The 121896-nt window shown below is 43.5% G+C and overlaps 4 protein-coding genes and 2 long non-coding RNA genes across 23 annotated transcripts; 3 read left to right on the top strand and 3 right to left on the bottom strand.

The window, feature by feature from the left end:
• Positions 1–32570: 32570 nt before the first annotated feature.
• On the bottom strand, positions 32571–34363 carry LOC130513895 (uncharacterized). Its single transcript, XR_008946857.1, has 2 exons — positions 33625–34363; positions 32571–32963 (listed from the first exon to the last, which is right to left on the bottom strand). It is a non-coding gene; the product is annotated as an uncharacterized LOC130513895 (long non-coding RNA).
• Positions 34364–36620: 2257 nt separating this feature from the next.
• On the bottom strand, positions 36621–41847 carry LOC130513894 (suppressor of cytokine signaling 6). The gene is made up of 3 exons (XM_057013156.1): positions 41643–41847; positions 40995–41050; positions 36621–40828 (listed from the first exon to the last, which is right to left on the bottom strand). Exon 3 carries the CDS (start codon positions 40699–40701, stop codon positions 39106–39108), a length of 1596 nt encoding a protein of 531 aa, XP_056869136.1. The 5' UTR covers positions 40702–40828; positions 40995–41050; positions 41643–41847; the 3' UTR covers positions 36621–39105.
• Positions 41848–44548: 2701 nt separating this feature from the next.
• On the top strand, positions 44549–70795 carry rttn (rotatin). 9 transcript variants are annotated; one of them, XM_057013607.1, is made up of 50 exons: positions 44549–44716; positions 44984–45171; positions 45318–45507; positions 45643–45741; positions 45824–45914; positions 45988–46102; positions 47148–47298; positions 47565–47730; positions 47872–48062; positions 48251–48366; positions 49222–49389; positions 49503–49715; positions 49851–49963; positions 50069–50195; positions 50499–50624; positions 50787–50903; positions 51328–51467; positions 51827–51998; positions 52074–52173; positions 52623–52708; positions 53194–53311; positions 53925–54021; positions 54114–54173; positions 54255–54446; positions 54959–55201; positions 58371–58527; positions 59159–59319; positions 59576–59795; positions 60922–61050; positions 61126–61236; positions 61710–61868; positions 62046–62123; positions 62413–62611; positions 62693–62790; positions 62881–62971; positions 63165–63366; positions 63624–63714; positions 64012–64162; positions 64401–64538; positions 66214–66416; positions 66496–66601; positions 66678–66775; positions 66932–67009; positions 67263–67389; positions 68713–68906; positions 69027–69297; positions 69776–69879; positions 69965–70034; positions 70111–70192; positions 70706–70795. In XM_057013607.1, the coding sequence occupies exons 1-49, from the start codon at positions 44686–44688 to the stop codon at positions 70188–70190; spliced, it is 6726 nt and encodes a 2241-aa protein (XP_056869587.1). In that variant the 5' UTR covers positions 44549–44685; the 3' UTR covers positions 70191–70192; positions 70706–70795. The 9 variants fall into 9 exon arrangements, 6 of the variants coding, with proteins under 6 accessions (XP_056869587.1, XP_056869586.1, XP_056869588.1 ...); XM_057013606.1 differs by lacking the exon at positions 70706–70795 and adding an exon at positions 70269–70405; XM_057013608.1 differs by lacking the exon at positions 70706–70795 and having other exon boundaries at positions 47887–48062; positions 70111–70265.
• On the top strand, positions 70557–74012 carry cd226 (CD226 molecule). 4 transcript variants are annotated; one of them, XM_057013629.1, is made up of 6 exons: positions 70557–70795; positions 71296–71619; positions 71987–72418; positions 72518–72620; positions 73104–73158; positions 73377–74012. In XM_057013629.1, the coding sequence occupies exons 1-6, from the start codon at positions 70732–70734 to the stop codon at positions 73530–73532; spliced, it is 1134 nt and encodes a 377-aa protein (XP_056869609.1). In that variant the 5' UTR covers positions 70557–70731; the 3' UTR covers positions 73533–74012. The 4 variants fall into 4 exon arrangements, with proteins under 4 accessions (XP_056869609.1, XP_056869611.1, XP_056869610.1 ...); XM_057013631.1 differs by having other exon boundaries at positions 73415–74012; XM_057013630.1 differs by having other exon boundaries at positions 72020–72418.
• Positions 74013–74209: 197 nt separating this feature from the next.
• dok6 (docking protein 6) lies at positions 74210–113021 on the bottom strand. Of its 3 annotated transcripts, XM_057013636.1 has the most exons (9): positions 112714–113019; positions 95315–95422; positions 87389–87503; positions 84194–84313; positions 82104–82293; positions 81622–81760; positions 80867–80972; positions 78396–78453; positions 74210–76365 (listed from the first exon to the last, which is right to left on the bottom strand). In XM_057013636.1, exons 1-9 carry the CDS (start codon positions 112777–112779, stop codon positions 76251–76253), a joined length of 1017 nt encoding a protein of 338 aa, XP_056869616.1. In that variant the 5' UTR covers positions 112780–113019; the 3' UTR covers positions 74210–76250. The 3 variants fall into 3 exon arrangements, with proteins under 3 accessions (XP_056869616.1, XP_056869618.1, XP_056869617.1); XM_057013638.1 differs by lacking the exon at positions 95315–95422 and having other exon boundaries at positions 112714–113021; XM_057013637.1 differs by lacking the exon at positions 78396–78453 and having other exon boundaries at positions 112714–113015.
• LOC130514197 (uncharacterized) lies at positions 94862–96413 on the top strand. Of its 5 annotated transcripts, none has more exons than XR_008946953.1 (4): positions 94942–94956; positions 95107–95202; positions 95280–95459; positions 96150–96413. It is a non-coding gene; the product is annotated as an uncharacterized LOC130514197 (long non-coding RNA). The 5 variants fall into 5 exon arrangements; XR_008946954.1 differs by having other exon boundaries at positions 95285–95459; XR_008946951.1 differs by lacking the exon at positions 95107–95202 and having other exon boundaries at positions 94862–94956.
• Positions 113022–121896: the final 8875 nt, after the last annotated feature.

Below are 121896 nucleotides of genomic sequence, written 5' to 3' on the forward strand. Positions count from 1 at the left end.
AACCAGTCCACATGTGTTTTGTGGACTTGGAGAAGGCATTCGACCGTGTCCGTTGGGGGGTCCTGTCGGGGGTTCTCCAAGAGTATGGGGTGTCGGGCCCGTTGATACGGGCCGTCCGCTCCCTGTACGATCGGTGTCAGAGTTTGGTCCGCATTGCTGGCAGTAAGTCGAACTCGTTTCCAGTGAGGGTTGGTCTCCGCCAGGGCTGCCCTTTGTCACCGATTCTGTTCATAATTTTTATGGACAGAATTTCTAGGTGCAGTCATGGTGTCGAGGGAGTCCAGTTTGGTGACCTCAGGATCGGGTCTCTGCTTTTTGCAAATGATGTGGTCCTGTTGGCGTCATCAGCCTGTGACCTCCAACGATCACTGTATCGGTTCGCCACCGCATGTGAAGCGGCTGGGATGAAAATCAGCACCTCCAAATCCGAGGCCATGGTTTTCAACCGGAAAAAGGTGGAGTGCCTTCTCCGGGTCAAGGAGGAGATCCTGCCCCAAGTGGAGGAGTTCAAGTACCTTGGGGTCTTGTTCACGAGTGAGGGATGAATGGAGCAGGAGATCGACAGGCGGATCGGTGCGGCATCCGCAGTAATGCAGACTTTGCACTGGTCCGTAGTGGTGAAGATCTTCGTTCCTACCCTCACCTATGGTCATGAGCTTTGGGTAATGACCGAAAGAACAAGATCACGGGTACAAACAGCTGAAATGAGCTTCCTCCGTAGGGTGGCTGGGCTCTCCCTTAGAGATAGGGTGAGAAGCTCTGCCATCCGGGAGGAGCTTGGAGTTGAGCCGCTGCTCCTCCGCGTTGAGAAGAGCCAGATGAGGTGGCTTGGGCACCTAGTCAGGATGCCCCCTGGGCGCCTCCCTGGTGAGGTGTTCAGGGCATGTTCCTCCAGTAGGAGACCCCCGGGAAGACCCAGGACACGTTGGAGAGACTATGTCTCTTGACTGGCCTGGGAAGACCTGGGGATCCCCCCGGATGAGCTGGAAGAAGTAGCTGGCGAGAGGGAAGTCTGGGCTTCTCTTCTTAGGCTGCTGCCCCCGCGACCCGACCCCAGATAAGCAGTAGAGGATGGAGAGGACGTCCAAAATGTAATAACTTTTTCATTTCATTTTGTAATAAAGCCGCATTTTGTAATAAACTGCCCCAACGCATTTTGTAATAAATTTTGCCGCATTATGTAATAAGTTATTACATTTTGAGAAGATTATTACAAAATGCACTTGCAACTTTTTTATTCTCTATAAAATGTAATAACATTATGCATTACATAATAACAATTCTAAAGCATAGTTTATTTGTTTGTTAATTGTATTTCATTTTACTTTAAGAATTTGTAAAAGCTTGGCCTATTATTAGTATCACTGTATTAGCCTAGTAGCAGTACTTAGCAATTACTATCAGTACACTATTCAAAGGTTGCATTAACAGAGAATATTCTGTAAATTCCAGATTTTTTTTATTGGATACCAAAACCACATCAAGAATAGTTTCAACATCCAACAAACCTTATTATGCTTCTTGTAATACAGAACAAAACTCTGGGTATCAAAATTTAATCCATTCGTAAACATTAACATATGCACATACAAAATAGAAACGCTGATGAATAGGTAAAGAACAGCTTTATTTATGCATTTATAGAACCTTTCAGCAACAGTAACTAAACATTTCGCACTCTGAACAGACAAAGACACGGGTGAAACAGACGGTGAGGCCATGCTAACGCTAGTGATCGGCGAAGCCCTGTATTTGTTTAATATGGGTTGTTTCTCACTGTTGATACCAGGTGACTAGAATGTCCTAAGTGTTCAAAATTTTAAGTAAAGTGAATACCACACACCAAGTGTTCAATATTAAGTGAATATGGCACCCCGTGCACAATGCAACCAACGAACGATAGAGGAGACAGGAAGTGACGCAATACTCACGCCTGTAGGTAGGAGGGGTCACAGTCCTGTCTGCATATGGACTTGGTCAATATCTGACCCGTTCTATGCAGGCTTTACGTCTGTAAGGCCGTAATGTGTTTAGCACCCAGCCTAAGCACCATTAGCATATTAGGACATGCTCCACATGTGTGTCCTGTGTCTTCTTCCTTTATGTAAAAGGAGCTGCTAAAAGATGACACTGGAGCCTGTGGGCTTCTGGTTATTCTCCATATGAGGATGTGTAGCATGAAGCATCTTCAGTACTCCCTTTTTTGGTAATAACTGAACGCTATACCATTGGGTTGGCCATATTGTATAGCGTGAGGTCATCAGTAAAGAATGTGTTTACTTGACTGTATAAGAAGGAGGTGTCGATGTAGACACCTCGGAGTTCTTCACCATCGGGACCGCGAAACCTCCCTCGGGCATGCTGCAGCGTCCGATTGATACCTGACTGTTCTCTCCAATAAACATTTTTGAATAACCAAGTCGGTGTCTGCGAAGATTCCTTCCTCATCAACACATCTCGGCTACCACCAGGAGAAGATTCACAACATGATCTAAATATTCCAAGGGTGGATAGCTGGTCAGTCAGGCTGCAAACTGACAATTTCCATCTGGGTCAGGGTCATAGCGAATGCTTAACTCCATGGACATAAATTCCTCTAGTCTGTCTGTGTGTGTGTGTACTGAAACAAAAGTGGGTTTAGGCCTCTCTTTGATGGTGCTGTCTTGGGTTTTTTAGAGTGTGTCTTTTTTCGCAGCCAGGTCGCACTAGTTATATCCTACATGAAGAACCATTTTTGTGTTGTAGGAGGGTCTTTGGGTTCCTAGAACTCAATTTGTATTTTGAGAGCTTTCGATTTTTTTTCACAATTGTACCACGCCTTACGTGATACTTTTTGGAGACTCGATGGGCACCATCCCTCATTCTGACCAAAATAGCGTCCTTAACATTGTAGTGTTGTGATAGGTTTTGTTTGAATGCACGCTGGATCATTAGTTTAGCACAGTGCTCAGAGGCCTTCTGTGCCATTCTTCTCACCCTTTTTCGTTTACTATCAAATTTTTCTCGATGTCTCAAGGATGGTAAAGTTGAATGTTGATTCCTCACAGACTCCTTACGAACAGAAGATGGAGAACCGCATAAAGGATGCCTTATGCTTGGCCTTATGCTAGGTGCTTGACCCAGTTAACTCAGTTCCCTTGAAATTTCACCAGATCATACATGATCTTCTTTCTTAGCCACCTATGTGTTCTCTCAACCTTTCCTTGGCTTTGTGGATGATATGCTGAATTTTCAATTATTTTCACTTGCAGAGATGTCATTAGAATTTTCACCGCCCCTTTAAACTCAGTCCCTTTGTCATGTTGTAACACTTTGGGTGGTCCATGTTCACAATAAATCTTGGTAAGGTGTTTGGCAATTTCAACACTACTTTTTCTTTTCAATGGTTTCAGCCACATGCTGACTGAACACATCCATCACTGTGAGAATGTAATGGTATAAAGCCTGACCATAACTAATTTTCATTTGTCCCATGTCCAATAGGTCAATTTGGTGCCAATCTTGCACTTCTTTGGCTTGAATGGTCATCAAAGGGGGCTTATTCAGAAACTTTGCATTTTGAAGTTGGTACCACTCAGTTTTGTTCAAGATTTCCTGCACCTTTCTTTCACTTATGCCACTATGATGTATTTTCAGTCATTTGCTCAATTTTCTTGCTCCAGAACCCTTAGTATCATCTAGACCAGGGGTGGGGAACCTCCGGCCTCCGGGCCGTATAAGGCCCGCGATACCATTTCTACCGGCCCGCAACGCAATAAGATTGTAGTATGAATGAATAAAAAAAAAAAAAATCAGGAAAAAACGTATCGGCAGCAATTCATTTTCTGAGATAAAACGGACGGTAATGTTATGTCCGAGCAAAGGTCAGGGTCAGTGAACACAGCATGTGATGTAGGTAGTGGGCGGATTGATTGACACGGACAAAAAATTGATGTATCATGGCGACTGTCAAGAAAAGAAAGGTGGATGCAGAATGCCGTTTATTCCAGGAGAAATGGACAAATGATTTTTTCTTTGTCGAAGTAAAAGGCAAGCCAGTGTGCCTAGTTTGTGGCGAGGCACTGGTGGTGATGAAAAAGGCAAATCTTGAGCGCCATTACAGCACGAAACATGCTAAACTCGATGAGTTGAAAGGACCGATGCGTGTGGATAAAGTTAACGCTCTTCGTCGGAGTTTGGAGGCTCAACAAGCAGCTTTCATACGACCATCTTCCGACAGAGAGAATATTACACAAGCAAGTTTTGTGGTGAGTGAATTAATCGCCAAGAAGCTGAAACCTCACGCCGAAGGAGAGTTCGTGAAGGAGTGCCTCGTAGCCGCCGCTGAGGTTCTCGCGCCGGACAAAGTAAAACTTTTTCAAAGTGTCAGTTTGTCTCGAAGAACCGTTGCAGACAGGATTACTGACATGGCACAAAATATTGAAAAAACACTGAAGGACACTGCAAGAGACTTTGAGTATTTTTCTCTGGCCTGTGATGAGACAACTGACATCACAAACACAGCGCAACTTGCCATTTTTGTGCGTGGGATTAGTAAGTTTGAAATAAAGGAGGAGTTGTTGTCTTTGCAAGCCATGCATGGCACTAGTAAAGGTGAGGATTTGTTCAGTCAAGTTGTTGTGGCCATGAACAATTTTGAACTGCCATTTGAGAAGTTGAGCGGAATCGCCACTGATGGAGCACCCGCAATGGTTGGCACGCAAAAAGGATTGACTGCATTAGTCAAAAAAGAAATGAGCCGTCTGGGTCTGGATCCAAGTGATATAGTTGTGTGCCACTGTGTCATACATCAAGAGAGTCTGTGTGCACATTCCCTGAAGCTTAACAATGTGATGAAAACCGTCGTGTCCACCATAAACTTCATCAAAAGCAGAGGGCTGAACAACCGCCAGTTCAAGGAGCTACTCAGCGAGCTTGAGTCAGAGTACGGTGATCTGGTTTATCACTGTGAAGTGCGATGGCTGAGTCGTGCAAATATGCTCGCACGGTTTTATACACTGCGGGAAGAGGTCAAACACTTCATGGAGATGAAGGGGAAACCTGTCATGGAGCTCAGTGATGGCAAGTTCCTCAGTGATCTGGCCTTCATGGTGGACATCACCAAGCACCTGTCAGAGCTAAACATCAAGCTGCAAGGTCCCAACCAGCTCATCAGCTCTCTGCTTTCCAATGTGAAAACATTTGAAGTGAAGTTAAGGCTGTGGCAAGAACAACTGGAAAGGGGAAACACCGTGCACTTTCCCACCCTGCAAGAACAAAAGCCTGATGTTATGACTGAATATGCTGGTGAATGTGCAAAACTCGTTCAGGCATTTGATGAGAGGTTTCATGATGTGAAAAACATACAAAGGGAACTAGACATGTTTGCTACGCCATTTAATGTGCAACCATCTGATGTACCAGACAAATTCCAAATGGAAATAATTGAGCTGCAAAACAACAACGAACTCAAAGCTAAGTACAACAACCTCTCTCTACTGGACTTTTACAAACTGTACGTTAGTGCTGAGGATTTTCCCATCTTGAGGAGACATGCCCTGAAGTTTGCATCTCTGTTTGGGACAACGTACCGCTGTGAACAGTTCTTTTCAAAACTGACACTTGCAAAGACTCGCTTCCGCTCAAGACTGACTGACCCAAACTTGGAAAACCAGCTTCGAGTGGCATCATCATCACTGCCAGCTGACATTAGATGCCTCTCCAAAGAGAAGCAGTTCCAACCATCGCATTAGGTGTAGAAATGCAGCAATTATTGTTATTATTATTGTCTTTATTACCTCCGCCAAGGAGGTTATGTTTTTGCCGGCGTTTATCTGTCTGTCTGTCTGTTAGCAAGTCTGTCTTTGTGAGTAGAGGCCTCGAACAGGCCCTTACAGGTCTCTTGCCTCAACTCTGCACCTCTTTTTTTTATTGTTTTGTATGATAATGTAAAAATATTTAACTTGTTTGTCATTTTATTCTATTTTTTTGGTGATTTTATATGCATGTGTGTTCAATAAATAATTCAAATTCAAATGCAGCAATCATGAGACTTAGTAACACAGTGGTTATAGACTTTTTTTCATCTTTTTTTGCATCCCTAGCTATGTGTTCATAATAGTATGGCCCTTGGAGGACTTTATAAAAATTGAAATGGCCCTCGATATGAAAAAGGTTCCCCACCCCTGATCTAGACCCTTTTTAACAACACAATCAACATTAGACTGTAGCATGACTGGCTTACTGGCACACAGCAGTGTCTGCCCATCCTCACTGAGAGAATAGACCCCTTGATTTCTCCAGAGACGCACCAAGGCATTTTGTTGAATTCTTGTGTGTTCAGAAACTGGAACATGAAACTCTCCTCTCAACTTGCGAACTATGACATTGTACATTTCCTCTGTCATTACTTGCTTTTGTCCATGGCCTACAATGAGCCCCAGCGGGGTGCAGGTCAGGGTTATAATTAGCAGACCTACAAGGGTGACAAAAAAGGGAAAATGTTTAACTCCCAAAACTAAATTGCATCTTGTGCCTTTTTTTTGCACTTTTATTTTATTTGTGGAATTTCATTTCAAATACTAAAATATTTTAGCTTGAATTAATATTTAAGAAGATATTTAAATTATTACAATTTTGATAACTCACCACCACCTGCGGCATCACAGTACCATAATTCAAATTGCTTTATGAATGTTGATCCTATGTTATAGCCCTAGATTTGTCTCAATAAAGGATGCTATCATTAAAGAGGACGCTGCTTTTGTAGGAATACTGAAAAACAAGGTTTTAACAAATTTATTGTTTTCACACCTGTTATAACATTTTTAGCCTTTTAATAGCTATTTCGATGCTTACTATTTATGACTGTGTTAATTCATTGCATGGAATGTTAGGTATTCAGCTTCACTCATTCAGCCAATGGTTTTCAGTGACTTCACACAGGGAAGGTATTGCTCTCTTATCCAACATTCTCTATATGGCTAAACTAGGAAGAAGTGAATTAGTAAGTTAAACTACGCAATTAGACTTACAGTGAAGGGTGAAGCACAACTATCAAAGCTGTTGTTCACAATGAAGATCTATCCACAGAAAAACATATGAGAGGGGTGAACAGAGAGGCAAGCTTTGAAACAGCTTGGAACTGTAAAGCTGGCATTCATCTTAAACCATTTTAGAGCAAAACAGCAAGTTATTTGTTAAGCCCCCAAAGTTTTATTGGCATTTAAAATATAGATGGTTCATACCTTTTCATTCCTTCTGTTAAAAAACCCTATAATGTACACTAGTCTACTCAAAATAATAAAAAAATGAAGGGTTCCACCCAGTGTAAGACCATATGCTGGTGCAGTGGGCCCTTACTTCTGATGCACACAGTATTTTGTTTCCAACTCATTCCACTATGTAAATAATATACATTATTAACCAAAATGCCTCATTCATTGTGATCTGGGATGTGTTGTTTAAATGTTCACTTTATTTTTTGAGCAGTTTTTTGTTTGTTTTGTTTTTTCCTTCCCCTGTCGTGTCTCTTAAGAGTTGTTATATATTTAAATGGAAATGTCAACAAAAAGACCATCAAGCCAAGTGTAAAAGCTAAAATGCTTGTTAAAAAATAGGCCCTAATCCTAACCCTAAATTGTGTTTTCCAGGAGTTGCCATGTGTTAAATTTGCCCATTTTAGCATGTATGTACAAATATGTCATTTGTCCAAACTACTTTGATCAAATTGTTTGATACTTTAACATTTGGAGAACATGCCATTGAGCAGTGTACTATTGTGTGTGTGTGTGTGTGGGTGGGTGTAGTTTTTTTGCACATGCACAGTTTTCCTCCAAATGTGTCCTGCTTTAAGTTATTAACTTTTAATATGTTTTACTTTACAAACTGTTTTTAATGCAGTGAGCATAACTTGGACAATGCAGGTTTAAATTCAGTCATATAATTTCTTATCAAGGGCAAAACATCTACATAACTTTAGATCAACTGCAAAATGTCTTTATACTTCCATATATTCAATTACACAGATAATATTTGGCACAGTTTTTTTCATACTTGGCATCATGTTGAACTCTGTTGGCTATCTCAATTAAGCATGCAAGCAGCGCATGATCTTTGTAGAACTGATCCAGCAGCCAATCAGATTACAGCCTGCCCTCCCTGGCTGAGTGACAGACCATGTAAAGCTTTGAATTTGGCCACAAGTTATTGGCCTATATAATTCCGAACATCAAATAGGCAACTACAGTTATATTTGGAGTATTCTGTCATACATAGATTTATTGGGCTACATAGCTCTAAGGAAAATTGCATAAAAAACGAGAAAAGTCACTCTTGTATAAATTCATTGTTTAACAAGCAACAATAGTTATTATTACATAATGCACCATGTTATTACATTTCCTAGAAAATTTAAAAGTTGCAAGTGCATTTTGTAATAATCTTCTCAAAATGTAATAACTTATTACATAATGCGGCAAAATTTATTACAAAATGCGTTGGGGCAGTTTATTACAAAATGCGGCTTTATTACAAAATTAAATGAAAAAGGTCTTACATTTTGGACGTTTATTACAAAATGCACCTTTATTACAAAATGCGGCTCAACAGGACCTACAAGAAGTGGACAAATGAGGAGGTCCAGGGTCTTTAAAGCATACAGTATATGTGGAGGAAGAAATTCAGTGGGACTGAGTCTATGAAGGAACAGCTGACAGGCAAGATTATAGGAAGCTGAAGGACCAAAACAATCACAGGGTCCGACTGACCCAAATGTCGTCATCCTGATTTTAAGAAATTTGTTGTGGTGAAAATAGATTACGAGGATTTTTTTTAAATCCAGGTAAACATATTTCTTGTGATAAAAGTGTCATTGCTACTCTACATGAAAGTAGACTTAAATGAAGATTAAGAGGAGGTTGAGAAGCTGTTTCCCCCAAGGATATTCTCATGGTGCAATGGGTGAAGGGAAACTGTTTGGATCTGCCTGACGGGTGTTTTGTCTTGCCCTGGCTTCCTGCCTCCTGCAACCCTAATGAGCCCATTTGTCTCACCTGTTCCTTATCATCCCTGCTCCTCTCATGTGTCTCGCCTGCTCCTGATCATCCCTGCTCCTCTCCCCATGTACTGAAACCCACCCTTCCTGTCCTCCTGTGTCAGGTGGTGTTTGTGTGCTCTGTCAGAGCATTCATTGTGTTTTGGAACATTTGTATATTGAACTTATTAGTTTCAGGCATTCTGTTAGCTTGTTATACTTTTAATTGTACCATATGTAATGCACCTCAAACACAACTCGGTGAAGAAACTAGCAGTTATTTTGTTCTGGCTTGTTTTTTTTGTTTGTTTGTTTGTTTGTTTGTTTTTTCCTTCCCCTGTCGTGTCTCTTAAGAGTTGTTATATATTTAAATGGAAATGTCAACAAAAAGACCATCAAGCCAAGTGTAAAAGCTAAAATGCTTGTTAAAAAATAGGCCCTAATCCTAACCCTAAATTGTGTTTTCCAGGAGTTGCCATGTGTTAAATTTGCCCATTTTAGCATGTATGTACAAATATGTCATTTGTCCAAACTACTTTGATCAAATTGTTTGATACTTTAACATTTGGAGAACATGCCATTGAGCAGTGTACTATTGTGTGTGTGTGTGTGGGTGGGTGTAGTTTTTTTGCACATGCACAGTTTTCCTCCAAATGTGTCCTGCTTTAAGTTATTAACTTTTAATATGTTTTACTTTACAAACTGTTTTTAATGCAGTGAGCATAACTTGGACAATGCAGGTTTAAATTCAGTCATATAATTTCTTATCAAGGGCAAAACATCTACATAACTTTAGATCAACTGCAAAATGTCTTTATACTTCCATATATTCAATTACACAGATAATATTTGGCACAGTTTTTTTCATACTTGGCATCATGTTGAACTCTGTTGGCTATCTCAATTAAGCATGCAAGCAGCGCATGATCTTTGTAGAACTGATCCAGCAGCCAATCAGATTACAGCCTGCCCTCCCTGGCTGAGTGACAGACCATGTAAAGCTTTGAATTTGGCCACAAGTTATTGGCCTATATAATTCCGAACATCAAATAGGCAACTACAGTTATATTTGGAGTATTCTGTCATACATAGATTTATTGGGCTACATAGCTCTAAGGAAAATTGCATAAAAAACGAGAAAAGTCACTCTTGTATAAATTCATTGTTTAACAAGCAACAATAGTTATTATTACATAATGCACCATGTTATTACATTTCCTAGAAAATTTAAAAGTTGCAAGTGCATTTTGTAATAATCTTCTCAAAATGTAATAACTTATTACATAATGCGGCAAAATTTATTACAAAATGCGTTGGGGCAGTTTATTACAAAATGCGGCTTTATTACAAAATTAAATGAAAAAGGTCTTACATTTTGGACGTTTATTACAAAATGCACCTTTATTACAAAATGCGGCTCAACAGGACCTACAAGAAGTGGACAAATGAGGAGGTCCAGGGTCTTTAAAGCATACAGTATATGTGGAGGAAGAAATTCAGTGGGACTGAGTCTATGAAGGAACAGCTGACAGGCAAGATTATAGGAAGCTGAAGGACCAAAACAATCACAGGGTCCGACTGACCCAAATGTCGTCATCCTGATTTTAAGAAATTTGTTGTGGTGAAAATAGATTACGAGGATTTTTTTTTAAATCCAGGTAAACATATTTCTTGTGATAAAAGTGTCATTGCTACTCTACATGAAAGTAGACTTAAATGAAGATTAAGAGGAGGTTGAGAAGCTGTTTCCCCCAAGGATATTCTCATGGTGCAATGGGTGAAGGGAAACTGTTTGGATCTGCCTGACGGGTGTTTTGTCTTGCCCTGGCTTCCTGCCTCCTGCAACCCTAATGAGCCCATTTGTCTCACCTGTTCCTTATCATCCCTGCTCCTCTCATGTGTCTCGCCTGCTCCTGATCATCCCTGCTCCTCTCCCCATGTACTGAAACCCACCCTTCCTGTCCTCCTGTGTCAGGTGGTGTTTGTGTGCTCTGTCAGAGCATTCATTGTGTTTTGGAACATTTGTATATTGAACTTATTAGTTTCAGGCATTCTGTTAGCTTGTTATACTTTTAATTGTACCATATGTAATGCACCTCAAACACAACTCGGTGAAGAAACTAGCAGTTATTTTGTTCTGGCTTGTTTTTTTTGTTTGTTTGTTTGTTTGTTTGTTTTTTCCTTCCCCTGTCGTGTCTCTTAAGAGTTGTTATATATTTAAATGGAAATGTCAACAAAAAGACCATCAAGCCAAGTGTAAAAGCTAAAATGCTTGTTAAAAAATAGGCCCTAATCCTAACCCTAAATTGTGTTTTCCAGGAGTTGCCATGTGTTAAATTTGCCCATTTTAGCATGTATGTACAAATATGTCATTTGTCCAAACTACTTTGATCAAATTGTTTGATACTTTAACATTTGGAGAACATGCCATTTTATCCTAACATAGGAATGTGTCCTGTCACAAAGGTGCACAGTGAGCATTTCTCTTCTAATTTCCACATGTAGCATGATTGCTTAAATTACCGTGACCACCATCATAAATAAGTGCTCTGCCAGCCTGTTTCATTATTCTACAAAGAGAAACGACCACATGTTTTCCGCACAGGTAGCACTCTTTACATAATAGGTTACTGTAATGTCACCAGAGGTCTTTTAAACTGGATTATTTGCATACAGATAGAGTTTGCTATGCCACAAGTGAGGAGTTGGTTAAATCACTTTAATAACTGGCTTTATTTGAATATCAAGAGGACAGCAGAAATGAGATTATTTGATTTTTTTCTAAAACCCTTTGTTGGAACACACATTTCCCAACATTCCTCTTATCTTCAAAGCAAAACGTAAACACAAATCTGCAACAAGGTGGGGTTTTTTTTATACTTTGCTACGAGTCTTTTTTTTTAGAGAGAGAGAAATCTGCATGTACCAAACACTTCAAAACATCAAATTTGTGTGTCTTTCCCCTAAGCAGGCTGTTTATGATGGAGAAGAGTTGCGCACGGATGGAATTAGCAGTGACTTTTTCAGCAGTGCTTGTTGCTGTGGTTTAGTAGGTTTAATATGTTGCATTCCGCTGTCTGGGCCTCTGTGTTATTTTAGCTTCTCCGCACAGCTGACTCCCTTGTAGGCGGAAAAAGCAGGTGACAAGGAGGGTGGGAGGCAATGGAAGGAAGACAGGATGAACATGGAGCAAAGTGTGACAATGGGAAGATGGAGGGAATAAGGAGGGGTGAAAGCCCAGTGTGCCCACTCTGCCAGGTGTGTAATGTGACTTTTACACTTCTAAATGTTGCTGTCCTGTAAATGTTGTATGTTATTTGTGAAGGTGTGTGTGTGTGTGAGAGAGAGAGACATGGGGGGCATTAGAAAAAGAATTCATGATTCTAACTAACATTTAATAAAGACTGGGAAATGTCCCAGTCTTTATTGTGTTGTTTGGTCTTTACATATAAAGAAATGTACTTTTATGGGATTGTTTTTTTTCCTGAGAAATAGATTTTTTTTTTTAACCGGTACCTATTTATTCTATAATCGTCCTGATTTGCAAGACTTTAGGCTAGCCTCCTTCTGATGATGATGGCTGTGAAGGAGACAAGCAGATCATGCTGAGCATCCATGACTGGTGAGTGCTCTGGAAAATATTTATTACTTCATATATATTCTCTTACAATCCCAAAGGGGTCAGTCTGGGGAATATGGGGTTGCATGGGGCTTCCTGGTAACGTATTGCGTCACTTCCTGTCTCCTCAATCGTTCGTTGGTTGCATTGTGCACGGGGTGTTGTATTCACTTAATATTGAACACTTGGTGTGTTGTATTCACTTTACTTAAAATTTGAACACTTGGGACATTCTAGACACCTGATAACAACAGTGAGAAACAACCCATATTAAACAGATACAGGGCTCCGCCGATTAGTAGCGTTAGCCTAGCCTCACCATCTGTTTCACCCGGTGTTTTTGTCTGTTCAGGGTGTGAAATGTTTAGTTACTCCTCTGCCTCCCTTAGTGAAGGGAATAGGTGCAGAAAGTGTAGTTTATTTACGGCTATGGAGGCGAGACTTAGCGAGCTTGAGACACGGTTCCGCAGCTTGGAGTTAGCTGGAGTTGCGTCAGGTAGTCAGGAGAAGCTAGCTGCTGCGGAGCCGCCTAGCATAGCTTCAGCTAGCGGCCCCCCGGCAGCAGCCAGCTAGCCAGGGTGGCTGGGTGACGGTTCGCAGGAAGCGTAGCCCAAAACAAAGGCCCACGGTGCACCACCAACCGCTTCCCGTGGCTAACCGTTTTTCCCCACTCGGCGACACACCCGCTGAGAAACCGACCCTGGTAATTGGTGACTCTGTTTTGCGCTACGTGAAGCCGACTCCAGCGACCATAGTCAAGTGCATTCCAGGGGCCAGAGTGGGCGACATAGAAGCAAATTTACGGCGGAGCCAACGACACCCGGCTTCATCAGTCGGAGGTCACGAAAATTAACTTGGAGTCGGTGTGCAACTACGCAAAAACAATGTCGGACTCCATAGCATTCTCTGGTCCCCTCCCCAATCTGGCCAGCGATGAGATGTTTAGCCACATGTCGTCACTTCGTCGCTGGCTGTCACGGTGGTGTCCCGAAAACCAGGTGGCCTTTATAGACAATTGGTGCACTTTTTGGGGAAAACCTGGTCTGATTAGGAGAGACGGTGTCCATCCCACACGGGATGGTGCCTCTCTCATTTCTAGTAATTTGGCTAATTTTATTAGACCCAAAGTCTCTGCTGCTTCCATTGAACCCAATTAGGGAAATTAGCATCTCGTACAGCACTGTTTAAAATATTAAAAATAATAAAAATAAAAATAGAATAAAATAAGAAATAAAATAGAATAAATTAAAAATAGAATATAAATATAAAATATAAAACTATAGAAATGTAAATAAATGAACTGAATGAATGGATGTCCCAGTATTATGTTATTGCAGTGTTGTTCCAGTCCTTCTGTTGGCCCTCCTCCCCCCCAGTGAGGAGTTGAACAGTCTGATGGCTCGGGGGATGAATGAGTTCCCCAGTCTGTTTGTCAGTGTGCTGACTGTGGGAACATACAGGTTTTCCAACGAGCCCTTAAACTCCTTCACCCCTATATATTTTTTTGAGGCGTCATCGCTAATTCAGAAATCCAAGACCACCACATGTCTTTTAGATCCCATCCCAACACACCTGTTGAAGGAGTTTTACCATTGATAGGCAGTTATATCCTGGACCAGATCAATGGTTCTTTAGTATCAGGTTATGTACCCCGGTCCTACAAGGTGGCAGTGATTAAGCCGTTGCTTAAAAAACCATCACTGGATCCTGACGTATTAGCAAATTATAGGCCAATATCCAACCTTCCTTTTATCTCTAAAGTTCTTGAGAAGGTGGTGGTGACTCAGTTACTGGAGCACCTGCAGAGAAACAGCCTGTTTGAAATGTGTCAGTCAGGCTTTAGAGCTAATCACAGCACAGAAACGGCACTTCTCAAAGTTACTAATGATCTTCTCATAGCTTCAGATCATGGACTGGTTTCTATGCTGGTTCTGCTGGATCTCAGTGCTGCTTTTGATACAGTTGATCACAGCATCCTGTTACAGAGACTGGAACATGTGATTGGGATTAAAGGGACAGCACTAGACTGGTTTAGATCATATTTATCTAATAGATACCAGTTTGCTCATGTCCATGGTGTTCCCTCCTCATACAGAAGGGTTAGCCATGGAGTTCCTCAAGGTTCTGTACTTGGACCAATCCTCTTCACCTTGTACATGCTTCCCTTAGGGAACATTATTCGGCAGCATGGGATACATTTTCATTGTTATGCTGATGACACTCAGCTTTATTTATCCATGAAACCAGAGGAGACAGAGAAGTTAGTGAAGCTCCAGACCTGTCTTAAAGATATAAAGTACTGGATGTCTTCAAATTTCCTCCTCCTTAACCCAGGAAAAACTGAGGTCATGGTGTTTGGTCCTGAACCTCTCAGGTATAGATTAGATCATATAATCACTCTAGATGGTATCTCATTAACATCTAGTCTCTCTGTGAGGAATCTTGGAGTAACTTTTGATCAAAATCTCTCCTTCAACTCACACATTAAATTAGTCTCTAGAAGTGCCTTTTTTCACCTGAGGAACATCACAAAGATTAGGAAGCTACTGACGCGGCATGATGCTGAAAAGTTAATTCATGCTTTTGTTACTTCCAGGCTGGACGATTGTAATTCTTTATTATCAGGGTGTCCAAACAACTCTTCCAGTTGATCCAAAATGCTGCAGCCAGAGTTCTGACAGGTATTGACAAAAGAGATCACATAACTCCTGTAATGGCGTTGCTTCATTGGCTGCCCATTAAATTTAGAATAATTTTTAAAACCCTTCTTTTGTCCTACAAGGTCCTCAGAGGCCTCGCTCCATCCTACCTGGAGGAGCTAGTGATACCTTATTAGCCCAATAGACTGCTCCACTCTCAGAATGCTGGTCTACTTGTGGTTCCCACAGTTTCTAGGAGTAGAATGGGGGGCCAAGCATTTAGCTACCAGGCCCCCCTGCTATGGAACCAGCTCCCTGTCCAGGTACGGGAGGCTGACTCCATCGCTACTTTTAAGATCAGACTTAAAACCTACCTCTTTGAAAAAGCTTATTGTTACTAATTCTGTAGTTCCAGTTACTATCATAGATAGACAAATTACCATACTTAGGGGGTCGTCTAATCATTAGGTAACATCTTAGCTGTGCTCTTATAGGCCAAGGCTGCCGGGGTCCGGAAACATGATCACCTGACAGGCCTCTGTCACCCCACTGGGTCATGGTTTCCTCTCCTCTCCTCTCCTTTCCTCTCCTTTCCTCCTCCTCATCAAGCAGACTAGTTATGCTGATTCCTGTGTAGTTTTTCTGCTTCTCTTCCCCCCCCCCCCTATTCATTTACAGGTATCGCCGCCTTCGGAGCTGCATGATGACCTCCGGCCCCGCTGACCAGCTGTATAGCATATTTTTGTGTGGGTGTCTGTGCTCTGTGTCCTCTCCTCTCCCCTCCTCTCCTCTCCTCGACCTCTCCTCTCTCTCCTCTCCTCTCCTCTACTCTCCTCCTCCCCTCTTCCTCTTCTCTTCTCTTCTCTTCTCTTCTCTTCTCTTCTCTTCTCTTCTCTGGGTGAGACGTGTGAGAGCGGAGGAGCGAGCGAGCGAGTGGAAAACCGTGCAAAAGCGCTATTTTTCCTATTCTTTCTTGTGTGCGAGTGAATGCTAGATAATATAGTTTAATTTATTGTGGTGTTTGCAAGTTTATATTAGTTTATCGAGTGTTTGTGTGAGTGTGTGGGGCGGCCGACCGCGTGCGGCCGTCATGGCGGCCAACGCCGGTTTAACCGGCTTGAGTCGGAAGCACGGAGTCAAGGTGGGTGCGGGCTCCGTGCTTAGTGTGGAGGAGGTGGCGCTGGCTGTGGGCCAAAAAATTGGCCACAGCTCAAACAAATCCGCCGCCGCATGAATAGGGCGGTGGTGTTGTTCCTTGAAAAGGTGGAACAAGTCAACAAGTTGGTGGAGACGGGGATCACTGCGGGCGGACAGTTCGTCCAGGTAACTCCGCTAACACAGCTGGTGGCACGGATTACACTGTCCAATGTGCCGCCGTTCATCAGCGATGAGTTCCTGGTACGGGGGAGCTGTCTCGGCATGGGAAAGTGGTGTCTCCCATCCGAAAAATGTTGTCTGGCTGTAAGTCACCGCTGCTGAGACACGTAGTCAGTCAATAGGGCGGAGGAATTTAATTATCGTTTCATCGTTCGGGTAGACGATTTTGATTATACCCTTTTTGCAACTTCCTCCGCCCTCAAGTGCTTTAATTGTAATGAGGAGGGTCATCTCGCCAGGGCTTGTCCGAGCCGCGTGGCCTCGGACGCGCAGGCGGCGGAGCCCGCTGCTACCGCGCCCGTGGCGCCTCCGGCCCCGCGGCCTGTTCCGGCGGCGAGGCGTCGGTGGCTCAGCGCGGAAGGAAGCTCCGCTGCCCCGGACGGAGCGACAGCAGAGTCGCAGATGGAGGAGAAGCGGGACGAGTGTGTGCGTGAGAGTGAGGTGAGTGGAGAGAGCGAGATTGTGGAGATGGTGGTAGAAATGAATGGTGAGAGTGGTGAATCAGGGGGGAAGGTGGATTTAACTGGGGAGGTGTGTGATCTGAGTGGTGTGATGAGTGAGGTGGTGTGTGATTCAAATGAACTGGGGGAAAATGGTAAGGTGATGGGTGAAACAGTCGAACTTGGTGAGGCAGGAGAGACTGGAGACAGGATCCAAACGGGTGAGCAGGGTACAGTGGGTCAGGTGATGGGTGGACTCGATGGGCCAGGGATAGCGGCTGGTGAACGGGGTGAAGGAGAAGTGAGCACAGGTGAGCGGGGTGAGGGAGGAGTGAGCACAGGTGAGCGGGGTGAGGTGAGGGAGGAGTGAGCACAGGGGAGCAAGGTGAGGGAGCAGTGAGCACAGGTGAGCGGGGGGGTGAGGGAGGAGTGAGCACAGGTGAGTGGGGTGAGGTAGGAGTGAGCACAGGGGAGCGTGGTGAGGAGGAAGCAGTGAGCGCATGTGAGGGCACAAGTGGCGCGTCCGAGTGGTGGCTTGAACAAGCGGAAAAGCGCCATGAAGGACAAGGGGGGCAAGACCGGAAGGCTGGAGGATACAGCAGTAGATACAGACACCAGCGACTGCGGGTCTATATCGGACGGCAGCGAACTGTCCGGCACAATGCCAGAGGGGCAGGAAATTGACCTGTACCCCTCAAGCTTGTTTAAAAAATTCCTTACCCAGACCAAGGGGCATGAAAGGTCTTGATCTGGAAACATATTTCCCTGACAGGCTCCATTTTATCCGGTCAGCAATCTTTTTAATTAGAAATAAGGCAACATCAGGCCTCACCGACCCTGAAATTTACAGGCTAAGGAAACACATGGGCAAAGCAAGAAAACAGCAAAATTGAAAAAATATCTTACCATGGTTTCTTGTACTTATTTTTTACTGTCTTTGATTTTAATCTTTTCCCTTGGCATGACCATATTCAAAATGGGAACATTGAATGTCAACGGAGCCAGGGACGAATTAAGTCCTGTTCCTCCAGGAGACCCACAGCGACTGCGGCATAGAAGCGGACTGGAGAAGGAGTGGAAGGACAGGTGCTGCTGAGCCACAACACCACCCTCAGTGGTGGAGTGGGCCTCCTTTTTTCAAGGGGTTTCACTCCATCGTCCCTGGAGGTGGAGCATGTGGTGAGGGGACGGTGTTTTGATGGTGAAAGCGCGCCTCCAAAACCACTCCTGGTTTTATTATATTTATGCTCCACCAACGGTACAGAGAGGAAGAGCTTTTTAGAAAAAGTTGGCACTGTTTTAAATGGTTGTGGGGATGATTTTTTATTCCTGGGTGGTGGATTTTAATTGCACCGAGTCCTTTTTAGACCGCAACCATGCAGAGCCTCATCCAGCCTCGCAACATTGTCTGAGACAGCTGGCCTATTCTCATGGCCTGGTGGATGGTGGAGGAGGATGCCGCAGACAACAAGCAATACACTTGGTCCCGCATGAGTGAGGGTAGGATCTCCTCGGCCAGACTTGACCGAATTTATGTTTTAAACATCATTTTAGTGTTTTTAGGAGCTGTAGAATCATGCCTGTCGGCTTTACAGATCACTCGTTGGTTTTAGGCGAGTCGCCGTGAAGAACATTTTACCCAAGAGTGCATATTGGCATTTTAATTCCAGCTTAGCGCAAGAAAACAGTTTTAGGGATTTTATGGCACTTCTGGTTGGGGTTTCGAGAGAGAAAGTCCGATTTTACATGCCTAAGACAGTGGTGGGACCGTGGAAAAGTAGAGATGCAGCTCCTGTGCCAGCAGTATACTCTCAATGCCACGCAGGACACACGCAGGTCGATCAAAGACCTGGAGATGGAGATAGTGGAGCTAGAGGCGATTGGCAGCTCCACAGGAGATCGAGGGTGTATTGAAACCCTCCAATCCAAAAAAATGGCCTTGGCCAGCCTGCTGGACAGTCAGGTACAGGGTGCACTGGTCAGGTCCCGGATTCAAGACCTCACTGAGATGGATGCTCCCTCTAGTTTCTTCTTTGGCTGGGGGGAGAAAAAGCATGGACAGAACCTAATAATCCATTCACTGCTTTCGAGCACAGGGCAGGAACTCGTGGAGCCGGGCCAGATAAGGCAGCGGGCGGTGGAGTTCTTTTCCTCCCTGTATGAGAGTGAGTATCGCAGGGATGACGGCCTGTTCCATGAGTTCTGCGGGGACCTTCCTCAGGTCTCTGAGGAGGCAAACTCGCAGCTGGACAGGCCGTTGCAACTCGATGAGCTCCACGCCGCCCTGCTCAGCATGAAGGGAAGGAAGTCTCCAGGTGTCGATGGGCTCACAGTAGAGTTCTTTAAAGCCTACTGGGACATTGTGGCCCACGACATGCTGGAGGTCTTTAATGAAAGCCTGGCCTCGGGTTCCCTGCCATTGTCCTGCAGGAGAGCGGTGGTCACCCTCCTGCCAAAAAAGGGCAACCTGCAGGAGATCAAGAACTGGCGCCCTGTGTCTCTACTGTGTGTGGATTATAGGATTCTGTCCAAGACCTTGGCCTCCAGGCTGAGGGAAGCTATGGAGCAGGTCATCCACCGGGACCAGACTTACTGTGTGCCCGGCAGGTCCATAGTAGATAATGTCCACCTAATTCGAGATGTTTTGGAAGTCTCCAGATCATTGGACGTTGATACTGGTCTCATTTCGCTAGACCAGGAAAAGGCTTTTGACCGGGTTGAACACCAGTTCCTCTGGAAGGTGATGGAGAGGTTCGGGTTCAGTCCTGGCTTTATAGCGATGATCCGCGCGTCCTGTACTGTGACATTGAGAGTATGCTGAAGTTTAATGGCAGTCTGTGTGCTCCCTTCAGAGTGCGTAGAGGCGTCCGGCAGGGCTGTGCCCTCTCTGGAATGCTCTACGCTCTCTCCCTCGAACCCCTTCTCTCTAGGGTCCGTGCAAATGTGGATGGCCTGTTTTTACCATCCTTTTACAGAAAAATTGTTTTATCTGCCTACGCAGATGATCTAATAGTAATGGTGCGCAGCCAGAGGGACGTAGATGTTTTATCTAATTTAACAGTTTTATTCAACCGCCTGTCCGCGGCCAGGGGTCCAACTGGCAGAAGAGTGAGCCCTGGCCGTTGGGTGGACAAATGGTCTGCCGGTCCTTCCCCAGGACCTTGCCTGGCGGAGGGACGGCCTAAAGTACCTCGGTGTTTTTATTGGAGATGAAGAAACTGAAAGAAAAAATTGGCTCGACACCTTGGAAAAGGTAGACGGAAAAATTCAAAAAATGGAAATGGCTCCTCCCCCGCATGTCGTACAGAGGCAGAACTCTTGTCCTCAATAACCTGGTGGCCTCTGTGCTCTGGCACAGGCTCAGTTGCATGGAGCCACCCTCGGGGCTACTAGCACAACTGCAGACAAGAGTTCTGGCCTTCTTTTGGGACAGCATGCATTGGGTCCAGCAGGGGGTGTTGTACTTGCCCAGAGAGGAGGGAGGACAGGGCCTCATCCACCTGGCCAGCAGGACCGCCGCTTTTAGAATACAGTTTGTACAGAGGTTTTTAACAGGGCCGGCGGACCTAATGTGGAGAGATGTGGCCAGATGTGTCTTCAGACGGGTGAGTAACTTGGGGCTGGATGATGCTCTGTTTTTAACTGACTTTAAATTTGCAAAGTTAAATGGGCTACCTCCATTTTATCAGAGTGTTGTTAAGGCATGGGCCCTTTTTAAAGTTGAGAAAAGAACCAGCTCTGAATCTCTGTATTGGCTGCTAAGGGAACCCACGGTGCACGGAGCCAGGCTGGATGTCTCGGCCGAAGCCCTGCCGAGGCTGACGGCTGCACTGTGGCGGACCCGGACCTACTCCTCCAGCACGTAGTGGCCGTGGCAGGGCCAGACCTAACGGGTGCGGAGGCAGTGGGTTCCCTGTTAGGCATCCGCTCTACCCAGGCAGCTGAGGGGGTGCTTCGGTTATGGAGGAACAGACTCAGCACGAGAGAGAGGCGTATTCTTGAGGACTACGGCCAGGGGACTGAACCTGACAGCGAGGACCCCTTCCCGGAGATCAGGCTGGTTGCCCACCTCGGGAATCTAGACGGTCCTCTCCTCAGACCAGCAAAGACCTTCTCCCTGGTAGCAGTCGATAAGAAGACCCTATACAACGACTGTGTGAGGGTACTAAACAGGAGAGGACTGTCGAACAAGAGCACCAGCGTGTGGGCCGATCGACTGGGAGGGGATGGAGCCGCCCCTGCTGGAGGGTCCTTTACAAGCCGCCCCTGAAGAAAAGGACCGGGGACCTCCAGTGGAGGATCCTACATGGGGCTGTCGCCTTGAACGCTCTCCTCTCCAGAATGAACGCTGCTGTGTCGGACCAGTGCCCATTTTGTTCCAGGCGAGAGACTGTGTTCCACGCGTACAGTGAGTGTGAGAGGCTCACTGTACTTTTTAATGTCATGAAGGGTGTTTTTAATGGTTTTAAGGAAACCTTTTCTATTAGAACTTTTATTTTTGGCGCAGGTTACAACTCAAAAGCCGCTCGCAACAAGTGGCAACTCCTGAATTTTATCTGTGGTGAGGCAAAAATGGCAATTTACGTCTCCAGGAAGAACAAAATTTCAAAAACTGGGGACAGTGAGGCCGCCTCTGTATGGCGCTGTAATGTCCGGTGCAGGCTGACGTTGGAGTTTGGGTTTTATAAAATGATGAACGACCTCGGCAAATTCCAGGACATATGGTGTCACAAAAATGTTTTATGCACTGTGACAGAGGATCTTTTGCACTTTGCACACCCCCTGGTGGGTTAAATTGTATTGTATTGTTGATTTCTTAATATTTATTTATTTATTTATCTATTTTTATTGTGGTTGGTGGTATCATTACTATTATAACTATTGTTATTGTTATTATGATTACTATTATTATTGTTATGATTATTATTACTATTATTGTTGTTCTGTGGTTTTCTAAACAGGGCGTTTTGTGGCCCTGTGTAAATTTGTGAATTAAAGTATTTTGTAAAAATCAAAAAATCTCTTCTCTTCTCTTCTCTTTCTTCTCTTCTCTTCTCTCTCTTCTCTTCTCTCCTCTCCTCTCCTCTCCTCTCCTCTCCTCTCTCTCTACCCAGCTGGCCATCAGCAGGAGGGTCCCCCTACATGAGCCTGGTCCTGCTCAAGGTTTCTTCCTGTTAAAGGGGAGTTTTTCCTTGCCACTATTGCTTGTCTGGGGTTAGGCCCTGGGATTCTGGAAAGCGCCTTGAAACAATTTTGATTGTAAAAGACGCTTTATAAATAAAGATTGATTTGATCTGATTTGGTTTGATTTGCAAAAGAAAGCAGGTGTGTTTGGTGAACTGTTATCCGATTGGATTTGTCTGCATTGATCGACTAATATTACCCATAATTCCAATCAGACGGTGCTCTGCAGACCAAGTCAAAGTGGTCTTGTTGCAGATACTCCAGTGAAAAATGAGGATTCAGTGAATTTTATTATTACACAAACCACCCAAAGGCCAAGATAGGTGATGCATTATCGTAACCATACAGCATAGCGTGTCATTTTATTAAAAATGTAAAAATACAGTCTCCCCCTGATGTAATGACAGACATTGAAACCCTGGCAACTGGTAGAGATTTATAGGCTTCCATATGTAGCCACATAGCATTCACAAAATGTAAATATACCTCCTGCCTTTCATCCTGCTCTTCCCTATCTATTCTCATCCTGGCAACTTCAGAATCAGTGAAGCGTTCAATTCTGTGTAAACTCTGGAGGATCATTCTCAGCTGTTTACTAACCGGGCCCGCTCATTACAGACTGTTATTCAGCTCTACGATCAAAATAAAAGGGACGGGACTCAAACGCTCAGAGGTTCCTCACCTCTGCACATTAAGCTCTCTAGAGATAAATATGCTTTAAGGAGGTATATTCTATACTATGCTGGAAAAAAGAAAAGACTACATGTGGATAAGTGCTGGGAATATTTCAGAGGCCGCTTATGTCTCATCTGTGGTGTTTTTCTCTTTTCATACGAGTACAGAGAGCTAGCGTCTTGAGCACATGCCAGATAGGAGAGGCGATGAAGAAAAAGGAGGGAGGAAAGAGGCAGTAGAGGTGAAAGAGGGAGGAAAGTGGCTCTTTGTTACTCCTAATAACAGAACGGTGACTGAATCAAATCAAATCAATCTTTATTTATATAGCGTCTTTTACAATCAAAATTGTTCCAAGGCACTGAAGAAAAGGTAAGAATGAGATAAAGGTGGACTGATGTGGAGCGGCAATGGGAAGAGGAAGAATCAAAAGAAAGAGTGGATGGAGGGATGAAAGAAAAGCGACAGTGCAGCAATGCACCGTAACAGTGGGTCATTGCTAATCAAACAGATAACTGAAGGCAGTGCAAGCTAGTCAGTGCTCCTTTGTGAGCAGACCCACTGACGTCTCCTCTCCTCAACACTGTCTCCCTCCCTCTCTCTTTCTGTGTGTTCTCACTCGGAGCTAGCAGGGCGAGTCAGGGGCAGGGCTGATTCAACTGGAGGGGTCTGCTGGGGGGTGGTGGGGGCTCAGGTGGGCTCCACAGGAGAGCGTGCTTGAGCAGTGTCTGAACCCAGAACTCTGAGGCCGTGCACCAGTGTGCCTCACAGGAAGAAATGCGTCTCTTACAGGCTGTTTAATGGACATGCATGGTGGAGTCTCGGTCTGCCATCAGACTTTTTTTTACAGCGGTTCAGATGCAGTTTGGGTCAGAGCTGTTGATTTTCTCACTAATCAATGAGATGAGAAGAAATTGTTGAAATTGTAACACTGGGTCAAATATTAAAGTATTTCTTCAAGATCCATGGTGGCTAAACGTGTTAATGGAGACGAGAGGACATGAAGGCAGGAAGTGGAAGACCTGGCACGGTGGTGTGGCGACAGGAACCTCGTCCTCAATGGTAAGGAGATGATTGTGGATTACTGCGAGTCTGCCCCCACCAAACCTCCCCCCTCTTTGATGTAGAGAGGGAGGGTTGGTAACAGTGAAGAGCTGCTTCGTTGATATTCTCTTAAATACCTGGGGGCCATATCTCCAACACCCTTGCCTGGTGCACCAACGCCATGGCTGTCATTAAGAGAGAGTCCTGACGTCCTCTGAGCACTGTACAAGCAGTACCTTTGTTGTGTTATACCGTTGCCTGCAATCCATTTTAGCATTATGTGACGCAGCATCAATGCATTTCATGACATGGATTAGCCTTTCTCCGTGCCCTGCTCCAACCATGAAAAACAACCATCCACACAATAATAGCCGAAACGTAAATGACATCTGTCTGTTTCCTTCAATCTGCAATACAAATGAAGTGCTCGGGGTGAGGTCCGGTGTTATCTACCGGTTAATGATAAGAGACAGCATAGGTAGCCTTGACGAGCAGACTCAGATATGTGAAGGGTCAATCAAACAGGGGGCAAAAAACAGCACGACAGGAGCACTCGCGTTGTAATAAAGTCATGCAAGGCTTGGAGACCGGGGCAAGAAAACATTTACTGTTTGAATAGGCAAAGATTTTAAATATTTAGGAAAAAGAGTGCCAACATGTCGGTAGAGCCAACATTTTCCCTCTTCCTACTTTAGTAGGCAAGAAACTCAATCGTCTGCATGTCACATAATCTGCGTGGCAGGTTCACCTCCTCCCACAGATGATCCCAGAAAAGCTGGCCAAGGCCTCTTTGCACGGCCAGACAGGGAAAAATGGCAGCACTGGTGGAGGGAGGGCAGCATTTATTGAAAGCCAAACACTTCATGGCCCTTTGGGATATCTTTTTGGTACACAGATCGTGCTGAGTATCCTGTATTTATGGGGGAATGTCAGAGTCGACAAATGACATGGAGTCTCCTCCAGTGACGCTGGGGTCTCCTCATGGAACACGGCGCGTGGAAGCGAATACAGGAGGAACAGCTTGGCGTTTCCCACAGGAACAGACCTGCCGTGTGTGCACAGCTGTGCCGAGAATTGTCATTTTTAAATATTCACATATTTAATCAGCTGAAAAGGCTCTTAAGACACACGCAGGCAGCGCTAAGGACATACATGTGCAACCGTGAAAGGAAGTGTTACTCTAGCAAAGCAGGTTCATCAGGAGAATTGGGGCAGATTTTCTTGCAGGACAAACGTGCAGTTTTTGCCTTTATTACTCTTTCAAACAGAGGTACTTTGTGTTAGCAAAACAACTCAAAAAGTTCCAAACATATTTTAATGGGCTAAAGAGCAGTTCATTTCATTTTGGTGATGTTCTAGATTCCAGCGGAACTTTGACCTTTGATCTTTCAAACACCAAGATCAAAGCAAATGGGTTTTGTTTACATTTCCACTATAATATGGATGTAAGTCACTAGATTTGGGGAAGTGATGTGTTTGCAGAGGTGTGCGCTGTGTTTACTGTCTGTCTTGAGTTTGACGTGGCCAGTTTTTTTCATTTTTTTCAATGGCAACATCGTTTTTCCACACACTAGGCCCTGTGCTTGGCAGGACAGTGAGTGATCCTCATTCCTGATCCAAACAGAGGGCAAGATGGATCTCTTCATACGATCTGCATTAGGTCAGTGGATAATATGGAACGACCTTGGTTTCTCCACCAATCACTGCTTGTACAGTGCTCGAGTGCTTGGCTGAAACTCCATGAAGAATCCCACTTAGCTTTCAAAGAATTGACCTGATGTGAAAAATTCCATGTAATCCCAATGAAAGCGCTGCCAAGGCTGCCATAAATGAGAATAACTCGGTAATCTAACCAGCATGTGTCATGTTAAACCGAGCCAAACAGTACATGTAGTTGCAGAACTGAAAGTTTATTAGACGATTTAGCATCTAAATGGGACCACTGCTTTAGCACCCGAGAGAACAAATGTGCATGCCAAATGCTGTGGTACGATTTGGAGGCAGCATCAATTAACTGTGAGTGTTGCTTTGACCTGTCACTGATATGTGCATGACTTTCATCATCGTGCGCAGTGTGGAGCACGAGAGGCGTCGCCTTTAATCACACGTAGTTTTTTCTTTTGCTCGGGTAAAAAGGGAATTGTTTCCATGTGGCAATTCCCCAGACAGACTTGTTGTTTACTGCCAGTTGACAAAGGGAAGCGGAGTTGAGACTGCGACACAAGCTAACATGAACAAAGTTTCACAGCGGGACCACAGGAAGAATTCTAAAGCAAGCAATTGTAGGAGAGGAAGAGGAGAAGAGGAAAAACAAAAAGAAATATTAAGAGGGAGGGCAATGGAGAGGGAAGACAGGAAGAGGGTGACAAGCCTCGTTATCTTCATTTCTAAATCTGTGCTAACAGCATCTTAAAATGTTTGATGAAAGTTGTTTTGTTTTAAATACTGTAGCAAAAAAATCAGCGTATGGGAAAGAGTGGTCACAAAGAAATGATCACAGATTAATAAAACCATCTGCGGACAGCGAGAAGGTGTAAAACCAAAGATCTAGCAATGAGCCCACAGTCTTGCCTTACACAAAGCTACAATGCTATATTAGCGCTTGCCATCTGTTCCTTTCCCACCTTCTTTGCTTGACCACTCAGCTGTCACGTAACCATGTAATTTAAGCTGTGTCTCGAGAAAACAAGTAGATTTGGGCTGAAACAGAAGTGAAAGTTCTTGCACACCCCAACCGAAGTCATTCGGTAATGTCACATTGCTGTCTGTAGTCAGAAAGAATTGGAGGTCATGTGACCTGGAGGAAGACACACTCAAACCCAGCATGTTTTGCACATCCAGTATCAGGTTGTTCCATTCAATTGATGTGACATTGTGACTGACTTCTGTATCCATAAGTAAGGAAAAATCAAGTTTTGATTGAACTCCAATCAACATGAGGATTGGAAATACTGGCAGAAAAGATCCTTTCCTTTCCATGTAGGTTCTGGTCACACCTCTGATTTCCCTAGGAATGTGGCCAAAACTTGTTCAGAAAAGAGATGTTTAAACTTTTGAAAAAAAGCATCATAATCTTTAGCATTTTATTTCATTCTTGTCTATACATTTTTCTAAGAACTAAATTGAAGAAAGAAAGGATATAGCGCTAGCTTAGCTTCTGGGTGTTAGTCATCCACCTTCCAAGGTGTGCCACACCTAACCTGACGTGACCGTTGACGGCCCAAACATCACCGTGAAGGTAACAAGACCTGACAAGAAGCACAATGACACATCCGCTGACATCGCTGCAATGTTTTTTCTGAGTCACTAAAAATAAACTTTAAAACAGGCTTGGGAGTCTGCCAAAGGATCAAAGAGGCACAAGTGGCACACCAGCTGGTACCAGAGAGAATATCCTGGATTCCTGCGGCACTGCATCTGACGTAGCCCAACGTGGGTCAAAGGATTAGCAGCTTTGTTAGCGACAGAGATGAGTAACAGGAAGGGAGGGAAAGGTAGAGCTTGGCTGCTTTGTTTGAGATGCTTTTACACAATTGGAGAAGACTATCAGCTGCTCCCTACAAGTGTTCGCAAGATCACAATGAGAAATATGTTTATACAGCTCTTAAAAATGTCTTCTGTAACTGACATGTTCTATATTTAGGTTAGGCATCCTCCCGTCTCCGAGGGTCTTATCATCGCTTTGTTGAGTTATTACTTTCTTCTTCTTCTGCATTCACAAATAAGCCATCGAAACAGCCACTGGTGAACAGCAACCTCACAATGTTCCCGTGGATCTCTCTATCAAATAAGCTGAATTTTATTGCTCCAAAATGTTGAACTACTCCTGTTCTGAACTTAACTCAGCATAGACCACGTGTTAGCATTGTTAGCTGTTACTGATAGCGACCAAATTAAGTGAATTAAATGCATTTGCAATTTCTTACACAAATGAAGAAATATTTCTTTTCCCATCTTGACTCTTAGTGATGAAACCACACGTGTGAGGAGCTTTCAGCAGGGTGAGAATGGGTCTGAGCAACGCTGTTTCATCCACCTACCAGTTGTTTCAGTTACTGCTTGTATACAACTCCAGAATGTCTAATATTTTGCAAGGAGAAAAGGCCATCCAGCACCTTTTGTGCCTGCGCTAGTGAATAGAGCAGCATCCTCGGGCTGCAGGAGTGATGGCCATGCTGTTCAAGTGTCTCTGAGCAAGGCTTTGATTCCTCTGTGGACACTGCTCCTTTGCTGAGGCCGCGTTCTGCCCCCACTGTTGGGAAACCATAGAGGAGAGCTCGCTTCAGGAGCTACAGAGGGTGGTGGCACTGCTACCTGTCCGAGCAGACCAGAACCAATATTTTCCAAACTGGTATTCAGGTTTCTTTTCAGCAGTTCCACAAAGGATGAGAGTTCTGTGTTCCATGTGATGTAAAGGTAATGTGTACAACAGCAGTCGTTTGTTCATTGTTAAATGGCCACAAAAGTGGGATAAGTGGGGGTATTGATCTGCTCTGTTGCATTCACAGGCACCTGCAAAAATCATCCCATTCATCTAATATCTTTTTTCTCTTCTGCTCACATTTTAAATACAGTTTTCTTTACAAATGTAAAAGGACAAAGTTAATCAGGTGAACCTGGATACATGCACAAATACATCAGAGTATCAGGGAGGAATCAAGACACGTTTGACTTCTCAGAAGTGCCGTTATCTTATTAAGTGTCGCACATTTTGCTGTTTTCATGCTCATTTGAATGTTCACTGGTAATTCAGAAATAATGTTCAGATTTTCAGCTGATTAATGTTCAGTGAACCAAAAAGGTTATTTTTAAATGCTCAAGGGATTAGCTGGAAATTTAGCGACTGAATATTTTTCTATCTTTGGCTGTATTGTAGGTCTTGTTTATGGGATGAACTGAAAGGAGGGAGTGGTTTGTGGTGAATAATTACAAATTCGGCACCAAATCAAGTCTTGACTTTTCACCTGTTGTGTGTTGTGTAGACCTTACACCATGCTGGGGAACAATCTCTCCCGTTCTTCAGCGGTCATGTGTGGTTTTGTTATGAGACCCCGTGTCACAAAAGTCAAAGCCACAAACAAGGAAATGGCTTTGATGATGTGCGGGCTGATGGCCTGTTCAGGGACTGCAGTAAAAAAAAAGTTTCTCAAGAATATGCTGAATTTCCATTGATGATTGCCATAAAAGTGGCAAAGCATCCTACCCGAATACTTACAGACTTCTTAAATAGGACGGATCCAGCTTTAGCAACACTAACCTTTAAGCCAGGTCCAGTATGGTGAATAATTTGTGTGGATGGAACCGAGAGGCACAATAACACATCTGAGTGTGGAGATGGTGGATCAGAGATCTAATGTTTGACTCCTCATAGCAACTTTAGAGCCATTTGTTTTGCTCTTAAACCCATCATTTCTCCACAGAAAGCGACTATATTGGGGCACATTTTCATCATGGACCAATCATGAACCGGTGACATTTGTTCCATAAAGCAACCTCTTACTGGTCTTTAATGAGGACGCTCTTTACATCCTTTTGCTGCAACAAATGCCATTCACTCCAACTGTACAGGTAAATACTAGGTAGTGTTATCACGCAGTTCAAAAGAAGAGAAGTTGGTCATTGATCTATGAAAAGCCTCTTTCCTGTGCAGGAAGGAGTGACAAGCAGTAGTAATTCTGCAACCCTTTTTATTGAAAGCTCCATTTAAATAAAAGTGCTCCTTTATGGCTGACATTTATGAAACCCATTCTCTGTAAAACGATAAGCGAAGGCAAACTTAAAGGCCTAAATGCAGTCACATTAAAACCGGTCTTTTCTGCATGACCGGCACGCGCGCACAAAATTGCCCTGCCTGCATGAGTCTCGAATGCAAGCACATGCAGGTTAGATGTATAAAAATCTATAAGAACATATAGGAAATGGACCAGTTCTGAGAGGAAACAAGCAACACAATTAAGTCGCTTCTCCTTGATTTGCTTCTTTTAGATTCATCTGACAAGAGATAGTTACTGGCTCCATGACAAAGGAGTTTTTTTATTGACACCTTTATTTATTTATATATTTTTATTTGAACGCCACCCACGTCTGCTCCACAGTCCTCTTGTCTCCTCACTTGACAGCACTAGACTGGTTTAAATCATATTTATCTGATAGATACCAGTTTGCTCATGTCCATGGTGTCCCCTTCTCATACAGTAGGGTTAGCCACGGAGTTCCTCAAGGTTCGGTACTTGGACCAATCCTCTTCACATTGTACATGCCATGAAATCAGAGGAGACAGAGAAATTAGTGAAGCTTCAGACCTGTCCTAAAGATATAAAGTACTGGATGTCTTCAAATTTCCTCCTTCTTAACTCAGGAAAAACTGAGGTCATGGTGTTTGGTCCTGAACCTCTCAGGGATAGATTAGATCACATGATCACTCTAGATGGTATCTCATTAACATCTAGTCTCTCTGTGAGGAATCTAGGAGTAACCTTTGACCAAAATCTCTCCTTCAACTCACACATTAAAACAGTCTCTAAAAGTGCCTTTTTTCACTTGAGAAACATCACAAAGATCAGGAAGCTACTGACGCGACATGATGCTGAAAAGTTAGTCCATGCATTTGTTACTTCCAGGCTGGACTATTGTAATTCTTTATTACTCCGCTCTCAGAATGCTGGTTTACTTGTGGTTCCCAGAGTTTCTAGGAGTAGAATGGGGGGCCGAGCTTTTAGCTACCAGGCCCCCCTGCTATGGAACCAGCTCCCTGTCCAGGTACGGGAGGCTGACTCCATCGCTACTTTTAAGATTAGGCTTAAAACCTACCTCTTTGAAAAAGCTTATTGTTACTAATTCTGTAGTTCCAGTTACTATTATAGACAGACAAATTATCATACTTAGGGGGTCGTCTAATCATTAGGTTAACATCTTAGCTATGCTGTTATAGGCCAAGGCTGCCGGGGTCCGGAAACATGATCACCTGACAGGCCTCTGTCACCCCACTGGGTCATGGTTTCCTCTCCTCTCCTCTCCTTTCCTCTCCTTTCCTCCTCATCAAGCAGACTAGTTATGCTGCTTCTTGTGTAGTGTTTCTGCCCCCCCCCTTCTGTATTTATTTACAGGTTTCGCCGCCTTCAGAGCTGTATGATGACCTCCGGCCCCGCTGACCCACTGTATAAATCGTTTATTTTTGTGTGTGTTTCTGTGCTCTGTGCCGTCCTCTCCTCTCCTCTCCTCTCTCTCCTCTCCTCTCTCTCCTCTCCTCTCCTCTCCTCTCCTCTCCCTCTCCCTATAAATAAAGATTGATTGATGGATTGATTGATTGATTGATTGATTGATTGATTGATTGATTGATTGATTGATTGATTGATTGATTGATTGATTAGTTCTTGGCACTGCAGTGGTGGAGCTGACAGTGGTTTTTATTTATTTATTTATTTGTTTTACTTTTGTGATTCATGGTCCGAGGCCTCACATTATTTCCTCCTTCACAGTCCTTAGTAGCGTTTTCTTTTTGTTTTTTGGATGCTGCTGCGAAAAGCACTGTATAATCATGTCAGATAACTGTACGTACAAGTTGATTTCTTCACTAAAATCTGCCCTTTAAATCATATTCACATTAATTTCTAAAAAATAAAAATAAAATTAAAAAAAAGCACTCACATTAGATAAGTGCAATTAAGGAGCATTTCAACATTATTTTCTTTTTATGACTTAAATCATGACCCTCATTGACAAAACAATGTTAGGGTGTAATGACTTGCTAAACAAAACGACTTCTATGGGTAATTGTGAGTAATGCAAATATAAAGTCGACACAGCTCATAAGTATAACTCTTTAATACTGTACAGGAAAATAAGAATCCAAGTGCATGTTTACATGGGTAACATATAAGTAAAAGATAAATGCATCATAACATTTCCTCTACTACATAATGCTAATTATATTAGCATTATGTAGGGGTCATGACTTTTTTCATCATGTTCTTTTATTTAATTGGTTCGTTCATTCATTGAGGAATACAGGTTAATCAGAGTGGCCTTTACACTCATGGTTTTATGTCTCACACCTTGGAATATTAAATGAAAAAATGCACACCCTTTAAAACGGAGGAAGGAGGGAGAATGAACATTAACCTTACGACTCACTGCAACCCCTCAACTATATTTCTCTTCACGTATAATCTGTGTTTGATAGAGATTGAAAGGCTGCTCTGACCTTTGACATTACTACAAATTAAAAAGGGAAGGGATTTTTATAGATTGTGATGTTTGTTATTTGGTCATGAGTGTTGCCACACTGCAGATGTTTGAACTGTTAGTTTGCAGAAGAAGCTGACTCATTCCTCACTCCTTTATCCCTCAATTTGTTGGTTGACATTAAACAAACTCCAAAGTCTTTAGGGCACTTGACATTTTAAAAGTTAAAAATTTTAAAATCGAAGGGATGCTGTACTACAAGGCAAGGGAGTCACTCCCAATAAAACCATCCTCTGAATTATGAATGAACCTTTGATTTAATAAGCTGTGATGCATTAACAGATGATTGTGGAGGTGTGTTTTTGGGAAATCTGCCTGATCAAAGCAAGAGAAGAGGCTTTTGGGACAGGAATTCCAAACTGTTTATTCTGAGCAGACAGGGGAAAAAGATCACAATATTTCATGGGGTACCAATGGCTCTGTGTAAATTTATGGACATTTACTTTGAAGCTGAATCTCTGCTCCTGCTGAGCTCTGAGCGTTGCCATCACACCTTTATCCAGTGATGAATTAATAATGCCAATTAATAACCAAGACTGAAATGAACAATAAAACTCTCTCGCTCTCTACCAGAGGTAGGCACTGCCCGATGTTTCCCACAGTTCCTTCAGTCTGGAGCTAATTTTAAAAGACTTCCCTCCAGGCCGGCTTTCATGCCTGCTGCAGTGTGCTGGTTCAGATTTACATCAACGCTGGCGATTGGGGACACTCCTCTGATCTGCACCATCAAACTGTGTACACACATCATAAACACGGCATTTGAAAAAGTCCAGAGCAACGACAGTGGATTCAGGAGGTATATATCACCTTATAGTGGCATCGGTGGAATAATAGAGCTTCCTGGATGGCTTCCATCCCACTTAAACAGCTCCTATAAAACCCCAGAGGGATGCTGGAGATCCCAGGAGGATAGCCTCCATTGAAATGTGAGAAATGAGCTCTTTTTTGATTCAGAGAATAATCATATAGGTTCTTTTTCGAGCTATTGGTTTTCATCCGTCTTTATGAACACACCTCAAAACATCCTGTAAGGAGCTATAAGGTGTCTGGAGGTCACAGTCTGGAGGAAATGCTCTGATTTTTAAAGTTAGAAGCTCAAAGATGTCCTGTGATGCCCTCCTTAAGGAAACCAGGTAATGATTTTGTTAATAATAAAGTGTATATTTTCTGTACTGCAACAGTAGATGGTTGTGTCTGCAGGCCACTTCAATATGAAGTTTTCTCATAAATTTTCAGAATAAATTTTTTATGAGGAATATATTTTTCTTTTGATATGTAGTTGAATATCAGGCTGATGAAAAGCACCTCAAGTACCAAAAAGAATGATTAGAGTGAATGAGTAGGCTCAAAATAGATGACAGAAAAAATGATGGGTGTCATTGCAGATAATACCTAAAAGAGAAACAGGCTTCTGGACTGGTGGATGTTGTCAGAAGAAGAATAGAGGGCGGCTTGGGGGTGGAGATCGGGATGCTCGGAGCCGCAGAGCAGGTCCGTGCGTCCACTGCACAGTGGGCAGGTGCCGCGGACCCAAGGTGGTTTTGATTTAGAGACTGAGCTCATCATCATGCCAGAAGCTCCAAAGGCACAGGCCAGGTGCAGGTGGGTAGAGGTCGGTAGTGGGGGGTAGCTGAGCACACACACACACACACACACACACATGCATACAGTGGATGGGGAGCTATTAATTGCTATGCAACATATCTGTTATAGGAGCACTTGTGGGATACTGGCAGTTCAAAGAGTCGGAAGTGTGGCTGCAGTTCAATCAAACCACAAAGTGGAGGGGGCCTGGCCCCTGACCAAAGACAGATTGGTGCGAGGTATGTCATTAATTAGATGTTCTTCTGCTGTCAGTGCTCCTTTTGTTTCGGCCTCCGTGGCTGCACGTTTACAGCATCGGCTACTCTTAGTTCTCGGATACTATGTGAGGACCCACGAGCAGAAATAAGGGCGTTCCTGTGTTACCACAACCCCCTTTCCCCCCAGCCGGGACTGACAAACCGCCACCTGTTCTCATTTTGTCTCCTGAACCACTGGAGAAGGCCAAACACCGAGGTAATCTACGATGGATGCAAGATTCTATTCAAAACAATACCCTTGTCATCGCCACCTGTTTACACCCCCACCCACGCACGCACACACACCTCCCTCCACCGCAGCCAGAGCGGCAAACACAAACCCAGGCAGGCTGCTGTTGGGGGGGCAGTTGTTTCTGTCACAGGGGCAAAGGAGGAGAAGACGGGCGTACTCTGTGCTATATGATGCCCCCCCCCCCCCCCGAGTCCCAGATGTCACTTGTTTTAATGACATAATAATGACCGTGTTGTGACTCCCCTTGGCCCCTCAGTCTGGATGATCTGCACACACTCACGAATACAAACATACCCCCCACCCCCCATATTATTATTCAAACCTTGCATGTCTCCTAGTTTATTGCTGGCTTGAGCAGATAAATTAAAGGTGATAACAGATTTTATTCAGGATTGTGAAAGACAGGATTAGACCCTGAGAAAATCCTTCAATCTGAAACTATTTTCCAGGCATTTCAATTATCCTTAATTTCCAGAAATGTGTTCTGAGTTTGAAGTCTGATAGTTTGTAACTAACCCATTAACTAACAGAGAAGATAAAAAGGCTAATTCTGTCTCAAATTCAGCATATAAACAACTCAGAATATGAAGCAGGCATGACCCTCACAAAATCATTTACATGACAAATGATCAGTCAAATGTGATGCTTCTCTGCCACTGACACCCCGGAGCTCAGGCCATCTGGATCAGCCACTTCCTCGTGATGAACCAGGGCTGCATCTAGGAGAATCCTTCACTGAAAGAGTGACTGAGGCAGGGTGGGCTGGAGCAACTCTGTCCCCGTGCTGTGCACGTTGTTTTGCCAAACTTGAGCTTGACAAAGGGGGGGCCGGATGAAAGTTGGTTCGATCTGGTGGGTCGACTTCATCAAATTCACAGCTCATGTGAAGAATGATCCCGATGAATTCCGTGATGAGCTCTCCATTCAGAGACATAGGCCGTCCCCTCTAACAAGGCTAACTTGGGCTCAGAGGCCTCTAATGCATGATGGATAGGGAAGGAGTGGATCTTCGTGGCGGATGCCGCCGCTGGCAGCAGATCACAGGCATTAACAGAGACCAACCTTTCATTTATGAGCTGAAAGACATCTGCTGCCAGCAGGTACCCTCGACTTTATCATCACCGGCTGGATCTACCCATGTTTTCCTGGCATGAAAATTTAAAGCGATATACACACATACGTACGTACGTAGGCTGGCTAGTTTGAGCTGTCTACATCATCTCCTTCTGCAGGTGAAAAATGGCTGCTTCGTGCGGTGCACCAGATGGCAGGAATGGGTCATCAATCTGAGGCGCAAGACGTGTGATGGATGGCTTCCCCAGAGTAAACCACACCTAGCAGAGCTTTGCCTGCAAATTAGCATCAAGATTGTGCACTAAAACCATCCAACTTAATTCATTTACAGGTGCAATGCATCATGAGGAAAAAAAACAACCAGAAGGTAAATTAGGCAGTGTTTATGTGGCTACTATGTTGTATTAAGGCTATGATTCGTGGCTTCTCATCCTTTACATCAACAGATTTCTTGCTTGAGGTTTCTTCCTGTTAAAAGAGAATTTTTCCTGCCACTGTTGCTTGCTCAGTGGTTGGGACCTGGGTCAATTCTGAACGTAACAGACTCTTTATAAGCTGAGTTCAAGACATCTGCTGCATCAAAAGTCAAAGATCACAGCAGCTTCAGAGGCCACTGCTACCTCATGGGTTGGGATTTACCTCAAATGTATTGCTTAATATAATCATTTCAACATATCCAACTGCCTATCCGTTGTGGCCTCAACTGCATAAGTTTAAGCTTTTCTCTGTTTACTTTCTTCGACACCTCCCTCCTGTGGGAGGCGGCCCAGCGAGCAGACTGACAAATGCAGAAAGACCATACCGGCGTGTCACATCATAACAAGGTGCACTTAGCGAGCACAGCCCGCTCCCGCAGAATTTTGAATACAAAAGCAGTGCAGGGGGAAGAAAAGTGCGATTCAAAGTGGAGAGGAGGCCTTTCATGGTGGAGGTGGCTCTGTGCAGCAGGTGACCGGCGCTGAAAGAGATGAATAAATCATTTCAATGGAGGGGGCAGGGGAAACAGTTGCCTGGAGAGGAGCGGCAGTTAACAAAGTCCATCGGCTCAGCGTTATGTAGATGGTGTTACAATCCAAATCTGATGTTTTTACTCTGCTGCCCCCCCCCCAATGCAAGGATTCACACTCAGCGTGTTGTCCAACGGGGAAAGTGTCCCGAGCCGTGCTTTATTATTTAAAGACTGGAATAACAGAACTGAGATCATGAAACACCCAAAGAGCTTTAGAATATAATTTTTTTTATTTATAATTTATAATTGGCAGATACAAAAAACTCTTAAACTGTATCCAAAGTGTGCAATAAAATCACTTGATTTTTTTTTTCCCAAAAGAAAAAAATACAAAAACAAAACAAAATGAAAACATCTACTTTGGAGAAGTGAAAAACCAATGTAAACTGGAGTCAACTGGTAATTCTACAGAGACTATTCAGTACTAATGTTCTCTTAACCGACTAGTTAGTTAACAAATTGCAAATCTGCTTTTGCGCTCCCTAGATGACAACCGGAGTCGTGACGTGTGCACACTTCAACATTGGTGACGTTCTACTCCGCCAATGTTAAACACAAGAAAGGCAATCATATCCAGAAGCAGCACAAATGTGTCCAATGCATTACATGGTTTTTACTGTACCACTATTCTGTGAGAGGGCAAACTGTAAAAGGAGGGGAGCATTTCCCCAAAAAACCAACCCAGTGTTGTAAACAATGACCTTCATTCACCAGGATGTAGAAACTGAAAGGTTGGAGCTTGTTAAGTGCTAAACAGCTGCTGCTAGCTCAAAATGCTCCAGCAGAAAACAAGTGGCAACCTCCGGCTTCAAAAGAAACACTGTGATTTGTTCCTGCTTGTCAAAGTCTGATGCAAATTAAAAATAAAAACGCAAGAAAAAAAACTGTATTAAAATAACAAACTTCACATTTCAACTGAAACTTTTAAAAAACACCATTTGTGGATCCGAGCATGTTGAGGGAGGTTTTAAGTGCAAAATGTGAGTTTTTAGACGATCGTGGCGCTTTCCGAGAACGGATTTAAAAAAAAAAAAAAAAAAAAAATTCTTCGGGTGAGCTTACATTCTTCTTGTACAGCTCCATCCCCCAGACGGTGGACGACACACCAAATCTCACATTTCTGAAAGGAAAAACACTTGATTTCCTGGACATGGTCTGTCCAGACAATGTTTGCAACTAAAAAAAAAAGCCCCTCAAAATCCAATAACAGCCCTCGACGTAGCCAACCGTGCTACTCCAATCTCATACAATTCAAATGTTTTAAATGCAAAGTCCTTAAACATGCAACGCCATCCAGCGTTTCTATCTAATCTGCTAGACTCACGGTTAAATTCCTCAAACACCAACATTTCCAGCTAACTAAAACTAGACCTAAGCTAACAACCTACCGAATGGGGACGGGGACGGGGATGGGGACTCTCCCCCCCCTCCCCCCAAAATACTAGTTTTAAGGACACCATCAGAAAAAGTTGCGCATCCACAATGTGAAAAAACAATTCCCTGTCAAAGTATCCAAATAAAGCACTTCTGAAACCTACCATGTGCTATTCCCTTTACTCTGACACGAGCCACCAATTAAACAATCTCTGCTGAAATTCAGCGCTGAGGGGACGACGCAAATGAGGTAAAACTGCCGTTTTTCTATGAAATTTCAGATGGTTTCTGTGTGCTGCAAACCTGGCAATACCCAAACTCACGAGCCAAGTTATTTTCCTCATTTACGCTCGTCGACAGTACTAAAAAGCCATCCTTCTGTATTCAGGTCAACTGACCAGAGGTCTGTTGTTCAATTACACGCTAACTGATGGTAACTTACACACCACCTATAGGTAAACACATTAAATCGTAAAACAGTCCTCTGATATATGCTTAGACAGCCTGGCTACTCCACTGTGCCGTAAAGACTTCACTACATGCAGATACGAGGGTCATGGAGCTACAAAATTTTAGCCGCGGTGCAGACTCGACATTCCTAATGCAGAAAGATTCACTTTCAGCAACAACAAGGTTTTTACAAAGTGATAACATTATTCACCTCATAACAGCATATTTAAATCCAGCATTGTCAGTACCTTGAGGCTAGCACGTTTGGAAACGCGCTACAGGCAGCCACTTGATTTAAGGCTACTTGATCGGGTCAGACTTGGCAGACCGGAGAGTTCCGAACATCTCTTGGAACAAATACGGATCTATTAGACTTTGAGTGTTTTTGTTAGCAGCCAAATTAGTGTAATTATGCGCTGAATAAATGTTAACAATACTCGTTGCATAGGATGAATGCAAAACATTCTCAGTCGCTGTCTGACAATAAAACGAAGAGCAAAAGCTGATCAAAACTAGTTGGTCTGCTTATAAACATCAGCATAGCAGTAAGCTGCTGCCTTCTTAAATATAACACTCGTTAGATTAAAAACTAATTCATGAAGGAGTTTCAACTCATTAAAATCCAAGCCATTTGAGATTAGTGTCTGCAACTAAAACAACCTGGGTTATGTTTTTGCAGTAGATTATGTGCTGGTCTGTGTTTATGGAACTGGCAGGAATGGTGGATTTAACAGTGACAGTGGCCCGGACACAAAATAAGACCCCCCCCCCAGAGCAGAACATCCCAAAACTGTGGTCATCTGTAAACCTCGTCTGACCCTCCGAGACCAACACAAAAAGTGCAAATTGCTCCCACTGTCCTGTCTGCGACTTCAGTAGTGCTTCTCCTGCAGATAATCTTTCATTTTGTTAGGTAGCGGCAGTTTCTGGATCAGGTCTATCCTGGTGTACTGTCTGATGACGAAGCGGCAGAGGTACTGGAGGGAGCGCACTTGCATAAACCTAGATACCGGGTTGGTGAGTCTCACCGGGTAGGTTGCAGAGCCTGGTAAGCGGGACCTGGAGTAACAAAAGGCCCCGTACTCGGAGTCTTTGATAGAATGTTCGATCAAGTCCACGATGGACGTGTGTCCCTCCACATCCGGCTGCTCGTAGAAGCTGAAGCGTCCGTTTGAGTGCTCGATTCGCGTGTGCAGGGTCTTGCTCTGCGACCTGAAGCTCAGGCTGAGCAGATACCTGTCGTCTGAACTGTCTCTGACCAGGAACGAACCGTCGGCCAGGTTGACCAGCTTCTCCTCGGCCTCCCAGCGTGTGATTGGGCCCCAGTACCAGCCCTGCCTCGCCAGCTTCTTCAACTCTTCCGTCAGGCTGGTGACCACCATGGGCCCGCTGCTCTGAACCGAGTCGTACACCCGGCTGACCCCAGGGGCCGAGTTGGGGTCAAAGTTGAGGTGGTGCCTCACCCTCTCAGCTACTTGGCTGTCCGATGAGCTGAACCCTGAAAAAGTCCTCGGGATGTGTCCGTTACTCATCATGGGGGGCAGGAGGGGAGAGAGGGGAGGCGGGACGTCCACTGTGCAGCTTTGGAGCATCACGCCAGCAGAACCAATGAGGAGACTATTAACTGAGGTTTCCATGAAGAGATCCGGAGGCAGCCCACCCACCAATTCGTGCTCCTCCTGTCCCTGATCTGTGTGGAGAGAAGTGTCGTCTGCTTCAGTCACCACCTCCATAGGAGAGGAGCTGTCCAGACAAAAGGAGTGGGACCCCTCTGGGTACATTCCCTCATCTAAAGGCATTGTGTATTGGATGTAGTCCTGGGGTGTCAAGCCCAGTACCACAGGCACGTCACTGTCATCAATGTTTAAATGTAAATCACCATTTTGCGGTTGCTGGAGATTCTTTAGGGATTCCGCTTGGTCCTGAAAGAGCCCTTCCATCTGGAAATCGTGAAAGTCTCTCCGAACGCCCTTTAAATTGGGACTTGGGCTGGGAGAGTGGACCATGGCGTTGACTTTGATGCAGGCTTCTTCTGAACTGACCGACCGCAGTGGCCAAGGAGAGGGGCTGTAATGGTGACTCTGGATGGATGCAGATCTCAGGGGTCTCTGGGCCTTCACCTCACTGAAGCTGATGGGCACGGATGAGGATGAAAAGGTGTCTTCATCGTCCGCTGAGCCAATAGCAGAGGAGCTGCTTTTCACTTTGGCCTTTGGCTTGGCAGACAGCCTTCTTTTTAGCGATCCCATCAGGCCCTCACTCTTCGACCGGCCCTTGTGGCCTCCTTTCTCCTCCTCAGCAGCAAGGTCACAACCAGAGATCTCTTTGGTGTAACAGCCTCCAAAAAGTGACTCATCTTTCGAAAACTCGGAGGTCACAGACGCCTGCTGGAGCATGACAAAGTCACCCTCCTCCTTGCCCTTTATGCTGAGGGACTTGCGGATGGTCTTAAGGCTTATCTTCTTCATTCTGGCAGGCCCTCCAAAGGGGGGGGCATGGGATGGTGCTCCTGGTACCCTGATGAAAGTGCTATCCACTCAGTCCTCTCATCAGGCCACACAAAACAAGTCATGCATACAGTGGAGCCATTATTCCCTGCACAAACAAAATGGTTACGATCAATGGTGACATTTTTTGTCAGATTAATAGAGACAGTAACTATGTTGCTTTGCAGACTCAGACTGTTCCTTAAGCATGTGCCACCAACAGCAGCAACCTTACATGGGAAGCACATACAACTAACTGCAATCTGATTACTCACCATTATAAGCAGAATTTTGTGACTCGGATGGGCCCAGTTCCACCTCTCATTTGGTGCTGTGAAGTTGAAAAACAGTCAGCTTAAACAAAAGCACGCTGCCTGATTGCTGTGATATGTGATGAGAAATCTGTAGAATCTGCACATCGAAACAGCTTAAACAAAGATCATGGGTATTAAGAGATCAGATGTTTACATAGCTTGTCCTGACCTGCCAAGGCCTAGTCTTCGGGCAGGACCCCACGCTCTTAGCCTAGCTTCTAAGTAGTTGAAACATAATGTCCTCACTCTTAAATGTGCACAAAACGTTAAAGTATTTTAAAGCTGGTGTTCACAAACTAATTATCACGTTCAAGATACTTGCATGCTAACAATGTTAGCTACCATTCAGTTATTTTGATAGCATATCGATTAGTTCCAAGGTAAACGTGTAATGGATAAGCTTAAAAAACACGCACAAAAATGCTAAAACTAAATCAAAGTCCTCTTGCGAGACCCGACAAAATTGACCCACATGTGATAATTCAATCATGTTCAACACGCACAGGAAAGATTCGCACCCTAATGCTAACGATAGCTTGGCTAATGTTAGCTTGCTACTCAAGTCAAAAAGCTAGCTAGGCAAACATTTAGAGCCAAAGAGAATTTTACCATCAAGTTCCCTTTACATTGCAGAACAAAGCACGAATGTTCTTTTACAGCTCCTTGTATTCGGCTCCACGCTAGACGTACATGGTGATGTCGGCGATGATATTAAAACAGGGAGACATCTTTCTGGGAGGTTGGCTAACACTTGCACGCTAACGGCCTCCTCCTTTCTTTCTTTGTTGCCTGTTGAATTATGGCAGCAGCGTCAGACGGAGCGAATCCAACACACACTCAGCGGCTCCGATCTTCCTAGTTTGTTTTGTTTGTTTGTTTGTTTGTTTTTTCACACCCATCAAACAAGACAAATATCCCAGATCATGAATATTTTAACTACAACAAAACAAATCTGGGATATAGTTTTATATCATGGGTGCACTCATGAGTTAGATTTCTTTTTGGGATGTCATTGATCATCTTGGCAAAATGTGCAAATGAGCATAATATATATGCTCAATAATTATGATATTTTTTATATATATATAAAATATAAAACTGGGATATTTGTCTAGTTTGATGGGTGTGGGAAAAAAAACCAAAGATTGGATGTGTGTGAGTGTGTTTATATATGTCAGCACATATACACATACAGAGAGAGAGAGATATTGATTATTTAAGTTATTAGACAAGTTATCCTTTCATTTTCAAGTATTTTTTTAATATTTAAAACCTTATGTGAATACAGTAACTTAGTAATATGAGATGACTTTAGATCAATAGATTTCTCCTGAACACTGCTGAAAAATACCCAAACTTGTTTGTATATAACTTGCTCTGTATTCCAGAAACGTCCACTAGGTATTTTCATAATTTGACACAGCAACTAAAGTTTGAACTCTGAAATGATACATTGGTTTCCTAATTAGTGTCAGCATTGTTTTAGTAGATGGTGTTTACCAGCATCAGGCTAATTTGGTCCACATCCTGCATGTTACATTGTTTTTTCCACGCTGTCAAGTGCATGGCAGTCCTTTGCCAACCTGCTTAGGGCAGTTGTGTGTAGACAGGCACTATGCAAAGACTCTAATTACCAGCCCCTATTAGGCTTGATCAGGCTGCCTCTGCTTGATGTGTTGGAGTGGGGTGGGGGTGTTGGTGAGATGTGGGCTTACAGCTCATAGCACCAAGGACACATTAGAGCAAGGGTGCAACAGTTTTGACAAAGTAAATTAGGCCAGGCAAGAAAACTTTGGTTTGATATTTGTAACCAGACAAATATCCAGGCTACCTTGTTGTGCTAGGATTGTTGTATTAGCAGGCTGGTTAACAGGAATTATGAGTCTTATAGGACCATAAATTTTGCATGGTGTTGTGAAGGCTGACTGATGAATCTTGTGCTTCAGGATCAATTTTTCAAAATTCATTTATGTACCATTTAATCGACTAACATGGAGCAGGCATTGTTGCAAATTAGCTGCCTGATTTGTTTTGCTGTTGCCTCCGAGTGCTGTAACTGGACCCAATGGGGGCTTGTTGGCTTGGGCAGATGGTGGGTGGGGGTGAGACCCACCCTTATATACTCGATGCTTTCAGTGGAGTGGAAGACCTCAAACAGCAGGTGTGTCAAACAGTGACGGGCCGGGAGGACCACTCAGGTTCTGCCTCTGAATAGCAAACACAGTACCTCAAATTTGCAGAATTTCACAGTTTCACAGAAAGAAAATGTCTGATCAATATTATGAAAATCAAGGGATGTTGTTTTTCTTGCAATAATAAGACATATTAGAACCATGTAAAAAAAACAACAACGTGTGGGCCTGAAAATGGGCCCCTGAGGAACACCACCGGTCAAAGTTTGTTTTTTTAAATCACAATATCCATGTTTGCCGTTCATTGAGAAACAAACACAGGATTCAATGATTTGTGCTGAATCACTGTGGTTCAGTTTGTGTCATGTTTTAGGTGGAAATCTGAGATGATGCTGTGTCAACAGTAAAACTGGCAAAAAAAGGGGTTTAAATTGTGATTATTTTAACCCATTCAGGAAGCTTGGGATGTTGCATTTGAGGCACTTTGCAAAATTTGTAAAATGACTGTGTTTGAAAACAGGAAAAAGGATAGACATACAAAACAATTTGAAAGGGGCTCAATAATTATATGCTTTTACAGTTACATCTCTGATCTGTAGAGAAATAAGAAAAAACAACAACTAAATGTTTAGCTTTCCATAAGAAATTTGTCATTCAGCCCAAGATAAAAGAGGCTGCATAAGAGTAAAATTACTTTGAAGGGTTAATAAAACAGGAAAGCTCAAGTTGAATCTCATTTAAGGGTGAACAGTGGAATTTTCAGTATGAAGCCAAATTAATTAGGCTGAATTCCCACCCAACAATTAAAAGCTGTGTGGTTGTATTATTATATTAAATCATCATTTGCAAATTTTGTTAATTATCACACTGCCCGCCAATGATTCACGCGCCACATCTCAAGTGGGAGCTGCTGTTCAAATGGATTAACACTGCTTTCACGTATGTGTTCAGAGGCAATGCACAGCATTGTTTTAAAAAAACCATGCATCATGTAAAACAGGGCTGCTGCATAAAATTTGTCCCAAAAATCATTTTACGACAGAAACATGTTTGAAAGGACCGATCCTTGGGAGGCACTTATTGTCAGTTTGGATTTAACAAAAAATATATACATTTGCTCGTTTACATTCTATTATTATTATTATTATTATTATTATATTATTATTATTATTATTATTATTATTATTATTATTATTATTATCATTATCATTATTATTATTATTATTATATATTATTATTATTATTATTATTATTGATAATAATAATAATTTTACAAACGTAAGTAAATGACTGGGGACATTATCTTTCTTCACACTCTTGTGGGGCAGTTTTCCGACCCAGTTTATGACCCTGAACGCCTCCTGCTCCTCGACAGGAAGTGGATTGTCGCTGGCGCGGTTGTTGAAAACGGTCCCGCTGGCGCTGTTGACAGAAAATCGAATAACTACAACATAGAAAACTACAAATGTTCCAGGTTTTATAGTTCCTTTTTACCCGCAGAACAGTGCTCAACGTTGAACATGGAGTTATCTTCACTTATTAAGAAAACAGGTAAGCTAACACAGTAGCTAAACACTTGTAGCGTGTAAAAGTACATTACGAATACATTATAGCCTGTATGCTAACGATAGCATACAAGCTATAATGTAATTACATGTAAAATTTTATAAAGGCATGGCCTTTAATATTAAAAGGCAGATAAACTTTTCTGATTGTCTGCCCAGTATTAATTAGCTATTTCAAGTAAAAAGTTCTTATTCCCTTCTCGTGAATTCGTTACTACCGTTGTAATAAACTAGTCTATTCTTTATATCTCAGGCCATTCTTTGGTGGAGATAAGAGTCCGGGCGCTGAAGAGCATCATGTGCAAGTTGGACTATTCCCTGATCTCGGTCTCTGACATTGTCCAAGAAAAGATGTTATTTGTGCATCTTCTCGAATGGTTCAACTTTCCCCAGGTGCCAATGCAGGAAGAGGTCTTGGAGTTGCTCTCAACTTTAGCAAAGGTAACAGTAATGCATGTGGGTGCTGACACAATACATTTATCACAAACAAATCTGGCTGCTGTATTATAACACAAAGCACCATGATTTGTGACTACAATTAATTAAGAGCAAATTTTTATTTCCATTTTTCATTTGGTCCTCTGAAGCATCCCAGTGCAGCCCAGATGCTTAGAGACATTGGGGCTGTGGACTTTCTCATCCACCTGTCTCCTAATGTGGAACCCAGACTGCGAGCTGTCATTGATGGAACCCTGGACCAGCTGTTCCACCTTCCTGAGTTACTCCCCAGTCATGCAGTGTTCTCCTCGCATGGACAGCACAGCACAGCTCCAACAGGTGTTGCATCTTACAGCCTGAAGAGTCTTTGTTTTGATGCTGTTTTATGAACAGATAGAGGGCTAGAATGGTATAAGCAGGCTGATCTTGTGACTTGAAATACATTATACGTTAATGCATTATGCGTCTTTCTAGCACCCACTTCCCTTGCACACCAGGAGCAATTTCCAAAGATGGGCTATTTCCATACAACCAGGCCAAGTCAAACTGATGTTTCACTTCAGAGAATAGCAGGTGCCTGTGTTTGAATGGCTCCTTTAAAATATATGTCATCTAGAAATGCCCCTGTTTACATGTTTTATTTTGTGTTATACAGTGCACAAATCTGTGAAATGTCTCAAGTTTTCTGTGTTCCCGTGGCTGACACTGTCCAACACAGACAGACATATTCTGTCGTCAAACGAGAGGTTAGAGATAAGATACGTACTGTTCATCCAAAATGACATTCAAGTTAAATTTACATTTCTGTATACTGAACAGTTCTCTAAAGAGCAGCAACCCCAACTTGATACGGACCACATGTGAACTGCTCTGTGATGTTATTATGCAAGACTTTCCTGCTGAGATCTTCCTGCAACGACCCCAGATTTTTAAGGTATCATTATATAACCACGATTTCATGCTAAAGCTGTAAACAGTAAGCTTCGCTTTAAAAAAAAAAAGAAAAATGTTGTCTTTGTTGGAAACACATTTTATTTGGATTCTTAGATACAATTGAGGAGGTCTAGGGTGCCTCACCTGCTTATTTATATGATTTATTACCGTTCATTATTGATGTGAGTCAGGTTGTTGCAATTGTTAGCTACCAGTACAATCCACAGGATGATCACTCTGCACACTGTCAAAATGACATCTTGTCAAATAGGGTCCTTGAACAAAACAGCAATTTATAATTCAGCGCCCCTGATCCAGCAGGAGGTTGTGGAGGTCCTCGGAGGGTTATTTTGCTTCAGCAAGCACTAGATTGCTTTGAGGATGTCGTTTGGTCTTGACATACCTCTGCAGTGGTTTAAAGTCCTTGGATGACTGCTGGTCATTCCTCTTTCAGCCTCCTATCAGAGATCCTACTATATGTCTTCTGAAGAATCACAACTTATGAGGAAAAGGAACTTGCCTGTTACAATCTAATCACTGAAGTAAACAAACCTGCATTTGGGACAGCTGATGCCAACTGTCAGTCATGACACTGGCATGTTTTCTCTTTTAAAACTGACTGTTGTAAAGGAAAACAGTTGGACTGATTTTTTGACATTTTATCAGAGTCCTGCCAACAAGTTACATGCCTACGGTCACCCAGCAACTGCAGCAACAAAAATAATCATCATATCGAAGAATTTTGTCCTTTTAGACTTGCTCCTCCTCTGAGTTGCTTACTACAAGAGCTATTAAGCTAAATGACTTAGCTTTAGACACGTGATGTCATTAGCTGCAGAGGGCAGGGAATCTGAACTTGGAACAAATTGCTCTTTAAATAATTCAATTCCACCACCTTCCCTTTCGTATTCAACGGGGCTTTGTATTTTTGTATTGGTCCAACTGGAGGAATAGCGGAAATTTATCTAACCAATATATGTCACTGTCTTCAGAAATCCGCACAACAGCGTTACTGAACTGAAGGAATTTGCCCCTCTATTTAACAGAACCTTTTGTCCCTGTTGAGACTGGGTTCGAGTAAAGGTGAAGCAGGCTTCCTGCACTTACAGGCTCTCTCCTGCCTGCGGCAGCTTTGTGTCGGACTCAGGAGGAGACTCCGCTTTCATCAGGATCCAAGCTTCTACTCTACAAAGCAAGGTATCATGACATTTTAATTAGCATACTGTAGAGATCTTTTTATGTGCTGTGAGAAGTGTTGTGGGGGAGTGATGTTTGATTTAAACAGTACATGATTCTGATGTTATCTACAATTTCATGTATTGATCTTTGGTTTAGATGTATTCTTTTCTGATTTCACTTCTTAGCCTTCTGAATACCTAATTTTTTATTTATTTTTTCACTTTTTTCCCTCATGTTCGTTTGTGCATTATGAATATTCCTATGATTTTCTTTTGACATTGCAGATCTGGTGTCCCAGAACTCATCTTTCTCTTACTCCCATGAGCTGCAATCTCAGCGCTCCCAAGCCTCATCCCCAGCAGCAGAGTGCTCTCCTCGGCCCTCTGTGGTGGGACACACAGGCCAGAGAGCTAGGGGAGATGGCCAAGATAGAGATGCGGGATCCAACAGGTCTGTGCATTTGGTAAATGTATTCAATGTAATAGAGCACAGACATAAATGGTCTGTCCAGGAAATTTCTTTACAGCTCATATGTTGCACTATGCGTTTGATTGGTCAAACTTAGATAATCTCTGTCTCTGATCCGCTCAGTGTCATTTCACACAGAGGTGCAGGAGCCATCCAAGCCCCCAGGCAGTCGCCGCAGTCACCTGCAGATGTGACCTATTTAGCGATTCCTGACGTGGGTGTGGAAGATGTCCTGGAGCTGCAGTTCCAGCAGCTCACAGTGGCTCAGTTCACTGTGGCCACTATGGAACATGCCATACCTCTCCTCAAAGCAGGTAGGATCCATTGATTTCTTTTAGAAAACGTAGGACAGTTAAACAGTTTGAAATATTGAATTTTATTTATTTATGTGACCTGAGGTAAGATCTAATGTCTATATTGATTTCATTCCCTCATCATCTGAAGTTTTAAGAAAAATCTCCCTTTACTCCTGCCCCATTTCTGTCTCTTCTCTCTCTCTCAGAGAGTTCCCACATGTTCCATCGTGTTCTGGAGCTGCTGTGCGAAGCCGTCGTTTTGCTCAGGGAGAGTGTTAGTGAGTTGGTTTGGGACGATGGCAGCCTGGTGGGGATCGAGCTGGCAAGTAAAAACATAAATCATGACAGCCTCTTACATCAATGAATCGATGCGCTACATTAGAATGGGCGGAGCTGGTTGGCCACCTGACATTTTTGGCACAAACACACGTGCGTACACTCCTCAGCTCCCAAGGAGAACTGTAGGCATGTGATTGAGTTGGCTGAATTACCGTATGTAAGTTTACAAAAATCTAGTTTTGCATCCCATATGATTTACTAATGGATTCGTTAAAGCAGTGAATTATTTTTCTACAATGTGTCTTCATTTAGTTTGTGTATGGGACGCACGCACACAGTAGCTGGTGTTAAAGTATTTTTTTATTTTTTTACACCACAGAATTATTTGTTATTCCCCTCACTTTTTAAAAGCTATATTTCTGTATGTGAAGACTTATACACTTGTCAAGCTCAGTCCCCTCGGGCCCTCTGGTGTTTAATACATGCCTAGAGTCTAGCAGCCGGGTAACTGTTTTGTCATCTTTATGTGGGAGCAGCTTCTGTGCGCCAGACCTGGAGGTTTATCCTCTGGGAACAAACTCGCTGTTGCCCGCCTCGGCAATGCACAGGGCGTCTACTGCCCCCTGCTGGAACATAGCGCCTATTGTTTAGTTTTTTCTCAAAACAAAGTGGCTGAGAATAGATTGTTCCAATTTATTTATACAGAGATGGGATGGATCTGTATCTCATCCCAAAATAACCCCGAAATCTGATTACATTCAATTCCTAACCCCTGGAAGGAGCCATTTTTCTCCATACTCCCAGTCTGTACATGAGTGTGTGTGTGTGTGCGCGTCCGTGCTTCTCTGTTGGAGTGGAATGCATGCTTTTCTATCTACATTGTTTTTCTCCATTTTAGAAGACAAAGCTGCACGGCTGCATGGAATTACTTGGGGATACACTGTGCCACCATGAGAACTATGCTGCAGACATTCCTCGCAGCTGTCAGGTTCATCACAGGATGGCTTACACAGGCACTGCAGTGTTTATTATTAAATTTCTACAAGCCATTCTCCCTCTTGAAAAGGTTTGTTGTATTGTCATGACTGATTGTTGATTTTTACTGCTTTTTCTTATAGTCACACCATGAATAGAACTTTAATAGTAAATTGTTAATGAAGGCATCCTAATCTCACCCAGGCCTGTGATAACATCCCAGAAAACACAGCCACGGCAATTTTCCACCTTTGCTTGGACAGAACATTTGGAATCTTATTACCCAGTGTGCAAGAGGCAGCTGTGGCTTACTTGGAGCAAGTGGACTCGGATAGCCATGGTCTATATAGGAGAGTGACCCGTGCTGCCCTCTGGATGGAATCCACTTGCAGCTTCCTCAAAGAAATTCAAGCCAAGGTAGAAGAAATATGATCATTGCCTACAACAGCTCTACAGTCTGCAGATAAATTTGTTTTACATTTATAAAATGGTTTTTTTTGTAATGAAAGGAGAAAATATTATATCCCATTATTTCTGTATTTCCTTGCAAAGGGAGAAAAGAAGTGGTTTGACTTACTGGAACTGGCAGGCCAAGCTATAGAGGGTCTCCCATTCCATCAGCACTTACCCGTCATCCAGGAATGCATTCACATGTGCTCCTACCTGTATGATAAAGATATTATTGTTATTGTTATTTCACAAGAATTCCATCCATTCCAAACTAAATCTTGTAACGGTTAATCATTTTCCTTTTGGTTCCTCATGTGCAGCTGGAAGTTTGAGCAGCCCAGTCCTGTCCTCCAGACCGAGAGTCAGAAACTTCTCCTCAGGCTGCTGTCTCATCCTTTACTGCAAGTCAGAGTAGAAACATACGGATGCACTTTAAGTTTGGTCAAGGTCAGTGCAAGCCATCCTCCATGTACAGTGTTTAACAAGAGTGTGGTGTTCATGGCTGGAATTATAACCGTTAAATCCGTAAAACGGGTATTTTGGGTGATATACGATACGATGAATATGATGAATCACAGGTTTTTGACAGTGTGCTATTAAAATTTGAAATCAATTTTCCTATTCATTTGTAACTTTACATCAACTGAAGTATGTGGCAAGATTTAAAGTGTTTTCAGACATGTATTGGGGCACATGTAAGAGGAGAGTGATATTTATGAATTGCTTAGGTGTTAATACTTACACCCTTAGGACTGTCTTGGCATCCAGAATGTGTCACGACACGAATTGGGAGTTTGCAGTGGAGTCAACTTCCTCCTCCACCACAGGGTGCTTTATGAAATAAGTGCTTTTGGACTCCAAGATTCTGCAGAGAAGGTAAGTAAACACCCTTTTCTGATTTGTTCTGCGTCTCAGGAAAACAGAAATGAGTTATGCATTCTGTGTTACACTGTCCTTTGATTGTTATCGTAAACCAGCAGCACAGTCTATTACCATACATGCCGGTACTGGTAAATGTTTTTGACCTGTGGTCAATAGGTGAACGCTGCTGCCAAGGATATTCTGCTGTTCTTGCTCAAGGGGCAATTGATGATGACTGTATCAACTTGGGACAGATTCAATGAGGCACTTTACCCGGTCATGCCCATATTACAGGTGTGTTCTCTGCAGAGACAGGGTTGTATTTTTACCGTTGAGGTTATAAAGCGACATTGTGTGTGCTGCTTTTGCTTTTCTATTGGGCCAGAAAATAATGGCTTGTTCTTTTTTTAGACACCTAACAAGAGTTAAGTTTAAGAGCTCAAAGGATATTGAGCTGCCAGTGAGAAAAAAATGGTTATTCTCTCATTTTCATATTCAATTCCACAGTCTTTCTTTTTGCGAAGGGTTAGATATAGAGCTTTTATGAATTGTTTCATGACTATACATGAGACTTTGACCAGAAAAGGCCATGCAAAGACGCGCCATGTCAGACGGGAAGCGAAAGTAGTCTCCCATAATCTAAGCAATGTATGTTTTGTTGCATAGCTGGAATTTTCTGTTTTTTACAAAAGCAATCTAAGGCTTCTCTCTGTGGCAGGGTTACGCCAGCACCGAAGGGTCACTTGGAAACAGTATCCTGCTGATAAGTGACATGTCAGATGTGGCCAGAGATCCTTCATTCCCAGCTGAGGTCAAGCTAAGAGCAGCGCTGCGACTCCTTTTCACCAAACAGCCCACGTCAGTCTTTATTTGTTATGTTACTCCCTGAAGTTGACTTTTAATTATTTATTTTTTTACGGAATATTTTGATAAATGATCAAGATCACTTTCCACTACAGGTTCACCAACCATGAATTATAACCAAGATTGTGCATGCTAAAAGCAATCCATTCCTTGTCTATGAATATTGATTTGAATAGAAATTAACACTAGACAGTGGCCAAGGGACAGTCACTGGTAATTTGGCAATAATTAATGGATTTGTCTTCTAGGCCTGTATTTTTTCCACATCTATTCCTCATTTGTATGCTTTCATGTCTGATTTTGTATGAAATATTTAAATCAAGTCTTGACTAATCTGTGCTCATTATTAACAGTGTGAGAATTGCTGCAGTGCAGCAAATCCTGCCACATTTAGCTGGCGCTGAAGATGCTAACACAGCTAGACCAAACTTGGATCAAGCAGTGGTTTCGTTGTTACCGAATCTCTACTGCCTCAGAAACACAGTAATTATTGCCCTTGACACAAGCAATGAGTCTGTTCTCAAGGTATAAATTCATCTAGCAGCATCAACATCACTTTTAAGGACATTTAGTAGACTGAAACGCTTAATACTTTTTTAGGTGGAGTCTGTGGAGAAACTGTTTTGTATCCTGTCATCAGACATGATGAATATCTCCCTGAGAATATCAGCAGCAGAGCAGCTGACCATCGTGCTCCAAGGTAGGCCCCCTATGAACAAACTGTCACTGTTAAAAAGGTTGCCTGAGATTTGTCTCTTGTCTTGCATTTAAAATATTTGCTTCAAAAATATCTTTTTAGAGGATGAAAGCTGTTAGTAATGATGAACATTAATCATAGACCTACAATACAAAATCCTCATTTTAACATGACACATTGTAGATAATATTCATTTAGGACAACACTGAACTAATGTAGAGAGCTGGTATAAGCAGACTAAAACAAAAACCTTCACAAAGTTTGAGAAAAACATTTTCAAGTTTGTGAGATGTGACAGAACACTCCCTGTGCGACCGCTAATATTTGAAATCAATGCAGTGTTTGCAGCTTCCCAGCTCCATATGGCCTGGGTGGGCCAGGAAAACAAATAATTGAGGATTTTGCATTTGTTTATTTTCAACATATTGAATTGTTATCTTATTTCCCAATAGACGCAGCGATGCATCCAGTGCTGAAGAATCTTGGAATAGCAGACAAAGTAATTTCTTTCATTTTTGAAAGTGTCAACGGCAACAAGGTAAAAAAAAAAAAAGCAGAACTACGCTCCTATATTAAACAAAAATAGAGTAAAATACATACTATATATATGTGTAGTACCATGTGTGACGTGTGAAAGAATCTACTGAGGCATAAGTGATAGAAAGATGAAACGGTCTGTGTTAATAAAGTCAGACAGGCCCTGCTCAGCTCTAATTTTTGCCCTCAAGTTATTCGAGACTGCTGATTGTGTTGAAATCAGAACATGCTAATAAGGGTAATTTTGTAGCATGTCTGACTTAGTGGGCCCCTCAGAATAAATTCTTGTCTTGGCTAACAAGTCTTCATACGTTGTGCCTGTAGGTTATGTTTATGCCAGGCCTTAATTGCCTCCTATTTATACAATAGCAGCATTTTTTTTCAATGTAAGTGAGGAGAGTTAGGCAGAAGGAGACAGACAGAATGTGCCCCTTTGTATTTTCTCTGCAATTAGACACTGAATGCATATGTTGCTGTTTTCCCCAGAGCTTAGATGGCCTGTTGGAGCCGTGTGTCTGTATCCTGAGGAAGCTGGTGTATGCAGATTCATCTCTGAGGCACAGGCTCGCGCTGCACACCCTTCTTCTCCTCACACTGCTCAGGGGTAATCTTGCAAGATGACTCATTAAATAGCACCCAAACACACTGCGTTAGAATGCTCAGGGGCAAACTCACAAAAAAGATGACGAGGCATTTTTGAACCATGTCCTTGTGCATCAGTAAGGGTCTATTAATCGATCATGTAACTTGTTTCCCAGGAGTTTAACTTGTTGTGCACCTTGTTGGAAGGCTTTAAAACTTGATTTGAATTGTTGTATACAGTAGGAACATTAACTGGTGTCCTTCATATAAACATTGCTTCATTGAACAGGCAGCTGCTCCGTCTATTTTACCTGAAAATTAATTATTTTTATTTTACTGTTAAGCTTTGTACTAGTGCTCAATTTGATTTGTTCCACATCTGCAATGGTGACCTTCTTTTTGTACACATCTGAGCTATGCAAACAACCACACGGCTAAGATTAAAGTACCTGTGATGCCACTTTGGAGTGAGTAATAATTATGTCGTAATGAAGGCAAAGCCTTCTGGTAGCCTCACTGGGGCTTTGTCTCTAATGGATCTAAATGTGTGAAATTATTGTATGATTTCATGAGGTTGAATGATGCAGCTTAGAATATGTTTTTTATATAAAAGATCTGTCTTGTTTTCTTTATAGCATCCTTAATATTAAAGGAGAACAAAGCCAGTGGATGTGAGATTGCCATACTGATGAGTTTACTGCTGTTTGATGAGGTTGCCACGCTTGAAAAATGGTGAGTTTATATTTCCTCATCTATTTAAATAACGTGCTGCCATTCCTTTTTTTTATTTTTTTTTTAAACGGGTCTTGTTTCTCATGTGATAGGTCAGACGATACAGATGTCGCCCGGACACCCTTCTCTCTTCCTTTGTCACTAACACAGAGGTGATCTGCTACACAGTCTGTAAACACATTACACTTGTCAAAATTCTCATCGCCATGATGCCACTTTTCTGCTTCCCCCAGATACAACATACCATTCCAGCCGGCGACTTATCACGCTGTCAGCCCCTTCTGCTGCATTCTTCCACCTTCATCTGAAGTCCTGTCTTTACCCCCCGCTCGCCAAGCCCTGCAGTTTGCCTGGAACATCTCATGGCATTCTGGGATTGACAAACTCCTTGATGTGTTGTGTGGACCTGCAACTGATGTTACAGAGTAAGAGTAAAAAAAACCAAACCTAAACCTCAATCATTTAATCATTCCACTGTAATAAAGTCTTGCTGTCACAAAACTGTGGTGAAGCATTAGTTTTAGATTGGCAACTCGTGTCTTTGTTTGCTTCTAATGTCACCTAATTGAAATAGAAGAGAATGCCTCTCAGACAGTTTTGATTACAACAAAGATCCATTGAAGGATCAATTCACCAGAAACTGAATTTTATTCCAAGTAGACTTTCAGGCTGGATGAAATGATCATTGAGAGGGTTTGCAATCAAAATCTATCTTTTGTAATTCATTTGCTGCATCTTTGTCATTATTTTGACCCAACAGACAGGTTTTTTTGAAGTGTGGCTGTTTTATCTACTTTGTTTATTTTGAGAAATGTCAAATTAGCGATGAAATCTGTCATTCTTATGCATGGGCAGGTGCTCACGCATCGCGCTCATCTGCGCTTGTCAACTGACAGAATTTTTTTTTAACTGGTTAGATTCTGTTGTTTCCTCCCAGATTCCATCCAGACTTGCAGCTGTCAGAGGCGCAGGTTGTGTGGCTGCAGGTAGCCCACCGTCCCACTGCACTGCAGGGCTGCATCGCTGCCATTGTCTCGGCAGAAGGACACCTTTCAGTCACCTCCGCCTTGTCCAGACTCAACCTTCATTTGCTGGTTGATAGGCTGGCCCTCCCTCACGTGCCCACCTACAGCTGCAGAAAAACCCTGCAATTTCTCAGTTGGCAGGCAGCAATGACCAGGTAAATGCTGTTTATTATGAATTTTTTTCATTTAAGTTAGAAAGATAATCATATGTATAATTGCAAAATATGGTGGCTATGCTTAAGCAGATTCAAACTGTTTTGTTAAACACTCTTTTGTTAGTCTGGTATCAGTGTAGCTATAGCAACAGAAGCTTTCACTTTTGACTTTCCAGTCAATTATCTTTCACTTTTTACAAACATTCTGTTTTGAGAAACACAGCTTAATGAAAATCTGCAATCTATATAAGGTTTTGAAGCAACTTTTTGCCCTTTAAACTCCTGCATAACCCACCTCCCCCACCTCCTGCTGCTAACTACAGCTGATCCTTTTGCCTCATTCTTCACTGAAAAGTTGAAGCTGTCAACTTCCAGTTGCCTAAGAAGCCCACGACCAACATAGTCATACAACTGCACGCTCTCACCCTTCTTCCCCCCTGTCCCCACATTTACCCCACTCACAGAGAGTGAGTTATCTAAACTCTTGACATGCAGCTGTCCGACTATATGCCCTCTGGAACCCATTTCAACCCTCCTACAGACACCCGCCATCTTCTGGGCAATCACTCCAATGATCAACCCTTCACTCTCCAGCGGCACCTTTCCATCCAAATTCAAAGAAACTTAAGGGATGCTTCTGCTCAAGAAACCCTCCCTCAATCCACATCAAATGGCGAACTGTCGTCTGGTCTCCCTTCTCCCGTTCCTGTCAAAGTCCTTTCAGAGAGCGAAATTTGATGCAGATCACTGAGTTCCTGTCAGGGGAGGAGGTTTATCGACAGGAACTCAGTGAGCTGCATCACTGAGATCCTGTCGATAAACCTCCTCCCGACGTCTGTGTAGATTCTCAATCATCCAGGTCATCGTATCCAAGGTAGTTTTCTCTGTCAACTGGTAACCTCTCAGACAACGGTTATTACACCCGAAGGACAAGACACCAAGACACAAACAAAGTAATGTTGTTTATGCTGTACAGTGCCAGGAGGAATGCAAGGAACTGTACATTGGGGAAACCAAACAACCTCTCCACAGAAGAATGGCACAACACTGACGTGCCACCTCTTCAGGTCAGGATTCAGCAGTCCACTTACACTTAAAGGAGAGTGGGCACTCCTTCGAGGACAGCCAAGTACGGATACTGGCCAGAGAAGACCGCTGGTTTGAAAGGGTTGCCAAGGAAGCTATCCATGTCAAATTGGAAAAACCATCCTTAAACAGAGGTGGTGGGCTGAGGCACTTCCTATCACCCACGTACAATGCAGTCCTCCACTCCTTCCAACAGCAAAACAAACGTTCACACCATTCCAGGAGACCCAGTGACTCACCACCAAGAGAGCCAGCAGACAAAGGGGAAACACATCAACCGAAACTAGGTGAACGACCCGACCATCGACCCTGCCAACGACTCTCAGGTGATCACTCAGATCATTAACATGCCAATGGTCCACAGGGGCTATATATTTTCAAGCTCTCTCCTCAGCGAGTTCAGAACTGAAGAAGCCTTCTGGATAGAAGGCGAAACGTCTTCAAAGAGAAGAAACTCCTCCCTGACCCAAACCAATCTGGATTCAAGTGTGGCCACAGGCCACTTTGCTGATTTGAATCTTACATATTTAGGCTGTCACAGCAAGGTAATGTTTCAGCTCCTCTCCTAAGGGGTACCCTAAGGATAGCATGGTTTTTCATGCCACTGTTATACAGATGACACCCAGGTTTACCTGTCTTTTCCCCTGGATGAACCCTCAGTTCTCGGACAAGAACACTGAGCTCCTGGTTTTGACAACATTGACATCAAAATTGGCACCCGTCTCTTGCTCCTACTAAGGCTGTTCGAAATCTTGGAGTCATGATTGATAATCAACTGACTTATAATGATCATGTGGCCTCAGCATCCCGGTTGTGCTGCTTTGCCCTTTTCAACACTAGAAAGATCAGGCTGTTCCTGTCCCAGCATGCCCCCCAGCTGCTGGTACAAGCCATGATGTTCTCCTGCATTGACTACAGCCATGCCTTTCTAATGGGTGTGTCTGCGGCGCATCTTGGCTTCCACAAACCAGAGCATCATCCAATGACATGCTACCCCTCCTCAGCTACATTCCACACATGAGGACCCTGTTCCCCAATGGTGGAACGACCTCCCGAGCTCTTTCACAGCATGGCGACAGTCTCTTACTTCAAAAAGCTCTCGAAGACACAGCTCTCTCAAGAGCACAGCTCTTCTAACAACATTTATCTTTCTCCTTCTCTCTCTACTCACCTCCCCTCTCCTTCCCTCCTGTTTATGTTCCTCTTCAATCCCTCTTCATAGCTCTGTACTGGTAGTTGCACTTGTTCTAGGTGGTTCAGGACTGTAAGCTAGTATTTTATTCACATTGGTCTTGATTGCATGGTGACTTGATTGTCTATGTGTAAGTTGCATTGGACAGAAACATCTGCTAAAAAAAACAAAATATGAATGTAAATCATCAGAAATTTTGGCTTGACTGAGTGACAAAATATGCTGTCATAAAAAATTCTGTGGTGTTAAGGTCAGTGTTCATTTTAAAGAATTGAGGAAGTTGATTGTATTCAATTACCGGTATTTGAAGTACATTTCATGCAGGTTCTTTGATTTAAGCCAAGGTTATTTTAATGTGTTTAATGTGATTTTTGATGCCGCCATCCTAACTATAACCCTAAAAGTAGCCTATATATAGGCCTGTCTGCATACATCTACTATACATTAGTGAAGCTTTACATGCTATTAATTTAGTAACTAGGGACATAGTTCATTAATTTATAATATCAGAGATTGTATATATGCTTTTTTTCCCCCTTATTCTAGAATAGAGCTCCCAACCCGCAGCTGTGTTTGATACTTGTGTTCATATTTCTTCATAAGGTATACTTGATTTTATCGGGCCATTGCTGAAGAAATATTAACAAAAGAATAGAAGGGTTTAGTTTTAGGATTGAGAATATTTGCAGGAGTCACAATTTCCAGGCACATATTTTCAATACTGTAATAAAGACCTCATGTATGCCATAATGTTGTTAATGCCAGAAGTGGTGAGTGAAATTTATAAACATTACTAAATATGTTTTGAGGTCAGCAATTATATAAAAAAGGAATAGCAAATTCCCTTTAATCCAAGGTCTCCTTCCATCTCTGTCTTTTTATTCTTTGTAGGTTTCTCCAGGTTCACCCAGCGAGTGGAGAGGATGAGAGACTGTTGGTGGCCATCGTGAAGTTTTTGAATGCCTGCTTCAGAGACATTCATATCAAGCCTGCATCAGCTCCTGAGGACAAAGATCTGCGCTGGATACTGGAACTTCTTCTCAACCAAGTACACTTTTATCTTCTGAACAAATAAACGTTGATTTTTCTGTGCATCTCTCTTCATCACTGCATGTTAAATGAAGCTCTTGCTCAAGGGTTTTTCTCTATACCTTGAATTAAATCACACATCTGATTAGCCAGCTCCATTTTTGACCTGAGGCAAAAATGATTTCCTTACTGTTTAACAGAATGCTTACTTTTTAATAAAAAAGAAGAGAAGGGAGAACACTCCTTCAAGTATTTAACCAGCCTCACCTTAGTTTTCACATTAATTCGTGCGTAAACAGCAACCCCTCCTCTGGCAGCTGAGGCACTGAGTTTGAATGCCTGATGGGGTGAGCAGCTCTTTTCCTTCTCTGACTTCTCTGTAATCAACAAACTGTTTCGGAAACGTCTGTCATGTTTTTCAGTTGTGGTATTGCATGCTCTGTGCCTCTGGATGAGGCAGGCAGAGATGGATAGTTTTAAGAATAAAGAGTATTCAAATATTCTTTTAACTTTCTTCACATACAGTATGTCTGAATTTCGCATTTTTAGCTTTTGTTTATTATTCTTATGAAGAAACAGCTGCGCTCTTATGCCTCGTGTAGCAACACAAAACCAAATTACGTGTTGCTGGTGTGCATGTGTTCATCCAGGACACAGAGTCTCTTCTTAATTTGCTGCACGGTGTGGAGAGCCAGTCATCAGTTCAGGGCTCCAGGGAGCCAGCTCAGAACCATGTTAGTCGGGGACTGCAGAGAGAGCTTACCACCTTCTTTAACCTCGTACTTCTCCGACTGGCAGACACCACTGATAGGTAAAGTGTGTCCCAATATTGTTAAGTCATTTACCAAGACAGTGATTACTATATGTGAATTCTTTACTAAGAATCAATAAACGCTTTTCTAATATAAAGAGCTAATCTGGTCTTGAGAAACTTCAGGTAAATGTTAAGCATGCAACAGCAAAGGCACAAATTATAAATGATTAGTCTGTTAACTGTCAATATTATGTCTGTCTTCTCCTCCTGTCTGCTTTCTCTCTCATCACTCTCTCCTTTCCTGTCTGCCCAGGCTGTGTTTGGCATTAGGTGGCCCCTTCAAGAGCCAGCTGGCAGTCCGTCTATTTCAGAGCCTGCGGGTATCTGATGCTCCACGTTTCTATGGGCTTCCCAGTCTGGAGAGGACACTGCAGGGCATGGTCAGCCTGACTGCCCATCCTGGATGGAGCGCCCACTACCCTGACTTGGAGCCCACCATGCTCTGTTCCAAGTATCTCAGTGGGTTATTGGAAGTGAGTGTTGGCCTGTGGTCTGCCTGTAAATTTCTGTGGCTGCATTCTGTATCATGTGTACGTAAGTTTTTGTGTCGCATGAGCATATGCAGGCTTCCTACCAGTCATCAGTACTAATAGTACTCACAAAAGTGAGTGAAAGGAAAGCACATTGCTTTCAGAGGAATTCATTAAAATGAATTGAAAAGCAGTTATGGAACATGAACTTGAATCACAGTAGGTAAAAACCTCATTGATCAGCCATTCCTCACTGAAGAGGCTGATGAGATTAATCAGCCTTAAATATTCCATCTGTTCAAGTGTTCAACAAATCATAGCACAATCCTGAAGCACAGAGTGGACCAGCTTGTGCAACAGACTTTAGAGTGGATTGCTTAATTGGAAATTAAGAATCTCAACAAAAGACTGAAAAACTTGGTTAATTTGTTTTAATATCCAGCATCTACGGATATGAAAACAGAATGAAGACAATGGGTTATTTATTTCAGTCAAGGTCTCTGGTGGTTATTTCTGTCTCAGTCAGCAGCTGAATTCTTTTTCTCCCTCTTTTTGTCAACCACACAGTGACCCACCTTTCACCTGACACTTCTGGTGCTGTAGGGCCCAAAAGCTCAGCGAGCCTCCATCTGCTCCTCAGTGTAGTCCCACATCTTAGTGGCACATTGAAACAAAAATAATTGGTCTCAGCTGTATTTAGCTTTGGAAGCATGACAGGAATACAATAATGACCAACTCAGAAACAATAACTGTTCATCATGAAATGACAAACTCTACATACTTGACCTTAATTTGTGGACTACAACCAGATACAAAAAATGAACTCCCATTATTTAAACATCCCACAGCATGAAGGTTGTGGTTTTACAGCTTCGGTCTTTGAATTTTGCATGTTTTTCTGGCCTGTCTGGGTGCTCCGATTTCAGTGTGTGATGTCTGGACCCTGTGATAGACGTTGTGATGTGTATTCCTGCCTTGCCTGATGACTGCTGGGATAGGCTCCAGCTCCCCACGATAATTAGGAAAAAATCGCCTGTAGAAAACTGATGTAATTCTACAGTGCAAAAGAAAAAACTTGAAACATAACAGTCCATTGCCATGGTATTATTATAATCTCTCTTCTTCACAGGTAATCTCTTCATTTTATGTAGAATGGGGAGGTAACTCCATGTCTTTCATGGGCAAAGGTGTGACCAAGAGTGCTTTGATCAGTTTGCTTCACCTGTCTCATGAAATGACATCCATGAACAACGACAAGGTAAAGTTCAATAAATGTAGTGCCAATGTCAGGCTGCCTATACCTTTATTCTGTTATATATAGTTTTTTTTTCAGGACCTCATCACCCAGTGGTCTTTAGGACATGAGGCAGCTTCAGAAGATACAAGTGCATCTCAGCTTGGACTAGCTTGGCTCATCCCACTGTGGGTTGACAGAGATCAGGAGGTAGGGAAAACCTCTTGTTGGTGTAATTTAAAATTATGGCAATTTAAACCAACATTGTAGTACAGAGTATGCAAATAGTTTGCTGTATGTGCCAACACATTTGTCAGTATTAAGCAGTTCACTGTTCAGTCTTTGCCTCATTTTTCAAAATCTGTCAAGAAAATAAAGGTCCTAGTTGCTTGATTTTTGTTGCAAAACAATGCCTATATGTGTGGTGGTGCAACTCTCAAACACAAAAGGAGCACTTGACAGCCACTCTCATCAGATTCTCCCTCTGTCTCTAAAAATAAGTTTAACAGGCTCCCTCAACACATCTGCACAGCACCATTCACATATAATATTATGATCCTTAGGTGCATTTTGACATTGCTACCTCTCAAATTTTGGTTACTGTTTGCTTCTAAATGATTACTGATTGTCACAACATCCACATTTTCCCTGTTTATTTATCTAAATGTTCATCTCTGTGTCAGGTGAGGTGCGCCAGTTTGGGTTTAGGGGCAGCATTGTCTTCTGTGCCCAGTGGTTGCCAGGCTCTTTGTGTCAGCTGTCAGAACATCAGCGGAGGTCTGTGGGGAACACTGCTCAACATCCTCCTGGACCAACACGAGAGCAGCATGGTTCGCAGAGAGGTAAGATCTGGTATATATTTTAACCCTTCCCAGCAGTCCCGAGTCAAACTATATATTGATTTGTTTCCAGTGGTATGACCAATCAAACATTATTTATGCATTACCAACAAAATACAGGCAGATGGCACTGTTGATGATGCATTGTGGACACTTTTCTCTTTTGGTTTGTCTGTCTAGGCAGCATTCATCCTGCAGAGTTTGCTGGTAATGCCCATGCCTGCCAATGCAGAGGAGGCCAAGGACACTCATTGGCAGGTCAGTGCCTCTCTCAGCCAGTTAAGACACTTTTATAGACCATGAAGTGTTTCCTCACTCTGCCAGTCTCTGTTTTTTTATTGTGTCTGTCCTCTGTCCATTTCTCCCATCTGTGATTCTCTCGAATCAGACTTCAGGTTTTACAAGAATTCAAGGCAGACCTCTGTCACAACACCATACACATCCTATTTATGTAGCTCATTACAAGAGATTTTAATGTTTAATAGTAACTAGCTTAGTAGACTCAGCTTTTCTGTTTTTTTCCCTCTTTCTCACTAATCTTTTCCAGCAACCATGTGTCCATGATGAGGTGTCTGGTGTGTCTTTGGTGGGCCTTCCTGCACTCCAGGCCATGCTTTACCACTGCCAGTATTTCCAGCATGTTGCTGTCTCTGCAAGTAATTGTTATCAAGGCAGGTACACATTCCCCCTACAGGCCCACGCTGATACCATCAGTGGCCCAGATCCCCAGGCGGTAAATCTGTTTGGTAAGCCTTTTTTCAAAAATTATTACATTTGACAGGATTTATGAATGTTAGTTTACACATTCTGTGTTTATGGTGATATAGATTCAGAGAATTCTCTGTGGTTTTGGAGAAGTGACCCACAAGCATCCACTGGCAACTCCAGGAGACCGTCCAGCTCTCTCTCCACATCCAGCACTGTGGTCAGCCATTCTCCAACCATCAGACATAGACTTTCTGACAATGAAACCATCAAGTCAAGTCTTTCTTTTGTGTTTTGTTGTCAATCACAGGTTAAAGATTCTGTGTTACTCACCCCGCTCCAAGGCCCCTCTGCAGTCAGCATCACAGAAGATATCCCTGCCAAAAGACTGATGGCTCAAGGTAGACTGTTGTGGTGCCTTTGTGTTGTTGTGGTGTGGTTACCTTTTAAAAATGGAACATCTACTGCATAAGTTTGAAATATTTCTTTTGTAAAATGGACTATCTTTTGTATCTTTTTAACCTTTGTTTCATGAATAAAATAACCAATCTGAACTACCTGTGAAGCCTCTCAGTTTTCATTGCTGTTTTGCAGGTCAGAGTGACACAGACATCAACAGCTCCATGACTTCCCCAGACTCCCAACAGAAAGTGCCCACAGCACCAGACCCCATTGTTATGGTAACTCCTGACCTCATGACGGCCCACTGTGGCCTGCTGACAAACCTGCTGGCCATCCTGCCAGATTTTACCCTCAGTGCCCTCCGACACGTTCGGCTCCTCCAAGCACTGGCTGGGTAAGAGTAAGATCTGAGCACTCATATTGAGATGTTGCTGTCTTAAATTAAGAACTTGAGAAGAAATTAGTTTGCTGGATAATTCTCATCAGTGTAAAATCCTCTTAAACTGAATTTATCATCCAATATGTTGATGATTACAAATGTTTCTGGTGATCAAGTTATTTTACACTATGGAGTCATAAAATCAAATAGTCCTCTCTAACTGCTTCCTTGCAAAACTCCGCTTTTTCCATCCACTCTTTGTACTTTTCCAGTTTGGTGCTTACTGGTCCCATAGAGAAATGTTTGCTTGAATTAAAGATGCAAAACATCCTGCCTGGAGAGATGGAAGATATTAAGATCCAGGTGAGGAAGACTTAGATTGACGGTTCTAAGCAGTCCTTTGTTTTTCTAAAAACCGTGGGTGGGTAAAAGTAACAGTAACAGTTGAAGCAGTGAACTTAAGGTGCACAGCACAAGGTCGTCTGAGGACAACGCCTCATTTTTAGTGTAGGTGGAATAATCAACAGCTAAAGCTACTAGACATTCTTGTTACCGATTGGAAAACTTGCCTCTGCATTTTGCTTGTTTTTGTACTACCCTTATTCACTCTGTCTGTTTGCATGAATGCTGCCTGGTGTGTGTATGAATGTGTGTTTACAGTTTGTTGTCCAGCTTCAGTTCCTGTCCAGCTTCTCTAAACTGCTGCAGTCATGCGTCACCGTGAGTCCTAACCTGATTGGACAGATGGACACACTGAAACAGCTGATCAGTGCTCTTGTAGCAGTGCTCACACTGGATACCCGATTTTTAGGTCAGAGCGTTTGTGTTAAATTTAGTCATAGATTTAGTTATAGCACTGCTTGTAATAGTGGCGAATATATTTTAGAGTTGTTGCCATATGTGCTTGGCAGACAGGTTTTACTGCTATTGATCTGTACAAAAAAATCACCCCCTCTCCAAGTTTGAGTTCCAACTCTCCTGGCACCATGGTTCGTGCTTCCTGAATGTCTGGTGTCATAAAACTGGTGACTCACTCTTTCCTCCTGCAGACGCAGGTACTCAGGACGCAGTTTGTGTGTCCTGGACGGACTTGTTTATGCTCCTGGCTACTGTGGTGAGGAGGGATAGCTCAGCAGCTTACCCATCTGTCTCCACTGCACTGGGGAGACGCTGGCGAGCATTCGCAGGTATGCAAAAGTTTCTATTTGTATGCGTGCAAGTGACAGAATTATTCACAGTACTTTGTACTGCTTATATTTGACATTTACGGTTTCATAAGTTATATTTTAAAGACAGGTTTTTTTGTAGATTTCGGCTACAATGTGTTGAAACTGTCCTCGCATCTTTAGGGGGGCCGAGATTTTTCATTTTCGATGAAGTCCAATTTATTTTGGAAGCAAAACAGTTGAGAACAGCTTCTTATTTACAATGACGAACCTCACAGGAGGCCTCAGCTACTCATGTCTTATCAGTATGTACCTGCCCTGCACAGCTCCTGACGCCTCCAGAGATTTATAGATTTGTGATCTATTTGTGATCTTGAAATTTTAGTACCTCATGACTGCTGAAAATGTCATGCACTGATTGAGATTAGCATGTCTCATGCATGCTAAACACAAGAATTGAGCTTTAACATGGAATAATGGTGCCCCTCACTCAAGTATACGCAGCAACTGCTGCATGTCTCACATCACAATTGTGATTTTCGTTTATCCTTTAAGTTTGACCCGTTTTAATGGTTTGTTGTGATCCAGCCTCATTCTTGTGCTGTCCAATGGAAGGGTAGTAACTGTGACCACTGACTGCTCATCAGAGTTGGTTTTATCGTGAGTCAAGTGATCCGCTCACTATTGCTCAGACATGAGACAAGGTTAAAACACATCCTACGTGTCCTCAGGGTGTACTCAGAGCTGTCCTGGGACACATTTGCTATCTAGACCACTTGCTTTATAATCCTAAATTGTTATTGCCCTAAAATTGGGTTTTCAGTTTTTTAAATTAACATAGTAAAGTACACATTCAATTCATAAAGGATGACAGTCATAGGATAATGAAATAGACTGAATGACACCAACAATACTAAAATTATTGAATTTGAGATATTAAACCACTTTAATTTGGCAGTATCATCACAAATATGAATTGTTTCATACAGTTTCACATTAGGGCATAAAGAGAAGGTGAAAAGGCCAATTTTGGATTCTGATATCCTTTTTTTGATTTGTTTTGTGGCAACATTAACATGTAAACAGCAAGTCAATGAACTTGGTACTATTGAACCAGCAAAAAGGTGCTAAAGTTTTGTTAAGTCTTGAATTTTAGGGCCATTTGAAAGAGTAATTCTCAAATATCAGATAAATTAAGAACCTTTTGAAGATTCTGTTGATCATTTCTCAAAGGTTTATACTGTGACCAGGAAAGAGGAAGCTGTGATTTGATATTTTATTATCAAATAAGCAGAAAATGAAAATTGTATCAAGCTGCAAGTTGAGGCATCTCTTTACAGTGATGACAATATAGCAACAGCCTGAGAAATTTTCCTTTCAGCTGTAATTATTGAGCATATTAGCTCCTCCGAACAGATGCTAGAACTGGATAATCACATCTTGTACTCATATTCCCTCTACTCCTTTTACACATTGCCTGCTGTGATTAATAGTGCAACAGGGAAATCTGCTGATTCCACTAAAGGATGAGCCTCTCTGCATGCATATTTATCCCTCTATCTGGGGTGGTGTGTGAGTATGTGACTCCAGACAAGGAGAAATATCGCTCTGTCAAAGGGCCTGAACAACAGATTTGCTCTGTCTGTTATTAAATATATGCTACTAGCATCATTCTCTTTTCTATGTCCATCTGCAGAAACATTGTCAGTGTGTTTGAATGAGAAGAGTGCAAACCTGCAGCTCCATACAGCAGCTCTACGGTTCCTCTGCACGGTTCTCAAAGAGGAGACGAAAAATCGGGGTGTCGAGATCACAACTTCAAACTGTAATCCTGCTCCGGCGTTGTGTGACATTGTCAGAGGCCCGTCAGCAGGCCAGCTGTGTGAGCTTCTACTGCAGGTATGCAGAACATACCTAAGTTACTTCTGTCCATTTGTTGTCTTAAATAAGCATGAACACTGTTTTATCCTCACATCAGAGTTTTGAGAAGGTGACCTTTCAGGACTCTATAAAGAAGTTAGCATCAAGAGCTCTGATGACATTGCTGGCCTGCAGCCCTGCAGCTCAAACGCACGCCGCTAAAGGTACTTCCCCTAAAAATGTGTCATAGGATCCAAAAGACAAATGAGATATTTCCCTAATTTCTTTTTGTTTTCCCAGCCGGTTTCATCGAGAACTGCGTGGAGCAGTTGAAGCAGAGCCACTCCCAGCTCAATCTGGAGTCAGTCCGACCCGAGAAAGCTCTTCATCGCAAAAAGGTCAGAAGCAGAAATTCGAGGGAACATTTTTGCCACAGTAAAACTGACTCCAACATAAAGCGTTTGGTTAAATATTATGTCCTTTGTTTTCCTCAGCCACTGGCATATTTTATCTTTAAACAGGCTTGTTTTTGTGATGTCTGACTGCATTATCAGGAAGAAAGCTGTATGAAAGAAGTCAAGCTGACAGTGGAGATGCTGCAGAGCGCTCTTTACTGCAGCGATGAATGCAAAGTGAGCCTCAGTGAACACCTTTTAATTCTTCCGCTAATTGTTCCGTAATGAAACCTCAGAATATTAATGTCTCTGCAAATGAGATCCACCTTAATGTGTTTTTCATTTTAGCCTGTATTTGTTTATCCATGGTGGTTATATCAGACTAGAGCAGTGTATGCTCTGTACACACACTGAGGAAAATATTGGGTTTTTTTGTTGAATGATATTTTCTCATGCGCGAACTTTACATTCTAATTGTGTTTGTGCATAGGGGGTGGCCACAGATGCTCGGCTCACACTGGCACTCTATGCTCTTTGGCCCTGGCTCTTGTTGGACGACCCCACCATGGAGGCCGTATTGGAGCTTCTGTGTGTCTACACGGCCAGTTTTCCCACAGGTCTGTGTGTGTGTGTGTGTGTGTGTGTTTGTGTGTGTGTGTGTTTTCAGGCACTGTGCCTGTCTGTGGGGACTGAGTCACACACATTTAGGACTGAGGGTAACATTGTCTCCCCCAGTTACCACTGAGAAACATTGTGTATCACTGTCTACCACCAGTGCTCACTTGCCTGCCAGTCACAATCATCTGTCATCGCAACAGGTTTCAGACCAGGAGGCGATCTATGGAAAATTACACCTCTCTGCATTGGCTGCCACGTGGTTTTGGGTTAAATTCAAAGATGTTGAATACAGGAAATGCAAGCCTCATGTGGCCGTTGCATTTGTGCAGTGGAAATCTTTATAATCAGGAAGTCCCTGTTTATACCTCTAAGTGCATCTCTGTTTGATTGACACCTGTTCCTCAGCGAGAACGTGCACTCTGATCTAAACTCGCTCACTTTAGACTTCTCATACGCCGGTACTGTGAAGCCACAGAAATCAGTGAAGTCAGGCATAGCATTTCCCTAAAGGGGAAGCGAACAGCGGTTCGTGTTGAGGCTGTGAACAGCCAGGCTTAGTATTACACCATCCAGCCTCGGGCTACCATCTTGTCTCCTGAGACTTCTACATTCTTACTGAATGTTTCATCTCCTCTCTCACTTTTTCATCCGAGGCTTTATTTGCACTGAGGTTGTTGTTCGTCTGTGCCACACACGTTTCCAAAGATATTTTTGTATCAGCCCGGAGTCTAGCTTCTACAGACGGAAAAGTATAAAGTTATTTTCTGAATTTCTGTGGATTTATGGCTGCTGTATTATTGCAGGGAAACTAATGAAACTAAGAGGATTTTCCTGTCAGCTCTGTTTCAGACCAGCTTTCTTGACGTATATTAGGGAGAACCTCAGGCTAACACCAGCTAACCACACGTTACCATAGTGGGATTAGTGTAGCCAACAAGCTGTCATGTTCTGCAGTTAGCAACATCAGTCATTTCAGGCCGGATCTGGTCAGAGCTTGTTTATTTCTGTATTTTGTAAGTAATCTACAACTGCTACAATTAGCCGTGTCAGTTAGCTGCTGCGAACCCGCTGCCAGATGAAAAATAGATTCTAGTTACATCATGAATCTTTATGTTGTGTGTGAGAGCACATTTCTAAATAGCCTTGGAAGAGAAGAAACCATAGCCTGAGGCTAATGAATCATCTTCCTTCCCAGCATCACATGTTGCTTTAATGGTGAACAAAACAATACTGCTGACTGACCTGTCAATGTGATGCAGTCAAATTTAGGTGAAATTAGTTTCATCAGAAGAACAGTTGTCTGTTCTGTGTTTTGCTTTCAGGATGCAGTGCTCTTTGCGGCAGTGGTACCGACCCTGCGCCGGGCACTAAAGCATTGCTCGGCAACTCTCTGATGCACTCTGTGATGAAGCTGGCCTTAGGAGTCACTCCCGATAACGGCACTATTCAGAAGCTGGCGTTCTCTCTCTTGGCTAATCTCGCCATGTCCCATGACTGCCGAGGTGTCCTGCAAAAGGTATCCACCGAGCACAACATCGGCACACCTAAAAACCTCGATTGATGGTGTGGAAAAAGCACATCTTCATGCAACCCTGTTTGCACGATTCTAAACGTTTTATGTGTTTTGCTTTTTCAGAACAATTTTCTTCAAGCTTTTCCCAAAGCAGGGGCCAGCAAAGCCACAATCGCAGTCAGCGGTGGTGGCGGCAGCGGCAGGAGCCTGCTGGGCCTGTGGCTGACACTGTTGGTCAATCTCTCATTCGCAGAGGACGGCCAGCAGAGCATCCTCAGGGTGAGAGGCGCTCTGGAACTGCTGGCGGACCTGGCACAGCACCGGCACCCCGCGCTGCTCACCCTGCACAACCTCTGCTTCTGCTCCGCCAATAAGCCACACATCCTTGCCAACGGTACAGGGAGGCTGAGTAAATGATTATCTGTTGCTCCTACATTCAATGCTCATGAAAGTAGAAAAGCAACAAATGAAAGTGCAACTCCATCTGAATTTTCAGTTTGCAGTTTAGGGTCTTAGTTCCTGTTTGTGTTACAGTCAATAAACCACAAAGATGATCTGGAAAAAGTTTAGACACTTCAATGTTGCAAAGATCGTAGATTTGAATGTTAATCTGATTAGTCAGTAAATTATCAAAGTTAAAGATGCTCCTGGGAAATTGCTGCTAATACAAAAAGAAAATGGTTAAAGCTGCTCATCCTGTGCAGACACTGAATAGGGGATGACATTATTTGTTGTTGCATAAATGCATTTCCTGTGTGGTCTCAACCTGACCTTTTAAGTGGAAAGAGGAGAGATATGAATTTATGTCATGTTCACAGCATCCTGTTTCTATTTTTTTTTAAAATAAAGATTGGCTTCTCTTTGTTTTTCAGACAAAGCCATGAAGGTGTTGCTCTGCTGTTTGGACAGTGAAGCAACAGAGACCTGCTGTATGGGAGTGTCTGGACTCTGGGCTTTGCTTCATAATAATCAAAGGGTGCATGCACACATGCGCACGCATACAGGCATACAAACTCTTAATTTTGCAAATATCTTATCCGTCCTTCTGGTTTTTTCCAAAGGCCAAGACAAGACTGAAGTGTCCCACTGTTCAACTAAGAATCCAAGAGGCACACGCCCGCTTTAAGAAGGGTACACATCCATTCACTTTAATGTCATATGTTGATGTTTTTCATGGTTGTGATTTTTTCTGTCCTGTAAACCACAGAACTGGAGAACAAACAGGAACCCACCTCGGCCTACCTGCTGAAGTGCCTGGAAAATCTCTCCCAGCTGCTAAAACACTGACTGTATTTATATTTTTGTGTTTACATTTCTTGTAACAATCAAATGCTACATAGTAAAACCGACACTTCCAACCAACAGCTTCACCTTCTTTCCAACACCCAAGACCACCAGCATGTTGTTGGAGCAGCTGTGCCACCACACGTTTTCTGCCTTACTGCACGTCTGAGCTGAAAAGTGAAAATTAACCAGATTAAACTGTTTATCTACCAGAGAAACATCAACTATACTGTAGTGTTTGATTAAGGTGAATCCTCAGGGAACACAAGCTATTGTTATAATTACTTATTATTGCTACTAGATAAAATATTTTGTTTAAAATACAATACAATATCGCAGCGTTCGTGAATTATTATAGGTCCATAATCCTGTCAGCCCCCCGCCCCCATGCAAACCACCCCACTGACGCTGTAACACAACAAATCTTTTCCAACCGCACGCGGCTCAAGCTTGTCTACAACCACTGAGCGAACAGTAAGTGCAGCTGGGGTGCCTCTCCGCTTGTCTCATCAATGCAGCTTTCATTCTCCCTCGCCGGGACAACATGGTAGCTGTACAAAGGGACCACTGGTACTTGATGGTACTCATCATTGTGCCTTTTCTGAAAGGTAAAGATCAATTTTGACTGTGTTTGTATTTTAAAAATCCCTTTTTTATCCCTTTTAATGACTGTTGGTTGTCAGGCTGGTGTTCCAAGTATCCTGTAGTGCAGGAGGAAGATTAAATTGAGCATTTTCTCTGGGGCCAGGACGATAGAAGATGTTATTGTTAGTTTTGATGGCATTATTCTAAAACCTGCCAGAGTGCTCCCAGGGGCATCATGGGACTTGAAATCTGCTGTCGCTCAGCTCAGACAAAGGCCTTTGAAAACATGGGTGCTTGATCAGCAGCTATTGTCAGGTGTGTGTGTGTGTGTGTATGTGTGTGTCTAGCTTAAATGAGCCTAATTAGTATTGCCCATGGGATGGCCTCAATGATGTGGTGATCTTCAGGTAGGGGAGGGAAAATGTCTTTTTCAAGTCATTTTGTGATATTTGATATTTGCCTCACTTTGCCTCATTAAATTGAAATTCTGACCATTGATTTAACAGAAAACTATTCTTCTTAGATGTGGTACCACAGAAAGATGCTGTAACAGTCCGGCTGGAGGAAGGGATGGTTCTGAAGTGTCTGTGCCCCTGGCAGGGCAGCTTCAGCATGGTGTCTTGGACCAAACCGCCCAACAAGGATCCGATCGCCGTCTTCCACCCAGAGTTGGGGATGTCCTTCTCTCACCATTACCAGGAGAGGATCGAGTTTCTGAGGAGCACCCCCATGGACGGAAGCATTTCCCTCAAGAATGTCACTCACCAGGACATCGGGGTGTACCACTGCTCCGTGCAGAGCTTCCCTCAAGGTTCCTGGACGAAGAGCATTCAGGTGGAAGATTTAGGTAGGCGAGGTAGAAATGCTGACTGGTTGCTGTGCCCCCTCTCATGACTCATGCTGTGACACTGAAATGTAGACCTTTCGAAATCTATTTTAGAGGTTTCATTTTAAATCTGGCACTGCTGATCATACAATTTACACTTGTGACATGATGCAAGGCTCCATTTTAGGCCCCCTTGTTATATGCTTCTTGCTAAGGAATTTTTATAATTTCCTCCCAATTTTAGTTCATGGCCCCTTTACTTGGAACCACCCACCTGATCAGTTAAAGTCTCATCATTTTCGCTGTTTTGGCTCTCTTAAGCACCCTATAGCCGCCAATTTCATAACCAAGGATTGTTATTATGATTGGTTTTATTTCCACCACACAGATCTCGCTCTCTCACCTAATATCCTGTTTGTAGATGAACACCCAGACGAAGAAGAACACGGCGACAGTTCAGAGACCCAAGACGTGATCCGTGTGGACACCGAGTTGGTAGCAGAGCAGCACAGCAACACAACAGTCTTCTGTAACCGCGAGCATGACAACACCGTCCACAATGTGACTCTGGAGAGGATGTCACACGACGACCAGCCCTGGGGCGTCATCGGGGTGTGCAGCAGCATTAAAGGAGGCCCGGTGGCTCAGAACTACAGTGACAGGGGTAGACTCACCTGCACCGACGCCCTTAATGTCCGCCTGCACCTGACAGGTGTGCAGCAGCAGGACGCTGGCCTCTACCGCTGCACGTGGAGCACAGACGGCGTTCTGCAGACCACCACAATGCTGCTCAGGGTACAGCCCACGGATACCGAAGCAGGTGATTTTATAAGTGTAACTTATGAGTCTGAAGCAAACAGCCAGAAATGTAATGTAAAAAATGTAATGTAAAAAAGCACTTTCTTGTTTTTAATTACAGGTGGATTCAGCCTGTCTGCCTATGTGATGTATATTTACATTGGGGCAGGAGTCGCTGGCTTTATTTTGCTCATCATTTTTATCGTCCTGACAACTAAACACATGTAAGATCCAACAGCTATGGCATCGCCAGCAAATGAACTTGTAAAATATCATTTTTGTTCTATTTACTAACACATGATGTGGAAAGAATGTCCATGAGTAAGATTTTTGTTCAGTGTTTTGCTGTTTCAGTTATGGGTTTGATTTGACAACAGTGTTCCTCTTATGCAATGAGCATAAATAGAATCTCCTCTTAATCGCTGTTAACGACCCATGATGACGTCATTGATAGGCACCACACCACCACCATTCTCTACCCCAAAGTCCATAATAACTCATTTTGCATGGTGTGAAAACAGCAGCTCTCCGGCTTGGCATCACAGGAAGTTTCTAATTAACACCGACACGTTTCCTAAAACTGATCTGGATACATGACATGAACACCTTTAAAATAGCTCTGCATATTTACAGTCTGAGAAAATTATAGTTGGAGTGGCTGTTGTTTCTTCTGGTGCTGATGCGTTTCTTCCATGCCATCGCCACAGGAAGCAGAGGAATCGAGTGGAGTACAGAGTCAAACTGCATCCTGCTCAGAGACCGGTGAGCCTCACCTTTTTCATCATCTCCACTTTTGTCGTTGCTCTCGACTCCTTCGCAGCGCTCCCTTACCTTCTCTTCAGGAGTGCTTTCAATTATAAAAGCATCCCCCTTTACTCCTAAACACGCCATCAGAGGAGCACGTTTATGTGAATGCGTATTGCTTTTGTTCCCACGCCTTCTGTGCTCGTGTGCTAATCACGTCACTCACGTCTTCACAGATTCATAACTTCTATGAGAACATCTCTGTGTGTCCCAGGAAGAAGCCCAGGCACATCAGCGAGTGCCCGATCTATGTCAACCTGCTGACTGCAGGAAATGAGGCAGCATCATCACGATTAATTAATCGTTTGGGACATTCGTCACTGTTGACATGAACTCAGCTGCTCTCAGTTTGTTGTGTATTATCTGATTTTGATGATCTTTTTCATTCATATGCTTACACTGATTATTACTGTTGAACTGCTCATATCACAGACTAATTAACTGTAGAGTTCTCTAGGAAACAACTTATTTTGTGTAAAATAGTACCCAACAGTAGCTATTGTGCACCCAGTCTTTTTTGCTCCCTTAACCCGGTGTAAAACAACCAGCCCCAGTTTGCGTGGCTGCTCTTCTCTGGCCCCTCCCAGTCTCCGTTCAGACTAACAGTCTAACAGGAATGAAAAACAGTCACTCGGACAAGAGACAACTGTCGATCATAAAGGGACACAATAAACTTGTTTTAGATGTAGACAGTAGTACAGAAAGTAACCGCACACCTGACTGATCCTGTGACCTAATGCATTGAACCTAATGTAAAAATGTAGAGTGTGAAGACGGGTTGTATATTTTGAGATAAATGCATTATTTCTTAATGTTTGGGCAGTTTTTGTCATCGCTTTCTTTATTTCATATTCTCTTAAATATTTTTTAAATTGCTAAAATAGGTGTTAAATCTACTACACATCATTACATTTTCAGTGGTTTTCCAGGTCAAAGCTACCACCAGGTGGTGCTGTTTCCTTTCTCAATTTTAAATGAATCCAAGACAATCAGTTGACAGAACCAAAAGTCTGCTGCCATGACTGAATTTATTCACCTTTTTAATCATCAAAAACATATTTACATTCCATGAAAACTAGTCCTACACTCTATGTATCCAAAGTGCTAATAAGACACGACAGAAGACCAAAACGTGACGAACAGCGATAATAGGATTCGCGACGACACCCAAAATCAACGACGAAAACATTACAAGAACTTTCCCCTATTCTTGTTTTCTAGTACAGATGCTCTACGTATACTCACAAATCACGCTTTAGCCAGACTCGAAACAAACATGGTCGAATACACCGGCTGTGGGCAGCATATCGTTATGAAATCAATCTGAACGATCTGTCAGTCTGATTGTCACAACAATCCTTTTGTGAATTTTTGCTGAAATGATGCCTGGGGCCATGGTAAATAAAAAAAAGAGAAGTAACACATTTAAGGGCTCAGTACGTGAAATATTCCAGTTCGAAATCTGAATCACCCTCAAAATCAGAGAAAGAATGAGATCCTAGGCTCGTGTGACCTTGTGTGTGTGTCTGTGTGTGATGGGGGGCAGATGGGCTCCTGGGGGTCCTCCCAGACTTGGATTAGGACATCAGTCAAGTCTGTTTTGCAACATTTTGGTGCAACCGTACACACAAGTTACACAAGTTCCAGGGATGCTCAATTCAATTCAGGTCTGAGGAACAGTCAAGAACATTGACACTTTAGCCATCTGGGAACTGCTGACACTCTGTACACATGTGTGGACACTGTCCTGCACCAAAGGAACCCAGCATAACTACAGTTGTGAGCATCTTATTCTGGAACTTTAACAGCAGTCAGGCCACCTCTGGCCAGCATGTGGACATCAGTGGCACTCCAAGGATTTGCCTCCCCAGACCGTCTCTGATCCATCTGTCACGCTGAGATACAACGCTGGCAGTGGATCATCTTAAACACACTCACACAACTAGCCAGCGGGGCTCTTGCAACATTTCTCACACAATGGAAAACTCAATGAGACCTTAAGTTTGACAGAAGGCACTTCTTCACTGCGAAAACGATGCAGGCAGCAATATTTCTGCCGATTTTCCAACCTCAGAGGATTCTGTGTGCTGTAGCTTCAGCGAGGAGTCAGCTCTACTTCTGCATCACTTTTACTGATGGATGGAAAACACGATTGTACCTGGCGTGAAAATGGAGTTGCTGCTGTATCTGAAATTGCAACTGTTTTTACTAACTTTAAAAATTACTGGACTCCTGAACTTTTTTTGGACCATAATAAATACCATTTTTATCAAGCACAATCTAACAGATTATTAATCTTATACCCAATTTCCCCGCATTTCCTAGCTAATTGAAACCGTATCAATGAGATTTTTGTAATTTTTCTCTTCCATACTGAAAGACAAAGTTGTTTTTTTACTGGTTCCTCCAGTTTATGGTATGCTAGCTGCTAAGTGTACTGTCACAGTTCCACATAAAACAGTGGAGGATTATCAACTATCAGTTGGCTAGAAAATGCATTTTTGATGTTTTATGAACATTTTATTTCTATGTACATACTGGAAACTTTTATTTATAATATATGATGTAAGATTTTCCTCCCCTTTGCATTAAATGCACACGCACAAATGACCGGCTTTCCTTTTTCTTTGCTGAGTAAAAATGTTGCCATCATGCTTTAGATATGGATCAAAAACTCAAATATTAATTAATGACATTCTCCATATGTATATCTATATCCATCTATTTCCATATATAAATGACACTGTTGTGCGCTTGTTGAGGCAGCAACTTTTAGAAATTAAAGTCGAGAGTTGAAACTGTAACGTCATGTAAGGGCAAATTATGACAAACACAAGACTAAAACCTACATATGACACAGGATGCTGCCATCACAACATATAAAAGAGAATCATCTTCTCCATGTGCCTCTCCATCATTTTACATACCTATATTACATGTGTCACTATACATAATTCTACATTCTTTCTACAATAGTGGGTAAATTGTCCTCTTTATTCCGGAGCGGTTGTCATTGAAGCGGGCTCAGGTTGCAACTCTCCTCGCAGCCACTAGAGGGCGACGTCGCCTCTTCTTGCTGCTTCCTCCCTTCCTCTTCTGGCTCGTGCGCCAGAAAGTTGGGGAACGTCTGTGCTCGCGGGATGAACGTCAGTGTCAGGCCACTTCCTGTGAGGAAAAGATATGGTAGGGCATCAATAAAACCTTTCTTTATAGTAAAAGTACGGTAGATAAGTAAGTTAGATGTATTAAAGAGGATTTAAATTTGAAGAAAGCAATAGCTGTTGAAACATGATAAAACTGTTGCTTAATGACCGGCCAGTGTGATGTCTTTATATGCAAAATAAACTTCATAGAGAGTCTTCTAAAAAAACATATAGATGTAGGTGGTTCTTACGTAATAATATGCAAGTGTAAACTTCTATTATAGTATAAGAATATAAAGAGTTTCTTTCAGAGTGACACTATAATTTCATAAAACAATGTCTGATTTCTCCAAACGTTCATGTAAATTAATCTGCTGTTAGCATTTAGTTCATGGTTGGGGGGCTCTTCTGTGCCACTGGGGGGCCATTAAATTTATAGTAGGCTACTTTTTGGAGACAAGAACATTTAAGTAGGTTGAGAATAATGTGTCTGGAAGTAGCAAATGAGGGGCTGGAATAAAGCAGATACCTCCACAGATTAATGAAATTTGATTAATTAAAGATAACTGATTAGTAATTAGTGTTAAATCATTAATGTCCTAAAATCCAAGATGCAATTCTAAAGTTCTGTTCAAAATTTGATGAGATTCTTTGCAGTACCAAGATATTTCACCACAAACATTTAAAAAATAAAACTGAAAACTTGGTCCTCAGTTTAGAGAAAAAGCCAAGAAAACAACTTTTTTCTGTTAACTGTAAACAAGTCTATCAAACTTAATTTCCAAATTTTAATGCAACAATTAAGACAGCCTGTCGGCCTCAATTCAATGTCAAGGGCACGTGTACGTCAGGGAGATCAGTGAGCAGAAACAATAACACAAATCTCTGTGGTCAAATATGACGTGCGGGCCGATGAAGAGCGCTAATGAAAAGAAAACTCACTTTCTAGAATCTAGATGCTAGTTAAAGGAGCAACTGGCAGGAGACAGCAGAGGGGCTGGAGTGGGAGTAACCATGAGACCAAAACAGAACTAGCCATAATAGGTGAGTCATATACACACACACACACACACACATGCGTGTTTGCCTCAGTTTGTTTCCATCTATCGCTTGCTAAAATAAAGGAAAAAAATGAGAGAAGGCTCCATAAATGTTCTGAATGCTGCTCAGTCCGTGTTCTGGAAAAATACTGCAGGTCTACTAAGGGGGAAGGGGGGCACTTTATCTCTCCTCCCCCTTGAACTTAATAGATTGCTGAAACGACTGGTGTGCAACCAGGCATATCCTTTTCACATCTTTGCAATACAATCCCTCCCCTCAACCAAGGCCAATTTGTGCTGATAAAAAAAAAGACGAGCAGCTGAGCACAGAGGAGAGAGGGAGGCAGATCTCATCATCTCTGCAGCCGTAGCACAGCAACGCCTGTGTGTGGCACTCTGTGACGGCAGCCTGAAATGCGGACGAGTGCGTCGGAAAACAAACAAAAGGGAGAAATGATGGTGTCAGCTCTTCCTCCCCTGTCCTGCTCCAAGGAGCAGACAGTGATTTGTCAGAGGCTTTTCATTACCAGGGGAAGGTCATGTCAGCCAATCTGGTCTGGGGTGGCAGTGGCTGGGCCAGAGCAGACAGTACAGGTAGGGGGGACCCCCCCCACACACACACACACGGACACACACAAACACATAGCACCAGATACAGTATACTTGCTGGTCCATCCTGCATATGAGTGTCCACACAACTGTCTGTACCTTTCTTCCTCATAATGTGGTCACCCAGATGGGATCCTAGTGACGACCACAGAACTGCTTACTACTCAGGTGTGTGTGTGCGTATGTGTCTGTGTGCTTGTGTAGACTGGAATGAATAATAGATCAGGCCAAAGCAGCTTAACAATGAGCCACTTTCAATTTGTTAAATGCAGCGAAAACTTTCCAAGCTCTCTCTCTCTCAAAAAAGATCAAAACAGGTGAATGGAATGAATTTTTCATGGACCCCACTTTCGCCCGCATCTACCACGTTCCTTGTCGCCTGTTGCACTTCAGACAGTCTTACCGTCCTCTCTGACTTTGATTCCAGCTCCCCTCTTGGTGAAATCCCCTCGTATCACTTCCTGGCGATCAAACAACACAACAGCACTCCCTTCTATTAGAATTGCTAATCCTGCCACGCACAATCACAGAACGCGGGGAAGAAGAGGAGCGTGTACATGCCACAGAGCAAAATGACAAAACCATATATTAAACAGTCTGCTGAAAGTATACCAGCACTCTTTTAGTGTGGGAAATTGAACCGTTTCCAAGAGTCATGGCGCTGTCCTTTTTCTCAACTTGAAAACTTTAAAGTGCCCTTATTTGTATGCATCAGCAAACTGGAGGAAACAGCAGTTTGACTGAAATGCAAAAGAGTGAATAACATTAGGACAGTAGAGGTGAAATACAGCAGGAAGTGGATGCACTGTTGTTTCTGGAGATTAAAACAGTTTCCTCTCCTCCTTTGGTTTGGTTTTACATTTTTGGTAGCCATGGTAGTGAGACAGATGTGATGGATGACGCAGTTCCTCCTGTAAACTGCTGAAAATACACAACTGGGTGAATAAACCTCTACGCCACCAGGAAATGTTTTTCTTTACCCCCCTCCCACAAACCCACTGGCTATTTTAAAGCAACCCAGGCATGACTCAGCAAATTGACTGTGCTGATTGGATATTCATCATTCATGCAGGGACACGGCCAAGGAGAAAGTACGCAGACGTCGTGCTCTAAAATCCTATTTTCTGACCGCATTGAAGTTGTAATTAACATAACAGTGTAGAGTTCTTTAAGCTCTACATTCACAAAAAGGTGACCTTGTGTAGCAGTTATTGCAGTTATGTGTGGACCTCCATGTTTAGGGGCTGAAAAATATTTGGGCTGTTGATTGACAGGAAGTAGTTGCGGTCCATTCCACCAATGCTGTAGACAGATGAAGAGGGTAAAAGGGCTGGCGTTGACTCCTGCGGCTTGCTTTGATGTTTGGCAGCTCTTTGACGTGAGCTATCTTAAAAATCTGCCAGTGAAATATAAAATTTCAGCGTACAAATTCCGGTGCAAATCAGCAGTAACCTTTTAGAACAGGAAACCTTGACAATCTTTAGCAGAAACCAAGGAAATGTTGATGTGTTAGTTTGCCAAGACATTATTGGATGAACTTCAATGGCAGGGATTCTAATTACTGGTGGGAATTTAGACAAAAGCTGTGTATCCAGGAATTGTAAAGGGACTGCTGGTTCTTGTCTATTAACACCTTTACGAATGTGTTGGCTGGAGCTGGAGATCTGAGAAGCCACTAAAAGAACATGCCTGATCCATCCTACAAAAACCTCTAGTAGAGACACAAAATGGTAGGATGGCTAAGGCTGCATGACATTAATAGTTCACTTCCTCTCTCTCTCTCTCTCTCTCTCTCTCTCTCTCTCACACACACACACACACACACACACACACACACACACAGAATCATTGGCATCATAGCTATCTTCAAACACAACGGTGAACTAAACTCACGATTGCGCACGAGCAATCACGAGTTTTATTGTAACAGAAAAAAAGAGTTACAGAGAGAAACAGAGAGAAAGATTCTCTGTTTGAGTGTAAGAAGATTAGAGAGACTGGACCTATAAATAATGACCTTGAGATCAAATCTTCATGAAAGCATCTTAAAGTTTGCAGTGCAAGATTCATATTTCTGCTTTTAAGCACGTCAGGGCACAATTACATGATGATCAAAAAAAAAAAAGTGGACTCAGCTTTTCAAAAGAAAATGGCGACATCAGAGTAACTTTCATCTTTACCGGATTTTCTGTTCCGCTCTATCAGTGAAAGCCAAAAGGACGTAATTCTCAGATAATTCTACTAATCAACTAATACCACAGACAGAGCATAATCTCATCAGCTCACTAATCACCTTCCAGCCTCCAGCCTACATGTAGACACTGATACACACGCACACTCCTTTACGCACAAATGTGTTTTGCGCCTCTTGTAATCTAGTTTGGATTATTGGTCTACATCACAGGAAAACAAAGTCAAAGAGAAAAAAATGCATCTTTGACCAGCTGAAAGCAACAACTTGAGAAGTACAGTATGTGACGATTGAACTACAAACTTGTCTTCTTTGAGCTCATCTCTGGTTTGACCCACATCTCCACTTCTGCCGCTGGCTGTGTTTTTCTTAATGAGCCAAAATGATGACGATTATGTGTCAAACCAGATGTTGTTGTTTGAGATTCCCAGTGGAAAAACACAGAAACAACTCCCCTCCAAGAGCTGGCTTCACTCATCAAAATGTAACCCAATCACAATCAAAGTGCTTCTTCCCAGCTAAGATAGTAGCTTGTTTTTTTGCTCAATGGATATATTGTTGGGAAAAAATTGCTGCTGAAGTCTCAGTGCTCCTCCCTGTCGCTTCAATGGAAGGCTTCTGTACATTTCCGTGCCTTTATTTAGCAATGGCGCGCATGGTAATTGCTAACTCCGTGGCTGTACCTTGGAAACTGTAGAGATCTCCCACGCTGTTCTGACGCGTGATGTGCTGCCAGTAGGCACTGCGTGGCAGGGAGATGGACCTGGTTAGCGTCTCTCTGGAGTGGATCTGAAACAGACAGAGAGGACTCACAGTGTCCTTCACTTTCTGTCACTCCTTAGTGGCAGGGGATTGCGGGGGAATTGGTGTGTTGTATGGTGGGTTTCTGGTTGAATGGCATGTTTGCGCTTGGCTGACGGGATAAAACTACATTTGGGATTATGGTAGTGACTTATTGCTGGAGAAAATGTTGTTTGTCTGTTTTTTACTTTTATTTGCAGTGTGTAAATGAAAGCTGCAAGTTAACAAGATCTGGCCTGGAACATATGAGATATGTCATGATTCTGCTATAAAATTCTTAAAATACAAACTGAAAACTGATTTTTGTGCCATATTTTTGCAGGAATGCTAATATGCTTTATTTGGAAATGTTCCCAAAGCATCAGCATATGGTCAAGGCTCATCAAACACCAGATTCGCCTACATAAATAAAGAATACGGATGATGGTGTGGAGAAAGGGAGGAAAGAGAGGAGGAAAAGGCCAAATCCATGGGGTGTCAAAGGGAAGTCACCAGGCAGAAACAGTGTTTATGTGTGGCTTCATTAATTATATTCAATCAAATGTTGCAGATATAAAAAGATTTCTGTTTTTTGCCTGCAAAAACTCCTTGCTTTGTTCTGAGACGCCATGGGCGTCACACAAATGCATGGATGTACCTGTAAGCTTTTCTCCATCTCCTCCATCATCCTCTCATGTTGCTGGGCGATGGCCAGGGTGGCTGAGTGGACTCGCTGGTAGATCATCTCCCCCTCTCGAGTTTGGAACGTGAACAGACCCTCTCCTGTGTCGCACATCCTGCGCCAGAAACACACACGGAGACGGGAAGAGGCGCACACACTTTGATCGCTGATTTACAAATATGCATGGCTGAATATATGTGCAGCAATGTGCTAAGCCTCTAAAGTCAAACAGGCACGTGTGCAAGGAGACACAATGCATGTATAAAGAGATGCACTCGCACCCATCACATCATTGCCTGAAGTGCTCTGCGGGAACTGTCGACATCCTGGGATGTTATGGAGTTTTTTTCCATCACTTTTTGACAGATGTCTTCTTCCCTGTTGCTGCTGCCAGCACTTCAGTCACACATCCTCTTGCAGAAAACAAGCAGTGCTCGCTTGCTCTGCAGCACACCTACCTTCCAGACTCAAACGTGAACCAAGTGGAGTCTCGGCCGTATCGTCGCAGCGAGCTGAGGGGCCACATGACCAGTTTGAGGCGAGGGTTGTGTATGTCCCACAGGTAGATGTTTTCGTGCGTGATCTGCATGGTGCACTCGCCGTAGATGTCCAGGTTAGGGGTGGGCATCAGGTACACGTTGAAACGCTCTGGCAAAAAAATATGAGGAAGAAATGCAGATGGAAATATTCCCATTTTATCCCATATTTAATGTCATGCAGCCAGCATTAGGAGACTACTGGAGCTTCAAAGGTGTTGGCAGGCCAAATTAGCTGCCTGTGGTCATCTGGTTGTCTGCCTGCAGTTGTTCTGAGCTTTTAGCACAATTAGAGGAAAAGTAACTACAAAATATAGTAAAACAAAGTCAAACTATGTAGTTCTTTTTATTTACAACAATTGCAGTCATTTTTAAAATTTCCAGCACCTAATGGACACTCTGCAGGTTGAGATTAAACACCAGCACCAGAATCTGACTATCTTTCTGTGGTGAAGCGGACCTTAATGTTAGCTTCAAATCAACATGAAACAATAAAATATCACAAGAATCTGCTTGTTTAAAGAGTGCAGGAAGTGGAAAAATGTGGAGGTTTAACACACAAGACATTGTCTTTTCATTAAACACATTTTTTTACCTCTAATTTAAACACCGAAACATCAAATGGAATAAATACTGTAGCTGCAGTAAGAGCTGCTGCTCAGCAGGGAAGCCGAGAGCACCAGACATCAGAAGGAACCAGCCTATTTTCATTTTTAAACCTGTGATTTGAAGCTTTACATTAACCGAGAAACACTTCATTTTGTCTCCGTTTGAACATTTCACTGATGCAATAATGTCGACGTGAACGTGGTTGCTTTGAAATGCAGCTTCACCCGTTCTTGAAAATGTGACATTTTCTGAGACTGCTGGCCCTAAACACACAACCTTCTATTAAAATATGCCAAATAATAAAATAATTGGGGGGGTTTATTGGACGTAAGGCAAGTGTAAGAATGTTAAATTACCCCTGGCAAAGATATGAGTTTGAACTGTTGACACTCCCAGGGGGGAGGATGAAAGACAGAGAGGGTGGGGGTATGATGTAAAGTGCATTAGTTTTCACCAATTATGTTTAATGATTCAAAATAAGCAATGTGTCTTCAGCGGATTGGAAATGATAATGTGATAGTGGGGAATATACAATGGGACGAAGAAATGAACTCAGATTTAATTACCTGTCCCTCCTGCTTACCGATGGCCATGAACTGAACCCTGATCACAGAATGTTGTTCTCTACTGCAGAGCAGCGTCTCTGGCTCACTCTGCTGGCAAAAAACACCTTCAATTTAACTCGGGTGCCAAATTGCAGGACGGATGAACTGCGTGGTTACACTTAGCTGGCTGACTGCAGCACAGAGGAGAAAGTTTCCCTTTACGGACGCAGTGAACTCAAACGGGCTGATGGATAGCAAATTCTTTTCAATTACTCGCCCTTTTACAACCCTGAACTGCTGTTCTTTGCCTGTTGCCTTTTCAATTTCTTCAGCTGGTTTACAAATTACGCAGAGAATGAGCTCCGTCGGTGCTGCTGCCCTGTTGTCTCTTCTCTTTTCTATTTTCCATTTCCTGTAAGTGGAGGGAGAAGGAGTGCGTATTTCTTCCACATGGCTCTAGGAGTCATAATCTCATCCATCTCTGTGACAAGCTTCATTATAAGGGAAGCCAGTGATGCACAGCACTTCTCATTAGGCCTCGAACAGAGTCCCAACCACAGCCTGTGACCTGTGCTCACACATACACACACAAATATCTGAACATACTCCCACAGTTGAATCTGGTGCCGCAACAAAAGCCTGTTAGAGGTCTGTGGATCAGATATTGACAAAAAAAAAAGCTCTTATTAGCCAGGCCTAATTGGACAGTAATTGTTCTGCTTCCCTAACCCTCTGAGGGGCTTGCCTGCATTAACACTTATGGGTCCAGACTGCAACCGGTGACTACTTGGATAGCCGGCGGCGTGAGAGAGATTGACCCTGAATGTCTGTGTTAGCAGGATCTAATTGGGCACTCACCGTTCTGCTCACGCTGCACCCCTGCTGCTAACAGGTCTGGTTCTCCCAGGCTGATGTCGTTGAGCCGGCAGCCCAGACACTCAACACACAGCAGCTTACACCATTCCTCAGCGTCTAGCTCTGCAAAGAGAAACACAGTGTTAATGCCTGTCTACCATCCTCACGACAGGCTGCAGGCACAGGCTGCTCAATCCAGCCTTTATCTGTATTCAATAGCCTTCAGTAGAAGATTTATTGTCAGATAAAATGCTTTATATATGTGATATGAGCAGAACTAATAGCAGAGGGAGGGGTGGATCTATACCATTGATTTTGCAGAGATTATAAGAGGAAGCTGGTGACAGGACAACATCTTCTCTCCCTCCTCCAACACATGATTTCAAATCTGTTGACTCTACGGAGCTCTGCTAGAACAACAAAGCCTCAGTCACAACTCAAATACAATCAATAAGCTATTTTGGAAAATGAAAGCAGGCATCATGCTCTAAGCTGTGAATTTGAAAAGATACAATGTGGATTCATGACACAAAATAAAGTTTGTCAGTGAAGAAACATGATTCCACTCTGCTGTTAAATATGGATCTTTAAGGAGTGTCTAGTCGCAGCAGGGACAAACCGTCCTGCCAGCCAAACTCACTAATTAACACGTTATCATCGTGTGCATTTATAATTATGCATGTGTGTGTATATAAGTATATGTATACATGTGTGCGTGTGTGTATATATAAGTATATGTGTGTGTATGTGTGTGTGCGTATGTGTAATTTTAGTACTTTTCGAATAAATCATTTAAATAACAGAGCGTTGGATCCACCTTGGTTGCTGTTGCAGCTGCTGTCTGAACCCTAATTGTGTCTCACCTGCATCTGATTGTCTCCTTGTGTATTTAAACCCCCCCTCTCCGGTCTGCTGGTGCTGGACTGTCTTATGTCTAAGCCTCAAATGTGCTGCTGGTGTCATGTTTTGTGTTTATAGTTCCTGGTTTACTGATCTCAAGTTCTAGATCCCTTTTTGTGGGAACCTGTGTGTGAACTGTTGGTCCTGTGTCACTGGTCTGAGACAAATAGTTGGAACTGAGCACAAATGTTCCCTGGTGTTGCAGTTCTTTTGTAGACTGAAGCAGCTTAAACAACATCTCAGAACATAACTTAACATCCAATAGTGTCTAAACACAGATGGGGAAAAAAAGAAAATGCTGATTAAATTCCCGACAAAGCAAAACACCCTGAGCTACTGTTTAAAAGGATTAAATGTTTCATGGAATAAATTAGCGTGTTTACTGACTGTTGAAGGTAGCCTGGTTTCCACTTGGATCTACACAGTGTCTGACAGCTGGCAGATATCTGGAGAATCTGTTTAATTGGAGGCCCAGTGGAGACACACTTTTGAAACAAATCTGAAATTCTGCATGGCAGTCTCTTGTTTGAATACCAATTTTCCTCCCTATTAAGCCAGAAAAACTGTTTAGAGTCGAAAAAAGTCAATTGCTTTATTTGAGCTTTTTGCAAGACTTACTGAGGAATGAAACGAGGCAAGCGCCACAGTTTCTGTGAAGCCCCTTAACTCCAGGCCCTGCGGAGTTCTGTACATCTCCGATCACTGAGGTGTGATAACATGTTTCCTGTGTCTTTTAATCAAAACAACAACCTATTCGGTAATAGGCATGTTGGTAATTTCACTACATTTGTCTCAAATGACTGGGACGGCTGACAGATACGGAGTTTCTACATATCCATATCTTTTCCTGCCTGAGACTCCTCATTCACACAGGCAGTACCAGAAATTTGCACACATTCAGCGCTAGTGTGGCCTTTAAGCATCTCTACAACTTCCACACTTGTAGGGTCACAGCGGAAAATCAAATCTGAATTAACACTTTATCAGCATAGAGGCAGCAGAGGAAGGATGTGTGTGTGTGTGTGTGTGGAAGTGTGTGTAGGGAGAGGAAGGCATTTGTTTTTTCAATGCAGCAGTTATGAAATCCATACTGCCTTTGCCTCAATTTTGTGGTGGAATATGAGGTTTTAACACAGGTTGGGCTGCAGCTCACATTTATCACCTTCACTCGAAAGCGGGCAACTGTTGGAACACAGGATGGGTCGCTGGCCATTGTTCAGCTCCCTGTCTCACCGGCGCCGTGGAAAACAGCATAGCGCCGCTTGAGCTGAGACGTTGTGGAGTTTACCTACCCAGTTTACCTAATTAGCACCTAGTTAAGCTCCTCAACACAGAGCCTGACCTGAAAATTTAGTCCTGTCCTAGGAAAATACAAAATGATAACCATAATCAGTCACATTGCATGGCTTCAATCCCAAAACCATTAGACTGTTTCGCTTAAAGTATGACCTTTTTTTTTAGATGAGGATGATGCATACCAGTTACCAAACTGGGCATATTGGTTTACACTGTGTTCAAAATATCCTGAAAAATGATCACATTTATGTCTCTCTTCATGTGCATATGAGAGGAGGCTAAGTTGATCTGAAGGACAACTTGATACCAGTGGACACAATCATGTGGACACAATCTGATGTCCATATGTTGGCATGGAGGGCGGGTAGGTGAGCCTGTGGACATGAGAGTGAGTTATCATGGGAAACAGAGCAAAGGCAAGGCAGAGTTCACTGCTTTTGGGTCAATAATATTCACCCTGAGGTTTTCTGTTCTTTTCCATCAACAAGTATTTGCTCATTACAAACAGGCACGTGCATACACATCCAGGAGGTTGGTGTTAAGATGAGTTCATCCGTGCACATTAAGGTGCTTCCCTTATAGCCCCTGGCTTCCTTTTCACTCAGCTCCATTTATCTGCAACTAAGGAGCAGACCAACCATCCACAGATCACAGGAATTAGCTTTCTGTCCACGTAGTGAAGCAATTGCTGTTGTTACAGTTCATAAATGGGGCTGAAAATCCCAAACAAAAGATGCCCGGCATTGTATTTTACAACTTTAAAGTCAATTTTTTGGAAAAGCTCTAATCATTTTTCTTGTATAGCAGAAAACGAGCATCACTTGGAGTAGTCAGAGCTCTCCAGAGCCTCTTTCACCTTGTGCTATCAATATCTGCCTCTCACTTCTCATTCTTCCTCCAATTGTCATCTTTTTAAAAATTATTTAAATAATAACTCTAAACTTCTCCCACACCCTTTTTTCAGCCTTGTCTCAGTTTTGAATAAGGGGAAAAGAGATGCACCTGAATCACAGGAAAATGTCTTGGACGTGTCGTCACAGAAGATGATCACCACAGCGTGCTTCCTCGCATCCCTCGGCATCCGGGTAATGTTCTTGATGTTGTTCAGCTCAGTGACCTAAAGGAGATAAAACCAGCAGGTGATCATCACATCTGAGGGCTTTCCTTAGAAAAGTGAAACATTCTAGCATAAATTTGCAATTGCAAATTAAAATCAGGTCAGATGTGACCAAAAACATGATAATTATTGAAAAAAAGGCCCATTATTTCAATAATATTAGCTCTATTAAAGGACTTGTCCCTGTATATTTTATTTTAACCCCGTATTTGTTTTGAATCCATTTCTTTGAGTGTCTCTCCTCAAAACAGCATATTCAGTCATTATCATGGCGTACAATCAAAAGCAACCAAATCACTTCGCCGGGACATTGATGGAGGGAAGATTGCATTTCATAAAATATCACCTGCATTTACGGGCCATTCTGTTCAACAATCCTCTCTGTGTTCCTGGAGATAAGGACTATTACATTATCCAATGTGTGCTAACTGTGGGCACTGCGCCAGGCCGTTGGGAATGAATTAGTTGGGCCCCATGCCCGTACAGTAAAGCCATATTGTTTAAGGTTAAATGTCCAAACCTAAACACCCACAACATATGTGGGCCACAGATTCCCTCAATGGATAACATCAGACACAATTTTGCTTTACACACTAAGATTTTTCCAAGAATGAGGTGAGGAAAACAAAAGACAAATATTATTACCGTATTTCCACGACTATAAGGCGCACCTAAAACACTAAGATTTTCTCAAAAATCGACGGTGCGCCTTATAATATGGAGCGCCTTGTGAGTTCCAAAATCTGCTGTGCGCCTTTGGTGGGTGCACTACGGTAAACGCTCCGCCAATCGATTAGCGGCACACCTACGCGTAAGGATCCCCTAAAATGGCGCCGGTCAAGCAAGACGCGTATGAATGAGGCTTACTTTCAACTGCAGGCCATCGAATATGCGGCTGAAAAATGGCAATCGAGCATTCTTAGTGTTTTCGAGGCGGCACCTCTCCATATGTGCAAGGACAACTGTTGGGCAGCGGCTGCCAGCGGACTACTAGGAGAGGTCGGCCATCTTCCGCACCTACTGCGGAAGATAACCGCGCAAGATAACCGCGCCCAGCCACATCACCAACATGGATGAGATCCCTCTGACTTTTGACATCCCTTTGACCTACAAAGTGGAGAAAAAGGGACCAGCACGGTGGCGATACGCACAACGGGGCATGAGAAGTCGTCGTTCACCGTGGTTCTCGGCTGCCACGGAAACGGACAGAGCGCTGGATGACGGAAGGCGAACACTCCTTCACAAAGACTATGAGGCAGCGGCGGGCAAGTTATGCCACCATATGTGGGTGGATTGTAGACACATGGGCTATGATACCATCTTCATGTATTGTAAGAGCTTTCACAAAATCAACGCTGAACCGGAACCGGTCGGTGAGTCCGATTCAGATGATTAAGAAGAGGAATTCGGGATGTTGGACATTGAAATAGTGCAGCTGTTTAATTCAGGTACAGAAGATGAAAACTTTGAAGGTTTTGTGGCGGAAGAATGAATATTTTGTTCAATAAATATGTCAAAACTCACTGTTTTACTTCCGTTGTTATTTTTTACTGTATGTTTCAGCATGCGCCTAATAATACGGTGTGCCTTATATATGTTTTAAATACAGAAATAGCACCCATAACTGAGACTGCGCCTTTTAATACAGTGCACCTCATGGTCGTGAAAATACGGTACACATTAAAATATAGAATCTGTACATTCCATAGGAGAGTAGGGTCATTTCCTGCAAAGATCCAGTATACATCAGGCAGGATGAGTGCACATATAGTGTTCCATAAAGCCGGTGGTGAGAATCTGGAAGCAAATAATGTTCTCATCACTTGTATGGGTTCAGCAGTTAAACTGCAAGTGTGTAGCTACATCTGAGGGAGGGAGCTTTGGGTGCATTCCCAGCCTGAGGCACTACAGCGTCTGAGCAAAATGAATAATCTGTGAAGAGACCTATTCCTCAACTCCTCTACTGTTTCTTTTTAAATTTAAAATAACTGCATTAAATATGCTCAGAAGACTAAGCGTTCTCTGGTGCTGCTGTGCGCTCACATACAAGAGGCAATATCTGAAATTTACTAATGATATTTAGGACTCCCACAGCTGGTTCAGTGTGTTAGAAGGATTTCATAATGAATGTCCTTGTCGATCATTTGGAGAGCAATTTAAAGAAACCGTTGAACTTCCCAGCTTCTGTGAATGTTACATCTGTTTTTCAGTGACCTCAAAGAAAAATACCAAAAAAGTTTTGTGATCCAGAATGAATTTAATGTTGTCTGGATTCATATATTCTCTGTAGCACATCAGGACAGATACATGCAGGAAGCTGAGCCCGAGACAGACCGAAACAACACAGTTGTTGTTGCTGTCTTTGATGTCCCAGCCACAACTTGCGACATCAGAGTAAATTGGCATAAACTGACTGCCGGTGATAGGAAAAGTAGCTAATGGGAAATGAGAGAGGAGGACAGACAGACTGGTTGCAGTGGGATCACAAATAAATGGATGATCTCAGAAGATTACAAGAATTGTAAAGAAAATAATGCTACTGTTGATGATTCACTTGTTCCGCTGCTGGAAATAGACAACTGTGGAGCTTCATCAACATGCTTGACTTTTGTATGAGACGTCTCTCCCTATATCAGCATGAGTGTGAGAAATTCAGTACCCTGAAAAATAAGTTTCCAGCACCAAAAATAAGAGGGAAATGTCCAGTGCATTGCAGCCTATTTCCTTTCACAGCAACATTGACAGAAGGCCTCAGACGGGACCTTTTCCTTGATCTTTGCAACAATGCATTACCAGGTGCACTAGTGCATGCGTGCACTCATTGCTCAACCCGGTGCTGGCATGCGGGGAGGGACGTAAGCCCCCCCCCAGTGTGACAGCGCAATGCAGTGGGCAGAGAGACCCTTGGGTTGCTATCTGCTGCTGATGCTAAAGCAGGTGGAAAATATGGGAATTGTAACACAGTGAAAGAAATTTCAGAATTATAAAGCTGCTAAATCTCCGCCATTCTTCCCTAATTACAATAAAACACAGTTTAATATTTTAACGCGGATTGGCTTCGCCAGTAACTGGATCATTTAGAGGCTTCCAAATGGGAAGATATATTTATATTCTGCTCTTTTAAAAGGGGTTGAAATGCCCTAGAGGAGAGGATGAGGTTGCAAAACATATTTAATTTGTTAATTCATCTCTCGCTCCATCAGGTGGACAGATTTTTGCATGGATACGGGTCTCAGCTGGAATTAGCTGCCACTTGTTGAAATACCCCCACCACCCCAGACTACCTTAACCTTTCAAAATGCTGCACTGGGAAACAAAAAGGTGCTGCATTTTAAAATAATAAAAAAAAACATCCTGGCTTCTCATTCATGATTGGCAACCAGTGTTGTCTGATTTATCAACTAACTCTAATTCAATCCACCAGGTCAGTTTGCAAACTGAAACCGTCGGCTGTTGTCTGCTGCGCATGCCCTGCATGAAGATCCATGGGCAGCATCACCAACCATCTTCAGTTTCCTTTTAACGTTCAACCATATTCCTCATGTTACTGGTCGAGGAGGGGGAGTGGCAGCAATCTATCACTCCAAGTTATTAATTAATCCTAGACCAAAACATGGCTCCAGTTCATTTGAAAGCCTGACTCTTGGCATCACCCATCTGAGCTGGAAGAGAGAAAAGCCACTTTTGTTTGTAGTTGTATATTGCCCCCCTGCTGGGCCACATTCAGAGTTCCTTTCTGAGTTCTCTGATTTCTTATCTGACTTGGTCCTTAGAACGGACAAAGTCATTATCATTGGAGACTTTAATATCCATGTAGACGTTGTAAATGACAGCTTTAGAAATGGCTTCATTTCATTACTTGAGTCAGTTGGTGTCCTCCAGCAGATAAACCAACCAACTCATAGCTTCAACCACACCTTAGATCTAGTTCTGACTTATGGTGTTGAGGTAGAACATGTGTCAGTGTTCCCTCAGAACCCACTCCTGTCAGATCATTCTTTGATCACTTTCACATTTATGATTAATGATTCTTCTATCCTCAGAACAAAGTCTTACTATAGCAGATGTCTTTCAGATAATGCTGTAGCTAAGTTTAAGGAAGTGATCCCTGTGCTGATCCCAGGACCACTGTGTGTTTCCCCAGGGGTAAATCATTATAATCTTAGCCCTGCTGAGGTTGACTCTATTGCGGAAGGTGCTGCAACCTCACTGAGAATCACGCTTGATTCTGGTGCCCCCCTGAAAAAGAAAATAGTAACTCAGAGGAGGTGTGCCCCCTGGTATAATTCACATATCAGGACCCTCAAGCAGAAAGTGCAAAGACTGGAAAGGAAGAGGCATTCTTGTAAAATAGACAGCTATCATGTAGCCTGGAAAGACTGTCTATTAGTTTATAAAAAGGCCCTCCGTAAGGCTAGAACAGCTTATTTTTCTTTTTTAATTGAGGAAAATAAGAGCAACCCCAGGTTTCTTTTTAGCACTGTGGCCAAATTAACTAAGAGTCACAGTGTTTTAGATCCGCGTATCCCTTCTTCCCTTAGTGGTGAAGACTTCATGAGCTTCTTCACTGATAAAGTTCTAGCTATCAGAGAGAAAGCTAACCAGGCCATCCCAACAACTGGACCATCACCAGATGTGCTGACTGTGGGAACATACAGGTTTTCCAACGAGCCCTTAAACTCCTTCACCCCTATATATTTTTCTGAGGCGTCATTGCTAATTCAGAAATCCAAGACCACCACGTGTCTTTTAGATCCCATCCCAACACACCTGTTGAAGGATGTTTTACCATTGATAGGCAGTTCTATCCTGGACCAGATCAATGGTTCTTTCGTGTCAGGTTATGTACCCCGGTCCTACAAGGTGGCAGTGATTAAGCCGTTGCTTAAAAAACCATCACTGGATCCTGACGTATTAGCAAATTATAGGCCAATATCCAACCTTCCTTTTATCTCTAAAGTTCTTGAGAAGGTGGTGGTGACTCAGTTACTGGAGCACCTGCAGAGAAACAGCCTGTTTGAGATGTTTCAGTCAGGCTTTAGAGCTCATCACAGCACAGAAACAGCACTTCTTAAAGTTACTAATGATCTTCTCATAGCTTCAGATCATGGACTGGTCTCTATGCTGGTTCTGCTGGACCTCAGTTTTGATACAGTTGATCACAGCATCCTGTTACATAGACTGGAACATGTGATTGGGATTAAAGGGACAGCACTAGACTGGTTTAGATCATATTTATCTGATAGATACCAGTTTGCTCATGTCCATGGTGTTCCCTCCTCATACAGTAGGGTTAGCTATGGGGTTCCTCAAGTATCTGTACTTGGACCAATCCTCTTCACCTTGTACATGCTTCCCTTAGGGAACATTATTCGGCAGCATGGGATAAATTTTCATTGTTATGCTGATGACACTCAGCTTTATTTATCCATGAAACCAGAGGAGACAGTGTGAAGCTCCAGACCTGTCTTAAAGACATAAAGTCCTGGATGTCTTCAAATTTCCTCCTCCTTAACTCAGGAAAAACTGAGGTCATGGTGTTTGGTCCTGGACCTCTCAGGGATAGATTAGATCACATGATCACTCTAGATGGTATCTCATTAACATCAAGTCTCTCTGTGAGGAATCTAGGAGTAACTTTTGATCAAAATCTCTCCTTCAACTCACACATTAAATTAGTCTCTAGAAGTGCCTTTTTTCACCTGAGGAACATCACAAAGATCAGGAAGCTCCTGACGCAGCATGATGCTGAAAAGTTAATTCATGCTTTTGTTACTTCCAGGCTGGACTACTGTAAATCTTTATTATCAGGGTGTCCAAACAACTCTTTAAGAAGCCTCCAGTTGATCCAAAATGCTGCAGCCAGAGTTCTGACAGGTATTGACAAAAGAGATCACATAACTCCTGTAATGGTGTCGCTTCATTGGCTGCCCGTTAAATTTAGAATAATTTTTAAAACCCTTCTTTTGACCTACAAGGTCCTCAGAGGCCTAGCTCCATCCTACCTGGAAGAGCTAGTGATACCTTATCAGCCCAATAGACCGCTCCGCTCTCAGAATGCTGGTCTACTTGTGGTTCCCAGAGTTTCTAGGAGTAGAATGGGGGGCCGGGCATTTAGCTACCAGGCCCCCCTGCTATGGAACCAGCTCCCTGTCCAGGTACGGGAGGCTGACTCCATCGCTACTTTTAAGATCAAACTTAAAACCTACCTCTTTGAAAAAGCTTATTGTTGTTAATTCTGTAGTTCCAGTTACTATCATAGATAGACAAATTATCATACTTAGGGGGTCGTCTAATCGTTAGGTCACAGCTTAGCTATGCTGTTATAGGCCAAGGCTGCCAGAGTCCGGAAACATGATCACCTGACAGGCCTCTGTCACCCCACTGGGTCATGGTTTCCTCTCCTCTCCTTTCCTCCTCCTCATCAAGCAGACTAGTTATGCTGATTCCTGTGTAGTTTTTCTGCTTCTCCCCCCCCTCCCCTCTCTATTTATTTACAGGTATCGCCGCCTCCGGCCCCGCTGACCCACTGTATAGCATATTTTTGTGTGTGTTTCTGTGCTCTGTGCCTCTCCTCTCCCCTCCCCCTCCCTCTCTCTCCTTCTCCTTCTCCCTCTCCTTGGTTTTTTGTAAAAGGAGCATTTTCAAATGGGCCTCTGAAGACTGAGATTCAGGCAGCGTCATCATCAGTGACCAGAAGAGGCAAGGCTGCATTAACCAACAACATATGATTTACTTTGGGATTCTTTCAGTCACCCAAATTTTAAAATGTTCTATTACTGGTACATGTGACGTTATGCTTCTTATATTATGCAATGGAATTACAGTAAACTTTATTTCCATTCATTTTAATGTCAATGTCATATGAAAAGTTTGTATTTCGGACTCAAATTATAGTGCAGAAAATACTGTGTTGCTGCTTCCAGCTATTTGGCCATATGGGAGCATCCACACACTGAACTTTGTGCAAAAACCTTTGGTTTTAAACCATCCAGGCCCGAACCAGCCGTTCAGTTAAACTGCGTCGAGCGTCTGTTGGCGGCAGATAACAACTGTTTTAGCCACATTGCGCTGTGCAACCATTGACTGAAATGGTCTCATTACCATTTAATGTTGCCATATTTTAAACCGTTTTTCGGTAACCACAACTTAATATTTACAACATCTGAACTGCAAAAAAGGGTTTCTTTGAATGTTTGTGTCACACTCTGCTCCAGCCCATGGACTCAGTACATTTCCACTGCCCTGCTCACACCACACCCTCTGATCACCACACCCACTCTCAGTCACTGACCACACACCTGCTCTCACTCATCAATCAGCTCACCTACCAATATATATTCTCCAGCCTCACACTCACTCAGTGCCAGATTGTTCTCTGCAATGCAAGACCTTCCAGCGTTTACCTGCCTGTCTTCCCGGTATCGACCCTGCCTGTTCTGCCTGACCCGTGGTAAATTAACTCTTTCTTCTGTTTTGACCACGAGCTCAGCCAGTCTCCCTCTGGATTGTTTGCCTGATTCTGCCTGCCTCCTGGTTACTGAACTTTTGCCTGTCTCGACCAAGTCCACTGCCTGTCCTCGAACTGTGTTTTGTGTGCCAGATTGCAGTTAATAAACCTGTTAACTGATCATCAGTTCATTGCCTGTTTTGTACTGCACTTGGGTCCATACCATACCCGTCACAGTTTGATGCGAAGGTATTTGTTTTTAGTATGCTTTTCTTTAGTAAAGGAGCAGCAACGTAAATTAACATTAAAATGCGTTTTTCTGTCAGTACAGCAACAGATGTGGGTGCTGTGGTGTGTTTGCCTTGTGGAAGCTACGGAAGTATGCTGCCTTCTCATCGGGATACTTCTCCAGCCTTCGAGGTCCTTTACTGGAGGCCTTCTTGAACACAAGCCAACACCTTCGGAAGATCTGTCAACAGAAAATGACATCACTGAGACAGGAAGAGGTGAATCAGTATTACAGGAAGGTTTGAGATTCAGACCTTTAATGCACCAATTAGTATACCTCTAACCGTGCACAAAAGAATCTTATGGTTGTAAAGATAAGGCCTAAATGCGCTCTGCTAAGACTTTAACAAATAACAAGAACTAATGGTGATAATAATGGGCTTATTTAACAGGGTAGTGAAGGATGTGTAATCAAATTGCTCAAAAACAGAAAAGCCCAATTTAGCAGCTTTTTTTTTTTTTCCTCCTAAAAACTACCCATCAAACATGTATCATAACATACTAATGGAAGATAAAGAATACATCAGGCAACCTGTCTAATTTTTTTTTTTTAAAGTTCCCTTGGTATCTTTTTAAATCTTAAAGTTAATGCCATAGAAAAACTGAATATTTGATTCTGTGCCTTACTGAATTCCCATTGAGCTGACCAACTTTCAGACTCTTTCTCCAGTTGAACTAATGCTTATGACTGGCTGCAGCCTGCACATACCCTTTCTTAGCCAACAATGAGAATATTTCTGTCTCTTTGATTTACTCTACACATCCAACAATACGTGTCATACATCTGTTTTAGTCAGCACTTTCCAGGAAAAGCTTTATATAAAAGATGTAAAAATCTGTTAAGGAGAGGATAGATCAGCTGAGAAGGGGAAAGTGTTCTGCTAGATGTGGCTGCCTATTTTTAACAGTGGGATCCCTCTATTTCCTGGCAGCGACAGCCACTATCACTCTGCCTGATGAACGATGGCTCTGGGGTGCCTGATTGTGTTGGATGCGTGAATGTACAATTAATTTGTTTACTCAGCTGCTGCACTTCATAAAAGGCCTGCTGAGTTGAACTTGGCACTTTTTAGTAATTGACTCAAGTGGATCCCTGGGTCCTTATTGGTCTGTCACGCAAGACTCTATTCCAGTTAAGTGTTTCCCAGGCCCATTACAACAAGCAAAAACAACCCCAACCTAATAGTGCACTAAACACCCTCTAATGCGCTGTGGCTCATGCTCTGAAGTGTCCATAAAACGCCTTAAAGGAGTCCTGGAAATATTATTACATAATCATACGGTGTGACTATTAAAAATATAAAATGGCTTGTAATGACAAAAGTGCAGCTTTGGCAGAAACAATGATGTGAATCCCTTTTTGACAAAGGCCATTCTGTCATGGCCTGTGTGTTGGTGCCTTTTGTTTGTGTTTTGTTTTCTCACTAGGGGCGTGGTGGATTCACCTGGGTACCAGTCGCTGGTGACCGTCACACCTGCAGCTGGTTACCAATCAACTACTCAAATGCTTCTGCCTCCCGATCACCAGCGTCTGATCATTTCATCAGCTTTGTAGTAAATGTGGGCCAATGGTAACTTCTCATGTTCCATAACTTTCTCCGTTTTTCCTCATATCTCTTCCTAAGTTCGGAGGAACAATCTGTACTTCGCACACCTTTTCACCATGCAGTTATCTAAGTTAAAGTCTTGTGTTAACACTGTCAGCTGTGGTTTGTCTGCTTACGGGTCCCGCCTGAATCGCATCCTAACATTGTCACATCTGTAAAAATTAAACCTCGTCCCGATTCTCCTTTGGGGACCAAAATCAAAGTAATGCTGCCTGCTTGCCGCACACAAAGTAATTTACCCTTGTAGAGCTCCGATTAAGTAATTACACAACCACAAAAGCGGCTCAGTGAGATAGCCTGTGCATAATGAGAACAAGGGGATATGAATGAAGACGGCTCAATTTTGCCTGTTTCAGTGTTGTCAAGGATGGTACCATTCTTCTGCTGCTGCTGTTGGTTCTGATTCAAAGGTACTCTTACACTGATTGTAATTACGAAGACATGAATGAGCCTGTCAACTACTTTGCTGCAACTCATTTATTGCCAGTGCAGCGCTGATTATACCAATTGGCACAAAACTCACCAGGAAAAAGACTATTGACAATGAATCCATTCTAGTTGGTCTTTGTTACCATCTCTTTGACTTGTCCTCTAATTAAGTGTTTAAGAAGCAGCCCCTCCACCGACCCTCTAACTTTGAACAAAGCTGGCAAGGCAACAGAAACCCAGAAAGAAATGGCCCAGGCTTTTAGCAAGCTACAAACAAAACTAAATTTGGCCTCCTTTTATATAAGAAAAATGAGGCCTTTACCAAGAAGAAACCTGTCTTGTGATGATCTCTGTCAATCTATCTTAAAAGGCAAATTTTAAAGTTACAACATTAGCAACCATCTCCTCATTCAGTTCTTCCAGAAGCATGACCACTGGGATTGGGAATAATATGAAGTCAAAGAGACTGTAGGTTGGACTGGAAAATGCTCTGAAATATGTTCACAACACAAAGTTCTGATCAACTGGCCAGAAATTTTAATGTTGCTGTAACGACCTATCGATACGATAAACGGGTGCTTGGATTTATTCTGTGAATCATGTTGGTTCTGATGCTGTTGTGACATACAGGCACTGAGTAATGATTTCTATAGGAGCCAGTTAATGGAGGTATGGCCAAAGTAGTGTCACTAGGTTATAGATGAAGCCCATTTTACACTGCTCCTTTTAATTAAAGACTGGACTATTGCTCCTGCTTGCTTCCTCTCTGTTCTGTATAAACTGTAGAAAGGTGAAATGTGAGGTCATTGTTGCAGAGGTAGCAATGGAGCGCAATCGATTACCGTGTAAAAAGCAGAGCCAGTGGAGATGACAGCAGAGGGAGGCTTTTATGTCAGCGTCTCTCCACATCGGCAGGTCAAATGCAGCCTTGATTCAAAAGGCAAAATAATTTAACCAGTAGTCACGCTGAAGCATTCGGAAGAACGCAAACATCACAAAAATAAGACAAGAGTTGAAGCAGTAATGTCGTCATGAGCTCATTCAAGCCCGCTGCAATTCAAATCAGACCCGGTCATTAAAATGTAGTACTTCATTAACCTAGGATGAGAGTGATTTTGTTTTGGTTTTTTTTTTTTGTTTGTTTTTTTTAAAGAAAAAAATATGCTTTCAACAGTCTGTCTGCCATGCATGTGGATGGTGTCATCTTTATTAATGAGTAAAATAAACAAATGCATTACATTAGCATTTTTTTTAATGATTTTTGTGTGAACATTAATATGCAGCAATCCAGTGTGAAGGTTTATATCACACGTTTTCTTAATGAACCTCCTTTGTAATTCAATTCCCATAGACCAAGACCCCCCCCCCCCCCAACCACCCCTATTGATCTCTTTTAAGTAGGTTAGCAATAATAGCCCATTGCCAGTTATTTACAAAAGTAAAATGTATCTAACATTTTTTTTTATATCAAGAGTGTAAATTAGATCATAATAAGGCCATTTAATTACCAATCAAGCAAAGCTGTTATATTTACACCTCTGGGCAGATTAACTGTTATTTGAAAGAAAAAAATTTTAATACAATAAAATAGTCATTACCAAATACAGGTTTCCCCTTAGACCCACAACATTTTGGTGATATATACAGTGTCTGTCATCGGCTTTGTGTGTGGTTTTCACACTTGCACAGACTTCTGATGTTTCAGAAAGCAAATGGAAGAAAAAAAAGAATCACCTCTTGAAATACAGTCACATGGAAATGTTGAAGTGAGGAGATCAAAACATGTCGTCAAAAGTGACATCAAAAGATTTGTATTAAATTCACTTCTGCATGTTAAAAGATGTACAGCACATGAGACTATGCATGTGCTAGTCATGTAGTACATGTGTAGAGCAGCTAATTTTACTTCTGTGTCTTTAAAGCTGTTGTTATTTGGTCAACAGGCCCAGTACTTCAGTTCTAATGCAAATATCCTGAAAGAACAAGAGCAGTGGTACTGATTGGAAGGAAAAATAAATGCAAGCCCTTTCCTGCAATGGTTCCAGTCTCTTTGATAAAATAATGGAAATAATAACTGTAAAAGTAGTTTTCATGCCATTATTCACGGACTTCCACTGGCAACACAACTGAGCTAATTGTTTGTAGGAGGCAGAAGAGGAAATAGAGCTCAAACATAAACCCAGAGGGAAGCGGAGTGCCATGACTGATAGGAACTTAAAACATACCTTTGTGCATAGTAATAGTACTAATGCATAGATAGCATCAGAGGTTGACATGGTTGGACTTTTAGGCCAGGGAGCATTACGAACCATAACTGAGGGCTTTGTGGAGGTGAGAAAGTCAGGCACATTCTGCCCCTCAGTAATGAGCCATTTTTGAAGCCTTAGTCATTTTCTCCAAGTGGTCTTGAACAAAAAGTCTATTCACTTCAGAGAGCATTATCAAACTTCTGCCATTTAAAGAACTATCTCACCTCTCAATAAAACATGAGCCCTCTCTTCCCCCGCAGGCAAAAATCACTCATTTGGATGAAATGTCTGAAGACAAAAGCGATTTCCAATGACAGTCTGCTTCAGGTAAATGACTAATCAACGCACAGACTAAAAATATAATCTGTTAGATTCTTCACTGCATTAGAGAATATTGAAACACAATCCAAATGACTCAGAGGCACCAAAGCATTTATTATGGGTCAGATATTTCATAAAAAATGGACAAATGTGGACTGGGTTTGTACCCTATAGATGATTCATGCGGCCCACAAACTGTGAGCTGACGATGATTACTGCCACACCTACAAGCAATACAAGACATGAGAGTACTTCAATCAAGGGATCCCCTTAACTCTGAGAACGGAGCAGGTACTTGGCATGTAGACGCCTGAGCCACAATTCAACAGGGTTCTGAAGAAAATTAACAAAGAACATGTTCAGCTATATTTCCCAAAGTCTCAGGTCTCTGTCCGCACATGTGAAGAGCTCTGCTCTGTATACTTGATAGTGTTCTCCTGGTGATGATGTTGCCTGATGAACTATGACAGACCAGGCCTGGCCATATCAGACCCCGGTTCTGGCAATCAATTTCATATGGGGGTGGGGTTGTGCTGCGGTGTCTCTATAATTTGATTTGTTATCCGGTTGGATAATTGTTACAACAATCATGGCAGAAATCACTGCACAGGTCACAACTCCACCGCAAACCCTTCAATGGCCGTTTCAGCATTTTAATAAGTGTCGGACAAATTACCAGAAAAGTCCGCTGATGTCGTACCACCGCTCTGTTGGCTGTCCTGTCTGAATGAATGCATCGCTCATCTGTTTACCCCCACCACTAAAACTTTGCACACCCATACAATAACCGACGAACCGACTACAGCTGTTTTCAGGGTGGCAAGCCAGCCGCGCCCCAGTTAATCATAGATTACCGGTACTCTATCTGGGCCATTCCTAATCCTCATGTGTAATGCCATGCTACCTCAGCAGCAATATGCGCTGTCACCCCCCAAGCCTACGCACTTCCTCTCCAATCCAGATTCCTCACTGCCTTTCCCCCTACTATATTATAGAAAATTATTAACTTCAGTCACAATGTGGCAGGAATTCTGATGGACAACAGCCTCCATCTCATTCCTTGCCATTCCAAATATAGGAAAAAAAATGAATATATTTAAATATTAAAAGACTACAAAACAGAGAGCAACATATACACACCTGGCTTCCAGAGGAAGTTAAACAAAAGTAAGAAACAATAATAAAAGGGCAAAAGAGAGAGAACTTTCTTCAAGAAAGGGTTATAGGAGTCAAACCCATCATTGTTGACAAATACTCTTTATAATGCATAGCATCAGTGCTGAGGACTTCCCTCAAGGATCTGCGCCAGACCAATGATAGGTTCTAGAGAATGAGAAGAATTAAAGGGACGCTTGATGCCGACTTCTGCAGAGGCAGCACACTCCTGTGTTTGGGCACGTGATCTCCAGCCTATCTGCCTGGAGATCACATTACATGACACGAATCAGGCCAACTTAGCGAGCAGGTTCATGCCCGATGTTTAAACCAGCACATTTGTGGTCACTGTGAACAAATGAACCAGAGTTTTAGGGCCAAGTGTCCCTATTGTGAACCAATCCTGACATGCTCATGTAGCTTAAAGCTGCATATTGACATTTGTGCCTTTAAACAGGAAGAGTGCAGTCATATGGCCTTTTTGCGGTTGGAACCAAAAAAGGTTTCTACTTCACTGATACAAAGAGGAAATGAGAGGTCTAGAGGAGGAAAATGTCATTAAAAAGTTACCATACCTATCGATGGCAGCTAAATTATTCTGGATGTGTAAACCAACCCTGAGGTTTGCTCACAGATGTGAGGTAACATTAAGATTTGCTCTTTGTTAGTAGCTTTACTGGTGCCATTATGGTCGAAATGTTTATGCACTATTGATTATGTGTCACTGTACAAGGCAGCAATGGCCTTGCATGCATGCATAAAACATTTATTTGATGAGCAATTTGGTTCAAAGTCATAAATTTCCTTGCTGGTTCCCTTTTTTAACCATTATCTGCATTCCAAATTGCTTTATGCCCCAGTTTAAGGCTGCAATCCTTCCAGTATCCTCACACGCAGATACACATGGACACACTTGTGAAACAATTTATATTTAATCCTTCTACAAGGCCGAGTCTCTCGGGTAATAAAAAAGATTTGACTATGGTCAAATACTGGGACCCACTGAGAGCAACAAGACTGAGCAGTGTTATTTTCCTTCTATGACCAAAATGAGTTGTCCTGTGTGCTGTTTACTCTATTCAGCCTAAATGTTAAACTGGCTAAATCCATAGAGGTTTCCAAGTACTGGTAAATGCATTTGAGTTGAGCTAAGATCTCAGAAAAGTCTTTCTCACTCCAATATGGTTGTGCTGAGCCTTGTAGCAGTCGCAACAACCTAAAATAGCATCTGGGCTAAAAAGGTGAGAGGAATATTCACAGAAACCCAGTGTGGCAGCTCATTTGAAGGGGAATCTAAGGAAAAGAGATGAAAGAAGCCCAATGATCTGATTACACCAATCAAACAACTTGACTACTATCGGCTGACCACTTGATTATCACATCAATTAGGACTGTGTAAAATAAAATTGGGTGTAGCTTGCTCTGCTCCAGATAATTACAAAACTCTGTTTTCCATGAGGCTTTGTACCAGCATTTATTTGAATTTCATCAGAGGCTCTTAAAACAGTAATCTACAGTCCCCCCTCTCCTAAACCACCCACACACACCCCCCCCCCCCCACACACACACACACACACACACACCACACACACACACAGCAAGTGGATTAATTCTAAAGAGGTACTTGCTTAGTGATGTTCAGGCTGCTTCTCTGATACAGTTAGCAGAGAAACCGCCAGACTGTGTCAACAACAAATATTCTGTCTCAACCAAAAAGCAGAGATTTGTGCTTATTGCACGGAGCAGGGGAATTGTGGGAACCTGTGCTACCTGTGAAGCTGGTCACACTTTTTTGTTTGATTTCCTCCCAGACAACACGCTCGTGAAATAAGTTGGTCACGATCTGGAGTCACCATGTCTCACAGCATGGAATCACAGAGGAATACAATTATCACTTGGCTCAACAGTCTTTTCTCTGAAATGAAATGTGAGCAAATAACTGGGAACAGAAGTGCATGGAAAGGATGTCTGGTCTCAAACCTGAGATTCACGATGAATCAAAAGCTCGCCATATTACCCCGTTACGATTCACTTCAAGATCGTGAAAAATAGCCCTGTGTGTTTAACCGTTTTATGATGATCTAAAAAAAACATTGCTCTCTCTATTATGTATATACTGTATATAAGTCTTATTTTATTTTATTTATCTTATTCTAGTGTGGTGTTGATGTCTAGTGTTATGTTGAATGTCGCAGCGGCACACCATGACAAATTCCTAGTTTGTGTAATACTGTGTATTACATGAACAATGGCAATAAACCTTCTGATTCTGATTCTGATTCTGATGGACAAATTATCCTTTTAAGCAAGGCACCGCCCAGGCACCCAACCTGTGCTCCACTTCCTGTGGCAGAGCTTATCCAAAATTCATTCCCTGAATACTAATTCTTGGAGGATATCCAATCTTTTTAATAGAAAAGGAATCAGATTAGTTTTAGCCTTTGAGGTTATTCAATTATTATGATATAGTGCAAATGTTAACAGCAGGCAGATTTGCAGGCATGGAATATAGAAGAATACATTTCTGAAATCAGGAGGAACATGTTGTCAAGCTGGACCAGTATCAGAAAAGAGCTCATTACACACTCAGAGGAAGTCTTTCAATAGGAATATACTGTATAAGAACAATACATTTCTGAAATCAGGAGGAACTCCTCATGTTGTCAAGCTGGACCAGTAACAGAAAAGAGCTCATTACACACTCAGAGGAAGTCTTTCAATAGTAGGGAGGTGAGCGCTTGAACTCATCTCCAAACGCACACAAAGGGCTGACATTTTGGATTTGCACTAGACTCCAAGGTCAAAGTTTTCAGAATGAGCCCTGACAATTAGTGCCATGTGATGAAATGGCCTTGTTTGGCTGTCAGTAGGTGCGGAAGATGGCCACCCTCTCCTGGTAATCCGCGGGCAGCCGCTGCGCAAAAGTTGTCCTTGTGCATATGGAGACATGCCGCATCCTCATAAAGCGAAAACACCAAGACGGACCTCCTTGGAAGTGCTCAATGTCCATTTCTTCAGCAATCGCTTTAGCCTTTTGTCAAATGGTGACAGTAGAGATGCCCCTTCCAGTTGTTCGCTCTTCCACAACCAACTGTTCTACTCGGTCTTCCAGCTTGGGCCACCTTGCTTTGTTCTCGCGGAAACTCAGCTTCGTCTTTCTTACTTGGCGCAGTTCACTTTCTTGTTTTCTCCACTTTCTGACCATGGACTCATTTACATTAAAATGTCTTGCAGATGCTCGATTGCCATTTTCAGCCGCATATTCGATGGCCTGCAGTTTAAAGTAAGCCTCATATGCGTGTTGCTTGACCAGTGCCATTATAGGGGGTCCTTACGCATGGGTGTGCCGCTAATCTATGGGCGGAGCGTTTACCGTAGCGCACCCACTAAAGGCACACAGCAGATTTTGGAACTTAGTCCACACACAAGGCACACCATATTATAAGGTGCACCGTCGATTTTTGAGAAAATCTCAGTGTTTTAGGTGCGCCTTATAGTCGTGAAAATACGGTACTCCCAGCTAGGCTGCAGCCTCCAGAGCTGAGTCCCCTAACATGAGCGACTCAGGCGGTGAACTGTAAGAATACCCAGATGCAGATGGATAATGAAGCCCAGCCTTCAGCGACTTCCCACTTACACAGCGGAGCCAGTCTTGATGGATCTTTTCATAGCTTAGGGCCACTAAACTTCTCTGCACTCAGTGCGAGATACTTCGAGTGCATTTTAATTTTCTCTGGATTTGAGATCCCTTGAAGAATGGACTTGGTCGAATTCAACTATTTGAAGTTTAGTACGGTAATTTAAAAGCACTAAATAAGGCTGCTTCTTTTGTCTGCTTGCCACTAAGTGCTGCAGTTTTCTCAAAAATCTTGATGTCACGTTTGACAGTGGTTTTATATTTGATCGACAGAATAGGTTAGTCATCAAAGGTGTTTTTTATCAGCTTTAGCTGTTCACTGAAGTGAAGCCGCATCATTCTTTCAAAGACCTGAAAAAAGGTAAACATGCTTGAGAAGCATACAGGCTTGACTGATGTGATTCTCTGTATGTGGGATTAGATAAGCTCTCTCGGCGCTAAAACGCTGCTGCTCGCCTACACTCACCACCCTGCACTGGCTTCCAGTCAATTTCAGGATTGATCTTAAAATTGCACTGTTTGTTTTCCAGACTTTAAAGGGGCTTGTCGGGGTGCAAATGTCTCGATCTACCAGCTCCACTCAGCTTCTTAGAGCTTTTGTACCTTTGCTCCTTCACTCCAAACTAAATTTGGAAGTTTTTTAAAATTTAGATTAAGACTCAACATTACCTGGTGATAACGTCAGCGTTCCGTCTTCTGAGCTGTGGTAGCTTCAGAATCCAGAATTCTAGCAGTTCTTTGGGGGTAAAGAGGGGCACGTGGAACAGGTTTCTCTTCTACTCCCAAATTGGTCTCTTTGTCTCCACCATCAATTCCAATGGTATTCCTTCTGGCGAGTAAAATACCAGTACTCAAATGAATTTCAAACTGTTGGGGGTTTGGGTCTGTGAGTAATGTGAACAGGTTTCAGAATCATGTAGGACTGTAAAACTCCTGCAATTTAATCTCAGTTTTGGCTGAGTAGAGGCCAGGGGGGCTTGTCTTTTGATTAATGAGGACAAGAAGGTGAGAGGAGGAGCAAGAAGCACAAGTGCTCATGGAGCTTTGATGGATTCACCCTGGTGTTGTACAGGCGAGTCCCCAGCCTATGTGTGGAATGCAGCCATGTATACAGTACCTAAGAGGGTTGTCAATGCTGAAACCTGTGCAGTAGTTAAAATATGCCAATCAGATGACCACACCATTGCTATTAGTAGAATGATTTAAACCAAAGGTCAGTATACCTTTGGTTCAGATTTTCTTAATTGAACTGCATCAAGAAATTCAGAAAACCCCCAAAATATAAAGAAAGTCATATATTCATCACCAATGACTCTTGACCTTTGACCTTAAATATGCATTAGCTTTGGACCATTAAAGACTAAATCCAATTTCCTGAAAAACAAATAAATTAAACAAGATGGGTGGATGACATGTTTTTGTTCTGTTTAAATGTGGCGTGTTGCCAGGATATATGCCTGTATAGCCTGTATATGCCTAATAGCCTGTTAAATATCAATAGAGAGCCCCCTTCTACTCAACTGTGACTTCTCCACAGACAGGATTAGAAAACTTTGCACTTTAAAAAGCAGCTCTCTGGAAAATGTAGGGACAGAAAGCTGTTCGTGGATGGTGCCAGCTGGGCGCAAGACATGCAGACCAAGATGCAGAGAGACCAAAAGGAAGAGATCAGAGGTTGGAACAGCGAGAAGAATCCGCTCTGGTATTTTGATCTGAAGGCCTTATTAGCCAGGTATCTTTCTGGCATCTCCTCATAACATTTGTCCCTGTTCCCAATGCACAGTTTCCTTGATAATTAACAAGAATCAATGAGTTGAAATGCTGAAGGGGCTCATGGGCAAAGATTTATTTATGGAAAAAAGTACCAATATAGTAGGAGCTCGTTTTTCACCATGAATAACTGCTGCTGCATTGTCGTTTCTATATCCTACTAGTGATGCAATTCATCAGCACCAATAAGAACAGGTGATTTGTCTTCAGGGTTTTGTCTAATATTGGAAGCTGATTAAAACTAGAGGATGAACGACAGTGGATTGTTAAAGGCTGATACAAAGAAATGATAATTTAGAGCACAAGCATGTGACAACTGATTAATGGGGATTTCCATGCAGCTCCTTGTTGGCGCGCTGTTGGCGAGCTCTCCAGCAAGAGCTGTTTAAACATGGATTTACTGAGATCAACAAAAGCTTACACTGGTAAATTGCATATGCTCGTTCCCACTCTTGATTTATTTATTGCAAAATTAATGTTTTTATTGTTGCCTCCTCCAAAACGAGAGGAGCAGCAGGCATCCCAAAATGTTATATTTTTAGAAAATTATCCCAGCTCATGGATAAGATAATGTAAATAGGAATTCATAATGAAGGGAGAAAATGGAGCATAATGGGGGAAATTATGCTTTCACTTTCAATAGAAATTAAGTTAACTTCTGTAAAAGTGGGGCAGCCTCACATGTTTTACATGCATCAGCAATTTTGAAACTGAAACAGCAAATTGCAACTTTAATATCCATCCACTATCTATTTTAAAGACCTTCATTCTTTATCCATAAGCAATTACCTGAGTCATCTCTCAATGCAAAACCTGATCACTCAAACTCATATTTATTATAATTTACTGAATAACCATCAAAACTGCAGCTTTTCTGTCAACACACAAATCAATAATAAATGTTTCCAGCTGCAACACTTACATACTTCATTTCTTTCCTAACAGAGCAAAAAACTGTTATATACATGAATTTCAAATTACCCAAGTAAAATGAGGTATTGATCAAACTGCACACAAGTGCAGTTGGTCTTCGGCTGTTACCATTTCTCATTCATCGGGCACCAACCTGAACTCGGAGGTCTTTGCAGACATTTGCATAGTGTAAGAACAGTATGGAGTGATTGCTGGAAAAAAGTTGCAAGACTGTCACCACGTAAACCATCTTACCCTTTTTCCGGGTTTGAATCTGCTAATCCCGAATGTGTTTTTTATTTTATTTATTTACATTCCATCAATGTAAGGACTCAAGCTCAAGGTTGCAGAGATTCACCTCTTACTGAGTTCAGAATGTAGTCAATATTGAAAGCAACAGGTGGAAATGTGGTTATGTGAGCTAATAAGGTCAATATCGCCATCACTTTAATGACGACACACCTTCAGAGAATCATTTGTCTCAACAAGACATATTTGGCTGCAACACAGGGTTCTGTACAGCTGAAAAACGAAAACTACTATCCTTAGTGAGCTAGTTTATTTTCTGAACCAAACAGAGTTGCAATATTAGTGAGCAACAGGGAAAATTGGATTGGCTACTGATATGACTGGAATGTATAAAATCGTAACATCATTATTTATTTGCAGTCGTGTCTGTCTCCTTAAAAAAAGAGGTTGTGTGTGATGCCTTGGACAGTCCTGTGGGAGATTGATGGATATTAGTGTCTAAAGCCTCCGATTTTATTAGCAGCTGCTAACATCACGGGCACGCCATTGCCTCTGGGCAAACAGACAATGGCTGTTTTTGTGAGCTTTTTCCACAAAATAGCAATTAAATTAGAACAGCATTGCAGATGGTGTCATCGAAATTGCCTTTTATCAAATGGGTGAAGTCTGCATGTGCAGGGTACTGTATTTCTTAAAATATTACACATCTACTTCTGGACCGACATCCGATCTTTGGCTCCTTTGAAGTGTCAAAACATGTTTGTGAATGGAGAAACTGAATGGCAGTCTGACTCACTCACTGCACACTTGAATTGACCAGTTTTTCTAGAGAGAAGTCGACAGCTGGTGAGGATATTCAACAGCTATACATGTATATTATATATGTTGCATCTGTGTCACGCTTGTCTTGTTTCTTGCTCTGGTGCTCATTTAGTTTAACTTCCTGTAGTAAAAAAAACATACCGGGGATTATAATTAATTCCATGCACCATTTTCTGGTAGCAGACTGTTTACCTAAGGTGCCGGGCTGCCCAAAATATTTAATGATAGGCTGAGTGAATACAATCAAATAAACGTATGTGTGCCTCGTCACGCCGGGAAAAAGCCCGCTGTGGGTCATGGAGGGAGCAGAGTGAGGTGATGAACAGAATGCTATTGTGTACCATCTCTCGGCTGTCTGTGAACCAGCAGAGGAGAGAAAGGTGGGATAAAGAGGGGCGTGATGTGAGAGAAATGGACAGATAGAGGGAACAAAAAGAAGAGGGGAGATAAAAAAGACAGGAGGAATGAGAGGAACTCTGTGAAATGGGGGGTGTAGATGAGACGCGAGATGGGTGGGTGGTGAGAGAATGGGAAGAAAGGTGAGGGAGAGGAGGGGGAATGTGAGAAAAGAGAGGAGAAAAAGACTACTTGTGTATTTAAGAACACTGTGCCATTGTTTCCACAGCACAGTCGACAAAGACACAAAGGAAAAGGCTAATGTGGGAAATCGCTGCCTCTCGAGCCAGTAGAGCAAAACAACTGGGGAGGAGAGAGAGAAAGTACCCGGTCAGTTATTCTGACCACTCGGTAGAACACAGCTCTGACCTCCTGGCCTCTACCTTCACACATGAAGGGCTTTGGAAACAAGCCAATCAGGCTGACGGATGCTGATGAGCTCCTGCCGAAGCCTTTGGAGGTGTAATGTGTGTCGCATAAAGGGAACCGTCTGACTATGCTGCCTTTTAATGAAAAATAATGTAGGGTCCTTTTTTTTTTTTTTTTTAAAGTGAAAGCATTAAAATGGAGACCAAGGTGGGAGCATTATAAGGTCAACCCTGATACAATATCTTGATATGTGATATTTAGGAGACCTTTAAAGCACTGAAAACATTTATGAAAAGCAGTCACATGAGAATGAAGAATCTCCAGCCCTTTCTGGACTTCCTCCATGTTACTCCAACAACCAGAACCAGACTCACATCGTCTTTTTGCCCAAATTGAAATATTTAGTCCATTAACAAAAACTGCAATTACCTTTGCTTATCAGCCCCCGATTTGTTAATTAAATCATTCTTTTCCCCGTCATTTTTTTTAAAAATTCACATGAACTGATTTTAGAATCTAAATATGCAAAAAGGCTCTTTGCAGCTTTGGGGAAACTGCAATGGCTGCTGATTTTGATGTGGTTTCACAAGCCACCATTGAATAAATTAACCAAAAACAATCAGAACATTCCAATAAAGGTGCCACTTATACTTCCGTCGCAATTCCCTAGTTCATTTTTACTTTTTGCAAGGCTGTGTTTATATAGTTAACATTTGCCAATTTTAGTCCCGTTTTGGACGAATCGGTAAACAAATCATTTGAGAACAATTACAGACTATTTGGTGAAAGAGTTCACGCAAGTTTGACCACCCTGCTGGGAACAAACCTGGGAGATCTTGATAGTTAGTCCCACGCTTTGTCATTGGACCTATTGCAGGAAAAACAAAATACAGTGGGGCCTCTACTTACGAACGTCTCTACATGCGAATTTTTCAGGTTATGAAGCGTCTCAACGGGAAAATATTTCCTCTTGTTACAAAGGAAATTTCGAAGGTCAAAAATATGCTACTGCTGCTACTCGTAGCTCGCGGAGTTTAGCGAACACAAACTTGCTTGTAGCTGCTCTGCCATTGGCTATCGCCTAGCATTTTCCTGTCATCCCATTGGCTAGAGGGACGTCAATATGTAGAAGTTTGTGTGTATCCCAGCGTCGCCTTCGTTTCACTTTTATTTATTGTGGGTGTTCGTATGTTTGTCCATTAGATGGCGGTGTTACCACAAGTGTTAACATTTGCTGCTAGTAATCAGAATCAGAATCAGAATCAGATTTATTGCCATTGTTCATGTAATACACAGTATTACACAAACTAGGAATTTGTCATGGTGTGACGCTGCGACATTCAACATAAAGCAGACCACACTAGAATAAGATAAATAAAATAAAATAAGACATATATACAGTATATACATAAATAGTAAGTGGTAAGAGGTAAGTGGTAAGAAATAGTGCAGGTATGACGGCTAATGTAAGATTAGCCTGTAATAAAGTTCATTTTGATCCTGGAGAAGCCTTGCACTGAATTCCTACATTTATTGTGCAGTAATCTAATTTTAACATGTATTTGTTACATGTTTTGATGCATTTTTATGATTTATAAAAAAAATTATGTCCGAATTTTTGGGGGCTTGGAATGGATTAGGGCATTTACATGGAAAACACGTCTCTACTTACGTAATTTTCAGGTTACGAAGCAACTTCTGGAACAAATTAAATTCATAAGTAGGGGTCCCACTGTACCTCTTCTCTGTGTAGCACATACACAGCTAAAATAAGATAAAGCAAATAATAATATAATGATATGTCTATGACTGCATTGCATGTTGATGCTTCTGCCTAAGGAGGAACACGATTAGGTTTCACAATATGGATATGATTATGGTATCATCACTTGGATTAAATAATACAGTTTGGAAAATGTAAAGATTTGTTTGGTTTGGTTTTGGCAGTAATTTATGACTTCAATCTCAAAGGTAATTAAATCAAAATGTTACTTTAATTGCATTATTCTGCAAATCAAATATTATTTCTCTCAAAACAGTGCCTAATTGATGTTTTGTGTTCCCTTGATGGACCGCTCAGTGATGCCATGTTACATTTTCAGCTGTATCACAGTTAAGAAAAAGGTTGATGGCCTCTGACCTCAGCATCTCGCTCTCCATATCAATGAAGCAGAAGCATATGAAAATAATAGTGATGCAGAATAAACCCTCCACTTCTGTGCGGACATCTAGCTGTCCATAAAGGTGGTCCATTTGGACTTTCATCAAAGCACAACAAAACGTGTCATGTTACATGATTCCACAGTGGTGAGCTAGTGAGCCATTTAGTCATTTCATGTCAACAATTTGATTGGAATAAGGAAATGCAGCCTGGGGAGATAAACACTTTTTATCTGTCCACACTGGAACCCTGCGAGGCCACCTCAGCATGGCTTTTCCATGAGAAAGCGCAGCAAAACTGGTGGGTAGACGGAGTGGGCGCTCAGGACACAAAATAATTTTCTCAACGAACAGTCGAGATGTGGAGCTGGCAGAGATGCGGCGTTTATACCTCAAACACGGCCAACAACGTGCTTACTCAGATTGCAATAATGTCTGCAGAAATTAACATTGTCCCTCCAGCAAAGAGTGTACAACAGAGGTACACAAACATAGCCAACAAAAGCAGGTTCATATGCATTCAAACCTCAGATGTTTTGCTGCCCAATGGAGGTGCAACTGTTCCTCTTACTTGACAGTGACTACTAAAGAGTGATCAAAGACATGCGCCACATTGCTGGAGTCAGGTGACGATGTGAGACGTAATTAGCCTCCATCATCAAACTCCATCAGGCCGGAGGGATGCGTCCGCTCCGTTACCATAATCAGATGGATGTACGAACTAAAGCAGATGGCGTTATGAGTCAGACAATGGGACGCTGGTAATTCAATATATAGCGTTCATATCTGTTTGAGCTTGTAAAGCCCCTGTTTCTGGCTTGCTTTATCCTTTACCCAGATCCATTCTTAGGATGCTGAAGAGAGGCTATTGAACAGAATCAGATGGATCAGATTATTTCATCATGCAATAAAGACAATTGGCTGACGATAATATTTACATACATGATAAAGCAGCTTTATGCTGGTTTGTACCACAGGCACTTCCATCACAAATAGAGCCCAACTGTGGTGCTCAATTATCAGTGACCTTTTCTGAGTGAAATTAGTATGTGGTAACTTCCCTTGATTATTTCACGGATTGCTTACGAAGCGCATTAGTTTGCTGAAGTTTTAGCGGAAAGAAACCGAGCAAAAGAGGAGGCAATCGGAGGATTCAACTTCAACTACATCCACAGGACAGGGACTATCAGCCAATCTCGACTTTGCCACCTTTCAGAAATGTTTTCCGGAACGAAGTTGGGAGATAAACTTGAATCTGCGAACAGAGCAATGAAGAATCCTCATTTTAATCCCGTCTCTCTCCCCAAAACAACTGGAAGTGCTCTTCCTCCTCCTGCTGCTCCCCTTCCGCCCTCTCCTCTGCGGCCACAGCAAGTGCAACAGTAGCGGTACTCACCCCCAGCTTCTTGCTCCGTATCCTCACGTATCCCTGTTTGACTATGTCGTTGAAGTTGGAAGCCATGGTGGGGGGAAGCGGATAGCTTCCTGCCCGGGATGAAAAAAATTCAATAGACCAACCTCTTCTTATCGCCTCGGTGTGGTGGCAGCTTTTGAAAGCGGGTGTGACGCCGTAGTATCCGGCAGGAGAGAGTGCGAGCGGCGGCGGTTAGACCTGCTCCTGTATCGGCGCACAGGCTGACCGGTTTCCGCGGAGCGATCCATCCGGGAGGGCAGGGAGATACCATTCGTCAGCTGATACACTGGAGCCGAGGGGCGGCAGAGGAGGAAGAGGAGAGCGCTTCCTGGACGACACCATCTCATGGGGATGGGGGGGGGGGCAAGCTCTGTGTGGGAAGGGGGGCAAGCTCTGGGTGGGAAGGGGGGCAAGTTTTTCATTCATGGATTTTAAGAACCATAAAAATAGAGATTGTAGTGCGATTTTGTTTTCTAGTTTTTAATAATGTTTTCCCGAAGTCTAAATGCTTTGAAGTTTAATGACGGACATTTTTAATGCAAAAATGTGCAAAAATTATGCAACAATGTGTTATCATGTAATTTGTATTAAATTTGTTTTAGAAGAATTAAGAATTACTGTGATGCGTTAGCCTTATTCATACTGGATACAGTACATTTCTCCGGAAGGTAGAGTTGGTTTTTTAAATTAATATAAATATAATTTCGGTTTTCAAAAGTCAGATTGAACCCTTCCAGCATGTTCTTTGTGTGGAGTGAGAGGGTGAGCTGCTGAACGTGGCTGCTCAGATGCTCACAGCATGCCGGTCTTCTTCTGCATATGCTGCAATCCATGCAACAATTTGCATAAACTCTCATCACACACTAGGAGTATCTCCGTATGGTTTGTGGCGCAAATTATCTTCCAATACACACTGGTTCAGAAGAGATTATGCTGCCTGTCAGCTCAAATACAGTCAGACAACCTATCCCATATTGCTTTAAATTCCCGTCATAATGCTTGATTCATGCCCAAATATGCTTTTGAGTATAATAAACTTGTTATTACCACTAGCCACTGGTGAAGGATTGATGTGTAACAAAGTGTCATTTGAAGGTCGACACTAATGCTGTGGGTTTCCTTGGTCATGCTAATCTTTGAATCTCTGCTTGTTATGCTGTTGACTGTTTACATATGTGTGAATTACATCATTTCACAGGCCTGGATGCTGATTGCACTGCCTGGCCATCGGTCGTTGTTGCAGTGTGGACTAGAATGGATGCACTATTTGGTGAATAATGAAACCGGCAACTTGCTTATTACAAGATCAAATAATGGATCTGAAAAGCATCAAACCACCGCATACTGGATGTAGTATAATGTACATATCCAGCAGATAGAGCGTAATAAAATCTGAAAATAAGAATGCAGAGCAAATCCCTTCCAAAGCTATAATCATGATCTGGATAGACATGACATGTGATATGGCTGAAAGTAAGTTCCAAGAATTCAGGAGCAGATGGCTCAGGTATACATATATGAGGGGCTGTCAGTACTTGTGATTAAATGAAGGAAAGCAAGATGTCTGATGTAAAATAGCTATATAAACAAATGTATGATTTCATATACTTTCGATTATGCTCATTCATTCAGAAAATATAAAATAATTAATTCATGTGGCTGCACTGGGAAACAAATTATACTCTATAAAGAAGTTAATCCAGTGTAACCGGCAACAAGACTGTCCTATTTGGTCTGCAAGATTTATGTTTAAAATATCCTCCCTCGAGAAGCACTGGGGAGGGTGTTCTGCTTGTATCTGCCTCTAACGCCAGAGGTACAAACCCTAATATCTCCATTTTCTGTCACATCTACGAGGGCACACCAGGCAGCAAGCTGCCATTCTTCCCGGAAACAGCTTGACTTTGATAAACTTCATTTCTCCCCGGAAGTGTCCTCAAATTTCAGATGTGTCACCGCTGTTTTGTCTTTATAATCCTCTTTTGTTGAACATGGCTCAATTCTATTCCCACTGCCTCATCATCCCCCTCTTAAAGAAAACAATGCTGACAGCAACATTGTCTTTTCATTGCTCTAAATTTGCAAACTGTCCTAGTTTTGTACAATCAAATTGCCCGGTGTAATAATACGCCATGGACTGTGTGGTAGTTAGACCGGGAGCACAAAACCAACATATGGTCCTGACATACATGAACAGCTGCCAGAAAGGGTAAGAAGTGGTCACTGTCGGGGTCCAGGCTGTCAGGTTCCCAGTTTCTGGGAACTCCTTTGCAGGGTTTCTCCTGCGGGGGGCGTGGTGGAGCCATGCCTCAGCCACAGGTGGTGCCGGGGACTGGTGCACCTGCAGACTATTGTAATCAAGCCACCTATTTATGGACTGTTCTCACGGTTGGCCAGCGTTGGCGTGTTTTGTCGTTTTCGGAAAACCCCGGCTGTACCCTCCTGGACTTTCGTGAGACTGTTTCCTTCGTGGATTACTTTTTGAACCCGTTATCGGATTATTGTTTTTTCTTAATCCTTCATGGACTGCTTTTTGTCGTAAGTTTACATTCCCTGTTTTGATTAAGCATCGAGTCGTGGTCTCCACGACGTTTTTGAGTTCTATAAACTTTAATAAAGCTTCTGGGAACGATACGCCACTGTGTCCTGCCTGCTTTCGGGTCCTGATACAACCACTCCTAACATTACACGCCAACCAACATGGATCCGGCGGATCAGGACGCAGTGCGCCGCACATTGGAGGCTCAGGGAAGGTTGCTGGGTCAACACGACCAGCTCCTCACCGACATCTGGACCTCTCTCCAGACTCTTAACGCCAGCGTGACGAACCTGCTTGCCTCGGGACGAGCTCCGACCCCCGCGGAGGCGCCGAGAGTCGCGTCACAGCTGCTCACTGCTGCACCACGGGAGCCTCACGTCCCGGTCCCGGAGCGATATTCCGGAGAGGCAGGTGCGTGTGCCTCATTCTTGCTCCAGTGCTCGCTGGTTTTTGACCTCCAACCCCTCACCTACCCCAGCGACAGGGCAAAGATTGCCTTCATGGTGAACCTACTCTCTGGGAGAGCGGTGCAATGGGCCACAGCCGTGTTGGAGAACCAGACGGGTTTTTGATCATCCCATTCAGAGCAGCGACGCGTCCTCCCAAATTCTGTCCCTGCGCCAGGGTCCCAGCTCTGTCGCTGACTACTCAATTCGTTTCCGTATCCTTGCTGCCCGAAGCGGCTGGAACGACGCGGCGCTTCAGGGAGTTTTTACACAGGGGCTTTCCGACGATCTGAAGGACGAGTTAGCAGCGAGGGAGCAGCTGGAGACCTTGGAGGCGCTCATCGGTCTGGCTACTCGATTGGACAATCGACTTCGGGAGCGACGCCGGCAGAGGATGAGCGAGCGGACGGTGAGAGCTTCTGGGAGGTTCTCCAGGCCGAGGGAGACCACCGGGGACTCGTCAGCCTTCATTCCTGTCCCAGTGCCTGAGGCTTCAACCTGCGAGCCAATGCAGTTGGGTCGAACACGTCTAACCCAGTCGGAACGTCAGTGCTGGCGCTCAGCTGGGTTGTGCGCCTATTGTGGCCACGCAGGCCACCTCCTTGACGTCTGCCCGGTGCGGCCAAAAGATTAAGCTTGTCAACGCCGGCAGGAGTGCTGGCGAGCGGATCCTCCTCCTGCTCACCTCCCGTCCGTCTAACCCTCTCCGGCACGCTCCTTTGGGGGCAGGAGTCGGTGCCAACTACCTTCCTGGTGGATTCGGGTGCAGACGGCAACTTCATTAGCCAGGACCTGGCCCGGCAGGTTCGTCTTCCCCTCGAGACGCTGCCCGAACCGAAGACCATTCTGGGTCTCGACGGAGAGGTCCTGGCTAGGATTACCCACCGGACCCAGGCAATCACCCTCATCATCTCTGGAAATCATCGGGAACAGATCCACTTCTTCCTCATCCGCTCCTCCTCATCCCCTGGAGTTCTCGGGTCCCCATGGCTGGCCCTACACAACCCTCAGTTTGACTGGCCAACCAGGAGGCTGGTGAGCTGGAGCGTTAACTGCCACACCAACTGTTTGCGTTCGGCGGTCACCTCCTCGTCAGGGACTTCGGCACCTGCCCAGGAGATTCCCGATCTGTCCCAGGTTCCGAGGGAGTACCATGACCTAGGCGAGGTCTTCTGCAAGCAGCGGGCGCTCTCCCTTCCGCCCCATCGGCCGTATGACTGTGCCATCGATCTCCTCCCCGGGGCCACGTTACCGTCGAGCTGACTCTACAACCTCTCCAGGACGGAACGGGAGGCGATGGAGAATTATATTGGAGAGTCCCTAGCTTCTGGCCTGATCAGACCCTCCTCTTCTCCAGTTGGTGCTGGTTTTTTCTTCGTGCAGAAGAAGGATGGAACCCTGCGCCCCTGCATTGATTATCGGTCCCTGAATGAAATCACAATCAAAAATAAGTATCCACTGCCCCTCCTCGACGCGGCCTTCGCTCCTCTACACCGGGCCCAGGTTTTTTCTAAATTAGACCTTCGGAGCGCATACCATCTTGTGCGGATTCGAGAAGGGGATGAGTGGAAAACAGCCTTCAACACCCCTTTGGGCCATTTTGAGTATCTGGTGATGCCGTTTGGACTCACCAACGCCCCCGCCGTGTTTCAGGCCCTTATCAACGACGTGCTCCGGGACATGTTAAATAAGTTCATCTTTGTGTACCTTGATGACATCCTGATCTTTTCCGAGTCTGAGGAGGAGCACGTCCAGCATGTCCGGCTCGTTCTCCAACGGCTCCTGGAGAACCGACTTTTTGTTAAAGCTGAGAAATGCGACTTCCACACCACCTCCATCTCTTTCCTGGGCTTCGTGGTGGGCGGGGACAGCTTTCGCCAGACCCAGCCAAGGTGAGGGCGGTAATGGAATGGCCAACTCCTTCCTCCCGTAGGCAGTTGCAGCAGTTCCTGGGCTTCGCTAATTTCTACCGTCGCTTCATCCGCGACTACAGCAAGGTGGCCGCCCCGCTCACCAGGCTCACTTCCACCCTACTTAGCTTCCGCTGGACTCCCGAGGCCGAAACTGCTTTCAACAGACTGAAGGGCCTTTTCTCGTCGTCACCTATTCTCACTCACCCCGACCCCAGTCGGTAGTTCGTGGTTGAGGTGGACGCTTCAGATGTGGGAGTTGGGGCCGTCCTGTCCCAAAGGAGCGGGGAGGACCAGAAGCTCCATCCGTGTGCCTTTTTTAGTCACCGGCTCTCACCCGCAGAACGGAATTACGACGTGGGAAATAAGGAGCTCCTGGCCGTGGTCCTGGCTCTCCAGGAGTGGAGGCATTGACTGGAGGGCACCACCCAGCCATTTATCGTATGGACAGACCACAAGAACCTCACATACCTCCGGAACGCCAAGAGGCTTAGCTCCCGGCAGGCTCGGTGGGCTCTATTCTTAGGGAGGTTTCGGTTCACTCTTACTTACCGTCCTGGATCGCGTAACCTGAAACCCGACGCCCTTTCCCGTCAGTTTGCCTCCGAGCCTGGGGAGATGGACCCGGACCCCATATTACCCCTCTCCTGCATCCTGGGGGCTGCATCCTGGCAGGTGGAAGAGAGGGTCCACGAAGCCCAGCAATCTGCCCTGGATCCTGGGGGATGTCCTCCAAACCGGTTGTTCATCCCGGTGGCGGTGCGCTCAGAGGTGCTGCACTGGGCCCATTCGTCGCGATTAACCTGTCATCCAGGAGTCAACCGCTCGTTACACTTCCTCCGGCAGCGTTTCTGGTGACCCTCCATGGCCCGGGACACCAAGGACTACATAGCTGCCTGCCCGGTGTGTTCTAGGGGGAAGGCCTCCCATCGGCCACCGGCAGGACTCCTTCAGCCCCTGGAGATTCCTCGACGACCGTGGTCACATATAGCAGTGGACTTCATCACCGGCCTCCCTCCTTCCCAGGGTCATGAAGTCGTTCTCACCGTGGTCGATTGTTTCTCTAAGTCGGCCCACTTTATTCCCCTACCCAAGCTCCCGTCGGCAGCAGAGACTGGAGAGCTCCTGGTCCAGCATGTGTTCCGCCTCCATGGATTACCTACTGACATAGTTTCGGATCGGGGTCCACAGTTCTGCTCACAGGTTTGGAGGTCCTTTTGCTCGGCGCTGGGAGCCTCGGTCAGTCTTACGTCTGGGTACCACCCACAGGCCAACGGGCAGGCCGAGAGAACCAACCAGAGCCTGGAGGACGCCCTAAGGTGTGTGGCAGCCCAAGACCCATCCTCCTGGAGCACCTACCTGCCATGGGTGGAGTACGCCCACAACTCCTTGGTTTCTGCCTCCACTGGTCTGTCTCCCTTCATGGCTTCCCTGGGCTACCAGCCTCCATTGTTCAAGGGGCAGGAGGAGGAGGTTGCTGTACCGTCAGTGCAGGCCAACATTCGCCGTTGCAGGAGGGTGTGGAGGCAGGTCCGTTCGACTCTACTGCGGACTTCTCGTCGATCCCAACTGCAGGCCAATCGACATCGGATGCCAGCCCCCTCCTATCAACCAGGTCACAAGGTCTGGTTGTCCACCAAGGACCTTCCACTCCAGGTCGAGTCTCGGAAGCTGGCTCCTCGCTTCGTGGGTCCCTTTGAGGTGGATCGGATGGTGAACCCCGCAGCCGTCCGCCTGAAGCTTCCCCCAGCGTTGAGGATACACCCCACCTTCCATGTTTCCAAGGTAAAGCCCGTTGCAGAGTCGGATCTGGTTCCCCCGTCTGACCCTCCACCTCCTCCCCGCATTGTGGACGGAGGCCCTGCCTATACGGTCCGGCGTATCCTGGACGTCCGCCGACGAGGCCGTGGCTTCCAGTTCCTAGTCGACTGGGAGGGCTATGGTCCGGAGGAGCGATCATGGGTTCCCCGCCGGTTCATTTTAGATACCAGCCTCCTCCGCGATTTCTACCATGCCCACCCGGAGAAGCCTGGAAGGACGCCCGGAGGCGCCCCTTGAGGGGGGGGTAATATCAGGTTCCCAGTTTCTGGGAACTCCTTTGCAGGGTTTCTCCTGCGGGGGGCGTGGTGGAGCCATGCCTCAGCCACAGGTGGTGCCGGGGACTGGTGCACCTGCAGACTATTGTAATCAAGCCACCTATTTATGGACTGTTCTCACGGTTGGCCAGCGTTGGCATGTTTTGTCGTTTTCGGAAAACCCCGGCTGTACTCTCCTGGACTTTCGTGAGACTGTTTCCTTCGTGGATTACTTTTTGAACCCGTTATCGGATTATTGTTTTTTCTTAATTTGTCGTAAGTTTACATTCCCTGTTTTGATTAAGCACCGAGTCGTGGTCTCCACGCCGTTTTTGAGTCCTATAAACTTTAATAAAGCTTCTGGGAACGATACGCCACTGTGTCCTGCCTGCTTTCGGGTCCTGATACAACCACTCCTAACACAGGCTTCCCGGTTGTGTTTTTCCTGCAGGGGGCATGGTGGAGCCATGCTCTGGCCACCTGCAGGCCATCAGCGATCAGCCGCCTATTTAAGGTCTAAGACTCCGGCCTACCAGGGTCGGAGGACTTTTGTGTGATTTGGTGTTTCTGGTGACTTTTGAAGATTATGGTGATTTTTGTGGCTCCACGCTGGAGCTCTTTGTGTGCATCCGGAGTAAGAACTGTTGCTTCCTGGCAGTCCAGGAGGGCTGTCCTTTGTTTGTTTAATAAAACATATTTTTGGACCGTTCATCACTGCGTCTTGCCTGCGTTCGGGCCCTGGACAACCACGCATCGTAACAGAATCCTCCGACCAGAATGGACCCGGCAGATCAAGACGCAGTGCGCCGTACGCTGGAGGCTCATGGGAGGTTGCTGGGCCAGCACGACCAGCTCCTCACAGATATTTGGGCTTCACTCCAGATGCTCAACACGAGCATAACGGACCTGCTCTCTTCGGGACGGGCTGAGCAGGTACCGTCTCCACCAGCCCCGGAGCGCCGGGGGTCGTTCCGCAGCGGGTGGCCGCTGCACCACGGGAGCCCCATGTACCAATCCCGGAGCGATATTCTGGTGAGGCTGGCGTGTGTGCCAGTTTTTTGCTTAATTGCTCCCTAGTTTTCAACCTCCAGTCCCTCACCTACCCCAGCGACAGGGCGAAGATCGCCTTCATCGTGAATCTTCTCTCTGGGAGAGCGCCGCAATGGGCCGCGGCAGTTCTGGAGAACCAGACACCGTTCACTGCGGAATTAAAGCAGGTGTTTGACCATCCTGTCCAGAGTGGAGAAGCGGCATCCCAGATCCTGTCCCTGCACCAAGGCTCCAGCTCCGTCGTGGACTATTCCATCCAGTTCCGCATTCTCGCAGCCAGAAGCGGTTGGAACGACGCGGCCCTCCGGGGGTGTTCACCCAAGGACTTGCGGAGGCACTCAAGGATGAGTTGGCTGCCCAGGAGGAGTCCGGGGACCTGGAGACGCTCATCAGCCTGGCGATCCGGCTGGACAATCGTCTGCAGGAGAGACGCCGGCAGAGGAAGAGGGACTGGCCAGTGAGGAGTTCGGAGAGCACGCCCGGGCGAGGTGGAGCTCCTGTTGAATCGTCAACTCCGGTCCCTGCTCCACCCCCGGAGGACGTCGCGGGCGAACCTATGCAGTTGGGACGAACCCGACTCTCCCACATGGAGTGGCAGCACCGGCGGTCGGCGAACCTCTGCCTTAATTGCGGCCAGGCTGGCCACTTCGTCGCCAATTGCCCAACCCAGCCAAGGGAATTAGGCTCGGTGACATGCGTGGGAGTGTTGGCGAGCGCTTCTTGTTCCGTGCCGCTCCGTTTAACCCTGCCATGCACGCTCCTCTGGAGCCGGGAATCTGTCTCTGCGCCCTTCTTGGTGGACTCAGGCGCAGATGACAGCTTCATAAGCCAGGACTTGGCCATGCAAGCCCGTGTCCCCATCGAGACTCTGCACGAGCCAAGACCCGTCATTGGCCTCAACGGGGAGGTCCTGGCTATGGTGACCCAACCCCTCACCCTCATCGTCTCCGGGAACCATCAGGAGCAGATCCGCCTGCTCGTCATCCCGGCATCCTCTTCCCCAGGGGTTCTGGGGTCTCCCTGGCTGGCTCGCCACAACTCCCAGATCGATTGGTCAACCAGGAGAGTGAGTTGGAGCGTGGCCTGTCGGGCCAACTGCCTTCGCTCTGTACTCTGTACTGGTTCGGACTCCGCCAGGAGAGCTA

The sequence above is a fragment of the Takifugu flavidus genome, chromosome 17 (genome assembly GCF_003711565.1).
Source record: "Takifugu flavidus isolate HTHZ2018 chromosome 17, ASM371156v2, whole genome shotgun sequence".
Classification (NCBI taxonomy): Eukaryota; Metazoa; Chordata; class Actinopteri; order Tetraodontiformes; family Tetraodontidae; genus Takifugu; species Takifugu flavidus.

What these genes read in the sequence shown, in the direction of transcription:
- LOC130513894 (XM_057013156.1), bottom strand. Translation starts at nt 40,701, where the DNA reads ATGAAGAAGATAAGCCTTAAGACCATCCGCAAGTCCCTCAGCATAAAG.
- rttn (XM_057013607.1), top strand. Translation starts at nt 44,686, where the DNA reads ATGGAGTTATCTTCACTTATTAAGAAAACAG. An exon ending in TTCACTTATTAAGAAAACAG is followed by an intron (nt 44,717 to 44,983) that starts GTAAGCTAACAC and finishes TTTATATCTCAG; the next exon opens with GCCATTCTTTGGTGGAGATA. An exon ending in TCTCCACATCCAGCACTGTG is followed by an intron (nt 62,791 to 62,880) that starts GTCAGCCATTCT and finishes TGTCAATCACAG; the next exon opens with GTTAAAGATTCTGTGTTACT.
- cd226 (XM_057013629.1), top strand. Translation starts at nt 70,732, where the DNA reads ATGGTAGCTGTACAAAGGGACCACTGGTACTTGATGGTACTCATCATT. An exon ending in CATTGTGCCTTTTCTGAAAG is followed by an intron (nt 70,796 to 71,295) that starts GTAAAGATCAAT and finishes TATTCTTCTTAG; the next exon opens with ATGTGGTACCACAGAAAGAT. An exon ending in TGCATCCTGCTCAGAGACCG is followed by an intron (nt 73,159 to 73,376) that starts GTGAGCCTCACC and finishes ACGTCTTCACAG; the next exon opens with ATTCATAACTTCTATGAGAA.
- dok6 (XM_057013636.1), bottom strand. Translation starts at nt 112,779, where the DNA reads ATGGCTTCCAACTTCAACGACATAGTCAAACAGGGATACGTGAGGATA. An exon ending in AGATGGAGAAAAGCTTACAG is followed by an intron (nt 80,973 to 81,621) that starts GTACATCCATGC and finishes TGTCTGTTTCAG; the next exon opens with ATCCACTCCAGAGAGACGCT. An exon ending in AATCAAAGTCAGAGAGGACG is followed by an intron (nt 76,366 to 78,395) that starts GTAAGACTGTCT and finishes TTTTCCTCACAG; the next exon opens with GAAGTGGCCTGACACTGACG.